General features: G+C 31.2%; 2 protein-coding genes across 2 annotated transcripts; both read left to right on the forward strand.

Moving 5' to 3' along the window:
- The first annotated feature begins 31,768 nt into the window (after positions 1-31,768).
- Positions 31,769-64,318, forward strand: LOC129985050 (uncharacterized). Its single transcript, XM_056094975.1, has 5 exons — positions 31,769-32,322; positions 32,905-33,115; positions 37,906-38,113; positions 40,228-40,301; positions 64,226-64,318. The coding sequence occupies exons 1-5, from the start codon at positions 31,769-31,771 to the stop codon at positions 64,316-64,318; spliced, it is 1,140 nt and encodes a 379-aa protein (XP_055950950.1).
- An 8,100-nt stretch (positions 64,319-72,418) lies between these two features.
- On the forward strand, positions 72,419-80,536 carry LOC129985051 (cyclin-dependent kinase 11-like). The gene is made up of 5 exons (XM_056094976.1): positions 72,419-72,972; positions 73,534-73,744; positions 76,401-76,608; positions 78,719-78,792; positions 80,456-80,536. Exons 1-5 carry the CDS (start codon positions 72,419-72,421, stop codon positions 80,534-80,536), a joined length of 1,128 nt encoding a protein of 375 aa, XP_055950951.1.
- Positions 80,537-144,179: the final 63,643 nt, after the last annotated feature.

A 144,179-nucleotide genomic window follows, 5' to 3' on the forward strand; every position in this document is an offset into this window, starting at 1 on the left:
AAACTAGGAATCTAGGAAGTGCGAACCCAACATCAAATTTAGCCTTCGTTCGAGCTATCTATAAAATTCTCTTCTTTACCATGATGCCAACTGAGCAGGGAAGCAATAATACAGATTTGAAAGGATATTAATCTTTCGCCAGTAGTCATTAATTAAAGTCATCAGAAGCGTTGTATTACTCTTTTAGTATCATAATAATTATTGATAAAGCTGAAAAACTACGTCAATATTTATTTCTAGGGTGCCATCTTAGGATAATCAAAAACTCAACAAAATTTTTGGGATAATAAATACACCGTAGCAAATTCATTGGAATAGGGTTTACTAATTTATTTCAAATAAATATATTATTACACTGAATAATGTAATATTTTAGTTTTTGGGATTCTTATATAATTCTTTCTTTAAAAATTTTTTAAAGTAATGGAAATTCTCCCCTGAACGTGTATATTTCGTTTAAACCAATTAAAATGTCTTGTTATTATAAAAATAATAAAATGACGATTCATTTCTCAATATTGAAGTCATTATGTCAATAAAGATTAAGACAGAAGGGTTTTTATTATCAATACTTTATTCTACTTGGGGCTAAGTTGACCTTAGGACAGTTTCAAGGCATAGATGAAAGCTAGGTGATTACCGTCATTGCCCATCTTACCAAAAAGCATTATTAGCGAGACAAATGTTAATTCTTCTTTGTTCAGTCACATAGTATATCTTTCAGCTATATTTAATAATTTTCCTAATTTGAATTGAGTTTCGGTTTAAGTTGTTGATTTTCAAAATCAAAGGAAAACGTTTAACTAAACAGTTAAAAAATGAAGGAAGAGTGCTGAATTCACTAAAATTTTCCAAGATCTTAGCAATTCACAGAAAAGGAAAATTAATTATGAAGCGAAATACTTTTATACTTTATTAATTTGACCAAAGAATTATATTTAACAACATAACATGTAACCAATTAAAAAATATAGATAGATATTTTATGTTATTCAATGTGCATTTAGCAATGGATGTTTAGTCACTCACTAGAATTTTTATATAAATGTTTTCTTATCTAATAATTTTTTGATGAAATGTGAATAAGGATCCATCTGTTTAGTTTTAACATTTTCAATTATATAGCATGTTACGTGGCTTATTGTTTTATTGTAGATTTATTATCTCGGTACAAAATTGATTGAGATACTAAATTTTATTCAACACGTTTTTACACTAGAATTTCCAGGATTTCGATTACCCTTAAAAGTCCACCGGTATCATTTGGATGCCGCGATAAAAAATAAAAAAATGTGATAACTAAATAGTTGCAGGATTCCTGTTAGGCAGGTCTAGTTTTAAGACGTTTTATGTTATTTCATGTAATTATCATTTATCATAGACATTAATATCATAAACAAAACTGTAAAAAGCTATTACTCACTTTCACGCAATCTTATATTTTCATTGGAATCTAAATTAGAACAAGACAGCTCACTACCATCCGATTCAATTTCAGAAAACTCTCGCAAAAAATTAGCAATTTGATCAGGCTTAGAACTTTTCTGCGAACCATTATTTCAGGGTTCTGCTCTGAACACAGTTCGAAAATCGAATGAAATTTTTTTATAAGCAGATAAATAAATTCTGTGTAATGGAACACTTACACACAACAATTTTAGAACAATTGATTCATTTCCGATGTGAACCCAATAACACTACATTCAAGATCAAACAAATGTGCTATGGTACTTTGGGAAATTTATTTTACTTAGTGAAATATCGTTTGTGAACGCCAGTTATTTATAACGGTAAATTGCCTTGCTGTCGAAACGACACCAGCAGACGTTCTAGGTATATTTAGTTGCAAAATCTCTCCTAATAAACCTCGAACCACAAAACGTTTTTTGTTTAATCACCATGGAAAATGATTAAAAGAGAGTTTCCAAACGTTTCCAATTGTAGAATTGAATACTACCTCAAATGCAGTTTTTACATCTGATATCTTTGCCGTTGAATATCTTGTGACCCCTGGAGTAGTTCTTGATATTGGCAGCGGCTGATTAAGACGAAAGTAGCAGCGGATCCAACTTCCACTTCATTTCACGATTCTTGGACTGAATACTTCCTTTATAGTTCATTTTGAATATCGGTATCAAAATCTTCGTCAGAACTTTCACTCTCAACTTCATCACTTATATGATTTTCTTCCCAGGATACTACTTCTTCGCTCTCAGAAGCTTATATTAGTTTAGCGATATCAGCGTGACTCAAATTTCTGTTATTCGCCATTTTTTCTCACATTCGTAGGCACAACCCTTTCACAGTGTATTAGAAAGTGAAATATAGCAGTAAAAAAAAGAAACGTTGCAATAAGAGTAAAGAGATTGACCCCATACCAATCGTATTAACTTTAGGACCTTGCATGCTCATTCCTGTCATGTGACCAAACACATACATCAACAAAACAGGTTTCGAAAACGGATAAATTACAGAAACTATTGTTATTCTTTTCTTTTGAATTATTCCAAACAAAAGTGTACATGTATAAGTAAAAATAAATGATTTTTTTTGCAATGGATCAGATTGACCTGAACGATACATTAGGTATAAATTTAAAAATATTCTTTCGAAATAAGAATAAACCTAACTCCCTCTAGGAGTACATATTTATATTATTTGCTAAATATGTCAAGAATTTTCATGAAAATATCCCTGTACTATATATTTTTACGAAGGTATAAATTTTATTTCGGGTCATATAGACCCGGACAGAACAGCAGGGTAATACTATAATTATAAATAATATTTGGACATGAAATTCGAAGCCGGCGTCCTGGCATAGGGGTAGCGCGTCTTTCTCGTGATCTGGACGTCCTTGGTTCGAATCCCTGTTCGGACATGGTTGTTCTTCATCTGTGTTCTATCTGTGAGCTGTGTGAATGTGCCCCCCTGTAAAAAGGGGTTGTGCAAGCGAATGTGTGTGAGTTTCATGAGCTAGAAGTCAGACTTCTGCCTTCGGGTGTTCAGGAATCTTTACCCTCAGAAGCTACTGCACCCCCTTTCCGTGGTAACGCGAAACCGACATCATCATCATGAAATTTGAAAATGGTCCCACAATTTTTTCTTGAATCAAGTCATACTTATTTTTGTTTTCATCGACATTGGAGTGAATTATTCCAATAATCTTTCGCTTTTTCTGCAGTGAAATTTGATAACTCTTTTTTGTTTTCCTAAAATAGCCCGTAATAATGCCAAAATCTGCTTTGTTGCTTTAGTTTATTATGTTCGACACTTGATGCATAAGAATAAGAGAATGATTCGAAAACTCGTCCCAAATTCGAGTTTATTATATGTTCTTATGTATTCCAAAGTTTGACCCAGTTGCCACGCTTGATTGCAAAGATATTCACAAGAAAAATAAAATTCAACATTATATATTTTTAATAGAATATAAAAAACAAACCTTGGAAAGTCATCAAGTATAGATAAGAGAAGAATTTACTCTTGAAGATTCTGTAGAAGCTGTTCCCTATAAATTCATATGAATGTTTTTAAACAATTCTTAATATTTATGCTAGCAATAAATTTTAAAGATGCTCTGTTAGTTTTTCTTTCGTTACCTGTAATGCACGATTTTATACTTTCAATTATAATGACAATATCAGGAATACATTTACTTTTATTTACATTGGAAATTAAAATTTCCAAATTTTCGATGAATAATACCGGAATTAATAATTATATTATATTTATACGCATTATTCATTTCATAATTTTTAGCGCGTAATGCCGATGCAACGTGATGTTTTTTCAATGGTTTAAATTGTCATGAAATCTATAACTTTATGATCATATGTAATTATTTTGGTTTAACGCCATATAATTATAAAAGTCGCTACATCAAGCTTTATGTCTCTAATCAAATGAATTTTCAAGCATATTCAGTGCAAAAACAAAACATTCTTGAAGATTAGCTTAAAAAATTAGTATACATTAGTATAGACTATATTATAGTCTAAATTAGTATAATTTATAAAAATAGAAATTTATTTTACCTGTTTCTGAAATTTTCGATCTTCTTTTTTGACTTCGATCGTTCGGATGGAAACAGTTCTATAAGTCATCGAATCACTTATGTTCTATACAAAAGTGTGATGTAGCGGCTGCGTCCACTACCCATTCGTCGAAGTCCAGTGTTACGGTAATAGAATAGAATTGGCTCTAATCATCGCTGTAAAAGTCTCGTTTCGCATCTTATATTCCAACATTCTGATATCAATCTTCCTCTTTTCTTGATTCTAGCAGTTGTTAATCCAGTGCCCCTTTGCAGCTGGGTGTGAGGAATGTTATCCAATCAGCAATTCATGGTTGCCTTTTGCTAAATAATCTTTGAAATTAAACATCACAATTAACATTGCCGCTAAAGAATAGTTTACACGAAGCCAACTATTGCACGCAATGGAAGGCTAAGCCTTCCCTTGGAACCTTACGTGAGCTCAATGGGGCAATAGCAAACAGTTGTGTATTCGGAACAACGATTTGACATTGTCCAATTGCAGTCACGTGATCTTCCTGAAGTAGGCGTGACCTTCGATTGGATGCAAAAGTGTGCCTCGTGAGAACCCTACTTAACAAGGAACGAGCTGTGTCCAGTTGTCCCAGTTTATTTCAGAACAGCTACGGAAGTGACAAAAAAAAAGCGCTCACCACCCACTCTCAAACTATACAGTTTAGAGAATACATGCAGTGTCATCTATTAATAATATTCATCAGCCAATTTTGCATTTGAATAACCAAACAAAAATAATAATTAAAAATAACAGAATGACGTGAACAACTTGGTGTTTGCAAAAACTATAATAATGATTGTTTCAAGGGCTACATCAAAGTTCTTTCGCATGGCCCAGAGCGTTATAAATGCAGATCGGAGATTCTGTTCTGTTTACAATGAACATTTCTGCAAGAACCTCTTCCTCTGTAATAATCTCTCGTGTTCGCTTACCAGTTGACTTTCAATATTTGTAAAATGCGAACTCTTTCTCGTCTTCGATGGGCAGTTTTGTGATTCATAGAAAACATAACAGATCTTCATGCATCTCAAAAATGAGCTGCTCCTCTAATGAGTAGCTTGTTTTCTTGTATTTTTCTCTAAAATATTCCAATCGTTTGCCCATTTTCATTCAGCTTTATTCGTAAAGAAGAACGATTAAGCTTATTAGTCCTGTTCTTAATTTAGGTTCGAAATTTGCTTGAAAGATGTGTCAAGCTACTTTTCCGTTATTAGCATTACCTGAAAGGGATAAGGATTGGTTTTCAATTCACTGGTATATTACGGTTCACAATTGAGAGATATGCTGTAAAAAGGAGGTAGCTCCAAGTTTGCAGAAAGCCATATAAAACGTTTGAAAACTCCAAATTCTAAATTGTGTGAAGAATTGCCTTTTGATCAATCTTCGTAATTGTTTCTATATATTATGACAATATTTTCACTCAAAAGTATATTTTCCAAATGACGTGGCACATGTTGGAGCTACCTTTTCTTGCAGCCTTATAGATAGTCTGTCTCCCCCTATTGAAAATATGTCACAATAAAAAAGGCAATTTACTATAATATTATTTTATTTAAATTAAACTATGAAAATATAAACAAAATGTACATACAATTTGACTTTAAAAATGAAATAATTATATTCCTACTAATCATCACAGACTCCTTCTGTAACGTCGGGCTCATCTGCTGCGTCGTCGTGTTGTAGTCTATCGTAGAACCACATACCATTTTGTGGGACGTATTTGCGAGCTAGATCCATTGCATCCTTATATTTTACACTCTTAAGTGGAAAACTCTGCAGGAGAAAGGGGCGGTAGTCTAGTAGCTATATCTATATTGCAACAGACTAATGAGACAGACAGCTCCATCTCGTGAATAACGCGAGAATTAACAATTGGAGCTAAGCAAAGCTTCTTTTTGGCATCAAACAAACAATTTCTTTTTTATCACATGGTTGTACATTTAACTCCAAATTCCCCTAGAGTGGGGCTACATCCTTCTTGAACCATTTGCATTGCAATAATTAAAAGAAACAAATATGTAGTATCAAGTAATACAATTCCATATTTGTTATTACTGGAATTTTCTAGTAGGATTTGTTTGTGTGGTAAAATGAAACACATATAATGCATTTTGACATTAAAATGTTATTCTAATATTTACAATATATTTATAGAATCTTTGAGAAACATTTATATTTCGTAAGAGTGCTCTGGGTGCGAGATTAGTTAGTTAGCCAAGAAACCGAGTGATCAATTAGTTGCGACATCTGAAGGTGTCATCTCACAAAAACACAGAACCATGATTTAGACCTTTTCGTTTTGCTACTTGATTTCTCTTGCTTTTTTCCATCTTACGGGTCTTCAATTTCAATAAATTCTCAATATTTTTGACAGTCAGAAGTACTTTCACATCTATTTTCCCTTTACTATAATTTCAGTTTTGAAAATACGAATATGCAATTGTCCGATTTTTCCGTTTCTGTTACCTATAGTGGAAATCAGACAGTTTACTAATAGGTGGAATTCGATTGCTGACAGTTCTTTATGCAAGGATCCCTTTGAAACTTTTAGTTGAAGCTTGACTCAGCCCTTATTCTTAGAAGAGGATATAAAATCTTAAAGAAAAATAGCAAAGTAGGTATTTCAAGTATTCATTAAATAGTAATTATCGTATAGTATTCATTAATTATTATCGTATAGTATTCATTAATAGTAAAATCTCGCTATAATTCAAAATTTCATATAAAAATAGCTGTGTATGATTGTTCACAAACACACCATACTAATCTCATACTTCATCAAAATTTCGCAGTTTTTATATAGATATTTAAATTGCAACAAATCTATATGCTCTTTGCTTTTACTCTCACTTCTGCCAACAATAAATTTACCAAACCCTAAAATGTTAATATATGCTTTCAAGGTTATTTAAAATGAGGCATTTAATTCAATTATAAAAAATAAAAACCTGCATTTAATTTATCGATATTCAAAATAATGCCAAATTTTATTGATATAAATCATTAAGCGTTTTATAATTGATTTATATATATGGGGAATTACAGACAAAAGTTACCTAGGAGGGCCGATTTCCTATGACTGGATTTCATTTAAAATTTGAGAAAACTATACAAATTTTATATCAAGTTCATATTAGCAAGTTTTATTCATGCAGATCAAAGCGGTTTGTGTTATTCTGTAACAGAGACAGAGGAATAGGCAGACAGTTTCACAAAAATGGATTTTTCGAAATCATGGAACTCTCAAAGCAGGGATTCCAACAAAATTACAAATTTTATTTTGTTTCGAATGCAATACTTTCTCTATACTTCATCTACGAGAAAGAAAAAAGTTTTCTAGTTTTTCTAATATTAAAAAAAAATAAATCATTTTTCTTTTTATCTTATACAATTTCTTAGACTATAACTTTCGAAAATTAAAACTTCAGTGATTTCTCTTTTAATTATCTTTTTTTCATTAAAAAAATGTCTTGTTTTTGGAAATATGTCAACAAATTAGGTAACAATATTTTAAACAAGGATATAAATGACATTTGTTCTAAATATTCTGTTGTTGCGATTGTTCAAAAGCAGCTTATCAGTTTCAAGCATTTTAGCAAAGGAATTTAAATAAAGGAAAATTATATCGTGATACAATATTGTTGCGATTCATTCTTTGCTGCTCCGATAACAGAATTAATATTCGTTTAGTATTCATACAGTTAAGCAAGCTCTCTATCAGCAATATTAAAAGATAATTTAATCCATCTGCAATGTCTACTAAAGATTTATATGAGGATTTGGATTCGTGATCCAGGAATAGCATATTTAAGGACTACGCAATTAATGAAAAAACATTTTGGATACAATAACCCCAGAATTCTTGGAGAAGGCTCATTTGGATCCGTGATTCGCTTTAACCATCCAAAAAATGAAGACGGGGTGGCCGTAAAATTGTTGTCTTTAAAAGAGGTCAATGAGGGTGAGCGAAAAATTTGGATTAGGTTACACCATGAAAATATTGTACCTCTGCAAAGATTCACCATGTTTCCAACCCTCAATATTGCTTGCTTCGAAATGCAGGTCTACCCTTACGACCTGATGAAAGCGGTAACCTCAAATGAATACCTCGAAAACACAGATTCCCTCAATCAGTTAAAATTATGGCTACATCAAGTATTAAGTGGATTAGACTATTTACACTATAAGAATCTTTGCCACCTGGATATGAAGTCGGATAATGTTCTGATATCACAGCAATCCTCAAGAGCAATGATTGGCTACTTTACTTTCTTAAACAGAACCACACAAAAAATATTTTACACCGAAAGGAAATATTCGTCTTCTGATATGATAAATTGAAAGTTCCTTCTTCACCTGTCTTATTAATATTCCATAATTTATAGACTCGAGAAACAGTAAAATATAGATACTCTTGAAGAAAAAGAATCTTCAGGAATCTATTTTACGCTGGAACATTATCACTACATAGTTCAGTATCTAAGCATAATAAGAAATATACAAACGTTTATCTATCCCTTCATCATATGGATAAGAGAATATACCATACAGAAATATCTGAAGGGATTTAACTACTTATTCAGTAAATTCATATTCAGAAAAATACAATAGAAACTGAGTTCTACTACATCTTGAAAATGATTGAAACCATAAAATACAATGAAGCAAAATAGCTGCAGTGATATTTAAATATATTCTAGGGAAAATTGTTTTATCCACATAACTTCCTCGTGGCAATCATTCACACTTATGATTTTATGAACTGAAAGCCATTTGATATGAAGTGAACTCCAGCAAAGGATCATGGTTAACAATTTGTTTAATTCTGAATTTCGATACACAATTTTTATTGACTGCATTGAAACCAACAATGGCATGGAGTTAATTTGGACTCAACAGTGAATTCCTTTTGTTTTTGCTCAAAAGTTTAATGACCCGAGTCAGACACAGTATAAGGCTGATTTATAATTAGCCTCTTGAAATTTAAATGTTAAGAAAGAGTTATTAATTAGAAAAATAAAAAAAATATTATTGTGGTAAAAGCATCTGCGTAGGTTACAACCGTGGTTACACACGGTTGTAACCTAACACACGGTCACAAGTTAACATAAGCTAAACGATTACAATTCTTTCATCGATACACAAAGTGAACCTAACATTCGGCCCCGCTCAATATAAAATTTTGACAGAAAAAATTTTAAATTGAAGCGTAAAAATAAAAGAAACAAAGTTTTTGATGAAATAATAGTTCAAGTCTCTGGGGGAACACAGACCAGTTAATATCTTTTTGATGATGGCTCAATGGCTCTCATTCTCGTCGTCTGTGCTGTTTTCTTCGATGGTTGGTGAATTTCGTTTAAAGTAAGGGCGAAGATGTTGTACGTGGACGAATTGATAAATTTGTTCTGCTGTGTTGTAGACTTGATCTCGTAGCACACTGCACCGACTGGACGTATAATCACAAATGGTCCTTTGAAAATAGGAGAAAGTTTGTGATTTCCTTTTTCCGGCCAGTCGTACAATACGAGATCTCCTGCCTTGAAGGAATGGGATCTGATCGTTTTTTGTTCTCCAAATGTGTTTCATACACATTATTTGCTGCTTCGGCCCTGGCCAAAGTTAAAAAGTCTAGTTGGTCTTCACGTGGCGTGTCATCTATAAAGCTACCAATGTGAAGTTCACGTGGAAGGCGTGGCTCACATCCATGAAGTAAATAAAATGGTGATTTCTTAGTAGAATTTTGTTTGTGGTATTAATTGCGAGTAAGGCATTTAGAAGTAATTCGTCCCATTTATTCGGATTTTTATCAATCATTTTTTTCAAAGAGGACATAATGATGCCGTTGGCTCGCTCAACGATACTATTAGCTTGTGTTGAATAAGATGGTGTCGTTGATTGTGTGATTCCATATTTTTGAAGAAACCGCTGAGTGTGACGTGCGGTAAATGCTGTTCCTCCATTTGGTAAATACATATTTGGCGGTCCATATCTAAGTATTATATTATGATACAGAGCGTTAGTCACTGTATGATCGGCAAGAGATGCATAAGGTGTTGCAATTGCATAGCGTGTGGCGTGGTCAATTTGGACAAGCATATTTGTATTTCCATTTCTTTTTTCTGGCAAACAGATTATGTGGTCAGCAAATACAATTTCCCAAGGTGTGGATGGAATCGGCAATTGCTGCAAAAGACCATAGGCATTAGCAGTACGTCGGTTGACAATTTGGCATTTATGACAGCTTCGAACATATGCTTTACAGTCCTTGCGCATATTTGGCCACCAATAGCGTAATTGCAAATTGTGAAGAGTTTTTTTTTTTTTTTTTTTTTTTTGCGTCCATATGTCCAACATCATCGTGACAAGCGATCAGAGTTTTCTCTCTCATTTCCTTAGGAATCACTATTACAGAATTCGAATTATTATCTTTAACTCGCACAGGAGTGTTGTTATCGATATTTTAATTGCGTATGATTGACATTGTCCTTTTGTTTGGTTTTTTTCTCTGAGTAAGCGAAAAATATACTGACAAAAGTCATCTCTTTTCTGTTTCACAGAAATGTCTGATTCATAACTTGCAGTAACAGTTAAACAAACAGGTGGTGTTGGGAAACGTGAACGGTGATCAGCGATTACATTTTTCTTTCCGGAACGGTGCTGAGTTGTGAAAGCAAATTGAGCCAAATCCACTAAATATCGTGCAAATTTTGGATTAATTTCAGATTTTGCAACTACATAAGCGGTTATATAGTTGTCTGTGATGAGTTGAAACTTGTGACCTAGGAGATAGAGTCGAAATGTTTCAGTTAGGGCCCAATGCACAGCAGTACATTCCAGTTCGTTACTGTGGTAGCGTGTTTCAGCATCTTTTAAGGTACGTGAAGCATATTCAATGACACGACGCTTTCCATTCTGTTCTTGAGATAAAACTGCTCCTAGTTCAGAATAAAATGCATCAGTTTCTACAAAGGTTGGTAATCCTTGTTTGAAATACGAAAGAATTGGAGCAGTAGTAATTGCAGTTTTTAAAGATTCAAATGTACGCTGTTGGTCATCTGTTAAACTATGGGAGCATTGTTGGTCTTCTTGTCTAAACCTTTTAAAACGCTTGTTAAAGGTTTAGCAATAACAGTATAGTTACGAATATACTTTCGAAACTGATTAGCAAATCCAAGGAAACTACGGACTTCATGAATTGATTTGAGAGTTAGGTAACGTTCAATTGCTGCTATGCGTTCCGGATCAGGACGAACACCATCTTGAGAAATAATTCGACCAAAAAGAGTGATTTCTGATGCTGCAAATTGCGTTTTTTCTCGTGTCAGCTTGAAGCCAGCTTTTTGAGTTGCTTCAAAGATTTTATATATCACTTTCAGATCATAATTGAAGTCATCATGAGAAGTTGATATATCATCAATGTATGTGTTGACATTGTGGGGTGCCAGATAATTATAGGCTAATTTAATCGCTCTTGTCATTGTAGATGGGCCATTTGTGACACCAAAAGGCATTCGAAGAAATTCATAATGTCCGTCAGGAGTGACAAATCCAGTTTTGTAGGCGTCAATGTCTCTTATGGGAATGTAGTGAAATGCAGATTTTACATCCATTTTAGAATTGTAGCTCTTGCCTGCCATGCGTTGAATAACGTCTTCCATTTGGTCGATTGGGTACGGATCAATATTTGTGATAGGATTAATAGTGCGAGAGAAATCTACCACAACTCGCCTAGGAGTACTTTCATAAAAGGGCTGCTCCACAATGAAAGCTGGTACTGCGTACGGTGAGTTGGAATGACGGCAAATTCCTTGTTTTAATCATTTTTTAAATTTGCGTTTTTAGAAACTGGCGATCAGGCTCTGAAAGTCTATAAGGTCTACATCTAATAGGCTTTTCCTGTTGCAATTCGATTTTGAATTCCACATATGGACATACTCCAATGTTATCCTCATTCGAATAAAAAACATTAGCAAATTTTCTAATTACTGCACCAAGTTGAGCTTGTTGAGTTGTAGAGAGTCCTGCGGATTTAAGAATAAGGTTTGTTACGGATGAAATTATATTGGGTGTTGCTTCTGGCAAAGTAACCTCATCTAATTATGGAAGTGAGGGTGGAAGAAGAGTGACACAGTTGATGTTGGGTTTCGAAGCATGAATACATTCGTACAAATGAAATGAAGTTGGAGTAGAAATACATAATGAGCCATTAGTGTCGTAAGTGCATCCATCTTGAACTTGTTGTTGCTAATCGAATCCTAAAATATGCTTAAATGGAAGCTGGGTGCACACTCCAATTTTAGGCATCATATATTCCAAATTACCAACAATTATTTTTAAAGAAATCCAACCTATTGGCTTTATTTCTTGGTCAACAACTTGAAACTGCCCATCAGTCCGCGGGTTAATACCAATATCATTTGGAACACAAGATTGTTGAATGACTGTGATATCTGCACATGGATCACAGAGGGCTTCAATTTCTGTATCATTGTTGATAATAATAGGTATGAAGGCACGTCTGTTATTTTCAGTTCTAATACAATTTATGGAATTATTATTTGCCCTATTTGCGGTTGTAGATCTTCCAGATGTCGAGTTGCGATTGTTGTTGTTGCGGCTGGAATTTGAAACTTATGGTTTTGACTACTGTGTTATTATCAGAAGTAGTTGAATTGCTAGAAGATGGGATTTGGGCATTAGTTTGACTGTTGGTATATAGATTTTGTCTTGACGTGTTTCTTGGTTGAGCTATGGTTGAACCACGTGGACGAGGTGATAAACTGCACATAAAAGATGCATGGCCTTTATTTCCACATCTCCAACAAGTAATATCACGAACCTCGTCAGTTACTGGATTGTATTTACGACGTTGTTCATCATGTGTATAAGAAGATCGAATTTGAGATTTCGGAGAATGTTTCTTATGCTCTTGTTTTGCACTGCGAATAGCCTCAAGTGTAGTTGCCCTGTCAATTAATTCTTCAACAGTATTCGTATTTTGAGTAGCTAATGCAATTTGCCATTTTTCCTAGGTAATATCACCTATGATCATAGAAATACGGTCCGGTTGGTGAATGGTGAAGGAAGCGTTTTCCAAAAGAGCGTCTTTTGAATAAATATAATCTACTAAACTTTCATTATGCCTCAACTTTCGTTCACTTTGGTGAGCCAAAAATTCTTGCATTGTAATAAGCATTTTAAATCTTGAGGCGAGAGCATTTTTCCAAGTAATCCAGTCATTAAAATTTTTTCTTGTTGTTAATTGCCAATTTTTTGCAGATCCTGAGAGGCGTGAAATAGCATTAGTTAATTTTAATTCGTCAGACCAGTTAGCTAAAGTTGAAATTCTTTCAACTTCCTTTAACCATTCAAGTGCATTTTCAATTATATCATCTTTAAATATTTGGATTGAATTTGCTGTGTCATCTGTAGATGTGATTTGAATCACATTTGGATTTACTTGTCTTTCTAAAAATTGTTGTTGCGTTTCCATTCATGTAGAAAGAATAGCTGCGATATTCGGATCTATTTGAGAAGGCGGAGGCATAGGAAGTGGTGATTGTGTAGAAGAATTACTTAAACGTTCTACTTGTTTTCGCAGAGATTCAATCTCTGTCAATAAATGTGCTTTATCAGAAATTGTCTCCTCAACGTTATTAAGATACTGCACTCGAAGAACATTTATATCTTCCAAAGTTCCTTCAGTATTTCTTTTTTATTAGCCTCTACAATACGCAAAAATAGTTCATTCTTATTTCCAGTTAGCAAAAGATTTCTGAAACGTAATTCTTTTTTCAGTTGAACTATCGTTAAAGTTTGTAGCGGTTGCGAGTCTAAAGAATTAAAAATGATAGCATCGTTTGTTGACGTTTTTTTTTTAAATTTCTGCTCATTGTTCTTGACGAAAGAAATAAATTAGCGAAGATTGCTTGGCGAAGTTCTTGTTTAAAAAGCAAGCAATAAATTTTGCAAACAGAATAATATTTTTGAAGGTAATGCGAAATGAATATTCAACATTCGTTAGAATACTCGCACTGATTTGTTGAAGGTTTTATCACATGTAAAATGAAAGTATATTGATTTTCTCATAAACTTCACTTACTATGCGTGGGCATTTTTTGAAATACGTTCAGGCAGAAACAATCTTGGCGATATTATCATTCCTTAGCGAGGATTGTGAAAGTTCCAAAGAAGGCTTAACGAGTGCGATGTTTTTTTATAAAATATTATTTGAAATTCGCTTTGCAAGTCCATTAGATTCAGGCTGCGCTATATAAGGCTGATTTATAATCAGCCTCTTGAAATTTAAATGTTAAGAAAGAGTTATTAATTAGAAAAATAAAAATATATTATTGTGGTAAAGCATCTGCGTAGGTTACAACCGTGGCGGACATCGACAACCAAACATCTGTTGCCAACATTCGTTTTCACAAGTTAACATAAGCTAAACGATTACAATTCTTTCATCGATACACAAAGTGAACCTTGCAACAGGAACTAGAACTGATTTTCTTATGAATGGAACTTTGAAAATATATGCTTTAAATGAACATTTTTCTCAATTGCAGTATTCATAAGGATTTAAAACTAATTACAAATTAACCCAAATGCCATATCATATTCTATGGACTGAATAGGACAGTTGTTTGGATTGAATGATCACAATATTCCTATTCCTCAGAGCTCTTAGGCAGCTCTTCCATTAACCATGCTCGATTCTATGCACTGAAGGGGGCATATAGATGGATGAGATTTTCTCCGATAACAACATTGCTCAAATCCTTCCTCACTTCAACTTTTCTGTTCGGAACAATATATTTCTAAGATATTCTCATTTTTTTTCTAGAATTAAGTTTTCTCCGTAGATCCTTTGTATTAACTTTGAAAAAATTATAGATTGTTAGAAAAACTGTTTTACTTTTCTATATTTTATTGCTTATTAAACATATGTTTGTTTTCCTCTGACGTTATTTGCTTCTGTTTCTGACTTTGCATTGTTATCACTCTAAATATTATTAGACACCTTCTTGGCTTATTAGGTTTGTTGGAGATGTCACATTAAATATCTAAAAAAATATAGAAATTTTGGTGGATCTGCTCTGCATAACATAACGCCCATTAAATATGTTTACATACAATATTTAAGCATGAAATTGAATAAGTTTCATTATATGATTTATTTAATGAATAGCCTTTTCTGTATTCTCTTTGTTGCATGCAAGAAAATTTCTAACACGTTCAAATTTTATGTGCTTTGATAACTTCAATTTAAACAGTATGCTTTCTTTTTCGGTACTGTGATCACAATCTGTTGTTGCATTTATATTGCGCAGATACTAAACAAGATTTCCCTTTCTTATGTTTTAAATAGAATAAATTCCAAAGTATAATTTAAATAACTGAAATAATGAAAACGATTTGGAATTTTTCGCGGCAATGTAATCCTTCTTTGAAATAATACAAAATATATTTTTAAAAACATTAATCAATTTATTGAAAACAAGTATGGAAGTTAAATTATTATACTTGAAAGGATAATTTTTAAATTTTAAAAAGATGTAAAAATTAATTTTGCTCATGAATGTTTCTGTAGTTTTTAGTCGAGTTTGGTGGACATTAGTGCTACATAATTTGAAAATTATGAATTGCCCCAGAAACCTTTTTAATGTGGTTTCAAGTTTTCTTAACGACAGAAAAATCTTTTTAACTTTAGGCGATCAAATTTTTAATAGAGATTATTCAACTGGATGCCCTCAGGGTTCTAATTCTGGATCTCTTTATTGGCTTCTAGTAGCTAATGAAGCACTGCAAATTAATTTTGGAGAATATACTAAAATAACTACATACAAAAAAATTAGGGCATTAAAAAAATTAGATTGTTGGAATGAAGGCTCTAAGGTCACTTTTGCGCATGAAAAAACGAAGCTGGTTCCTTTTGAGTAAAAAAGTGCGTTATAACCCCCTCCATATTGTTTTTATAAAGGGAAATTAATGAAGATTACAAGAAATATGAAAATTCTTGGGATTATTGTTGATGACAGATGAAATTGTATGGCCCATATAAATCATATGGGAAGCAAGATGACTAAAATTTTAAATAGACTTACAATTACCAAATACAATAGAGGAATATCAGGAAAACCTGTCCAAATTTTATACAAAAGAGCCCTGGAAAGATTTTAGTATATGCAGTTTCAGCCTGGAGAAAGGGCACTAATAGACAGAATCAAAAGATCAATAGCGTATAATGTAAAACACTGTTCGCAATAACGGGGGCTTTACTTACAACATCTACAGCAGCTCTACAAATAATTAGTGGACTTGAACCAGTAGATCTGATATATGATATTGAAACCGCTTGGTATTGGATAAAAAATCCCCATAAAGATATCAATATTTTTGGCCAAATAATTGAGGGCTCTAATATTATTAGTTATGAAAATAGACGGGTTCACCCCAGTAAGATTGAAAAGATAAGTGGGATGTTTCTGCAGTAAGAACTCTGCATTCCATCTACACAGATGGTTCGAGCATGAATGAACAAGTCGGTGCAGCTTTGTGTGTTTTTGAGGGCGAAGATAAAATTGAAGAGTAGTGTATTAAAGGCTCTTCAAAAATTTAACCCAAAAAATAATTCACTAGAAGATGTTAAAAGTCTGGTAGATGGAAATATCTCCTCACATTGGTTAAAGCCTGCATTGGCATCAAAGGTAAGGAACGAGTTGATATGTCTGCCAAAGCTGCTTCACTTAAACCTGCAATAGACTATCACCTTGGAGAATCTGAAAGAACAATCAAAACTTGTCGATGCATGGCAATTAAGATGGGAAAATAATGAAAAAGACCGCTTTACTTTCAGTATCTTTTCTCAGGTAAAAAGAAATAGATGTATTGACAATGAATAATTAGCACAATTAATTACAAACCATGGACTTTTCCCGCATTATCTTAAAAAATTCAGTTTGAGAAATATTAAAATTAAATTAAATTTATTAAACCTCAACTGAATATTTCCCAAATTCTATTAAACAATTAAATGGATTTAGAAGCTCAAACTATATAATTTTCATTATGATGAAGAAAATGCAAGATTTTCCAAATTGAATAATAATTTGTCCTAGTTTGTCAAGCATACATTTCTAGTAATACAATTTACGAAAGGGGAGTATTCTGAAACAATATTTTTTAATCATAATTTAATCAAACTTTTTTCATATCATGATGCATCGCAATAAATTTTATTCCAAATCTTATAGAGAAAGGATAAAAATGAAGCAAATGCGAGAAATAAAAAAGTAATGATAGTAAATGCAAGAAAATAAAATTAAATTAAAAAATTAATCAGTGTTCTTTATTTAAAAAATAAACAATTTTTATTTTCTTTTATCTTTGATAAAAATGCTATAAAACCGATTCCATGAATAAGTAGTTCATAGAATAGATTATTTTCCAATATATATTGGGGTTACATTGCAGCGCATAATTTGAGAAAACATTAAAAAAAATTGAAATTAAACAAATATTTCACATAGTTTTATTTTGAAATAAAGCATTTTTATTTTTATCTTTAGTGTTATTAAGTATTGAGAGTCTAAAAATACCAAGTACGCAATTTTACCTGGAATTTCAAAGTTTCGAAAACATATTTGTATTTCTTTTCCTTTTCATTCGAAACTTGGCATTCATCGCATATCAACCATAGAAAAAAGATTTCTAAATTAATAAGCAGAATCTAATATTTCAATTAGAATGTCAATTCCTTTAAACTTTCTCATCATTCCTGCTAATTTGATAAATGCATAAAATTTTTATTTTTCAACCAAAATGAAAGAATAAAAAACTCTTTTTGTCTTACTGAAGAAGACAATAGTCTTTTGAAAGCATTATATTATCAGTGAGAAGTTTACTAATAATTTTTAAGAGTAAATTGAAGAGATAAAAAAATAGCCCCAAAACCAATTCAGAGCTAACAAGTGTGTGGATTTGCCTATTTGAAGGGAGTGACAGGAGTCCATGAACTCAAGGTTCTTAACCTCCTCGATACAGATTACTTAGTGACAACAGTTCCTAAAAGAGACAAAATTTAATGAAGCTAAAACGATTCGTTCTTAACGAGAAAAAAAAATATTTACCAAATATTTTGCCAAACGTGCATAACACCAAGTTCTGTTACTGATTTTTATTTTTCTATTACCACTGAAACCCGATAGGATTTAAAGCCAATAAGAAACACGGTACTTAATGCTGCCATCGATTCATTTTTTTTTTTTTTTTTACTTCCGCTATACAATTTTCTGAAACTTTTTTTTTCACGACTGGGAGTCTTCAAAAAAGAAATTCTTGTTTCGCGACGTCGTTTTTTTCAATAACTCATATTTTTTTTATCCACCTAGAGATTGATTCTGAGATAGTGCGAAGCTGTTCTATACTTCGGCACCGGATTGTGTGTAGTAGTGCCTCTGTGTTGCTTGTAAAGCTGTAGCCACAGATGAAAGATGGTGTGTCAAAAATATATTTCTGAATGTAACTGTAGGATTCTTTACCGGGTTTCTTACCTTTGGGTAGGATTCGAGATTTTCTTCACTTTTTTTTTCTTTTAGAAAGGAATGTAACAAAAAAAAATAGAGAGAGAATGCCAGTGCTTCCTCGTTGGAACTTGATCTGCACAAAGTTAATAAATCTGTGATGTGAAATAAATTATTAATGCTTGTTAGTAAGGCTCATGCAGAAATTTATTTTTATCCGTATGTGCATGCTTTCAAATTTCGAATATGTTTTGCTGTTCAGTTTCAAAGAGAAATAAAATACATGATTTCAGAAATATAGGAAATTCATATTATTATGGAAAAATCCAAAATTCCCAATCCTTGGGTTTCCTGGTTCAGTGGTTAATCTACTCAATAGCGAATAAATACGCTTTATTCTTCCCAAAAATACAATATTGAAACGCAAATACACCGTCGGAGTCTACCTATGAACAGTAGCACACAAGCAATAAGTCATATAAATAAGCTAATAATAACGGCAATGAAACAAAACATTCAGTGAAATTTCAACCCTTCTCTCTACTCAACTCTTTGAAAAACATTTATACTTAGAAGCGATATAAATTTAGTATTTCTGATAAATGCACACATTTTCATTTATAAATTATTAGTTTTTTATGCTAAATGAATCTCAAAGGGAACATAGATAAGATAGTCAATAATTGAATCAAATTGTACCTTCTTGTTACTCAATCCCAATTGAATTTACATGAATAAATTAAGCAACCAACTTTTCACACAATTTGCCATTTTACGGCATATTATTAATTTTTTAAAATAAGAAAAATTCTCCTGATTCTCTATCTATAGAATATAATAAATAAAGCAAGTGTAATAGAATTAATAATTTTCTCTTTGAGCGAAAAAGAATAATTGTGCTTAATACTATAGATTGTTCTTAGAATGGATTTTTTTTTTATTTAACTATACGGGCTAGTAAGTAAATAGATTGCCAAAAAATAATTTTGCCACAGTTGAGAAGAAGAATAAACAAACAGCCAAAAATTTAAGTCTTCAATATTGCCACGTTCCACACACGATCGGTTATGTCATTTTGAAAGCTATTTTTCTATTATTGGATGCGGACCGCTATCCAACCAATATGAAACACACTTCTTTTTGTTGCCATCCACCAAAGAGAAAAAAGAATATTTTTTTCCTTCTGGTGGTCTCACATATATTTTGTTCCTACTTTGTTATTTTTCTGCTAGATAAAAAAAAGTCAATTAATATTAATTAATATCAATTAATATAATTAAGTCAATAAATATGTTTGCCAAAAAGTGAAGAAATTTAGCATTATAATCCCTGGTTTAATCTATCATATTTAGTAAAATACTTTTGATATTGTAACATATTAAACGAAAGTGAGTTGCTCAATAGTATGGAATACTCAAAATCATGCACTATTATTAACTAGTTTTATAAGTCTAGGCATTAAAATCATCAAATGCTGATTCAAATAAAAAGCAAAACTACGGTCTTTTGATTCATATTTTCTTTGAAGAAAATACAAAGAAATAATGTAGGAAATAAAGTATCATATATTAATAAATGCAATTTGTGAAAACGTGAATTCGAGGAATGAAAGATTACTTTGGTGGGAGAAAATTATTAATTTTTGAATAATATTTTGTTTTTTTATTAAAAAGAAAGGCTGGTGCAGCTGAAATATTTCCCAATTAAATGAACGTTTATTGTTCAAGTCCATTTATTTAAAATAAAACTCTTATTTTTTTAATCAGCATTGTAAACACTATTGGATTATAAACTTAGATTATCTGGTACCACAAAATACAAAAAAATATCTATTAATATTTACCAATAATTTTAAATTTATTGAAATGGAAACCTTTAAATATCTCGCAATAACAAAAAATGGACTTTGCCCCATTTTCAAAATAAACGGCTCATATATTATAGCGACAAACAAAGTAAGGCATTTAAAAAGAGTGTGATTATACGACATAATATGTGTAATACTGATTGGAAAATCAGATTAGAAAATAATCAAAATAAAAAATCTACTTTTAAGGACACTAATAACGCTCCGGCGAGGTCATAATAAATTTTATCGCCCACTCTTCAATAATGGCCTATATCCCTTTCTCCGTTCAAACAACAGTACTGAAATGAAATCAACTGTTTTCTCCTAACGATAAGCGTAATTCATTGAGACCTTTTGTTATGATTGATCCCCAATTGGATTAGTTTTCCTTTCTATTTCACTATATAAGTAACCATAAAAACTGCTCCGTGAAATTAAATCTGCCACAATTTATAAAAGAAACAACTATCAACTCATGATCTTATATTCCGATAATGTTAGGTTCCACATAGATCAAATATATACCATTTTGAAAGCCGTTGATAGTCATTTTTCTACAACTGGACACAGAAGGCTTTGCAACCAATACGAAACGCACTATTAGCTGCTGCCATCCGTTTGAAATGAAAGAAAATGAATCTTTTATTCTCTCAATTGCATTTTTTGTAGCGTTATTTGTTTCAGCAGGATGTAAAGATTCGAAGAGTATTTGTCTTGTTGCGTTCTCAATCTCTCATTTTTTTTTTTAAAAAAATTCTCCTTTCGATAGATTTGGAGATATCCCACAGTTCGTTCATTCCTTTCTACCAGTTTTTTTTGTGTGTATCCCTTTGGAGCTTTAAAAATATATTCCTAGATAAAGGATTACATGTTGAAACTGCATTCATTTTGAGTGCAATAGGAACTTTAGCAGGAATATGATACTTTTTAATTGCATTTGAAAATATCACTTTAATTATGTCAAGACGAATTTTAACTAAAAATGTTCAGATTTAAATTCAATGAGACTAGACTGATATTTTGAATGAGAGAAAACTCACATTTCTTCTATAATTATATCGAAGCTGAAAGAACATTTAATGTTTAAACATCAATTTATTAAAATTCATTAAGATTACATGATATGAAAATAAAGATTTACAATTATAAAGATTTCTATTCATAAAAAATTCCTATTTAAGTGAATGATTCAGTTATTTTACATTATAAATATGCCAAAGTTTCATATAGTTAAAAAAATTCAGTTTATTTTTCAAACATTAAAGGATTAAACAAATATTTACATATTCAATTTAATCGTCTCATAATTTTACTGGCAGTCTCAGTTAAGAAGAGCAGTTACCATTTTAAGAACAAACCTTTATTGTAAATATTTTTTAATCGACAGCATTCTAACTCCTTTAAGGAAAAATTAGTTTTAACTTTACTAATCGGATTGATTTATTAAAATACAAAACCAATACAGAAAGAAGAAATTTCTCATATCCAAAAGAGTGTTAAAAATAATCATTATTTACCAAGCAATAATTGTGATTCGTTTAAATATTAAAAGCAACTTTAAAATGATAATCAAATAAAAGAAATGAAAACGAATAGTCTCCATTCAGAGCTCATATCTGTACGAATGCTATTTATAAAAATTATAGGAACTGAATTTGCATACAATTCATTTAGGTGTAAACCTGCGGAAATCTTGCTTTAAAAACGTTGAAACTTGATAGAAGAACAGCGCATAGCATTGTAGGATATTCGTAAATTCAAAAGATGAAACGAATATTGAATTAATACCATTTTTATTCATTTTAAAAATAGTTAATCATTTTTTTTTCTTATGTTAATCATTTCTCAGTAGAATCTAGATTATATTTACAATAAATTTATGAATAAAATGTACGAAGAAAATACAAGACGGAATATATTTAAATGGCAAGGATAAAAGAATTTTAATCAGAGCATTGATTATTTTTTTAATGAATACTTGTTTCTCAGTTTATGAGTACTTCAATATGGTTAAAAATTTATCATGGATAAAAAAGCCCGAAAAAACTTTTAGAGCGGCTAATAAATGCAACATTTTCAAGAAATCGTTAATTATAAAGAATTAATTCTCAACAATTGCTTATTAGATAAATCTCAGACCCACTTTGGCAAAAATACGTTTTAATGAGGAATACGTTTTATTCAACTGAAGTAAATGTGAAGAGAAACAGCGAAGCTACATCAAATTAAAACAACTGAAAAGAAGCCTTTAAGCACGGCATTCACGGAATAGTTAAAATTAGATAAAAAAGAATATACCCTCTTCAGAAAAAAAAAAAACCTCTTTAGCGCAATTATTAATTAATTTGGATATGTAATTTTCCTATGTGAACTAATGATTATTTAATTATTCTTCTTTAGGTTTAAAAAATAACTTTTTCCATTTGAGGGACAAATGTCGAAAGAGATTGCAATCAAATTTTTTGAGTAACTCTATTATTACTTTGCACAGAATTGTCTAAATGTAATCATTCTTAATGCATTGATGATTTCGCTTTACAAATGAATCAAAAATTGGATTTCATTAACTTAAATGATTTTGAAAACTTTTATATGTAGGGTGGTTATAATGATAGTTCTATTTTGAAATGTTCATAACCAGAAAATTTCTGGACCAAATGTTACCAAACTGAGTAATAGTTTAAAAATAGTCATGGGAATTTCTTTTACGCCAAAGAAGAAAGCGCCATTTCACCCCAGTAATATTGTTAAGCAAAATATCAAATGAAAATATCGGTTTAAAATGTGTTTAATCGTTTCTGAAAGCAAGTTCAACCTTATTGCTGCATTCTGAACAGCTCTTAGCATATGAGGAAAAATGTTATTCACATGTGGGTGTATCGCCTCTTTTAAATCCTCCAAATTGTTTGGATTATTACCATAAATAGTGCTTTTGAGATAACACACATTGAACATACTTTGTAACTCGTATCAGGAACGACTAAACACATTTTAAACCGATGTCTTCATATGCTATTTTTCTTAACAATATTACATAGGGAACCTTTCTCCCCTGGTGGTGAGTTTTTAAATTTTTCTTTGACAGAAAAGAAATTTCCATAACCTTTGAATTATTACCAAGTTTGATACTATTTGATGCAGTAATTTTCCCTTTTATGACCATTTCAAAGTGGAACTTTAATTATAACCACCCTGTATTGTAATTGCGGGACTAAAAGGTATTAGGGCAAAATATTATTAAGGAATCAAATCAATATCCACCTGTGGAAGTGCAGTGGGAAAATTCAATATGCTGAATAACGGATAAAAACACTTGGTTTTACCAAAAAAACTCAAACACACAGTAACAAAACACTGTCGAAACGTATTCAAGAACGACACTTGTAGTAAACAATAGCACACAAGCAGAAAATCGTTATTAAACAACCTGAGACAGCAGAAGCGTTTAGGGAATAGTGGCTTTAATCTCCAAGGAGAGATTTCACACAACTACTCAAACCTCTTGGTTCGATTGATTCGTTTACTAACTGGTTACTGACTGACTGTGTCTCTCGGATTTTCATAGCCTCTGTGACAGGTCATCGGATGCTTTAGAGAACAGCTACGACTAATTCTAAGTGAGCTATCTCCAAAATTCCCAATAGTTTTGTCACCAAGTTTCCAAATGTTACCAGAGCTAGGGAGCGCCAACTCAGCATCTATTTAGCCTTCGTTCGAGCTTTCTATAAAGATTGGCTATGACGCCATGAAATCTCTGTCCTTCCAACATTTCTAAATTTTTACAGTTTAAAAATACAAGTGAAGAACACGAGTCAAGATGAGTAGTATCAAAAACTCGATGTTGTTCGCACAGAGGACATAAGGAAGAGTCACAAATTCCAGGCCAATACATGTATGCGTCTAAGAATCAAGATCTGTGGTAAGGAGGGAAAGTGCCAGAGCTGCAATTGTAGGAAAATCTGGTATCAACTCTGTATCCTCAAGCAGTGAGGCCAATGGCTTGCCGGCAGAGTCACACAGTGCTCTCTGCTTTATTCTGGAGGCATATCTACTTTTTATCAGGAGTTTCACTGAATGAAATGAGAGGCTTTTCAAAGATCTCTGGAGGACTCTTGCATCCCTTTTAGCCTAAAAATCTACAGTGTCGTCCGCAGAATTACTCAGATCTTACAGATTCGGAACGATATGAATATGTCGCCAGTTAACGATTTAAGAAAGGTAAAAATCTTGAAAAGCGTTGTATTACTCTTTTAGAATCATAATTACTGTTAAAGCTGAAAAAATACGTTATTATTAATTTCGCGGATGTCTCTTTGGAATAATCAAAACACGACAAAGTTTTTGGGGCCTTATACATTCACCAAGTCAGTAGATTAGGGTTTACTAATTTATTTCAAATTAATATTGTTACGAATCTGTAATGCTGCTTCCCAGCATAGTTGGTTCCACCATTCGAAAGAATGTTTTACAGTCATCTGTATTGGACGGAGTCCGGTGTCGCGTCGGAGGTTCCAGGGCTTGGCGACAAACTTGGTGCCATGGGAACGAATTTGGCGACTTTGGCGCCAAAATAGATTATACCCGAAACATCGAGAATTTTCCCGATCTGTCCAGTAGGAATCGAGATACGCCTCGAACGTTCCTGATTGGTTGAGAGGTTTCTAGCCCCACCTCCTGAGACTTATAAAACGAAGCAGCCGCAGTTGCCAGAGTAGTCGTAGTCGGAAGCGACGGTGAAGAACGGGTCTTCCAGAGATTAGCAGAGCAACGACGGAGTCAAGCTAGTGCTGAACTAAGCTGTGCGCTACTGTCTGCAGTAGTGTCTTGTTGTATGCTGCTATGTATGCTGTTGTATGCTGCACGTCTCGGCTGAAGATAATCGTCTTCTATGTTGTATATAGTTGTCGTCTTTGTGCTGTCCCGTGTTTCTTCGTGTAAATAAACGTCGTGGGTTTTTTTTCTACTGTCACCTGCTGATTGAGCGTTCTTCACACCATATAACTTCCACTATCCAAACGAACCCCGGAAATTTCGTAACATTTGGTGTCAGAAGTGGGGTAGTGGTTAATAGTGTATGGTGCTGACGAGATCCCAAGCAAAAATGGCTGATAGCGGTAATGGTGAGTTACTGTTTCTGTTGTCTGAGATGAAAAAATCTATGGATGAGATAGATGAAGCAAAGACGAGATGAGTTGAAGCAAGGAGAAGAAATAATTTTGCAACAAATGAAAGCCTTCACGGAAGGAATGAAAACCGGATATGAAGACATGAAGAGTGAATTGAAGAAAGGCCTTTCGTCGATGAAAGAAGCTTTAAAGTATCAAGTTAATAAAATCAAAGACGTCCAAGTGATCACAGAAGAAATTGAAGGAAACAGCCATAGCCAAGTGGAAGAAGAAAAGGCTGAAGATTGAATGCAGATCGGTGTCACCGAAAAGGAGCTTAGCCATCCGGAGGATGAACCGAAGTTCAATAAGGAGAAGCACGAACAGGGAAACTGTCGAATAATTGTGGAACAGAAACAGTCTTCTCCGAATGAGTCTCCTGAAGTGGAACCGAAAGTGCAGGCGCTTGAGGATGGAGAAGATGGGCTTTCTTCGGACAGGTCTGTTGGTGGCGACCCGTGCTCCATGCCTATGGATGCAGGAGTTAATGCGACCCTGTTTGGATTGGATTCGTCAAAAAGATTAAAGGGACTACCTCTCTGCAAGCCTCTTGGTATCTCCTTGCATAGTGACACGGAAGAAGACTACGTGGCTGGAATCGCTGACCCTGTGGTCACGGTCTCAATTTCCTTCAAGAATTCAACTTTGCTATATTCCCTCGGAAGCTTTGGCGATGGAGGCGAATACCTGGCTTTCGAGTGGACTTCAGAAGGCACTGTTGATATACGACTGGTTCGATGGAAGAAGTTTAAAGTGACCAACCGACCAGCCTGGCAAGAATTCATTCCGGAGGCATCTACTACAATCCAGCGTTTCGCTCAATGGGACACATTGCATTTTAAGAAGAGAAATCAAGTCTGGGTGTACCATCCGAAACGACGAAGAGGTCCGTGTCAAAAGCATTGAGAAGGTTCGGATGGATCGTTAGTCGCCGCCAAATTAGTGAATGATGCCATCTTCGAAAGTGTGGAAGTCGCCAAAAGCATCAACATCATCACATCATTCGGAAGCCTACGCCAGCTGTTAGACTGAAGTGGGACTGCCCGGGACATGCAGTCCTTACGAAGGGGACAATGTTACGAATCTGTAATGCTGATTCACAGCATAGTTGGTTCCCCCCATTCGAAAGAATGTTTTACAGTCATCTGTATTGGATGGAGTCCGGTGTCGCGTCGGAGGTTCCAGAGCTTGGCGACAAACTTGGCGACCATTTGGCGACTTGGCAATGAATTTGGCGAGTTTGGCGCCAAAATAGATTATACCCGAAGCATCGAGAATTTTCTCGATCCGTAGGAACCAAGATACGCCTCGAATGTTCCTGATTGGTTGACAGGTTTCTAGCCCTGCCTCCTGAGACATATAAAAGGAGGCAGCCGCAGCTGCCAGAGTAGTCGTAGTCGGAAGCGACGGTGAAGAGTAGTCGGAATCGACGGTGGAGAGTAGTCGGAATCGAAGGTGAAGAACGGGTCTTTCATGGATTAGCAGAGACACGACGGAATCAAGCTAGTGCTGAACTAAGCTGTGCGCTACTGTCTGCAGTAAAGTCTTGTTGTATGCTGCACGTCTCGACTGAAGATAATCGTCTTCTATGCTGTATATAGTTGTCGTCTTTGTGCTATCCTGTGCGTCTTCGTGTAAATAAACGTCGTTGGTTTTTTTTCTACTGCCGCCTGCTGATTGAGCGTTCTTCACACTGTATAACTTCCATTATCGAAACTAACCCCGGAAATTTCGTAACAATATATTTTTGCATTGAATAATGTAATATTTTAATTTTTTGAGATTCTTATAAATACATTTTTAAAAAAATAACGACGTCCAATGAACATGTATATTTCTATTAAACCTATTAAAATGCGTTATTTGCCTTAAGAAACAAGCGATTATAAAAGTAACATTATAATAAATGTCCTTATAATGTAAAATTAAAATGAACTTCTTGTTATTATTTTTAAAAAAAGTTAAATCACGATTTATTTCTCAAAATTGAAGTTATTTTGTCCATAAAGAATAAGAAAGAAGTCTGATTATTATAAATCATTTATTCTACTTAAGAAAGATGACCTTGAGACAATTTCAAGGCATGATTGAATGCGAGGGAAACATTAAGCTAAAGAGTTGAAGAAAGAAGGAAAGAACGTAGAATTCACAATTTTTTAAATTGTTAGCCACTTAGATATATATTATACTTTATAGATATATAATATTTTATACCATTCAATATGCATTTTATAGTTGAGGTTTAGTCACTAAATCTGCGAAGTCTGAATTTTATAACATTCTCTTCTTCCTATTGAATAATTTTCTGATGAAATGTTAATAAATATAGATTTGTTTAATTTTAGCATTTTTAATTTTATTATGACTGAAATATGTAGCACATTCAACGTTTCACACAAAATTAGTTTAGATAATAAATTAATTTTATTTAATGCATTTTAAACCATAAGAATTTCTGCACAATCAATCAACGCAACACATTTTGATTCCATAAAAGAGAGTCCGATGCACTTCTGTTTTCGTCGTTTCCATGAATCTGGAGTTTTGATTGCAGTTGTCAATAGCGATATGTCAGTGTGTATCTATAGTTGGCGTCGGAGTATACAATAAGACTGCAATCACGTACATTCGAAGAAACCATTTTATAAATATTAGTACTGAAAATGTAACAAACAATTTTTAACAAATGATAAAACAAATCATTTTTTTTAAATTGAGATATAATTTCTCATTAAATGAAATCTATCAGGTCGACTTTGTCTCCTAAAAATAAGCAGGTCATTAAGAATTGGTAGGGAAACTTTTGCATCCATTCATTCCCCCATATATGAATCTGAAACAGTTTGGGAACTATGTCTTTTTTAAAAAGTAGATTTGCAAAACCTATTGCCAAATTTTCAAATTTCAAACTTATTAAGGTACGTCGTTTTATAAGATGACACTTAAATTTGATTAAAAATTCCCAATCCTCCACCATTTGATTAAAAATTTACATCCACAATTTTACTTACCACATTCAATTCTATATAACTTTAGTTTGAATTTAAACAATATATTACTTAAATTATTTTTGTTCTTACCAAAAAGTATGCAATTATCCATCTAAATGAGTAAAACTGAATCATCTTTTTAATTTATAAAATAATTAAAATAATTTTTAGATACCAATCTGAAATCAATTGGACTTATGAAATGGGATGAGTTTGAAGCAATGAGTTAAATCCATCAATAGATTGTTTGGAAAAGATGTTCATTTTGTTCCGAATAATCCGGGATCCGTCTTATAATTTTTCTCTTTGAGGCTTTTATATAAATATATTGATTTTACATCTAACTATAAACTTCCATCCTAATTTTACACAAAAATTATAAAAATAATTTGACACCTGAGAAGTTTACTTCAAAGCCGAAAATATTAGCAAAGTTACAATTAAATGTATGTTACTATGTTGAAACATTTAATATTTAAATTTTTATAGCGTTTAACTGAAAATAATCGTGACATGAACAGAATATAATCGTGACATGAACAGAATATAATCGTAATCGTGATTTCCCAGTTTGGTGGATAATAGAAAACGTCTGTTCTCAACTTTCTCGGTATTTCGATCATTTTCTTCGGATTGACATTTTAAAAAAATCTTAAAAGTTGTAAATGGCAAAATGTTATCGAATTATTTCAGAATTTCGATCTTATAAAACGACAAGAAGATATTCTTCTCATAATGAAATTTGAAAATACTCGCAAAATTGTTTTCTCTAGTAAAGACAAATTATTTTTGTTTTCATCAGGAATGTGTTTTGCGCCACTATACTCCACTAAATCGAATCAAATCAAATCAAATCTTTGAGCCTTAATTCATAGAGCAGAACGATTGAGCTTATTAGTCCTGTCCTTGCTTTAGGTTCGAAATTTGCTTGAAAAATGTGTCAAGATGCTTTTCTGTCACTAGCATTATCTGTAAGAGATAAGAATTTGGTTTTTGGTTCACTGGTATATTATGGTTGACAATTGTTTTGTGTTGCAATAATTGAAAGTAGGAAATACGTAGTATCAAGTAATACAATTACATGTGTGTGTTGTTGGGACTTATGGCTCTTAACAAAACTACTGACTGTTATCTGTCAGTCGAGTCTGTCTGTTATATGTCAATTAAGCGGAGTGAACGCCTCTTGTTTTTTCAGTAGCACCAACTAGGACTAAGAGTACAACTTAGCAATTTCATGAGTGTCATATTCGCTTGCACAATCCCTTTTTATAGTGGGGGGGGGTGACAACTTCCCACAGTTCACAGATAGAACACATAAGAACATCCATGCCCGAACCGGGGTGCTAGATAACGGGTGCCCCTATGCCAGGACAACGGCATACGATTACACATTCGCTGTTACTGGATTATTTTATTAGCTGTTATATGTGTGGTAAAATGAAGTAAATATAATGCTTTTTGACATTTAAATTATATTCTAATATTTACAATATATTTATAGAGTCTTTGAGAAACATTTATATTTACTAAGAGTGCTACTGGTGTGAGATTACTTATTAGAACTAAGAAGCCGAACGATAAATTATCTGCGCCATCTAATCTCACAAAAACACTAATTAATGGTGTAGACTCCTTTTTTTTGCTACAATATTTTTTGCCTGGTTTCCATATGACGGGTCTTCAACTTCTTCATTTTCAATAAGTTCTCAGCATTTTGTTTTGTCAATCAGAATTATCTTCAAATCTACTATCCATCGATTATAATTAAGAGCGTTCAATCTACAAAAATAATTCTTCGGATATCTAATTCTACGAATATCTAATTCTCCGTTTTTTCCGTTTCTGTTACTTGCAGTCAGAAAGTTTACTAAGAGGCGGCTAAGCGATTGCTGACAGTTATCTATGCAAGGGTCCCTTTGAAAATCTTTGTTGAAGTTTTACTCTACTCTTAATCTTAGTAGGGGATATAAATTCTCAAAGAAAAAAAAGTAAGGCAGATAATGAATATTTAAATTAAATTATTTATTCAATGCAACATCTCTTTATTATTAAAAAATACATATAAAAATTGCTGTGCATAATTGTTTACAAACACACCATACTGCTCTCATACTTTATCAAAATTAAGCAATATATATATATATATACTGGATTCTTAACAAATCTATATGCACTTGGCTTCAACTTTCACATCAGCTAACAATAATTTTACCAAAACTTAAAATGTTCATATACACATTCATTCAAAATTATTTAAAATGAGACATTCATTTATAACAAATAAAAACCGTATGTTTAATTTATAGATATTTAAATTAATCCCAAATTTTACTGATATAAGTCATCGAGTTTATGACAATCGATTTACATTTATGGGGAGTTACAGACCGACAAACAGTGAATACTTGGACAGACTTGGTTCAAAATTAAAGAATCTATATTATAAGTGCTAAAACTATGTACCAAATTTTATTTATTCAACTTTCTATATGTAGATGTTATCTAGGACTGACTGACTTCCAATGACTAGATTTCGTTTAAAATTTGTTAGAAACATACAAATTTAAAATGGTTTATGTAATCAAATTTAACGATAAAAATATAGAAATCGGTTTAAGTTAAACTGTAATAGAGAGAGTGAGAGGAGTATACAAACAATTTGCCAAAAATGGAAGTCACAAGCATAGGAATTCGAAAAAATTTCAAATTTTAATTTTTTTACGAATACAATGATTTTTCTGTTCATCGTATTCGAGAAAAAAAAATAATATAACTTGATCTTATAAAATGTTCGTGTTATATATTTTTTTAATTCTATTTTTAAGGAAATCAAAACTTTAATTAATTTTCATTTAATTCTCTTTTTTTCATTCAAAAAATTTCTTCTCTATAGAAATATATAATCAAACCACGAGAATAACACTAAATTTCGTATCAAAATTTTAAACAATGATTTAAAAGATACTTGTTTAAAATGTTCTGCTGCTGCGACTGTTAAAAAGTTCCTTAATTGTTACAAGGATATTAATAAAGAATTTCAACAATGAAAAATAATACTGCGGTACAATATTGTTGCGATTCCTTCCTTGTTGCTCTGATAATAGAGTTAATATTCGTTTGGTATTCACACATTTAAACAAGCTTTCTATCTGTGATTTCAAAAGGATAATTTAACACATCTGCAATGTCTACTGAAGATTTATATGAGGACCTTGACCCAATACGTGAACCAGAAATAGCATATTTGAGGACCACGCAATTAATGAAAAAACATTTTGGATACAATAACCCCAGAATTCTGGGAGAAGGCTCATTTGGATCCGTGATTCGCTTTAACCATCCAGAAAATGAAGACGGGGTGGCCGTAAAATTGTTGTATTTAAAAGAAGTCAATGAGGGTGAGCGAAAAATTTGGATTAGGTTACACCATGAAAATATTGTACCTCTGCAAAGACTAACCATGTTCCCAACACTCAATATTGCTTGCTTCGAAATGCAGGTCTACCCTTACGACCTGATGAAAGCGGTGACCTCAAATGAATACCTTCAAAACCCAGAGTCCCTTAATCAGCTAAAATTATGGTTACACCAAGTATTATGCGGATTAGACTATTTACACTATAAGGACCTCTGCCACCTAGATATGAAATCCGATAATGTTCTGATATCACGGCGTGCTTCCAAGGCAATGATAGCAGATTTCACATTCCTCAATAGAACGACATCCTGCATAGGAAGGTAAGAAATGTTCATTACAAATATATTAAAATATTAAATTGTTTCAATTCATTTGAAGTGTAGGTCGATTTTTAAATTCAAAATATTTTAATGAGACATTCGTTTTGACATTCACATTACGTTTTATGACAAAATTGTTAGAAAAGAGTTTTGGAATCTATTTATTGATTTTTTTAAATTTAATTAATAAATATTTTTCAAAATTATATGGCCACAGCTCACTCATATGCCCTATTGACACCCCTTTTGTTTCACCAAGAAGTCGCCAATGATGCGTGTTTAGTATTTTATGATTCATGACGAACTTGTTGAGACCTTTTAGAATTAATCATATAACTTACAAAATTCACAAGACTTTTTTTTAAGTAAGTTTTAAACCTGCATTATGATTACCATTAAATAGAATAAGAATGCCGGTTAAGGCAGCCACAAATTACCATTTATCGCCAATTAGGCGTAGACCGTATACTGGAAATGAGCAAAATTTTATTTCTATTATTTTAATTTTTAATTAGTTTTGTAAAGTGAATAATAGCATTTAATTATTGAGTCATCTACATTACCTTTTTTTTTTTAATTTAGCGACGACATCGGCTTGCCTATTATGTATCAGCCACCAGAGGCCTTTCGTGTCCTCAAAAAGGGTGAATCAATAGATGGTCGTGCCTTTGACCTATGGACGTACGGACTTATGTCCTTCGAGGTTCTCAGTAATTTCCATATGGTGCGATCCTTCGCCTGTCGACATCTGGGCGCAGAACTTCGACACGCGTCAATAAGGGGAGCCTTGATGGTAAGCAAATATAATAATTTTCCAACTAATTAAAGTTTTGCACCATTTAATATTCTAGATGATTTTTTTATAGAATGAATAATAGAAGTAACAAATAGAATGAATTCACATTTCAAATGTAAAATTCTGAAAGCGGAATATTCCAAATAATTTTCATATCTGTATGCTTGAAAATTTCGTTTCACAATCTTTAAAATTTAATTTCTATACAAATTATGGAGCCAAATTCTCACTTTCCTCCGAATCAGAAAAATATTTTATCTTAACTTTGAGTTTAATTAAGAGAACTAGAATCCTTGTTTTTTTAAAGATATTTGTTAAGTTTTAATTTTTAAAGTTATATAATAAAAAGAATAAATGCATAATAAAAAATATAATATAAATATAATAAAAAGAAATGTCAGTGTTGGCATTTTATTCCATTTATTTTCCTGAAAAATTTAATGCCATCAAAAACATAACTTGTAAAAAAACCAAGTCTCGCAACTCAGTTCTTCTATCGTAAAAAGTTGTGAGATCCATGTAATACCAAGTAGGTCCATTTATTCAGTCCCTACTTAAGGGTCATTCTGTCTTAATTTATTACGTAATTAGCTAACCTAACAACATCTTATAGTGACCATATCAATATTAAAAATCTTTTATAGTTTAAATAAATAGATTCACTTGGCAATCGCACTAAACAATCTAATTTAATATAATATGTTAATGTAATCTAATTTAATGTAAAGATACATTGTGTTTTCATGCGATGGCCAAGTCAATCTATTTATTTAAACCATAAAAGATTTTTAATATTGATATTGATACTCACGTCAATATTTCGTCTTAACATGAATTTTGCTACTATTTTTATAATTATGTTCTCTTCCAGGCCTGCAGTCATAGAAGTATCGTCTTCATATTTTTTTATGCATTCACGAGCTCATTTTGTTAGGTATCTGGGGAAATTTATGCTATCTACAGCTGTAAGTTTTATTTCGGGATGTGGAAGAGATTTAAGCATTGCAGTATTTAATTGTTGACACATGTTTTTTGTAGATAATAAGCAAACGATATCATCAGGAAGTTTCGAGATGTGTTCAATTATTTCAATTAATCTGTTTTCATTTGAATTGGATTTGAGAGTTATTAATCTAGTCGAGAGTAAGTCGCAGTCTTTTTGTGTAGTCGCACCTAATCTTATTCTATTTAGCATTTCAACAGAGTCAAAATCATATAGCTGTCGCATGTTAATTGTAAGTTCAACGTATATGAACAGTTCAGTCCACAGATTCGGTACACTGAGGGAACCTAATAACTTGTTAGTTTCAGCAGTTGATAGTTTTTCAAAAGGTGACTTTTCTCTTACCGGCGGACGCTGTAAGAGATCTCCGAAAACTACAAGATGTTTTTTTCCAAACTACCCATTCTGATCGTCTCTTGTGTCGAATATTTCAGATAAGCGTAAGTAAATATATGTTAAACATTGGATATCATCGACACTTCGTCTATTATAAACAACACTACTTCTTTCAAATCTGATCTCAGAAGAAGCACTTCATCAGAAAGTTGTTTGTACTTCGGTATTTGCTTGTGTTCTACAGGCAATTGCAATAGTCTATGTATAGTCAATCTATTCTATGTATAGTCAGCTATTCCTGTTGGAGTACTAACTGCCACTTTTTTTGTTTAAATAAGTCTTAACCCAAATTTTCAGAGTTTTTATTAAAAAGCTCTTTCCAGTGCCACCAGTTCCACTCACAAAACAGCGTAAAACGTCAGCTTTATTATCGGTTGTGTCCATTTTATTTGTGATCATATCGAAGACTCTTTTTTGATCGACATTAAGTTTTGCGATCATACTTTGAAGATCAGTTTGCTTTCTTCTACCAGATAGATTTTCTGAAAGTCACCCATTGCGTTTGCAGCTTCCACAGCTTCAAACTGAATTATTTCAAATTACATATTGTTAGAAACCTGTAATTTTGAGATTTAATTAATTTTTCCCAGCGAGAATAGTGTCATCATATGAAAGACCGTTTTACAGTAATCTGTATTGGATGCTGCCGGATGCCGAGCCAGTGATACGAGAGCTTGGTGACAAACTTGGCGACCATTTGGCGACTTGGCGACGAATTTGCTGACAAAATGGATAATGCTCGAAACTTCGAAAAATTTATCGATCCGTCCATTATTACATGGATATTTTAGTTTTTCCTTGATTTATACACTAAACACTAATTGTATTCTAAATTTGAAGCTTCTATGTCTGCTAGAAGTGCCTTATTGTTTTGATGATCTGTCAGTCAGTCAGTGACAAAATTCACAAACTTTGACTAGTTATAACTCTTAAACTACTGGTTCAAATTTAATGAAATTTGACATATACCGTGTTTATATAATGCCTGCTTGGTTACTGAAAATTAAGGCTTCTAGTTTTATCCATAACGAAGTTATAGGGGGTTGGAAATGGCCTGAACTGCTTCGAGAAAAGGATAGTACGGCCGTGCCGCTTGTTTTTGCTCGACTTGCCGTGCCCCCAGATCTGCTTACATTGAAGGGCCAGAAAATTTGGTATAGGATTGGTTATGCAAATAATTGAGCTATGAAACCGATCCGAGTAACGAGATACGGTCAGCAGCATCTATATAGGATTGTAAGTGTCTGTCAAAGTTGTTAGAGAGATGATAAATATCGGGTTATCAAGATTTAAGCGAATTTCAATGAAATGCTATAATCGGCGCACAGAAGATGTGACATATCATATCCGAGTTAGTGATAAATTTTCGATTTTTGCAAACGATCATTTCAAGATTGTACCATGATCGAGAATCTAATCTTCAAATCTTTGACATCGAAGTGTCCGAGAAAAAAATCGTGAAAGAACAGGACCAACGGCAAATCATGTAAATCATTAAACGTAAAATACCAGCAATCCTTCCTCACATTGCCGTGGATTTTAATGCTGGTGCATCAACCAATTTCAATGTGTGAATTTTTCAACGGACCATTATCGATATGGGCTATCGGTCCTGAAAGTCAATTTTTTACGGTTGTTGACTGGAAGCACAAAGCGTTACATCATGTCTTTGTGCACCAAAAATTATATTGAAATGTTGATGACTGGGAACGCATTGCTGACGAATCTCGCATTCTGCTGTATCCAGCTGATGAGCGTGTATGGGTATGGAGAGCACTTCATGAATCCATGTACATACCCTATGTGTCAACGGGCAACATCAAGTTGGCGAAGACACTGTCATGGTATGAGAACTTGTGCAGTTGGAGTACTATGGGGACAGGAGATGACTCTGATAGTTGACGAGCACATGTGCGTCCTGCATCTATTCATATCCGATGAAAATTCCAATGGATTTTGATATTTCCAGACGAACAGTGCAGCACTCCGCATGTCGATAGTTACTACCACGTTGCTCCGGGGGGGAGGGAGGGTTTTCTGAATTTCCACACTTTCCTTGTCTCCTAAATCCCCAAACATTCATATTATTGTGTCTGGTATGGCAAGCAGCGTGCTGCTTAGAAGAGATCTCCACCGCCTCATTCTCCCTTGGATTTGTGGACTACACTCTTGGTGTGAAGGACCTCCAAGTCACCTTCAATTATTAGTTGAGTCTATGCTTCATCGTGTTGCAATAATTCTGCATCCTCGAAGCTGCCATACTCGATATCAGGCAGAGACATCAATTTCTTTCTTTCTTAAATGTTCTCAACATTGAATATTTGCTTGTTTTTACCTTAAAAAATTCCACATCTCTTGATGGAATAAATCGAAAATTAGAACATGTATTCCCCAGCATATAGAAAGATTAAATGAGATTTAAAAGTTTCTGAGCAATAAAAAAAATCGGTACTGTGGTAATATAACGTTGACCTGTCAACGATCACGAAAATGCGCTAATCCTCTCAAAATGCGACAAAGGATTGGCGAAAAGGCACAATCCTTTGACTCCACCATAATAAAAAGTTAATAATTGTTGCGGTTATTTGCACAAAGAAATTTTGGCGATAATATGGGGTTTGGCGAAAATGGTCGACGGGATAATCACAAAGTACCAAAAAATCCTAAATTCAGGTAATAAACTTCTGAGTGGCATTAATATCATTACCTTACTTGTTTTGCTAGGTTTTTAATCACTTTTTAAAAATTAATTTAAATATAACTTTTGCTAATTCTACTTTTCTACTTATAAGCTATTAGGTTTCTTAGATGTAAATTATTGATGCAATTTAAAACGATTTTGGATAAAACTTATACGTTTTTATTAGAACAAATCAAGATAGAAAACGATTCATTTTCTCCCTCTTGTCTTCGAATTCGGTTGATAGAACAAATAAGGTTTTTTTCTTTCTGTTGTACGAAGCATTGAAAGATAAAAGCAAAAACGTACAAGATTAGAAATATTAATAATTTTAGAAATTTTACATTTTAATTTTTATGCTGAAAAAAATTTCTTTTCTTATATCAAGATTATTATAGAATAACATATAAATTTGAATTTAAAAATTTTATTGGTTAATATTGCGAGAAAGGACTTTGGAGAATTCATAGAATTGAATTTAATTCATGACGTAATGAAACTGATGGTAAAATGATTGTAAATAATGACAAATCATAAAAAATTTCGAAGCATTTGGAACGATCATCTCGTTACAGATAGTAGCATTTCTTTTTTACTTGATTAATTCATAATAATATTCTATAAATTGCAATAAAAGAATAAAAATTATCGTTTCTTCATAAAATCTACTTTTCTTCGGGAATCTGAGTCTGATTTCTTCAATTTCAGGAAGAAGCCTTCACTGATAAGATAAAAACAGCACTTCCAGCAGTGGAAATCACTTATGAGGATGTAAAACTGGCTCTGGATTTCATACATTCATTCCTCAAATCCGATCCATCTGCAAGAATCACGGCTGAAACCGGCATGAAACACAAATTTCTTGGGCAGGGAGATTTCGTTTGTAACGATGTTGATGCACTCTGGCAGCGACCAAGTAAGTTCTCCAAAATATCTTTTCATATGATATACTTATTAAATAAAGTCGTAGAAATACAAAAGATAATTTTACATATTTTAAAATGGTTATATATACACTCAATCGTATTTCAGTCCAATCAAATAAGAATTCAATAAATTTGAATCATGTTTATTTAAAACTAACCTTGAGCAAACGGCTAATCTGACGGCATAATCTGATGCAAAAAAATATCAAATCTTTTAATATTTTTGTTTAGGTAGAATTTTTTTATATTTCAAGTTCTCTAGTAGCACACCTATATTGTACAAAATTTATGATATAAACCAATATTAGCAATGTCGTATAATATTGAATAATAATATATAATGTATTGTGCAATATGGTGCTACTTGAGCTCTGACAGAGATTCTATTCGCATTTATTTGTAACTTACAACTATCTTGTTTACTAAATTATACTTTCGCTCAGGCATTTTAATAGAGTCCAATCTCATTGCATTCAACGCACTTAAAATGTAAATTTCCGTCAACCGATATCTTACATCTTTGAGATACTGAAATTTCAATACTGTAAAATGTTATTCTTCAACTGCTCGTAAAACATCAAAACACGCACACACATAGACATATATGCAGTTTCATCTTTATTATTAGTAGAGATTTAATCATGTGATTTTTTGCCATTGTTTAAAATTAAAGAAGAGCAATCACAGTGTTTTTTTTTCGTGTGGCTAATTTAAACCAAGTTTTAGTGCAGTAGCTTCTGAGGGTAAAGACCCCTGAGCACCCGCAGGCAGAAGTCTGACTTCTAGCTCATATGAAGATAGTACACACACACTCGCTTGCACAACCCCTTTTTACAGTGGGAATCATTCACGTACTTCACAGATAGAACACAGGGTAGAGAACAACCATGCCTGAACTAGGACTCGAACCCAGGACGCCTAGATCACGGGGAAGACGCGCTACCCCTATGGCAGGACTCCGGCTCAACAATCACAGTAATCCTCTCTAAAGTGTAAATGAGAAATCAGAAGGTGAAATCACATTACGGCAAAAGGAAATGTGCAATTAGAACTAGATTCCCCACACACTTTTTGAAATATTATGAAATGAGAGTTGAATACACTTGAAAGGTTCATTTTCTTATTAATTAATAAAATGCTATTATAATTATACGGTTTTGATATCTAACATAATTTGAACTTCAAGATACTTTATTGACAGATCAAAGTTAATATTAAGGTATGAAATTCAAACTAAGAACAACCAATATTCTGGGCGAAACAGCAAATCCCCAAAAGATTTAACAAATGTACGGTTGTCTTTTAAAGAAATTCTCTCAGTTACTTTATCAATCATTAGTTTAAATAACATAGATATTGTGGATAAAAGTCATCCTCTCAAAACATGTGTAGGGTTTTGAAATATCGCAGCGGATCTATGAGTCACAGAATCAATAGCCTGTAACGTATCGAGCTAAAATAAAAAGCTCTAGTTTAGTAGTTTGTATATGTTTATATATTGCACTGCTCGTTTCAAGAATTTCTTTCAGAAAAAAAGTAAGTTTAAGGATATAAACAGTTTCTATTTTAAGAAACATTCTGTTATGGCCAACTTTAATGCAGGAAACATAAGCAAAGCTTTAACGTAAATCATAGGCCTATTGTTAAGAAAATTCGCTCAAACTGATTTTATTTTTCATTGATAAAGGAATACACAGATATGAAAAGTCAAAGTGAAGTAAGTGTCAAAAATTACAGATTTAAGGTTGTGAAAAAGTTTTTAATCATTAACTTAATAGACGCTATAAACGCTATGCCTTCCTCATTTAGTTAGGATAAAAGAATATTAGGCCGGATAGTAAGGAGGCCGGATAGTCGAAAACTGGATACGTGGGAGTATACTATATATACTTTCATTCGGATTTTAATACATCTCACCAATCTTTTATTTTACTGCGTGCAGTTAAAAAAAATATTCTTTTATCAAGTGCCATTAGTTTCACGCCTATCGTGTAATTTCTATTTATTCATGTTAGAATAAAAACTGATCGATTAAATCTGATATGCAATAAATGTATTGAGGATTATTTCTATTATACTTTATCACATCATTTCAATTTTTTAGATCCGACAACTGAGAGCATTTATGGCCCGACGATTTATCATCATCAGATAGAAGCACCAACCATCAGAAGGAGGGTGAGTAAATGGTTTAGGCGACGCTGCTCCTCTCTGCGCAGAATGTTCAGAAATTGCATTCCCTGCATCAAGTAGTACTAATAATACATTTTTCAAAGCATGCTCACCTCCAGACCCTCCATCCAAAATTATTCTTTTTATCATACTTTTCATTTGTTGAGAAAAATGTTTATTTATTTATTTTTTTGCAAAATATTTTACACTTCCAGCAAATATTCTTCTTCTGATATGATACACGAAAGGTTCTATTTCAAACGCCTTAAGAATATTCCATAATTTCTATCCCGGAGATACATTCAAGGATGGATATACCTGCTGAAAAATTATGCTCAGAGATCTATTTTCTGCTGAAACATTATCAATACAATAGGTTATCTAAGCATAAAAAGAAATATGCAAAAATTGATTCATTCATTATATGGATAAGAGAATCTAATTTTATATCATACAGAGAAAGAAGAAATTTCACTATTTCCACTGCAAATAGAACTTCGGAGTAATTTAATACAATCGGACTTCTAATACATCATAAAAATGACTGAAGCCGCAAAATATATTCCAGCAAAATACCTGCAGTAATATATACGATTATTCTTATGAAACTGTTTAACCCATAAAGCTTCCGTATTACCAACTTTTTGATTAATAATTTTATGAACTAAAAATAATTTGATATGACGGGAACTCTTGCAAAGGATCATGTCAACATCAGTTATTTAATTCTAATATTCGTACATAATTTTGATTGATTGAATTGAAACTAATAATGATATAGATTTAATTTAAGCTAAGCATTCAATTCTTGTGCCTTCCATTCTTGCTTGAATAGTTGCCCGTGTCATAAACAATGAACTAAAACTAATATTCAGATGAATGGAAATTCGAAAATAAATGCTTTACACGCAAAGCTTTCTCAATACCTGTAATCATAAGGAATAAAGATGGCACTTATAATTCTGAATTCTAATGTTTCTAATTCAGGATTATATGAACGGGAACTCTCATTTAAAGAAATGAAATTTTGTTTTATAAGTCACAATTTAACCAACAGATATTTCACATTCTATGCACTGAATATGACAGTGGTGTGGATAGAATAATCACAATATATTTATTACTCGGATCTCTGCAATTTAACATGTCCTACACAGTTGTGCCATTTATCATGCCCATTCTACGGACTGAAGAAGGTATATAGATGGATCACATTTTCGCCGATAAAAATGTTGCTCCAATCCTTCCTCACTTCAGCTTTTCAAAGTGAAATTGCTGGGGACTGAAAAAGCATTGGGAAAAGTTGAATTGCAGCATTTATAAACAGCACAGCATCCTTCTTCAGATCTTTCATTTAAAAGCCAGACTCTATGGAAGCTGGCTTGGAGTGAAATGGATTGCTAAATATTTAATACTCACAATTCTTTCCGACTGCAATTTCATGTTCTATGGACTGAATATGACAGTAGTTGGGATGGAATCATCACAAATTATTTATTACTCAGACTTCGTATACAGTTCTTCCATTTAGCATGCCCGACTCTATGGACTGAGGAAGGCATATAGATGTATCAGATTCCCGGGGATAACCACATTACTGAAATTCTTCCTTACTTCAGCTTTTCGAAGTGTAATTTCTGGGGACTGAAAAAGAATAGAGAAAAGTTGAATTGCAGCAATTTATCAACAGCAGAGCATCCTTCTTCAAATCTTTCATTTGAAAGCCAGACTCTACGGACTGAAGCTGGCTTGGAGTGAAATGGATTGCTAAATATTTAATACCCACAATTCTTTCCGACTGCAATTTCATGTTCTATGGACTGAATATGACAGTAGTTGGGATGGAATCATCACAAATTATTTATTACTCAGACTTCGTATACAGTTCTACCATTTAGCATGCCCGATTCAGTGGACTCAGGAAGGCATATAGATGGATCAGATTCCCGGGGATAACCATATAAGTGAAATCCTTCCTGAATTCAGCTTTTCGAAGTGTAATTTCTGGGGACTGAAAAAGCACTGAGAAAAGTTCAATTGCAGCAATTAATCAACAGCAGAGCATACTTCTTCAGATGTTTCATGTGAAAGCCAGACTCTATGGACTGAAGCTGGCTTGGAGTGAAATGGATTGCTAAATATTTAATACCCACAATTCTTTCCTACTACAATTTCATGTATGGACTGAATATGACAGTAGTTGGGATGGAATCATCACAAATTATTTATTACTCAGACTTCGTATACAGTTCTTCCATTTAGCATGCCTGATTCTATGGACTGAGGAAGGCATATAGATGGATAAGATTCCCGGGGATAACCATATAAGTGAAATCCTTCCTGAATTCAGCATTTCGAAGTGTAATTTCTGGGGACTGAAAAAACATTGAGAAACGTTGAATTGCAGCAATTAATCAACAGCAGAGCATACTTCTTCAGATCTTTCATGTGAAAGCCAGACTCTATGGGCTGAATCTGGCTTGGAGTGAAATGGATTGCTAAATATTTAGTACCCACAATTCTTTCCTACTGCAATTTCATGTTCTATGGACTGAATATGACAGTAGTTGGGATGGAATCATCACAAATTATTTATTACTCAGACTTCGTATACAGTTCTTCCATTTAGCATGCCTGATTCTATGGACTGAGGAAGGCATATAGATGGATCAGATTCCCAGAGATAACAATATAACTGAAATTCTTCCTTACTTCAGCTTTTCGAAGTGTAATTTCTGGGGACTGAAAAAGAATAGAGAAAAGTTGAATTGCAGCAATTTATCAACAGCAGAGCATCCTTCTTCAAATCTTTCATTTGAAAGCCAGACGCTATGGACTGAAGCTGGCTTGGAGTGAAATGGATTGCTAAAGATTTAATATACACAATTCTTTCCGACTGCAATTTCATGTTCTATGGACTGAATATAACAGTAGTCGGGATGGAATCATCACAAATTATTTATTACTCAGACTTCGTATACAGTTCTTCCATTTAGCATGCCCGACTCTATGGACTGAGGAAGGCATATAGATGGATCAGATTCCCGGGTATAACCATATAAGTGAAATCCTTCCTGATTTCAGCTTTTCGAATTGTAATTTCTGGGGACTGAAAAAACATTGAGAAAAGTTGAATTGCAGCAATTAATCAACGGCAGAGCATCCTTCTTCAGATCTTTCATGTGAAAGCCAGACTCTATGGACTGAAGCTGGCTTGAAGTGAAATTGATTGCTAAATATTTAATACCCACAATTCATTCCGACTGCAATTTCATGTTCTATGGACTGAATATGACAGTAGTTGGGATGGAATCATCACAAATTATTTATTACTCAGACTTCGTATACAGTTCTTAAATTTAGCATGCCCGATTCTATGGACTGAGGAAGGCATATAGATGGATCAGATTCCCGGGGATAACTATATAAGTGAAATCCTTCCTGAATTCAGCATTTCAAAGTGTAATTTCTGGGGACTGAAAAAACATTGAGAAAAGTTGAATTGCAGCAATTAATCGATAGCAGAGCATCCTTCTTCAGATCTTTCATTTGAAAGCCAGACTCGACTCTACGTACTGAAGCTGGCTTGGAGTGAAATGGATTGCTAAATATTTAATACCCACAATTCTTTCCGACTGCAATTTCCTGTTCTATGAACTGAATATGACAGTAGTTGGCATGGAATCATCACAAATTATTTATTACTCAGACTTCGTATAAAAGTTCTACCATTTAGCATGCCCGATTCAGTGGACTCAGGAAGGCCTATAGATGGATCAGATTCCCGGGGATAACCATATAAGTGAAATCCTTCCTGAATTCAGCTTTTCGAAGTGTAATTTCTGGGGACTGAAAAAACATTGAGAAAAGTTGAAATGCAGCAATTAATCAACAGCAGATCATTCTTCTTCAGATTTTTCATTTGAAAGCCAGACTCTATGGACTGAAGCTGGCTTGGAGTGAAATGGATTGCTAAATATTTAATACCCACAATTCTTTCCGACTGCAATTTCATGTTCTATGGACTGAATATGACAGTAGTTGGGATGGAATCATCACAAATTATTTATTACTCAGACTTCGTATACAATTCTTCCATTTAGCATGCCCGATTCTATGGACTGAAGAAGGCATATAGATGGATCAGATTCCCGGAGATTACAATATAACTGAAATTCTTCCTTAATTCAGCTTTTCGAAGTGTAATTTCTGGGGACTGAAAAAGCATTGAGAAAAGTTGAATTGCAGCATTTATAAACAGCACAGCATCCTTCTTAAGATCTTTCATTTGAAAGCCTGACTCTATGGACTGTAGCTTTCTTGGAGTGAAATGAATTGCTAAATATTTAACACCCACAATTTTTTCCGACTGCAATTTCATGTTCTATGGACTGAATATGACAGTAGTTGGGATGGAATCATCGCAAAATAGTTATTACTCAGACTTCGTATACAGTTCTGCCATTTAGCATGCCCGATTCTATGGACTGAGGAAGGCACATAGATGGATCAGATTCCCGGGGATAACCATATAAGTGAAATCCTTCCTGAATTCAGCATTTCGAAGTGTAATTTCTGGGGACTGAAAAAACATTGAGAAAAGTTGAATTGCAGCAATTAATCGATAGCAGAGCATCCTTCTTCAGATCTTTCATTTGAAAGCCAGACTCTACGGACTGAAGCTGGCTTGGAGTGAAATGGATTGCTAAATATTTAATACCCACAATTCTTTCCGACTGCAATTTCATGTTCTATGAACTGAATATGACAGTAGTTGGGATGAAATCATCACAAATTATTTATTACTCAGACTTCGTATACAGTTCTACCATTTAGCATGCCCGATTCAGTGGACTCATGAAGGCATATAGATGGATCAGATTCCCGGGGATAACCATATAAGTGAAATCCTTCCTGAATTCAGCTTTTCGAAGTGTAATTTCTGGGGACTGAAAAAACATTGAGAAAAGTTGAATTGCAGCAATTAATCAATAACAGAGCATCCTTCTTCAGATCTTTCATTTGAAAGCCAGACTCTACGGACTGAAGCTGGCTTGGAGTGAAATGGATTGCTAAATATTTAATACCCACAATTCTTACCGACTGCAATTTCATGTTCTATGGACTGAATATGACAGTAGTTGGGATGGAATCATCACAAATTATTTATTACTCAGACTTCGTATACAGTTCTGCCATTTAGCATGCCCGATTCTATGGAATGAGGAAGGCATATAGATGGATCAGATTCCCGGGGATAACAATAAAACTGAAATTCTTCCTTACTTCAGCTTTTCGAAGTGTAATTTCTGGGGACTGAAAAAGAATAGAGAAAAGTTGAATTGCACCAATTAATCAACAGCAGAGCATCCTTCTTCAGATTTTTCATTTGAAAGCCAGACTCTATGGACTGAAGCTCTCTTGGAGTGAAATGGATTGCTAAATATTTAATACCCACAATTCTCTCCGACTGCAATTTCATGTTCTATGGACTGAATATTACAGTTGTTGGGATGGAATCCTCACAAATTATTTATTACTCAGACTTCTTATACAGTTCTGCCATTTAGCATGCCCGATTCTATGGACTGAGGAAGGCATATAAATGGATGAGATTCCCGGCGATAACCACATTACTGAAATACTTCAGCTTTTCGAAATGTAGTTTCTGGGGACTGAAAAAGCATTGAGAAAAGTTGAATTGCGGCAATTTATCAACAGCAGATCTTTCATTTGAAAGCCAGATTCTAAAGACTGAAGCTGTCATGGAACGAAACGAACAATTGCTAAAGTTTTAATACTCCCTATTCACCGAACTGTAATTTCATATTCTATGGACACAATATGACAGTAGTCTGGGATGAATTGCCACAATATATTTATTACTCAAAGCTCATACACAGTTCTGCCAGTTGCATAGATTGATGAGTCCATTTAGATTTATTTGATTTTCTCCTCCAAAGGTTTAACGTTACTCATATCTTTGGTCATTTCAACTTGGTTTCTTTTCTATAGATTAGAAACGACACTGATATTGAACAAGTTCTTCCCAGTACAAATGGAATATTATCTTCATTTCTTTCTGTCTACAAATTTTCGCAATATGAAATCCGGCTGACCGAAAATAATTTTGCAATGAGTTGACATCTTTACATATCGTCTTTCTGAAGTTCTAACATATGATCCGGAAGTACTATTGCAATAAAGCGATCTGATATAGTATATTATTGATTTGAATTAAATTATTACAGTTGCTTCACTTGAAATATTATGATTTATGAAGTGAAAATATCAATCAGAAAGTGTAAAATCTCGAAAAACGTCACTGCAAGAAAGATTTTCTCAGTTGTTTTATTTGAAACATGGAAAGCCAGTTAGAAATACGGAGTTCCGCATGTGTAATGGAACCATTTCTTAGTAAATCTTTTTCTCTTTATTATCTTTCTCTGCACTAAGAAATAAAAGTATCAAGGAAAGACCTCTATTAAAAGAAAGCTTTATGAAGTTTAATTTATTTCTCATCTAGTGTATGTTTTTTTTTTGCTACAGTGGCAGAAAATATAACAATCTGATCTCGAATGCTGTTGTTATTTTTTCTGGGCGAAATAACGGCTCTCTAAGATACTCTAATTTATTTTTTCAGGATGAATGTTCTCTCCTTACAGCCTTTTAATTACCTTTGAAAAAATTATAGATTTTTAGAAAAAAAACTGTTTTACTTTTCTCCATTTTATTTCATATTGAACATTAAAGATATATTTGTTTCCCATTTGCGTCTCGTCATTTGCCTCTGTTTCTAAATTTGTATTGCTATCATTGTACATATTACTAACCATCTTCTTGACTCAGCTGGTTCGTCGGAGATGTCACATTAAATATCTATCTACAAAACACCACGGCCATTAATCTACAGACAATATTTAAATATGAAAGTAAAGCGTTTCAGTATATGATTTGTTTAATAAATAACCTTTTCTGTATTCCGTTTAATGTATGCATGATTATTTGCAATAGGCTCAAATTTTAAGTGCTTTGTTAACTTGATTTCAAATTGTGGGATTTCTTTTTCGGTGCTCTGACCACATTCTCAGTTATTTCCTTTAAATTGCTCAGATACTATACTCAATTTTCCTTAATTAGATTTCAAAAGGAAGAAATTCCAAACGGTAATTTAAATAACTGAAATAATGAAAATGATTTGAAATTTTTCGCAGCAATGGAATCATTTTGGAAAATAATGCAAGATATATTTTTAAAAACATTTAAAAATTTATTAAAAACAAGCACGACAATTATATATTTATATTTCAAAGGTAAAATTTTAAAATGGTTTAAAAATTAATTTTGTTCGTCATTGTTACCGTTAGACTTCGCAAAAAATATCAAAATCTTAGTTTTTAATCATGAAAAATAATTCTGAAATACCCATTTCTATTCATTAAAATGCATTTCTTTACATTTAGTTGCTTAAGGTCAAATTGCTTAGTCTTGAATTTTAAAACATACACATCAAATCGGCACTTTTAATTTCATTTCAGTGTCTCGGTGTTCCTAGTTAGCCTATCGTAGCTATTCTTGTTATATTTTTTAATTAAGTAATATTTTCGAGATCTATGTAAATTAGTATTCTCCTATTCTAAGTTGCATATTTTATATTCAACTGTATTAAAAAGAGATTAATTAACTTTTATTTTAAAAATATTGCTTTTAAAATTTTTCCTATTATTTTGAAAGAAGAAACATTATTTCCCCATCATATAAATTGTTGCAATTTAATTCCAGTTGTTCTTAAGCGGTTATAAAAATATTATCTGAGATATTTGTGTAATGTATTTCCTTTATCCCACTATTTAATTCAGGAGTAGACAAATTTATTTCTTAAATAGAAACGCTAAACAGAATTTTCATTAAAACAATCTTTTTTAATGGTTCCCTTCTATTAAAAAAAAACGGTTCTTAAAATATTTAAAAACTTAACTAAATTTCAGTGACCTTTTTTGCCACCTCTGTTGCCATATGAAGGGTTTTAATAACCAAATAACTCAGCTGAAACTACAGAAATACTAATATAAAAACTTCTATCCAATGATATAGTTTCTACAGTCTACTACAAATAAATTATTATTATTATTATTATTATTATTGTTCTTTTGAAATTATAATGTCTCTGCCCTTAATGTAGAAAAAAAGATTAACTTTTTTCGCTAGACCTTTCAATGAAAAGCTTTGATATTCAATTTCTTACTTCTTATCAGTGGCAGAACTTCTAATTAGGCAGACTAGGTAGTTGCCTAAGGCTTATAGGATGTAAGAAGACCACACGCAATTCGATAAAAAAAAAAGACTTTATTTCTCTATTTCAAATCACACAAGTTAAATTATATATATATATATATATATATATATATATATATATATATATATATATATATATATATATATATATATATATATATATATATATATATATATATATATATATATATATATATATATATATTCTATGAATCGAAATAATATAACTCTCTTTATGAAGTACAGATGTTTAGATTTCAACGTGTTTCATTATTTTTGCATATTTATAAAACCGTACATCCGCTTCAATAGTATTTATTATATATAAATGTGGATGCTAGGCAATCATGAACAAAAACAACCGTAAACAAATTGAATAAAATAAAAGATACTGACATAAAATAAAACACTTGCATGTAAAAATAGGACTGAAATTTGAAACTAAAGTGACCATTTTATCAAAGCATGGGTCTCATAATTTACACTGACTAGGACATAAAATACCTTAATCCATTTCTGCCTTAAATCTTAAATGATTCATTGATGAATCATTAATAGCAATCAATATAATTCCATCAGTTTAATGAATAAATCATATTTCTTTTATTTAATTAGCTAAATTAATTTCCTTTCTAAAATTCCTATCAACCCCAAACTTGAAAATAGGGCTTTTTAAGGGTTTAAAGACCAAAGATATTTATACTGCATAAAAAGTTCGAATGACATGGAAAACGTAACATAAAAGAAGTATCGAAGAAAAAATATTTTCTGATTGCCAATTTGTAATTTTTTATGAATGACAAATCATTGTAGCGCCATAAAAATTTAAAGGTAATCAGTTATGTTGCTTTCTGACCTATTTACGCCATTTTGTAGGCATAAACGGTTTTTTTAATAGATTTACAAAACAGCAAGAGGATTTTTTTTGTAATTGATTTTTAAACGTCAGTTGCCTTTACATCCAAAACGACAAGAAAGAAAATGTTATCATGATTTACATCATTACAATCTGATTGGAAGAAAGTTTTTAACTATTTAATATAACGAAACTAAATAATAAACTTTAAATAACAGCAGAATGTGTGACAATATTGCAACCTTTATAAATAAACCATTTTTTGCGCATGCGACGTTTCCTTTTAATCTATTAAATTTGTAATTATCTGATTTTTTTAAGGTCAATAATTGCAAAAAAGAGAAAAAATAAGATAGATTGTTCAAGTTAAACGTTTTAAATTAGTAGGAATTAGAAAACATAAAAAAGGAAAGGAGGAAAAAGTAAGTAAAGTACAGTATGCGCCAAAATATACAGTACTGAAACTCGCGTATCTCGAACACGTGGTGGCATTTGTCGATGAGGCATTGCTCCAGGTACACGCAGTAGTGAAAATAAAGTGATGTGCAGTAGTTGTAGGAAATGGGTCTCTCGACAGAGGAAAAAGTATTTACAGTTGATCATTATTTCCTCTCATACGAAGGCAGTCGTGAAGGTGGAACGAGTTTGAAAAAGGTGGCAGAACAATTCCAAGAGACGTTTAATAAGACGGCACCAAGTATTAATACCAATAATACCAAGTAGTTATGTCGTCTATTGTTTTGAAATTTTGCCGTTCTCGTAGTATACTGTGTCAATGGAAGGGGAATGGAAAGCGATTAAGGAGATTCCTCTACTTGCGGGGAATGTTAAAGGAGAGAGTGTTCAACTGTGAGGATCCACCAAGAAGTGTGTCTGCATTACGTAAGAAAATCATCTCTTTTTGCAGAAGTCTGCAGGCAACCTTTGTTTCAGGGTATGTTTGAGAATCTAAGTAAACGACATGAACACTGTCTACAGAGACACTTTAAACACTTACGTTAATCAGACCGTGGTAAATGAACTCATTAATAGAGTGTATGTATGATAATTTCTTTTGAGGAAAAATAAACTCACAGATGACAATAATGTAATTTTGCTCATCTTTTTATTTCAGTACTGTATATTTTGGCGCATACTGTATTTCAGGATTTTACAAAATATTGATAGTCCTGCAGTTTATTACTGTTTTTCTTCCTCAGAGTTTTCCATTCGTTCTACTAAATAACTTTTTAAAGACATTTATTTGTATAAAAATATTTTTTACTTGTCTAAGAAACTCTAAAAGCTTAGAAAATGAGCTCGGCTAGAAATTCTAAAATAAAATCCTAAAGGTTTATAATTCTGATTTAATATTTCTGTTTAGGTAAAGACAAAATGCTTAAAATTACAATAGATAATGTGAAAAGTTTAAAATATATTGAAAAAATTACAATTATACACTATTTAATTTCACCCTAAATTCATTTATCTATGCATAATGTTTTTGAATAATAAAAATTCCTTAATTTTTCCACATTATTTTAGAAGAGAAATAAGGTGTGCTTTATTTTTAAATCATTAAAATTTATAAACGCGACTCAGATTTTTTTCGAAATTAATGAAATCCTCCCTTTTCCTTTTTTTTTAAAAAAATTAATAACTTTTATAATGAGATTAATACACAGAAAAAAATAATTGCTTCGACACTGTGACAGTCATAAGAAAAAAAGTTCTATCTAAAAAGAGGACGATTTTATTTTAAAATAAAATTTAGAATATGACTTCAATATCAATATTAAGGTTTGTTATTTTATCAAAGACCACCACAATCAGTCAGTGCGGTTTTTTTAAAATATTCTTGGAGAAAAAAATCACTAATTATAGTTTACAGTTCATTTTGTAATCCGATACATTAGATTTAAATTACAGTACAGTTTGAAGTCAGAAACGAGTATTTTTTTAACTTTATTTAAGATTGATTTCTTAATTATTCAGTTTGAAATGACCTAATTACATCTCTCAATAAAAAAAAACATTAAAAAAGTACTAACGGATAAAGTATTCCAATTGCATCTTTTTTTAAAAGTTTATATTGTATTCTCATAACACTCTAAAATTACTCAGAAAAAAGCAAAGCTGAGAGATAGTCCTTTATTAAAGCATTACAGTTTCGTTATTAATATCAGTGAATCTCTTACTGGCGAAAGCAGTCCACTTTCGCAATGAAAGAAAGACAATTATTACACTGTTTCAAATACAATAAACTATATTGATATTTTCCAAATTTGGAAAAAAATTGTAAATATATTATATAATTGTAATGTATAAAATAATTGTATTATCAATTTGGAATCTTTTTAAATGTGTGTGTGTCTGTGAGATGATATTTTTCAAATAACATGTGCTAATTATGATTTTTTTTTTTCAAATTTGGCAAAATAATTAAAAATGATTCTCGATTCCGAATCTTTTAAAGTAAAATGATAATAAGATATATAGCATAATTAACAAATAAAATAATAAATTAAAAAATTACGCCTTTTGAATGAAACCGACAAATAATTGCCATACAATATTCATATACTTTTAAATGACTTTAAAATATAAAATTAAAATATGACAATAAATTCAATGAAATATATTAATAATTCTCCACGCTAATGCTACTATCAATATATTATAAAATTTATACAGACGGCTTATGTTTACAAATTACATATATTTCTATTGTTTTCAAGGAATGAACTTCTGAGTTTACGATTTTCCTCAGCCCTTTTCCTTTTATATGATTCCTCTAAAACAGAAGCGTTTAGAACATCTCCAAATCAAAGTTTACGAGTGGTGAACCTTCCTTGGATCTCAGGCGGAAACGACTTTGTTTATCCTACTTTTATAAAATTAAATATGTCGAATATTAACCCCCACTGTGCAACAACAGGGTTCTCAATCCTATATATGGATAGTTATTCTCTAGAAAATTGTCTTTTGCGCCAACTTTTGGATTCCCAATAGGAGAGATTTTATGATCATTGAAAACTGATGAATTCCCCAAGTTTTTATTATCAGTGGTTCACCTCCATGGCAGGAGTCGTCTTTCAATTTTGTAGATGATTTTATCCACTTCCATCAACATCAGACTTGACGTTTCAGAATTTTTTTTTTATGAACACAGACAACAGTATCATTCTTTTCAACTTGTTTAGACAGATGGTTCAAAATGTGGTAATCATGTCGGCTCAGCAGCAGCTTTCCAAAAAGTAAAATTATCCGAAAGACTTCACACTTTCTCTTCTGTCTTTACACCCAAACTTTATGCAATATATCTAAGCCTTCAAAAAATTGCAACGTCGTCGTCCTCCTCTAAATTTATTATATACACTAATTCTAAAAGTAGTATTGCAGCTCATAAGAATATCTCATCGAAAAGTAATCTCTTAATTCAAAATAGCTTGCACATATATGATTCTCTCAAAGATAATTTCACAATTAAATTCTGTTGTATTCCTGGGCATGTCGGAATTTGGAGAAATGAAAAAAATGAAAGCTGACAAAGCAGCAAAAAACTCAACCCTGTTGAAAGAAAATTTTGTTCCATTACCCGATGCATTACAAGCAATAAAAATATTTCAAAATAAATTCTGGAAATCTATTTGGGAAAAACTATCTACGAATAAACTATTTCAAGTACAGCCATCTGTCGAATGCTTCAGAAGTAGAATTCTGCCCAGAAAGAAGTATGTCATTTTCACGAGACTTGGAATATGCCACATCTATTTAACCGAAAAACATCTTTTGTACTCTGAACATGCACCATTTTGTAATAAATGCAACTGTGTTTTAACGGTTAAGCATATTATATGTGAATGGCAAGATTTTAGTACAAATTCATTTTGGAGCGACATGAAATTTAATTGTATCTTTTTCTTAGAATGCCTTAAATTTCAACACGAAAACCATATTTAACAAATGTTTGGAACAAAAGGATCAAGATTTAATTCTATCTTTAATTTTGGTACTTGCACCATAAAATCAAACCAACCAATCCTCTAGAACTAATTGAGGTGTATTTCCATTTCTGTGAACTCAACAAAGGATGATTCCATCTCTTCAATCACTTTGCTTAGAGACAAATACTGAGATTGCTTAAAGACAAATGTGGCCAAAAGAGCCAAAATTTAATATAGCTAAAGCGCTTTATATTTGATCATTATATAAAATATTTTAATTTCCAAGGCACGCTAGAAACCAGAAACATGAACAATACAAGAAACACCATCATTTCAATCCACGGATTGGACTTAATCTTCTATAAAACCATGTTCTGTTAATTGTTTTTTTTCTATTACCGCTGGAACCCGATAGGACATAAAGCCATAAGAAACACGCTATTTAATGCTGCCATCCATTCAAAAAGAAAAAAAATTACCTCCCTTCTGCATTTTCGCGGACATTACTTTTCGGAACTGGGAGGCCATAAAAAAAGAATTCTTGTTTCAAGCCGTTGCTTTACCAAAATCTCATTTATTTATCCACTGTGAGACTGATTCAGAGATACTACGAGGTTGTTCAATGCTTCGGCACCGGATTGTGTGTGTGTGTGTGTGTCCCTGTGTTGCCCGTAATGCTGAAGCTACAGATGAAAGATTGCGTGTCAAAAATGTATATTCCTGAATGTAACTGTAGAATTCTTTACCGACCTTCTTTCTTTTGGATGGGATTCGATATTTTCTTCATTTTTTTTTCTTTTGGAAGGGGATGTTACAACAAGAGAAAAGAGAGTGCCAATGCTTTCTCAAAGGAGCGAGATCTGTATGAAGTTAATAAATGTGTTCTGTGAAATAAATTTATGATGACTTTTAACAGCTTGCCACAATTTATTTTTATCAGTTATTCCCATTCTTTCAAAAATCGAATTTCTTTTGTTGTTCAGTTTCAGAGAAATAAAATATATGAATAAGCTAATATAAGAAATTCATAGAATCATGAAAAAAAAAATCCAAAAATCTGAATCCTTGAATTCAGCGATAATTAGGCTGAATAGTGGAAAACGCTCTATAGATTTTAATTACAGTAGGAGTATGTATTCTCGATGAGATATTATAATATTTTCAGGAAATAATTAAAAGTTAATTGATCAATATAATTAAATTTGATTCCACTTCTATTACTAAAACAAACGATTTCGAAATTCCAATATATATATATATATATATATAATTATGAACAAGAAATAGAGATAAAACTTGAAATTATATAAAAAGAAAAGAAGTATTCTTTTGAGTACACTAAAAATTTGCTTTATAAATGTTTTTACTAAATTCATTGTAGACATAATCTCTTCATTATGAATAAATACAACAAGCGATAATGTTCCCCGATTTTTTTTTTAAATTTCTGATCCGAAATAATGTATCCGAAAAAAAATAATAATATTATCCATGCTGAAGATATTACAAAATCAAACGAAATGTGATTAGAAATGATGGGGGGGGGAAAGAATTTCATTTTACATAGAGGTGATGTAATTTAAATATTTATCAAAAATGTGCATCGTATTAAATTTTTAAATACATGCAAACTATCATTTGTAAATTATTATTTTGTTTGTGCTAACTGAATTCCAACAGAATCACGATAAGACAGTTAATAAGTGAATCAAATCGTGCACTCGTGTTACCCATTTCGAAAATAAACCTACATCTATAAAATTAATCAATCAAATTTTCTACAATTTGCTATTTTAAGGCATATTATTAATTTAAAAAAAGAAAAAAATCTCATGATTTTCAGCATGTAAGATTAATAAAACAACTGGAAAAGAATAATTTCCACCAATGGCAGAAACATTTATTGTACTTAAAATTATAGATTGTTCTCCAAATGGAATTTTTTTTTTATTTAACTATATAAGAGATCACAAGTTAACCAATTCCCAGAAATTAATGCTGCCACAATTGATACAACCCAGAATTTAAGACTTCAATATTGCTACGTTCCACACATGATCAGTTATATCATTTTGAAAGCTGTTGATTGCCATTTTTCTATTTTTGGACAAAGACCGCTATCCAAGCAATATGAAATATACTTTTTGTTGCCATCCACTATAGTGGGAAAAAAAAGATATTTTTTCCTTCTAGCGGTCCCACATATATTTTGTTCCTACTTCGTTATTTTTCTGCAGGATGAAAAAGTCTGAAAAGAAGAGCAAATGTCTCGTTCGTTTCCAATAACTCGAAAATTTTTCTGTATCCCGTTAGATTCATTCGATGATATTGAGTGAATTTTTTTTTCATGCATTTCAGCTGGCTCTGCTGTCTGTGTCCAATTGGCGCTTTTAAAACTAAATACCAAGTGATAGATGGCATCAAGAAGCGGAGTTAATTTCGAATGCAATGGTTGATTTCTTAGAAGCTGTGGTAATTTTGACAGATATACAATGACAGAGATTTAACTATTATTATTTGTAAAATATTAAAATTATACTTACAAAAGATATTTCAACGTCTTTTCGTGGTTGCAGTGATAAGACAAGAATCAGCACTAAAAATAAAAAAGCATTAATCACCAAAATTAAAATGAGTTTCAAAAAAGTATTTTTTGTTCCCCTCTGTGCTTAAAAAAGAAACAGGAATTTGTATTTTGTAGAATTATTCAAGCATCAGCAGCTTTAATTCTTTTTCGGCATAAATTGGAATTTTCTTACAATTCTTGTTTTGACATTTTATTTTCCAAAATGGGCGTTTACCTAAAATTTTAGCCTAAAAATTTAATTTCTACGAAATATATATATTACACCCACAATATTCTTTGCTTCACCACAAATAATTCATAAGAACAATTTTCAAATGAGTGTTAACTCAAGCGAAAGAATTTCTTTTTAAACTTAAAAACCCTCTCGTTCAGTGAAAAGACACAGAAAACGATATTTTATATAAATGTAGAACTGTGAATGGAAAAAAATTGGTTTGGAGAAAATCCAGAGATCTTTCATTTTTTATCCAGAATGATTGAAAAAAGTTATAAAGCTAAGGAATAAAAAAATTGAAATGACAAAATACCATTATAAGAAATGCAAAAACAGTCGGTCTTATGATCTTCCGTTGCGATGACTGAATAGGCACGGGAAAGATTTTTCAAAACGCATTAAATTTTCAATAATTTTAATCAAACAGAAAATGTCTGCTTTTCTATTCAATGCAATTTTCAAACTTTTAACTATGAAATAAAAATACAAAAGGATCATTTCCTCTCTTCAAAACTATATTAAGATTGCTAATAAACATTTCATTTCTAAGGTAAAAGTTTGCATGATTTTGTTTGGATTTGTAAACTAATATAAGTTCGAGTGAAGTACCCTATTCCAAAGAATACAAGGTTTAGGCTTTTAAAAATTTTCACGGCAAACTTTGAAGCAGAAGTCAAGAATAAAAATCCTTATCAGCACAATAGAAAAAAAGATTGAAAAGCTTAGAATATGGATATAATATAAATTATGGCTGATATCTGATCTTTTAATATCAATTATGGCTGATATATCATCTTTTTCGATACAAGTGAATTAAAACGAGTTCCATTCTTTATTGAAAATAATGATGAATTTGAAAGATTATAAACTGTTTCACAGCATTAGGAAGCAATTTTCTTAGGAGAATTTAATAAAGAGGAAAATAAAACAAAGGAAATAAAATATATAGAGATTAAAATGTATTAATATAAATAAAAATATATAGAAATATTCTGATAAAGAAATTGCGTAGTTTTATAGTATTGCGTTTAATAATCTTCTATAAAAGTTATTGATCTATAAAACTGATTAAAACTCAATTTTATTATACATATTTAATATTTGCAATCTTTTTAAGATGTAAAGAAATAATATCAGAGTTTATATAGACATTTTCAACTTTATCTAAAGATAGGTCATTTCTAAAACATTGGAAACAGGGAAATGAATCCAAATTGAAATTGTTTTAAATGAAAAGAAGAATTATATATTGATAGAAGAAGAATGATATGGGCGAGTTTATTAACAAAAAGAGATGTTACTGAAAACTTCGAGAATTTTAGCAATTCTACAATTCTACAACCGAGATACGCCTGATTGGTTCAGAACCTTCTCTGCCCTCTTCTCGGGAACTATAAAAGGTCGGCAGTCTCAAACTGCAGTCAGTCGTACTCGTGAAACGAGTCGAAACCGTAGGAAGGGTCAACGTTGAAAAAGTCCGACAAAGAGTAAACGCTTTGTGGAGCTCAATGATTGCAGAACAGAGCTGTGTACCGAGTCGTGCATGGAGTAGCCAGTTGTGTGGCGGTGAGTCGGCAGTTGGACACAGCTAAAACAAGGAGACAGTGGGGAATTGCAAGCATTTCAAAAGACTATATGGTGAAGCTACGTAGATTCCCTTCTCCTGCTGAATTCTGTGTGGCCGCTTTGTGTGCTGTGGTTGCTATTGCTACCGTATACTACTTGTGGGCAACTGTTTGTTGTAATGTGCTGCTTTGTGTTCGTCTCAGCTGCATATCTGTTGTATGCGTATTCTTGTCTTCGTGCTTAATAAAAATCGTCTTTCTTTATTGAGGCCTGTTGATTGCTTTCAAACCATACTCCCAATACAAGCAAACCTGGTGAATTTACGGACTTAGCGGAATTGAAGTTCCGTAACAATATTAAACGAAAACGAATGGCTCAATAGTTCCGAATACTCAAAATGGCGTACTATAAATAATTAGTTTTACTAGTCTTGACATTAAAATCATCAAATACCCGACTCAAATAAAGAGCAAAACTATGGATTTTTGATTCATACTATATGTGAGGAGAAAACAAAGAAATGATAATATAGGACATAAAATATCATATATTGATATATAAAATTTATAAAAACGTGAATTTGGTGAAAAAAAGATAATTTTTCTGCTAGAAACTCATTGTTCAATTTAAAAGAAATTTTTAACTGAAATCATGAAACTTTTTTTTTACTATTAATTGACAATGTGCAAGTATTCCAAGTGAGGCAATTTTCCACTATTATAACCGAATATTCCCAAAGCACAGAAATGTAGAAATTCTGTAATACTATACTGAAGAATTTAATTTAATTTCTGGTTTAACTTTATATTCCTCCTTCAGCGACTTGTCTGTTACTACTATGGGAGGGAAGGCTGGCGGGGGGAGGGGAGGGTTGACTTCAAAAACATTAATTTAAATATTGATGCACTTAAACTCCAATTTCGTATGAAATTATTACAATATTTCAATAACGTTCCATTCGCACGTTCAAATATTATATATCAGAAAACTATTGATTTAAGACTTAGTATGCAGCTAAAGGTTGTTAAAGGAATTTATGAAGAACGCTTCAAACAGTTATAATTTTACTACAGTGCAATTATAACGTTTGTGAATATAAGCATCAGAAGGCTTCTGCGGTCTCTGTCCACAACGCATACCACAGCGAAAGAAGAATTTGATAAGCAGATTTATTCACCAAAACTGCAGCCCTTCATTGCTATTCCTGATGGCAACATTTACACGCGATACACGTAAGAAAATGTAAGAGAAAAATTCTTCCACCAGAAACAAAAGTTTTGGCTCTCTTCCAATACGCTATAAGCTTCTTTTGTTGCCTTTCTGTAATATGTATCAATTTGAAGAACAGAATTTTTCAATAATCAGTGATTTATGAAGGGAGGGGTTCACATGTATTTTTTTTATTGCTGATATTTGGAAAATTTTTCTAAAAACCTTTTCTCGTGTTTCTTAAAAGGGCAGTTATTCGAAAAACAACAATCAACTTTAATGATCTGAGATTCTTTTTTTTAGCAGTCATCTGAATATTTGAAAAGGAAAAAAAAATTATTCGTAATTTCTTTTGAAAAGAAAGATTTTCATAGATTTAGTTGATTTCTTTCTTCGTGTTATCTAAAAATAATTGTAATTATTTTGAGAGATTTCAGACAAGTTTTGTATGAGTATATAAAGAATCAATATGTTGGTCTAACAGTTAGTTGGAGAAGCATATTTATATTTTTGGGAATTCATTTGTAATTTTTTTGTTAATGAAATATTTTAATAATTTGCATTCAATGTATACTCTGTAGCAATGCGCAACTATATAAAAAGTTGGGGAATTTTTCTTTTAGAAATACTTTGAATTTTTAAATATTAGAATTGAATTTAAAATCGAAATGAAAAATGGAATTTATATTAATCTAATTAATTCATGTTGATTCTTTTTCCCCGAGATGATTAAATATTCGTCTGAAATACGTTTTTAGTAATAATTTTTAGTTAGAAGACAAGTCCAATAAAAGAAAGATCTTTTTTTAGTTGTGTCATAACATGATTTCGCTTATATTGTTATTCTAAAGCTTTATGTTATTGTTATTCTAAATCTGAAACTTTCTTCTAAAATTTTGACCTCAATCATTTATGAAATTCTGAAACTTGCTTCATGTATAGTATTTGTACTATATAGCCAATCGGTCTCTATTATGAAGCTCATATTTTACATTTAAATTATCAGTCAGTTTTTACTATGAAGCCGATGCCATTGCAACGGTATGACTAAGTTCATACCGTTGCAATTTAACTGCAACTTGAAGGAATTATATTTAGTTTTTTTCTCCGTAATCTCTTCACTCGCACAGAAATGAAATGTTTCTTATTATTGCTTTCAAATCATCTTTTCCATAGTAAATTATTAAGAGATAAGCGGCGTGGAAAGATGTCAAAGTATTTTACTTCCGACACCGTAAAATTCCTTTTTCTTGCCCGTTTGTACTTCCGTTTTAGGATGAAGGGAAAAAACTGCTAATGGACTTTCTTTAGTGGGTCGGGATGTAATACGTCGTTCATTAAAGTAGAATTGACATTTAAGAGGGTCGATAATGACAGATGAGAGAGCTAAAAATTGCTTCTTAGACCTTCCAAGAAATGCTTGCCTTTGGTATGAAGCAGATTTATTATAGTTTCATGAGAAGTTTTTTTTTAACACCAAGGCATATGAACAAAACTTTATTTTACACGTATTTTAATAAAAAGTATTGAAAATTTACTTATACTTACTAATTGTACTCCCTTAATATTCACTTTTATTTATTACTCGTGCTCACTCAATATTCACTTATTTATTACTCGTGCTCACTCAATATTCACTTATTACTCGTGCTCACTCAATATTCACTTATTACTCGTGCTCACTCAATATTCACTTATTTATTACTCGTGCTCACTCAATATTCACTTATTTATTACTCGTGCTCACTCAATATTCACTTATTTATTACTCGTGCTCACTCAATATTCACTTTTGCTTACTGCTCGTACTCACGTAAAATTTACATCAACTTACTGCTCGTACTCACGTAAAATTCACATCAACTTACTGCTCGTACTCACGTAAAATTCACATCAACTTACTGCTCGTACTCACGTAAAATTCACATCAACTTACTGCTCGTACTCACGTAAAATTCACATCAACTTACTGCTCGTACTCACGTAAAATTCACATCAACTTACTGCTCGTACTCACGTAAAATTCACATCAACTTACTGCTCGTACTCACGTAAAATTCACATCAACTTACTGCTCGTACTCACGTAAAATTCACATCAACTTACTGCTCGTACTCACGTAAAATTCACATCAACTTACTATTTTACTCTCACTTTTACTTACTATTTTACTCACTTAAAATTTAATTTTACTTAGTATTTTACTTACTAAAAATTCACTTTTATTTATTTAAAACTCATATTTTAAAACATTTTTAATTTTTTTTTCAAGAAAAGATTGAAATTGAAGTATTAAATATTTATATACAAACAATCAACTCTAATATTTGAATGAATTTTAATTATTTTCGTAGTTTTAAACAAATTGAACTTTTCAGATAAATAATTCATCATATAATTTTTTTAGTAATGCTAATTTACGAGGAAAATTTTTTCCAAACTTAAATATACAATTGTTAAATACAGTATTTGGATATATTTTGAACTAATCCAAAATGTGTTAATTTTAAAACATCTCAATAAATGAGAAAGCGAAATCATTCCTCACAATTCTCAGAATACAGTAAAAGAACTATGAAACTGAAATAAAATTAACAACTTAGTCCTCGAGACAAGCGAAATTAATTGAGATCGTTTGTAAAGATTGATCTCCAATTAGATTGGTTTTCTACTTCACGAAAAAAAACTGTTCCCGGGAAATAATTCCGTCACAATCGATATGAGGAACAGAATTCAACTCACAATCTTATATTTCGATAATGTTATGTTCCACATAGATCACATATATACCATTTTGAAAGCCGCTGATAGCTATTTTTCTACTGCTGGACACGGAAGGTTTACGAACCAGTACGAAACGTACTTTTTAGCTGCTGCCATCCGTTTGAAAACAAAGAAGATAAATCTTTTATTCTCTCGATTGCATTTCCTGGAGCTTTATTTATTTTTATTTTTCAGAAGGTTGAAAAAGTTTCTAGGACTATTTGTCTTGTTGAGTTTCAAATCTCTCATCCTTTTATTCTCCGTTTGATTAATTTGGAGATATTCCTCAGTTTTTTTTCATTTTTTTTATGGTTTCTTTGTGCATGTCTCTTTGGAGCTTTTAAAACTTATTCCTAGGTAAATTATTACTTGTTGAAACTGCGTTAATTTCGAATGCAATGTCGAAATCATCGGCTTTAGCAGATATACGATATTTTTTCATCGTATTTTATTCCTCCCTCTACATTTGTTTAATAACGTAAAAATTTGTGTATTGCGTGACTGCAGTGTTCATATGTATCTATTTCTCCAACACTTATAAAATTTCCTACACCAGTTGTTGGATTGGCAACTCACTATGTTTTCGCAGTCAGAATTTCAAATTATCTTGTTCAATAATTTTTATTTTTTAATCAAGAAAATAATTAACAAGCAGGGATTCTGTTCGAAAAAAAGAAATATTTGGATGAAAATATGAAAACACGTTAATTCATATACAGGAAAAGAGTGGTGATGTTGAATGATGGATAACGTACTATATAAAAAAATTTTTTCAAATAAACTAATAAGTAATAAAATCTATTTATGGATTCGACCATTCTTTTTAAGACTAATTTCTAGCTACACAAAAAAAAAAACAATTTATTTTTTAATATCAATATCTTTTTCTTTTTTTTATAAATTTATTATATTCGAGTCTATTTTTCATAGATTTGAAGTTCGAAAAATAAAGAAATGAATTCCAGACATTTTATCCATTCATTATAAAATATATGCTCATCGAATTATCGCCATTTTACAACTGTAAGTTAAAATTCAGCAATTATTAGTCTTGCTTTTACCACACAAGACGTAGGAGGAATTAACTATTGAAGCATTGTATGGGCATGCTAAATAGTTAAATTGTTATAGAAAATATTCGTATCGTTGCTGACGTTTGAGTTTTATTCTGCATTTTTCTTACTAATAATTCTTTCACCCCAAAAAAAGTATAAAAAGCGTTAACAAATCTTTTCTAAACACTTATAACATGCAATGGTTTCTAATACTTTTTGAAACAACTTTTTATTGCAACTTCTAAATTATTGAAAAAGCAAGCTCATGTTTGAAATAACATTATAAAGTGCTTCACGATATACTAAATATGAAATATTTATAGTTTAAGGGTAAAATAGTTTTTATTACATCGAACTTATTGATACTATGATCTAGATAATCCACAAAACAATGCAACCCATTAAAATGTTTTAACCTATAATGTTAGCATATACGTAGTAACTTAAATATTTATTGCACTGTAACTATGACAAAACGGATTTCAATTAAAAATGTTGAGAACTAAAATCAATGAGGATAGATTGATATTTTGAAAAAATAATAGAGGAAAATTGACATTTCTTCAATAATTACACTGAAGTTGAAGCATATTTAATGTTTAAAACATTGATTTATTAAGAATACTTGCTATGAAAATAAAGATTTACTAATATTAAGATTTCCATCCATAATAATTCTTATTAAAGTGAATGATTCAGTTATCTAACATTATAAATATTCAAAAGTTTTAAATAGTTAAAATCCAGTTTATTTTTTTTAAATTAAAGGTTTAAACATGGAAAATATTTTACTAACAATCTCAATTATGAAAACTAGCTTACCATTATATGAACAAACTTTCATTGTAAATATTTTTTCAATCAACGGCATTTGAATTCCTTTCAGGAAAAATACATTTTTAACTTCACTTATCTGATTGATTTATAAAAATACAAAACCAATACCTAAACACGAAATTTTTCATATCCAAAGCAGAGTTTAAAATAATCGTAAATTTCTTCAACGATAATTATGATTAATTTAAAAACTAATAGCAACTTTAAAACGATAGTCAAATAAAAGAAATCAACATGACAATCTGCATCAAATTACAACCATTGAATTGCTGCCATTAAGCACTGCATTTAATGAATAGTAAAAATTAGATAAAAAGAATAAACAATCTTCAAAAAAAAAACTCTTCTGCGCATTTATTCAATATTTTAAATATGGAATTTTCTTATGTAAACATATAATTATTTAATTATTTTTCTAAGTTTTAAAAAATAACTTGTTTTTTCCCATTTGAGGAATAAGTATCGAAAGAGAATCAACTTTTTGCATAACTATTTACTACCTCTTTGCACAGAATGACTTTAATGCAATCATTCTTAATGCGTCAATGATTATGCTATACAAATGAATCAAAAATTAGATTTTAATAACTTGAATGATTTTGAAAACTTTGATATATTATAGTTGCGAGGCTGGAAGGTATTCGGGTACAATATTGTTAAGGAATCTCCTCAATATCCATCCGTGGGTGTACAGTGGGAAAGTCCAACAAGCTGAATAAGGGATAAAAACACTTGATTTTACCAGAAAGCAAAAACACACAGTGACAAAACACAGTCAAAACGTACACATGGACAGGACTTGTAGTAAGCATAGCAAACAAGCAGAAATTCGTTATTGAACAACCTCAGACAGCATAAGCGTTTAGAGAAAACTCGTCGAAACATCGAATTATCGCCATTTTACAACTATAAGTTAAAATTCAGCAATTATTAGTCTTGCTTTTACTACACAAGACGTAGAAGGAATTAAGGATTGAAACATTGTATGGGCATGCAAAAGAGTTAAGATGTTATAGAAAATATTCGTATAGTTGCTGAAGTTTGATTTTAATTCTGCATTTTTCTTACTAATAATAATTTCACGCCAAATAAAGCAAAAAAACACTTTTCTAAACACTTATGACATGCAATGGTTTCTAATATTTTTTGGCGCAACTTTTTATTACAACTTTTAAATTATTGCAAAATGGATGGAAGCAAGCTCATATTTCAGATAACATTATAAAGATCTTCATGACATGCCAAATACAAAATATTTATAGTGTAAGGGTAAAATAGTTTTTATTATATCTTATTGATACTATGATCTGATAATAGGCAATAGCCAAATAAAATTTTTTAACTTATAATGTATGCATATACATGGTTACTTAAATATTTATTAAACTGTAACTATGACAAAACGAATTTCAATTGAAAATGTTGAGAACTAAAATGAATGAGGATAGATTGATATTTTGAAAAAAATAATAGAGGAAAATTGACATTTCTTCAATAATTACACTGAAGTTGAAACATATTTAATGTTTAAAACATTGATTTATTAAGAATACTTGTTATGAAAATAAAGATTTACTAATATTAAGATTTTCATCCATAAAAATTATTAATAAAGTGAATGATTTAGTTATCTAACATTTTAAATATGCAAGAGTCTCAAATAGTTAAAATTCAATTTATTTTTAAATTAAAGGTTCAAAAATGGAAAATATTTTCTAAGCAATCTCAGTTATGAAAACTAGCTTACCATTTTATAAAAAAACTTTTAGTGTTAATATTTTTCAATCAACAGCATTCGAATTCCTTTCTGAAAAAAATCTTAATCTTTCTTAAAATACAAAACCGGAAGAAAAAAAAACCGATACAAAAACTACATAAACACGAAGCTTATCTTACTCAAAGCAGAGTTTAAAATAATCGTTATTTCTCAAACGATAATTGTGATTCATTTAAGAAATAAAAGCAACTTTAAAACGATAGTCAAATAAAAGAAATCAACATGAAAAGCCTTCACTCAGAGCTCTTATTTTTAGGAATGTTATTCATAAAAATTACAGGAATTGACACATGATTTGTTTAATGGCAAACATTTGTGGAAATCTTGTGTTGGAGAAGTTAGGACACTTGATGGTAAAACGGATCCTTGCATATTTGGATATTGATAAATTCATGTGATGAAGAAAGGAATATTGAATTAGTGCCATTTTTATTCATTTTAAAAAAGGTAATCATTATATTTCTCTCATTTTAATCATTACTCTCTGGAGAAGTTCGATTCTGTTTATGATAAAATTTATGAATAAAAAGAAAGGAGAAAAGGCGAGATGGAATATATTTAATTGGCAAAGGCGAAAGAATTTTAATCAGAGCATTGAATATTTATATAATGGATATTTTTGTCTCCATTTATGAATTCTTCAATGCGACTGGAAATTTAGTATAGATTAAAAAAAGAAAAGTCGAAAGAACTTTTAGACCGGCTGAAAAATGCAAAGTTTTCAAGAAATATTTGATTGTAAAGAATTAATTCCCCACATTTGGTTATTGGATAAATCTCAGAACCACTTTGGAAAAAGAATTTTATGTTTGAAGTCAATGTGAAGAGAAACAGCGAATCTGCATCAAATTACAACCATTGAATTGCTGCATTTAATCACGGCATTTACTGAATAGTTAAAATTAGATAAAAAGAGTAAACCCTCTTCAGCTCATTTATTCAATTATTTGGATATGTAATTTTCTTATAGGAACTAATAATTATTTTATTATTCTTCATTAGATTTTAAAAAATAACGCTTTTTTTCATTTGAGTGATAAGTATCGAAAGAGAAACAATCAAATTTTTTTTGCATACCTTATTTACTACCACTTTGCACAGAATTATCTCAATGTAATCATTCTTAATGCGTCGATGACACCACTTTACAAAGGCATAAAAAATTTGGTTTTATTATCTTGAATGATTTTGAAAACTTTGATATATTATAGTTGCGAGGCTAAAAGGTATTCGGGTACAATATTGTTAAGGAATCTAATCAATATCCATCAGTGGGTGTACAGTGGGAAAGTCCAACAAGCTGAATAAAGGATAAAAGCACTTGATTTTACCAGAAAGCAAGAACACACAGTGACAAAACACAGTCAAAACGTACAAAAGAACGGCCCTTGTAGTAAACAGCAGCACACAAGCAGAAAGTCGTTATTAAACAACCTCAGACAGCACAAGCGTTTAGAGAAAACTCGTTTTAATGTCTCGTTTAGTGAGACATGATCACATTCTTCAGTCGTACATCTTTCAGCTGTGTCTAATAATTAAATTAATTTAAAATGGGCTTCAATCTAAATAGTTGATTCTCAGGATCAAAGGAAAACACTTAACTAAACGATTGAAGAAAGAAAAAAAAGAGTACAGAATTGACTATAATTTTCCAAATTCTTAAAAATTCAAGGAAAATGAAAACTAAATTTGAAGTAAAGTATCTTTATTCTTAATTGATTTAACCAAAGAAATACATTTAACAACGTGACATGTAACCTCAATTAAAACATGTAAACTGATATTTAATGCTATTCAATTTACATTTAACAATGGAGGTTTAGTCAATAAAATGCCAAGTTTGAATTTTAATATAACTTTTTTCTTACCTAATCACTTCTTAATGAAATGTGAATGGTTACCAATTTGTTTAGTTTTAGCATTTTAAATTTTTTTTTCTCACTAAAATATATAGCAAATTTATCGTTTCATACAAAATTAGTTTAAATAATAAATTAATTTTATTTAATGCATTTTAATCCATAAGAGATTCTGCGCAGTCTATCAAAGCAAGAAAAAATTTGATTTCATAGCACTGAGTGCAATGTATTTGTTGTCCTGCTTTCCATGAAACTGGAGTTTTGCTTGCAGATACAACATATCCACTATTTCAATATCGATTTGTCTGTTTGCATCTCTAGTTTAAATCGAACTAAACAGCAAGACTGCAATCACGTACATTCTATAAAACAATATTTATACAAATATTTTTAACAAATGATTAGACAAATCATTATTCTAAAATTGAGATATAATTTCACATTAAGTGAAGGTCGACTTTGTGTCCTAAAAATAAGCATCTAATTAAGGATTGGAAGGGTACTTTTGCATTCGTTTCATTCCCCATATTTGAATCTGAAACAACTTGGGAAATATGTCGCTTTTCAAAAGCAGATTTCCAAAACTTTTTGGAAAATTTTAGCTTACTAAGATAAGCCATTTTATGGGATACCACTTTTAACAAGATTTGATTAAAAATATACACAATTAACTGGTAATACCGATGCAACCTACAGTTTTTCAATAGTTGGAATTGTCATGAAATCTTTACTTTTAATATCATACGTAATCTTTTATTATCAAGTTAAATAATACTAAAACTCGCTACATCAAACATTACGCCTCTAATTAAATAAAATTCTTAACATATTCAGTGCGAAAAAAAACATTCTTGAAGATTAGCTTAAGATATAAATATTAACTATAAATATAGAAATTTTTTTACCTGTTACTACAATTTTCGATTCCCCGTCTTTGACGTCGATCAAAGTTCGAATGGTAACAGTTCTATAAAGTCATCGAACCAGTAACGTTCGATAAAGAAGAGTAATGTAGCCGATGAGTTCACTACCTGTTCATCCAAGTCCACAGTTACGGTAATAGAATAGAAATGGCTCTGATCATCACTGTAAAAGTCTCGTTACACATCTCAAAATCGAGCATTCTGATTTCAATCTCTCTCTCTTTCTCTTTTTACTATAGCAGCTCTTAATCCCATACATTTTTCCTGCTGGGTGGGCGGAATGTTTTCTAATGAGCAATTCTTGGTTGCCTTCTGCTAATTAATCTATGCAATGAGACACCACATTCAACATTTCCGCTAACAAGGAACGAGCTGTGCACAGTTGCAGTAGTTTATTCCAGAACAGACGTGGAAGTGACAAAACACAAGTGCTCACCACTCACTCTCAACTATACAGTTTAGAGAATACATGCAGCGCCATCTATTATCAATATTAATTAACCAATTTAGCATATAAATAATCACACAAAAATGATAGTTACAAATTACAAAATTACATGAACACCTTCGCGATTGTAAAAACTATAATATAGGTTGTTTCAAGTGCTACATCCAAGTTCTTTAGGCTGGCCAAGAGCTGTTCAAATGCAGATTGAAGATTCTTTTCTGTTTAAAAGGTAAGATTCGAGATATAGGCCGTTGGCCATTGCATCTTCACTTCGACCTTTCGTCCTCTGTAATATCCTCTGAGGTTCTTTTACCAGTTGACTTTCAATATTTGTAAATTCGAACTATTTATCGTCCTCGATGGGTAGTTTTCGGATTCATAGAATATGCAAGATACATTCATGCATCTCAAAACTGAGCTGCTCCTCTAATAAGTACCTCGTTTTCTCCGACTATTCAGTAAAATATTCTAATCGTTTGTCCGTTTTCATTCAGCCTTGCATGCTCTTCTAACATGATAAGGATCCTCTATCCTCCTTTTCTTGGTTCCCTCTCACGTAGGGATATTTGGCAATGAACTGGCTGACAATTATACAAATCTGCCATTACTATTTTAGATTGTCTTGACCCTTTCAATGATATAAAAATATATTTTAAAATCAACCTCTACTCAGAATGGCAAATTGAGTGGGATCTCAAAAATACAAATAAGCTTCATTCAATGAAACACATTACTGATCATTGGCCCAGCTTATCTAATAGAAAGCATGACGCAACACTTACTCGATTAAGAATAGGTCCCACTCGACTCACGCATAGGCATTTGTTATTGGGAGAAACCTCCCCTCAGTGTACAGAATACCGATGCCAATTGTCATTTGAGCACTTTCTAATTGATTTCCCACAATTTATTTTCACAACGGATTAGGGGCTTTCATTCTTCCTCTGACATTTTAAAAAATATTCTTCGTAATTTCAGATGTGGGTGATTAAATATTAAATCACCCACAACTTTTCACTTTCTTAAAAATGATTGGTTTTTACCGTGTGTACCAATTAAAAACAATTCAGTATTAGTGTTTTTTTACTGCTTTTTATCGTATTCCATTAACGGTGACATGAAATATGATAAGATTTTATCTAAAGAGTTTATAATACAAAGTTTGAATTTATACCATACGTTTCATACCATACAGCATAATCATGAATGGGTTTTTGCGCCACTAACTTCATTAAATCAAATAAAATCATTGAGCCTTTATTCATAGAGAAGAAAGATTAAGCTTATTAGTCCTGTTCTTGCTTAAGGTTCAAAATTTGCTTGAAGGATGTGCAAAGCTGCTTTTCCGTCATTAGTATTAATTATAAGAAGAATAACGTTTCATGTCACTGGTATATTATGATTGACAATTGTTTTGCGTTGCAATAATTGAAAGTAGTAAATACGTAGTATCAAGTAATACGATCACATATTCGCTATTGCTGGAATATTCTTGTAGTTGTTATATGTGTTGTAAAATAAAATAAATATGATGCATTTTTACATTAAAATTATATTCTAATATTTACAATATATTTATAGAGTCTTTGAGAAACATTTACATTTCGTAAGAGTGCTCCTGGTCTGAGATTAATTATTAGAACTAAAAAACCGAACGATAAATCAGTTGCGACATCTTAATGTGTCAACTCACAATAACACAGAACGATGATGTGGGCTTTTTCTTTTTGCTACCTGGATATTTTTAGCTTTGTTTCCATATGACGGGTTTCAACTTCTTCATTTTAAATAAATTCTCAATTTTGTCAGTCAGAATTATTTTCAAATCTACTTTCCATCGATTATAATTTACAGCGTCCAGTTTTGAATATACGAATATCTAATTCTCTGGTTTTTCTATTTGTGTTACCTGCAGTTGGAATCAGGAATTTTACAAAGAGAAAGGATTCGATGTTTGAAACTTCTTTATGAAAAGATCCCTTTGAAGCTCATAACTGAAACTTGAATTAGTCTATAACCTTAATATAGGATGTACATTTCAAAAAGGTGAAATGTACATCAAATATTTAAAGTATTCATTAAATATTTTATTCGATGTAACATCTGCTATTAATAAAAATTACTTATAAAAAAAGCTGTGCACGATTGTTCACAAACACACATTACTGCTCTCATAATTTATCAAAATTATGCAGTCTCTCTCTCTCTCTCTCTTTCTCTCTCTCTCATATATGTAAGCATTATTTTATGTGAAGCAGAATGCAGCTTCGAAGACAGTGAAGAGACTTTCGATTTGGTGACGCCGTTTTATTTCATCTTGGAGAAGCACGCATTATGTACAAGCAGGAGCGACGAGCACACACAAAACACAGACAGAAATGAGGAAAAGGCTCTTGAACATTTTCTCCCTGGTCTTATATAACCTGAGATATTGATAGTGAAAATATTTCTCCATAGTGCTTATATAAAACGAGATTTCGATAGGGATTTTCGCTACACGCGCCAACGAGACAAGGGAAACACAGGGATCTTTCAAAAAAAGAATTTGTCAAGTCAGCGATATTTTGTCCCTTCACTCGGAGTTTGGGAATGTGAGGCTTTTAGCCGATTCAGCAATTTTATAAAGCTTTTCTTGAATTATTTAAGTAGAGAAAGTGGAATTGGATCAGGAAATAAGAGAATATTTTAGAATGAAGTTACTATGGGCTAAATTAAGATAAAGCCATGCAAATTAATTAAATTGAAATTATAATTTAAAACATCATTACATATTTATATATGACAAATCTGTATGCACTTGGCTTCTACTCTCACTTCTGCCAACAATAAATTTACCAAACCTTAAAATATTCATATGTACTTTCAACATTTTTTTAAAATGAGGCATTTAATTCATTTATAACAAATAAAAACAATGCGTTTAATTTATAGATATTCAAAATAATGCCAGATTTTATTGATATAAGTAATCACGTTTATGATAATGGATTTACATATATGGAGAATTGCAGACCAATAAACAGTGGATTCTTTGACAGATTTGATTCAACATTTAAGAATCTATATTATAAGGGCTAAGACTGTGCACCACATTTTATTTATTTAAATCTTTACTCTTAGTAGCCATAGAGAAGGACTACGATTCCTACGATTGAATTTCATTTAAAATTGGAGAAAAATATAAAAATTTTCATATCAACATATTAGTAAGTTTCATACATCAAAGCGGTTTGATTTATCCTGCAACAGAGAGAGAGAGAGAGAGAAATAGATACACTTTTTGCCAAAAATAGATTTTTCGAAATCAGGGAATTCACAAGCAAGGAAATCCCACAAAATTTTTAATTTTAATTTTATTTTTTGAATAGAGTACTTTCTCTATACTTTGTATACGAGAAAGAAAATTCTAATTTTTCCTTATGTTATACATTTTCATAGTGTACTACTTTCAGAAATCAAAACTTCAGTGACCATTCTTTTAATTATTTTTTGAATTAAAAAAATGTCTCCGTTTTGGAAATATGTCTACAAATCACGAGTATAACACTAAATTTCGTAACAATATATTAAACAATGATACAAAAGACATTTGTTTTAAATATTCTGCTCTTACGATAGTTTAAAAGTCGCTTATCAGTTTCGAGAATTTTAACAATTGAATTTCAATAAAGAAATATTATATTGTGGTACAATACTGTTGCGATTCGTTCTTTGTTGCTCTGATAACAGAGTTAATATTCGTTTCGCATTCGCATAGTTAAGCAAGTTTTCTATCAGTGATTTTCAAGGATAATTTAACACATCTGCAATGTCTACTGAAGATTTGTATGAAGATTTGGACCCGATTCGTGACCCAGAAACAGCATATCTAAGGACCACGCAATTACTGAAAAAAATTTTTGGATACAATAACCCCAGAATTCTTGGAGAAGGCTCATTTGGATCAGTGATTCGCTTTAACCATCCAGAAAATGAAGACGGAGTGGCTGTGAAATTACTGTATTTAAAAGAGGTCAATGAGGGTGAGCGAAAACTTTGGATCAGGTTGCGCCATGAAAATATTGTACCTCTGCAAAGACTAACCATGTTCCCAACACTCAATATTGCTTGCTTCGAAATGCAGGTCTACCCTTACGACCTGATGAAAGCGGTGACCTCAAATGAATACCTTGAAAACCCAGAGTCCCTCAATCAGATAAAGTTATGGCTACACCAAGTATTATGCGGATTAGACTATTTACACTATAAAAACCTCTGTCACCTGGATATGAAATCCGATAATGTTCTGATATCACGGCGTGCCTCAAAAGCAATGATAGCAGATTTTACATTTCTCAACAGAACGACATCCTGCATAGGAAGGTAAGAAATGTTCATTGCAAATAAATTAAAATATTAAATTGTTTCAATTCATTTGAAGTGTAGGTCGATTTTTAAATTCAAAATATTTTAATGAGACATTCATTTTGACACACACATTACGTTTTATGACAAAATTGTTGGAAAAGAGTTTTGGAATCTATTTATTGATTTTTTTTAAATTTAATTAATAAATATTTTTCAAAATTATATTTCCGCAGCTCACGTATACGCTCTATTGACACCCTTTTAGTTTCGCCAAGAAGTCGCCAATGATGCGTGTTTAGTATTTTATGATTCGTGACCAACTAGTTAAGCCATGTTAGACTTAATCCTATAACTTACTAAATACACGAGACTTTTTTTAAGTCAGTTTTAAGTCTGCATTATGGTTACCATAAAATAGAATACGAATGCCTGTTAGGGCAGCCAGAAATTACCGTTTATCGCCAATTTGGCGTAGACCGTATACTGTAAACGAGCAAAATTAATTTTTTATTAGTTTTGTAAAGTGAATAATAGCAATCAATTATTGAGTCATCTACATTACTTTTTTTTATTTAGCGACGACATCGGCTTGCCTATAATGTATCAGCCTCCAGAAGCCTTTCGTGTGCTTAAAAAGGGCGAAACAATCGATGGTCGCGCCTTTGACCTGTGGACATATGGCCTCATGTCCTTCGAGGTTCTCAGTAATTTCCATATGGTGCGATCCTTCGCCTGCCGACATCTGGGCACAGAACTTCGACACGCGTCAATAAGGGGAGCCTTGATGGTAAGCAAATATAATAATTTTCCAACTAATTAAAGTTTTGCACCATTTAATATTCTAGATGAATTTTTTATAGAATGAATAATAATAGAAGTAACAAATAGAATGAATTCAAATTTCAAATGTAAAATTCTGAAAGCGGAATATTCCAAATTATTTTCATATCTGTATGCTTGAAAAGTTCGTTTCACAATCTTTAAAATTTAATTTCTATACAAATTATGGAGCCGAATTCTCCCTTTCCTGAGAGTCAGAAAAATATTTTATCTTAACTTTGAGTTTAATTAAGAAAATACAATTGGTGTTTTTAAGTTATTTGTTAAGTTTTAATTTTTAAAGTTATATAATAAAAAGAATAAATGCATAATAAATAATATAATATAAATATAATAAAAAGAAATTTTATTTCATTTATTTCCCTGAAAAACTTAATCTGCTTACATTAAAGGGCCAGAAAATTTGGTATAGGATTGGTTATGCAAATAATTGAGCTATGAAACCGATCCGAGGAATGAGATACGGTCAGCAGCATCTATATAGGATTGTAAGTGTCTGTCAAAGTTGTTAGAGAGATGATAAATGACGGGTTATCAAGATTTAAGCGAATTTCAATGAAATGCTATAATCGGCGCACAGAAGATGAGACTTAGCATATCCGAGCTAGTGATAAAGTTTCGATTTTCGCAACCGATCATTTCAAGATTGTACCATGATCGAGAATCTGGTAAAACATCAAATCTTCGACATCGCTGTGTCCGAGGAAAAAATCGTGAAAGAACAGGACCAACGGAAAATCATGTAAATCATTAAATGGAAAATACCAGCAATCCTTCCTCACATTGCCGTGGATTTTAATGCTGGTGCATCAACCAATTTCAACGTGTGAATTTTTCAACGGACCATTATCGATATGGGCTTTCGATCCTGAAAGTCAATTTTTTACGGTTGTTGACTGGAGGCAAAAAACGTTACATCATGTCTCTGTGCACCAAAAATTATATTGAAATGTTGATGACTGGGAACGCATTGCATGGTCTGACGAATCTCGCATTCTGCTGTATCCAGCTGATGAACGTGTATGGGTATGGAGACCACTTCATGAATCCATGTACATACCCTATGTGTCAACGGGAAACATCAAGTTGGCGAAGTCACTGTCATGGTATGAGAACTTGTGCAGTTGGAGTACTATGGGGACAGGAGATGACTCTGATAGGAGATGGGCACATGTGCGTCCTGCATCTATTCATATTCGATGAACATTCCAATGGATATTTCCAGACGAACAGTGCAGCACTCCGCATGTTGATAGTTACTACCAGGTTGCTCCGGGGGAGGGAGGGTTTTCTGAATTTCCACACTTTCCTTGTCTCCTAAATCCCCAAACATTCATATTATTGTGTCTGGTATGGCGTGCAACGTGCTGCTTAGAAGAGATCTCCACCGCCTCATTCTCCCTTGGATTTCTGGACTACACTCATGGTGTGAAGGACCTCCAAGTCACCTTCAATTATTAGTTGAGTCTATGCTTCATCGTGTTGCAATAATTCTGCATCCTTGAAGCTGCCATACTCGATATTAGATTCGTTCTTTCTTCAATGTACTTAACATTGAAAATTCGCTTGTTTTAACCTTAAACAATTCCACACTTCCTAATGGATTAAATTGAAATTTTGCCTATGTATTCCCTAATACACAGAAAGATTAATTGAGATTTAAAAGTTACTGAGCTATAAAAAATCGGTACTTTGTGGATATAACGTTGACCTGTCAACGATCACGAAAATGCGCTAATCCTCTCAAAATGCGACAAAGGATTATCGAAAAGGCATAATCCTTTGAATCCACCATAATAAAAAGTTAATAATTGTTGCGGTTATTTGCACAAAGGTATTTTGGCGATAATATCGGGTTTGGCGAAAATGGTCGATGGGATAATCATGAAGTTCCAAAAAATCCTAAATTCAGGTAATAAACTTCTGAGTGGCATTAATATCATTACCTTACTTGTTTTGCTAGGTTTTTAATCACTTTTAAAAAATTAATTTAAATATAACTTTTGCTAATTCTACTTTTCTACTTATAAGCTATTAGGTTTCTTAGATGTAAATTATTGATGCAATTTAAAACGATTTTGGATAAAACTTATACGTTTTTATTAGAACAAATCAAGATAGAAAACGATTCATTTTCTCCCTCTTGTCTTCGAATTCGGTTGATAGAACAAATAAGGTTTTTTTTTCTTTCTGTTGTACGAAGCATTGGAAGATAAAAGCAAAAACGTACAAGATTAGAAATATTAATAATTTCAGAAATTTTAAATTTTTATTTTTATTCTGAAAAAATTTCTTTTCTTATATCAAGATTATTATAGAATAACATATAAATTTGAATTTAAAAATTTTATTGGTTAATATTGCGAGAAAGGATTGAATTAATTCATGACGTTATGAAACGGATGGTAAAATGATTGTAAATAATAATAAAAAAAAAAAATCGAAACAATTGGATCGGCCTTGTATTTACAAATAGAATCATTTTTTTTTCTTGACTAATTTATAATAATCTTCTTTAAATTAAAATCAAAGATTAAAAATTATCGTTTTTTCATAAAATCATATTTTTTTCGGTAATCTGAGTCTGATTTCTTCATTTTCAGGAAGAAGCATTTACTGATAAGCTCAAATCCGCACTCCCTGCAGTCGACATCACCTATGAGGATGTAAAACTTGCTCTGGATTTCATCCACTCGTTCCTCAAATCCAATCCATCTGCAAGAGTCACGGCTGAAACCGGCATGAAACACAAATTTCTTGGGCAGGGAGATTACGTATGTAATGATGTTGATGCACTCTGGCAACGCCCAAGTAAGTTCTCCGAAATATCTTTTCATATGATTTACTTTTTAAATAAAGTCGTAGAAATACAAAAGGCAATTTTACATATTTTAAAATGGTTACATACTCTTAATCGTATTTCAATACAATCAAATAAGAATTCAATAAATTTGAATCATGTTTATTTTCAACTAACACTGAGCAAAAGGCTTATCTGACGGTATAATCTGCTGCAAAGAAATATCAAATCTTTTAATATTTTTATTTAGGAAGTATTTTTTTATTTCAAGTTCTCTAGTAGCACACATATATTGTACAATATTTTATGATATAAAAAAATATTAGCAATATCGTATAATATTGTTTAATACTGAATAATAATATATAATGTATTGTGCAATTTGGTGCTACCTGAGTTCTGACAGAGATTCTATTCGCATTAATTTGAATCTTACACCTTTCTTGTTTACTAAATTATACTTTCGCTCAGGCATTTTAATAGGGTCCAATCTCATTGTATCCAACGCACTTAAAATTTAAATTTCCGTTGACAGATATCTTACATCTTTGAGATACTGAAATTTCAATACCTCAAACTGTTATTCATCAAATGCTCGTAAAATACCAAAACACGCATACACATAGACAGATACGCAGTTTCATCTTTATTATTAGTAGAGATTTAATCATGTGATTTTTTGCCATTGTTTAAAGTTAAGGAAGAACAAGCACGGTTTTTTTTTTCGTGTGGCTAATTTAAGCCACGTTTTAGTGGAGTAGCTTCTGACGGTAAAAACCACTGAGCACCCGAGGGCAGAAGTCTGACTTCTAGCTCATATGAAGATAGCACACACACACTCGCTTGCACAACCCCCTTTTTACAGGGGTGGGGGCTCATCTACGCACTTTACAGATATAACACAGGGTAGAGAACAAGCATGCCCGAACCAGGACTCGAACCCGGGACACCCAGATCACGGGAAAGACACGCTACCCCTATGCCAGGACGCCGGCTCAACAATCCCGGTATTCTTCTCTAAAGTGTAAATGAAAAATCGGATGGTGAAATCACATCACGGAAAAAGAAAATGTGCAATTTGAACTAGATTCCCCACACATTTTTTGAAATATTAGGAAATCATGAGAGTTGAATACACTTGAAAGAATCATTTTCTCCTTCATTAATAACATGCTATTATAATTATACGGTTTCGATATCAACCATAATTTGACCTTCAAGATACTATCTTGACGGATCAAAGTTAATATTAACGTATGAAATTCAAATTAAGAACAACCAATATTTTGGGTGAAACCGCAAATCGCCAAAAAATTTAACAAATCTAAGGAGTTCTTTTAAAGAAATTCGCGCAATTACTTTATCAATCATTAGTTTAAATAGCATAGATATTGTGGATAAAAGCCATCCTCTCAAAACATGTGTAGGGTTTTGAAATATCGCATCGGCTCGGCGAGTCACAGAAGCAGTCAGTAGCCTGTAACGTGTCGAGCTAAAATAGAAACCTCTGGTTTATTAGTTTATATACTGCAATGAACGTTTCAAGAATTTCTTTCAGAAAAAAGTAAGTTTAAGGATATAAACTGTTCCTATTTTAAGAAAAATTCTGTTATGGCCAACTTAAATGCAGGAAACATAAGCAAAGCATTAACGTAAATCTTAGGCCTATTTTTTAAAAAATTGGCTCAAACTGATTTTATTTTTCATTGATAAAGCATTACACATAAATGAAAAGGCAAAGTGAAGTAAGTGTCAAAAATTACAGATTTAAGGTTGTGAAAATATTTTTAATGATTAACTTAATAGACTCTATGCCTTCCTCATTTAATTAGGATAAACGGATACTAGGCCGGATTGTAAGGAGCTTGCAAGTCAAAAACTGGATACTCGGGAGTGTAATATATATACTTTCATTCGGATTTTAATTCATCTCACCAATCTTTCATTTTACTGCGTGCAGTTAAAAAAATATTCTTTTATCAAGTGCCATTAGTTTCAAGCCTATCGTGTAGTTTCTATTTATTCATGTTAGAATAAAAACTGATCGATTAAATCTGATATGCAATAAATGTATTGAGGATTATTTCTATTATAATTTATTAAATCACTTCAATTTTATAGATCCGACAAGTGAGAGCATTTATGGCCCGACGATTTATCATCATCAGATAGAAGCACCAACCATCAGAAGGAGGGTGAGTAAATGGTTTCGGCGACGCTGCACCTCTCTGCGCAGAATGTTCAGAAATTGCATTCCCTGCATCAAGTAGTACTAATAATACATTTTTAAACGCATGTTCATCTCCAGACCCTCCCTTCAAAATTATTCTTTTTATCATACTTTTCATTTATTGAGCAAAATGTTTATTTATTTATTTTTTTGAAAAATATTTTACACTGCCAGCAAATATTCTTCTTCTGATATGATCCACGAAAGGTTCTATTTCAAACGCCATAAGAATATTCCATAATTTCTAGCCCGGAGATGCATTCAAGGATGGATATACCTATGTAAAAAGTATGCTCAGATACCTATTTTCTGCTGAAACATTATCACTACAATAGGTTATCTAAGCATAATACGAATTATGCAAAAATTAATTCATTCATTATATGGATAAGAGAATCTATTTTTATACCATAGAGACAAAGAGAAATTTCACTATTTCCATTGCAAATAGAACTTCAGAGTAATTAATACAATCGGACTTCTAATGCATCATAAAAGTGACTGAAGACGAAAAATATAATCCAGCAAAATACCTGCAGTAATATATACGATTATTCTTGTGAAAACTGTTTAACTCACAAAGCTTCCGTATTACCATCTTTTTGATTAATAATTTTATGAATTAAAAATAATTTGATATGATGGGAACTCCTTCAAAGGATCATGTCAACATCAGTTGTTTAATTCTAATATTCGATACATAATTTTGATTGATTGAATTGAAACTAATAATGATATAGAATTAATTTGAGCTAAGCATTCAATTCTTGTGCCTTCCATTCTTGCTTGAATAGTTGCCCGTGTCATAAACAAGTAACTAAAACTAATATTCAGATGAATGGAAATTGGAAAATATATGCTTTACACGCAAAGCTTTCTCAATACCTGTCATCATAAGGAATAAAGATGGCACTTCTAATGTTTCTAATTCAGGATTATATGAACGAGAACTCTCATTTAAAGAAATGAAATTTTGTTTTATAAGTCACAATTTAACCAACTGATATTTCACATTCTATGCCCTGAATATGACAGTGGTGTGGATAGAATAATCACAATATATTTATTACTCGGATCTCTGCCATTTAACATGCCCGACACAGTTGTGCCATTTACCATGTCCATTCTACGGACTGAAGAAGGCAAATAGATGGATCAGATTTTCGCCGATAACAACGTTGCTCCAATCCTTCCTCACTTCAGCTTTACAAAGTGTAATTTCTAGGGACTGAAAAAGACCTGAGTAAGTTTAAATTGCAGCATTTAAAGAAACAATCGTCAGATATTTCATTTCAATGCCAGACTATGGAATGAAGCTGCTTGGAGTGAAATTAATTGCTAAAGATTTAATATTCGGAATTCTTTCTGACTGCAATTTCATGTTCTATGGGCTGCTTATTAACTGTAGTTGGGATGGAATCATCGCAAAATATTTATTACTCAGAGTTTATATAAAAATCTACCATTTACCATGCCCGGTTCTATGGACTGAGGAAGGCATATAGATGGATCAGATTCTCGCGGATAACCACATTACTGAAATCCTTTCTTACTTCAGAATTTCGAAGTGTAATTACTAGGGACTGAAAAAACATTGAGAAAAGTTGAATTGTAACATTTATAAACAGCACAGCGTCATTCTTCAGATCTTTCATTTGAAAGCCAGACTCTATAGACTGAAACTGGCTTGGAGTGAAATGAAGTGCTAAAGATTTAATATTCGGAATTCTTTCTGACTGCAATTTCATGTTCTACGGACTGAATATGATCGCAGTTGGGATGGAAACATCGCTATATATTACTCATATACAGCCCTACCATTTACCATGCCTGATTCTAAGGACTGAAGAAGGCATATAGATGGATGAGATTATCGCCGATCACAACATTACTCCAATCCTTCAGCTTCTCAAAGTGTAATTTCTAGGAACTGAAAAAGCATTGAGAAAAGTTGAACTGCAGCATTTATAAACAGCACAGCGTCATTCTTCAGATCTTTCATTTGAAAGCCAGACTCTATGGACTGAAACTGGCTTCCAGTGAAATGAATTGCTAAAGATTTAATACTCACAATACTTTCCGACTGCAATTTCATGTTCTACGGACTGAATATGATCGCAGTTGGGATGGAAACATCGCTATATATTATTCATATACAGCCCTACCATTTACCATGCCTGATTCTATGGACTGAAGAAGGCATATAGATGGATGAGATTATCGCCGATCACAACATTACTCCAATCCTTCAGCTTCTCAAAGTGTAATTTCTAGGAACTAAAAAAGCATTGAGAAAAATTGAATTGCAGCATTTATAAACAGCACAGCGTCATTCTTCAGATCTTTCATTTGAAAGCCAGACTCTATGGACTGAAACTGGCTTGGAGTGAAATGAAGTGCTAAAGATTTAATATTCGGAATTCTTTCTGACTGCAATTTCATGTTCTATGGGCTGCATATTACCTGTAGATGGGATGGAATCATCGCAAAATATTTATTACTCAGAGTTTATATACAATTCTACCATTTACCATGCCCGATTCTATGGACTGAGGAAGGCATATAGATGGATCAGATTCTCAGGGATAACCACATTACTGAAATCCTTCCTTACTTCAGCTTTTCGAAGTGTAATTTCTAGGGGCTGAAAAAGCATTAAGAAAAGTTGAATTGTAACATTTATAAACAGCACAGCTTCATTCTTCAGGCCTTTCATTTGAAAGCCAGACTCTATGGACCGAAACTGGCTTGGAGTGAAATGAATTGCTAAAGATTTAATACTCACAATACTTTCCGACTGCAATTTCATGTTCTACGGACTGAATATGATCGCAGTTGGGATGGAAACATCGCTATATATTATTCATATACAGCCCTACCATTTACCATGCCTGATTCTAAGGACTGAAGAAGGCATATAGATGGATGAGATTATCGCCGATCACAACATTACTCCAATCCTTCAGCTTCTCAAAGTGTAATTTCTAGGAACTGAAAAAGCATTGAGAAAAGTTGAACTGCAGCATTTATAAACAGCACAGCGTCATTCTTCAGATCTTTCATTTGAAAGCCAGACTCTATGGACTGAAACTGGCTTGGAGTGAAATGAATTGCTAAAGATTTAATACTCACAATACTTTCCGACTGCAATTTCATGTTCTACGGACTGAATATGATCGCAGTTGGGATGGAAACATCGCTATATATTATTCATATACAGCCCTACCATTTACCATGCCTGATTCTATGGACTGAAGAAGGCATATAGATGGATGAGATTCTCGCCGATCACAACAGTACTCCAATCCTTCAGCTTCTCAAAGTGTAATTTCTAGGAACTGAAAAAGCATTGAGAAAAGTTGAATTGCAGCATTTATAAACAGCACAGCGTCATTCTTCAGATCTTTCATTTAAAAGACAGACTCTATGGACTGAAACTGGCTTCCAGTGAAATGAATGGCAAAAGATTTAATACTCACAATACTTTCTGACTGCAATTTCATGTTCTACGGACTGAATATGATCGCAGTTGGGATGGAAACATCGCTATATATTATTCATATACAGCCCTACCATTTACCATGCCTGATTCTATGGACTGAAGAAGGCATATAGATGGATGAGATTATCGCCGATCACAACATTACTCCAATCCTTCAGCTTCTCAAAGTGTAATTTCTAGGAACTGAAAAAGCATTGAGAAAAGTTGAACTGCAGCATTTATAAACAGCACAGTGTCATTCTTCAGATCTTTCATTTGAAAGCCAGACTCTATGGACTGAAACTGGCTTCGAGTGAAATGAATTGCTAAAGATTTAATACTCACAATACTTTCCGACTGCAATTTCATGTTCTACGGACTGAATATGATCGCAATTGGGATGGAAACATCGCTATATATTATTCATATACAGCTCTACCTTTTACCATGCCTGATTCTAAGGACTGAAGAAGGCATATAGATGGATGAGATTATCGCCGATCACAACATTACTCCAATCCTTCAGCTTTTCAAAGTGTAATTTCTAGGAACTGAAAAAGCATTGAGAAAAGTTGAACTGCAGCATTTATAAACAGCACAGTGTCATTCTTCAGATCTTTCATTTGAAAGCCAGACACTATGGACTGAAACTGGCTTCGAGTGAAATGAATTGCTAAAGATTTAATACTCACAATACTTTCCGACTGCAATTTCATGTTCTACGGACTGAATATGATCGCAGTTGGGATGGAAACATCGCTATATATTATTCATATACAGCCCTACCATTTACCATGCCTGATTCTAAGGACTGAAGAAGGCATATAGATGGATGAGATTATCGCCGATCACAACATTACTCCAATCCTTCAGCTTCTCAAAGTGTAATTTCTAGGAACTGAAAAAGCATTGAGAAAAGTTGAACTGCAGCATTTATAAACAGCACAGCGTCATTCTTCAGATCTTTCATTTGAAAGCCAGACTCTATGGACTGAAACTGGCTTGGAGTGAAATGAATTGCTAAAGATTTAATACTCACAATACTTTCCGACTGCAATTTCATGTTCTACGGACTGAATATGATCGCAGTTGGGATGGAAACATCGCTATATATTATTCATATACAGCCCTACCATTTACCATGCCTGATTCTATGGACTGAAGAAGGCATATAGATGGATGAGATTCTCGCCGATCACAACAGTACTCCAATCCTTCAGCTTCTCAAAGTGTAATTTCTAGGAACTGAAAAAGCATTGAGAAAAGTTGAATTGCAGCATTTATAAACAGCACAGCGTCATTCTTCAGATCTTTCATTTAAAAGACAGACTCTATGGACTGAAACTGGCTTCCAGTGAAATGAATGGCAAAAGATTTAATACTCACAATACTTTCTGACTGCAATTTCATGTTCTACGGACTGAATATGATCGCAGTTGGGATGGAAACATCGCTATATATTATTCATATACAGCCCTACCATTTACCATGCCTGATTCTATGGACTGAAGAAGGCATATAGATGGATGAGATTATCGCCGATCACAACATTACTCCAATCCTTCAGCTTCTCAAAGTGTAATTTCTAGGAACTGAAAAAGCATTGAGAAAAATTGAATTGCAGCATTTATAAACAGCACAGCGTCATTCTTCAGATCTTTCATTTGAAAGCCAGACTCTATGGACTGAAACTGGCTTGGAGTGAAATGAAGTGCTAAAGATTTAATACTCACAATACTTTCCGACTGCAATTTCATGTTCTACGGACTGAATATGATCGCAGTTGGGATGGAAACATCGCTATATATTATTCATATACAGCTCTACCTTTTACCATGCCTGATTCTAAGGACTGAAGAAGGCATATAGATGGATGAGATTATCGCCGATCACAACATTACTCCAATCCTTCAGCTTTTCAAAGTGTAATTTCTAGGAACTGAAAAAGCATTGAGAAAAGTTGAACTGCAGCATTTATAAACAGCACAGTGTCATTCTTCAGATCTTTCATTTGAAAGCCAGACACTATGGACTGAAACTGGCTTCGAGTGAAATGAATTGCTAAAGATTTAATACTCACAATACTTTCCGACTGCAATTTCATGTTCTACGGACTGAATATGATCGCAGTTGGGATGGAAACATCGCTATATATTATTCATATACAGCCCTACCATTTACCATGCCTGATTCTATGGACTGAAGAAGGCATATAGATGGATGAGATTCTCGCCGATCACAACAGTACTCCAATCCTACAGCTTCTCAAAGTGTAATTTCTAGGAACTGAAAAAGCATTGAGAAAAGTTGAATTGCAGCATTTATAAACAGCACAGCGTCATTCTTCAGATCTTTCATTTGAAAGTTAGACTATGGACTGAAACTGGCTTCGAGTGAAATGAATTGCTAAAGATTTAATACTCACAATACTTTCCGACTGCAATTTCATGTTCTACGGACTGAATATGATCGCAGTTGGGATGGAAACATCGCTATATATTATTCATATACAGCCCTACCATTTACCATGCCTGATTCTATGGACTGAAGAAGGCATATAGATGGATGAGATTATCGCCGATCACAACATTACTCCAATCCTTCAGCTTCTCAAAGTGTAATTTCTAGGAACTGAAAAAGCATTGAGAAAAGTTGAACTGCAGCATTTATAAACAGCACAACGTCATTCTTCAGATCTTTCATTTGAAAGTTAGACTATGGACTGAAACTGGCTTCGAGTGAAATGAATTGCTAAAGATTTAATACTCACAATACTTTCCGACTGCAATTTCATGTTCTACGGACTGAATATGATCGCAGTTGGGATGGAAACATCGCTATATATTATTCATATACAGCCCTACCATTTACCATGCCTGATTCTATGGACTGAAGAAGGCATATAGATGGATGAGATTATCGCCGATCACAACATTACTCCAATCCTTCAGCTTCTCAAAGTGTAATTTCTAGGAACTGAAAACGCATTGAGAAAAGTTGAACTGCAGCATTTATAAACAGCACAGCGTCATTCTTCAGATCTTTCATTTGAAAGACAGACTATGGACTGAAACTGGCTTCGAGTGAAATGAATTGCTAAAGATTTAATACTCACAATACTTTCCGACTGCAATTTCATGTTCTACGGACTGAATATGATCGCAGTTGGGATGGAAACATCGCTATATATTATTCATATACAGCCCTACCATTTACCATGCCTGATTCTATGGACTGAAGAAGGCATATAGATGGATGAGATTATCGCCGATCACAACATTACTCCAATCCTTCAGCTTCTCAAAGTGTAATTTCTAGGAACTGAAAAAGCATTGAGAAAAGTTGAACTGCAGCATTTATAAACAGCACAGCGTCATTCTTCAGATCTTTCATTTGAAAGTTAGACTATGGACTGAAACTGGCTTCGAGTGAAATGAATTGCTAAAGATTTAATACTCACAATACTTTCCGACTGCAATTTCATGTTCTACGGACTGAATATGATCGCAGTTGGGATGGAAACATCGCTATATATTATTCATATACAGCCCTACCATTTACCATGCCTGATTCTATGGACTGAAGAAGGCATATAGATGGATGAGATTATCGCCGATCACAACATTACTCCAATCCTTCAGCTTCTCAAAGTGTAATTTCTAGGAACTGAAAAAGCATTGAGAAAAGTTGAACTGCAGCATTTATAAACAGCACAGCGTCATTCTTCAGATCTTTCATTTGAAAGTTAGACTATGGACTGAAACTGGCTTCGAGTGAAATGAATTGCTAAAGATTTAATACTCACAATACTTTCCGACTGCAATTTCATGTTCTACGGACTGAATATGATCGCAGTTGGGATGGAAACATCGCTATATATTATTCATATACAGCCCTACCATTTACCATGCCTGATTCTATGGACTGAAGAAGGCATATAGATGGATGAGATTATCGCCGATCACAACATTACTCCAATCCTTCAGCTTCTCAAAGTGTAATTTCTAGGAACTGAAAAAGCATTGAGAAAAGTTGAACTGCAGCATTTATAAACAGCACAGCGTCATTCTTCAGATCTTTCATTTGAAAGTTAGACTATGGACTGAAACTGGCTTCGAGTGAAATGAATTGCTAAAGATTTAATACTCACAATACTTTCCGACTGCAATTTCATGTTCTACGGACTGAATATGATCGCAGTTGGGATGGAAACATCGCTATATATTATTCATATACAGCCCTACCATTTACCATGCCTGATTCTATGGACTGAAGAAGGCATATAGATGGATGAGATTATCGCCGATCACAACATTACTCCAATCCTTCAGCTTCTCAAAGTGTAATTTCTAGGAACTGAAAAAGCATTGAGAAAAGTTGAACTGCAGCATTTATAAACAGCACAGCGTCATTCTTCAGATCTTTCATTTGAAAGTTAGACTATGGACTGAAACTGGCTTCGAGTGAAATGAATTGCTAAAGATTTAATACTCACAATACTTTCCGACTGCAATTTCATGTTCTACGGACTGAATATGATCGCAGTTGGGATGGAAACATCGCTATATATTATTCATATACAGCCCTACCATTTACCATGCCTGATTCTATGGACTGAAGAAGGCATATAGATGGATGAGATTATCGCCGATCACAACAGTACTCCAATCCTTCAGCTTCTCAAAGTGTAATTTCTAGGAACTGAAAAAGCATTGAGAAAAGTTGAATTGCAGCATTTATAAACAGCACAGCGTCATTCTTCAGATCTTTCATTTGAAAGACAGACTCTATGGACTGAAACTGGCTTCCAGTGAAATGAATGGCTAAAGATTTAATACTCACAATTCTTTCCGACTGCAATTTCATGTTCTACGGACTGAATATGATCGTAGTTGGGATGGAAACATCGCTATATATTATTCATATACAGCCCTACCATTTACCATGCCTGATTCTATGGACTGAAGAAGGCATATAGATGGATGAGATTCTCGCCGTACACAACATTACTCCAATCCTTCAGCTTCTCAAAGTGTAATTTCTAGGAACTAATAAAGCATTGAGAAAAGTTGAACTGCAGCATTTATAAACAGCACAGCGTCATTCTTCAGATCTTTAATTTAAAGTTAGACTATGGACTGAAACTGGCTTCCAGTGAAATGAATGGCTAAAGATTTTATACTCACAATTCTTTCCGACTGCAATTTCATGTTCTACGGACTGAATATGATCGTAGTTGGGATGGAAACATCGCTATATATTATTCATATACAGCCCTACCATTTACCATGCCTGATTCTATGGACTGAAGAAGGCATATAGATGGATGAGATTCTCGCCGATCACAACATTACTCCAATCCTTCAGCTTCTCAAAGTGTAATTTCTAGGAACTGAAAAAGCATTGAGAAAAGTTGAACTGCAGCATTTATAAACAGCACAGCGTCATTCTTCAGATCTTTCATTTGAAAGTTAGACTATGGACTGAAACTGGCTTCCAGTGAAATGAATGGCTAAAGATTTTATACTCACAATTCTTTCCGACTGCAATTTCATGTTCTACGGACTGAATATGATCGTAGTTGGGATGGAAACATCGCTATATATTATTCATATACAGCCCTACCATTTACCATGCCTGATTCTATGGACTGAAGAAGGCATATAGATGGATGAGATTCTCGCCGATCACAACATTACTCCAATCCTTCAGCTTCTCAAAGTGTAATTTCTAGGAACTGAAAAAGCATTGAGAAAAGTTGAACTGCAGCATTTATAAACAGCACAGCGTCATTCTTCAGATCTTTCATTTGAAAGTTAGACTCTATGGACTGAAATTGGCTTCGAGTGAAATGAATGGCTAAATATTTAATACTCACAATTCTTTCCGACTGCAATTTCATGTTCTACGGACTGAATATGATCGTAGTTGGGATGGAAACATCGCTATATATTATTCATATACAGCCCTACCATTTACCATGCCCGATTCTATGGACTGAGGAAGGCATATAGATGAATCAGATTCTAGGGGATAACCACATTACTGAAATCCTTCCTTACTTCAGCTTTTCGAAGTGTAATTTCTAGGGACTGAAAAAGCATTCAGAAAAGTTGAATTGCAGCATTTATAAATAGCACAGCATCCGATCTTTCATTCGAAAGCCAGACTCTATGGACTGAAGCTGGCGTTGAACGAAACGAACAATTGCTAAAGTTTTAATACTCCCTATTCACCGAACTGTAATTTTATATTCTATGGACTCAATATGACAGTAGTCTGGAATGAATTGTCACAATATAGTTATTACTCAAAGCTCATACACAGTTTTGCCAATTGCCATGTCCAATTGTATAGATTGATGAGGGCATGTAGATTTATTTGATTTTCTCCTCCAAAAGTTTAACATTACTCATATCCTGGCTGTGTTGAACTTGGATTTTTTTATATAGATTGGAAACAACACTGATATTGAACAAGTTCTTCCCAGTACAAATGGAATATTATCTTCATTTCTTTCTGTCTACAAGTTTTCGCAATATGAAATCCTGCTGACTTAAAATAATTTTGCGATGAATTGACATCTTTACATATCGTCTTTCTGAAGTTCTAACGTATGATCTGGAAGTACTATTGCAATAAAGCGATCTGATATAGTATATTATTGATTTGAATTGAATTATTACAGTTCCTTCACTTGAAATATTATAATTTATGAAGTGAAAATATCAATCAGAAAGTGTGAAATATCGAAAAACGTCACTGTAAGAAAGATTTTCTCAGTTGTTTTATTTGAAACATACTAAGGCCAGTTAGAAATACGGAGTTCTGCATGTGTAATGGAATCATTTCTTAGTAAATCTTTTTCTCTTTGTTGTCTTTTTCTGCACTAAGAAATAAAAGGATCAAGAAAAGACCTCTAATAAAAGAAAGCTTTATGAAGTTTAATTTCTTTTTCGTCTAGTGTATGTTTTTCGCTACTGTGGTAGAAAATGTGACAATCTGATCTCGGATGTTACTGTTCTTTTTTCTGGACGAAATAATGTCTTTCTAAGATACTCTCATTTATTTTTTCAAGAATTACGTTCTCTCCTTACAGCATTTCAATTACCTTTGAAAAAATTATAGATTTTTAGAAAAAAAAAATATTTTACTTTTCTCTATTTTAGTGCATATTGAACATTAAAGATATATTTGCTTTCCTCTGACGTCTCTTTATTTGCTTCTGTTTCTGAATTTATATTGATATCATTGTACATATTACTTACCATCTTCTTGACTTAGCTGGTTCGACGGAGATGTCACATTAAATATCTATCTACAAAACACGACGGTCATTAATCTACAGAGAATATTTAAATATGAAAGTGAAGCGTTTCAGTATATGATTTGTTTAATAAATAGCCTTTTCTGTATTCCGTTTAATGTATGCATGATTATTTGCAATAGGGCCAAATTTTAAGTGCTTTGATAACTTGATTTCAAAGTGTATGCTTTCTTTTTCGGTGCTCTGACCACATTTTCTGTTATTTCATTTAAATTGCTCAGATACTATACTCAATTTTCCTTTCTTAGATTTCAAAAGGAAGAAATTTCAAACGGTAATTGGAATAACTGAAATTATGAAAACGATTTAAAATTTTTCATAGCAATGGTGTCATTTTGGAAAATAACGCAAAATAAATTTTTAAAAACATTTAAATATTTATTGAAACCAAGCATGGCAGTTAAATTGCTATATTTGAAAGGTTAAATTTTAAAATGGTTTAAAATTTAATTTTGTTCGTCATTGTTACCGTTAGACATCGCAAAAAATATCAAAATCTTAGTTTTTAATCATAAAAAATTATTTCGAATGCCCATTTCTATTCATTAAAGTTTACTTCCTTAAATTTGGTTGCTTAAGTTTAAACTGCTTAATCTTGCACTTCAAAACGTGCACATAATATCGGCATTATTAATTTCATTTCAGTATCTGGGTGTTCCTGATAAGCCTATGGTAGCTATTCTTGTTATGATATCTTAATTCTTGTTATATTTTTCAATTAATTAATTTTTTCGAGATCTATGTTAATTAGTATTCTCCTATTCTAAGTTATTTAGTTTACTAGCAATTCCCACGAAGCGTTGCTTGTGGTATAACATCCAAGAGGAAAAATTAGTTTTAATCTTACCCAAGTGTGGACATTCTTTCTCCGATATTCTCTAGCCGAAAGTTTCTTTCCTCTACACTTTCATTATAGCGCAAAAAACGAAGCGTTTTGGCATTTAATGTGCTCTAGCCAATGTTAGATTTCCATTTTTTGGCTATAATGAGCTTTGAATCGCTGTTTAAAATCAGAAGTAAACAATAAAATGTATCGCATATACATTGCCCAACTCTTGCTATTTGCTCATGCGCAGTTTGAGGTTTTCGTACATGCGTGGATAGATGCAAAGTACAGATACTGTTTTACGCATGCGCGAATCGTAGTAGGAAAATAATTAAAATCATAATAATTAATTTCCTTTTTTTATTTTGATATGACTTAAATGTACTAAAACCTTTCTCAATAAATACAAAATACTATCTTCCATGCAATTAATTAAAACGGGTTCCATTCTTTTTTTAAATTAATCCCTCCAGACGATTCTAAACTGTTTCACAGCATTAAGAAGCAATTTTCTTTGAAAAAGTTAATAAAGAGGAAAATAAAACAAATGAAATAAAATATATAAGAATTAAAATGTATTAATATAAATAAGAATATATAAAGATATTCTGATAAAGAAATTGCGTAGTTTTATGGTATTACGTTTAACAATCTTCTATAAATGTTATTGATCTATAACACTTATTAAAACTTTTGATTAAAACTCTATTTTATTATATATATTTAATATTTGGAATTTTTTTAAGATGTAAAATAATAATATCAGAGTTAATATAGACAGTTTCAACTCTAACTAAAGATAGGTAATTTCTAAAACATTGGAAACAGAGAAAATAATCCAAATGAAAATTGTTTTAAATATAAAGAATTATATATTAATAGAAGAAAAATGATATTGGCGAATTTGGTGACAAAAAAATATGTTACGGGAAACTTCGAAAATTTGAGCGATTCTACAAATAGGAACCGAGATACCCCTGATTGGTTCGGAACCTTCTCTACCAGCTTCTCGGGAACTTTAAAAGGCAGGAAGTCTCAAACTGCAGTCGGTCGTAGTAGTAAAACGAGACGAAATAGTGGAAAGAATAAGCGGCAAATAGTCCGACGAAGAGCAAGCGTTGTGGAGAGCTCAACGATTGCTGAACTGAGCTGTGTGCCGAGTCCTGGTGTTAATACAGAATTTGGATAAATTTTGAACTAATTCAAAATTTGTTAATTTTAAAACATCTCAATAAATGAGAAAGTGAAACCATTCATCACAATTCTTAGAAGAAAGTAAAAGAACTAAGAAACTGAAATAAAATTAACAGCTTAGTCCTCGAGACAAACGAAATTAATTGAGAATTTTGTTAAGATTGATCCCTAATTGGATTAGTTTTCTTTTCCATTTCACTGTTAAAAAAAACCATTCCCGAGAAATAATTCCGTCACAATCGAAATAAGGAACAAAATTCAACTCACGATCTTATATTTCGATAATGTTAGGCTCCACATATATACCATTTTGAAAGCCGCTGATAGCTATTTTTCTACTGCGAGACACGGACGGCTTACCAACCAATACGAAACGTACTTTTTAGCTGCTGCCATCCGTGTAAAAAGAAAGAAGATAAATCTTTTATTCTCTCGATTGCATTTTCTGGAGCTTTACTTATTTTTATTTTTCAGCGGAATGAAAAAGTTCGAGGACTATTTGTCTTGTTGAGTTTCCAATCTCTCATCGTTTTATTCTCCGTTTGATTGATTTGGAGATATTCCTCAGTTTTTTTTTCATTCTTTTTTTTATGGTTTCTTTGCGCATGTCTCTTTGGAACTTTTAAAACTAATTTCTAGGTAAATAATTACACATTGAAGCTGCGTTAATTTCGAATGCAATAGCGAAACCATCAGCCTTAGTAGATATAAGATACTTTTTCATCGTATTTTAGAAGTATTCCCTCTACATTATGTTTTAAAACGGAAAAATCTGTGTACTGCTTGACTGCAGTGTTCATATGTATGTATTTCTACAACGCTCATAAAATTTGCTGCACCGATTGTTGCAGTGGTAACTCACTATGTTTTCACAGTCAGAATTTCAAATTTTAATATCTTGTTAAATAATTTTTATTTTAATCAAGAAAATAATCAAAAAGCAGGGATTCATTTCGAAAAAAAATAAATATTTGGATGAAAATATGAAAAAGCGTGAATACAAATATAGAAAAAAAGTGGAATTGTTGAATAATAGATAACATACCACTAAAAAAATCATTTTGAAATAAATTAAAAAGTAATAAAATAATATATGTATGTAAATATGGATTCTGCCTTCCTTTTCAAGACTCATTTCTAGCTACACATAAAAAAATTCAATTTATTTTTTAATATTAATATCTTTGCTTTTTTATTCTAAATTCACTATAGTCGAGTCTATTATTTATAGATTTGAAGTTCGAAAAATAAAGAAATGAATTCTAGACATTATTTCCATTCATAATAAAATATATGCACATCGAATTATCACACTTTTACAATTATAAGTTAAAATTTAACAATTATGTCAATGTTTGGCGCAGAATGATCAAATCTGGTCCTTGCGCCATAAAAACCAACCAACCATTAACAATTATTAGTCTTGCTTCTACGACACAATACGTAGGAGGAATTATCTATTGAAACATTGTATGGGCATACGATACAGTTAAGATGCTACAGAAAATATTCATATCGTTGCTGAAGTTTGATTTTAATTCTGCATTTTTCTTACTAAAAATTCTTTCACCCCAAAAAAAGCAAGGTTTTTTCCGCGATTTGTTGATCGATGAAGAAACGCAATCCTCTAGTAACGTAGGACGACTTTTATTAAATGCGAAGACAAGAATACTCAGACGCCAAATATACAGCCGAAATGAATATAGGAAACACACAGCAGCATACTACAAGAAGCAGTAGCCTACAAATAGTAATCGGTAGTAATAACCACAGCACACGAAGCGTTAAGACAGAATTTAGCATAAGAAAGAAATCTTCTGAGCTTAACTCTACGGTCTCTCCAAACGTCTGCAATTCTCCTCACTAACTGCGCCTCACTACTACAAGACTGGCTACTCCTCACACGACTCGATGCTGCTTCTTTAATGAACATCAGGACTCGACACAAAGATCAATTCAGCAATCACTTGAGCTCCACATAAATCTTGCTCTTCGTCAGACTGATCCAACTGTTCCACTGTCTCTTTCCACGGATGAAGACACGACTTATTTCACCACTCAATGCGGCTTGAGTCTGCCGGCCTTTTATGATTCATGAAGGTGGGACAAGAAGGTTCTAGAACAATCAGAAATAGCTCGGTTCCTATTAGTCCAATCGTTAAAATTCTGGAAATTTTCAGTAATATCTATTTTGTCGTCAAAGTCGCCAAGTTTGTCGCCAACTCCTTAGATCAATAATTCAGCATCCGATAAGCATCCAACAGAGCTGATCTTAAAACGGTCTTTTCAGTAATTGAATTAATCATGCTAGGAAACGACATTACATATTTGTAGCAATATGGTTTCTACAGTCTACTACAAATTTATTATTATTAATATTATTTTCAAATCATAATGTTGAAAAGAAAATTGACTTAAGTCTTTTCTAGACCTTTCAATGAAAAAACCTTGTTGTTTCAATTTGTTACCTCATATCAGTGACAGAACTCCTAATTAGGCAGACTAGATTGTTGCCTACGACGCCTAGACTGTAAAAGGACTACATGCAATAGAAACTATCACGTATTCGATAGGAACAGACTTTATTTTCTTACTTTCCAAACAAATAAGTTTTAAAAAATAAATTCTAGGAATCAAAATTATATTACTCTCTTTATTATGTATAGATGTTTAGATTTATATATGTTTCATTATTTTTGGATATTTATAAAATCAGACATCTGCTTCAATAGTACTGTATATAAATAATGATGTTAGGCAATCATAAAAAAACGACCGTAAACAAATAAAATTAAATTAAATTTACTGATATAAAAGAAAACTCTTGCATGTAAAATTGCCCCTGAAATTTAAAACTAAACTGTCCCTTTTATCAAAAGAAGGGTCTCATAATGTATATTGAACTGGGACGTAAAGTATCTAAATCCGTTTCTGTCTCAAATTTTAAGTGCGTTGATTCATTATGAAACATTAATCAATCAATCAATATAATTCCATCAATTTATTGGATAAATCACATTCCTTTTATTTGATTAACTAAATTAATTTCCTTTCTAAAATTCATTTCAATCTCAAACAAGGAAAATATGACCTTTTAAGATCTTAATGACCAGAGATATTTATACTGCATAAAAAGTCCTAGTGACATGAAAAACGTAATGTAAAAGAAGTGCCGAAAAAAAAGGATTCGCTGATTGCCAATTTGTCACTCTTTGTGAATGACAAATTATTCTAGCACTAAAAGTATTTAAAGAGAAAATCAGTGATGTTCTTTTTCTATGTACGGATGCCATTTTGTTGGCAAAAGAGATTCATTTAATAGATTTACAAAACAACAAAATAAATTTTTATTGTCATTAGATCTTATAATTTTTGAAACGTCAGTTGTTTTCGCTAATAAAGAAAAATTCTTCCTCATATATCTCACATCAATACATTCTTATCGGAAGAAAAATTTTAATTATTTAATATGACGAAGGCAAATAAGTAAATAACTGCAAAATGTGCGATAATATTGCAGTCTCCATAAATGAGCCTTCTTTTGTACATGTATTATTTCATTTTAATCTATTAAATTTGTAAGGTCAATAATTGCAAAAAAGAGAAAAGAAAATTAGTCAAATTAAAGGTTTTAAATTAGTAGAAATCTGAACGCAAAAAAAAAAGGAAATGTTAAAAAGTAATTAAAGTACAGTATGCGCCAAAATATACAGTACTGAAACTCGCGCAGCTCGAACACGTGGTTGCGTTTGTCTTTGAGGCATAGCTAACGCTACACGTGTTCACAATAGTGAAAAGGAAGTTGTAATGTGTAGTTGTTTCTGATTTTCTTGTCTTCTATTGACTTGTCTTGTCTTGAATTCTTGAAGAGGGATTTTGAAGACTCTGGAAGATTCTGTATTGAGTGTGAAGATATATTTCAAATTAAGAAACAAAGAAAGCCCACCGGGTTAAATCAGGCGAGAGAATTTCTCAAATTTAAAAGATGGATTTCAACTTACGTATCCAAGGAAATCCACTGCGTCAAATCTAAAGAATGAATCATTGTTACATGTTTTAGAAAGTAATGATTGAAAGATTGTAAAAAAGAAAGCTGTGAACATTGACTTCAAAACTTTGATTTGAAAGATTATCTAATCCTTGATTTGGTCCAACAGGATTTATATTTCACCCATCAATCTGAAGACAAAACATAGATGTAACACAAGTGCATTGCATCTGTAGATTATTGGTAAAAATCTTAAGAAAACATTTTTTTCCTTGTGCTTTACTATTTCATGAATGCTCAAACAATTATCAAGAACAATGATGATGAACTTGATGAACATAGACTTAATGTGGAAGAGCGCCAAAGCGAGTGTTCATTTGAAAGAGGGGTAGTGGAAAGAGGTCTTGTCGCGTTAAGCGGTTGAAATATTGTTTCCATTCAAAGTAATAACGTGAATTGAAATAATTTCCATAATTGAATAATTTGCAGAATTTCAAGAATCGATTTTGTGAAACATTTTTGCATAAAAGTCGCAAACATATTGCTCTTTTATAATGAAATGTGGAAAATCAACAGACATACGAATTTATTTTATTTTTCTATTCATAAATCAATGATAAAATGACGCGGTGTTCTATAAAAAAATTAACGAGCACGCATAGGCACAGATTTAATGGCATACAATATCATTACAACTAGGTTGGTAATTTGTTAAGGATCTAAAAGTTGTAACAATTTTTTTTAACAGGCTTTACGAATTTAGACCCTACTGCTATTATCAACTAACAATAGAAACTGTAATTACTTTCCTTTCAGATTCAGGAAAGAAATCTGGAAATAATTGACACTGATAGCTTAAACTATTTGCTAAATTTATTTTCCAATTCGTCTGGAAGTCTCTTTTCCGTTATAATTTCAAAAAGAGATAAATAAGAGGAGAATATAAAAGAAAAGGACATAATGTATAGGCTACTATTTCTTTTATCATTTCTTCGTAATCAATTAACTGTCGGTAGGAACTAATTTTTTGTGTGATAAATAACTTCATAAGGAGATTAACTTTTTCTAAAGATCCTATCAATGAACAGCAGTTAGATGTATGACAAAAAATTACTCACAAATCTCTAAATAGCACATTTTTTATCAAAACCAGAAGCAGGAATGGGATTAATGAATTCTACGTCTGACACAGCAGTATTGATTCGAATATGTCTGAAGGAATCCGAAATCGAAGAGTCGGATTCAATTACTTTTTTTCCAAACCGTTTTGTGGACCAGTAATGGTTTATAGTTATTAATAAATAAGTGAACGAAAGTTTTATCTGCTCGTAGAAATAAAGGATCTCGAGACAAATTTTCTTTTAATATTATTATAGATATTAAATCTAAAGAAAAACAAGAATCTAAGGAATTCTTATGAATATGCTTTTTTTATTTTATTTGAAGCAATGATTTTATTTTTAATAATAATTCTTTTTTATTAATAATTCTTGATTTATTTTAATTTTTGATACTGTAAAAAGATAATGACTGGAACTGAAAATGGAAATAAATTATAGTTTAAAATAAATCAAAATCTTTTGATATGCAAATCTGCGGAAACATATTGCCATTTTTAGAAAACTGAAACTTTTTCGCATATTTATTTTTCTCACTTAATATTGTAAAGAAATTTAAAATATTAAAGAAAATAATTAAAGAAAAACAAAGGAAGATTTTTTTAACAATATTATGCAAAAATGTCCATCTTTAGAAAATACCAGATAGTGCATTTTGTATCTGGATACAGATGTAGAGAATGCAATTTTTATTACTAGTTTAATATTTGAAGCAAAAGTGTGAGCTTTCTTGTTTTGTCTTTATCCCAGTTTTTAAAATAAGCCAAATTATTTTCTAAAACTGTGTTTTCTTCTCTGAAGTAAAAATATAAAATACATTAGGATTTTTGGTATACAGAAATCTATACTTAAATCATTTGAAAAAATTATAAAATACTAAAACATTACGAACTGTCATAAATAATTCTTTTTGCAATAAAAATCTCAACAACAAGCTTCTGGCGAGTTAAAATATTTCATTTGCATTATATAAATAATAAAAATAATGATATAAGTGTGTTTCTTTTCATCATTGTTTAGTATGCTTCTTTTCGTTATTATTTAGTATGTTTTAATATGCTTCTTTTCATCATTATTTAGTATGTTTCTTTTCGCCATTATCTATTGTGTTTTAGTATGTTTATTGTCGTTATTATTACATCGTCAGCAAGTTTAATTAGTTCTTTTCAGATGTCAATGGTTCTCCCGATTCTTTACATACATAATTTCAATAGTTGAGGCTCCAAATATTATTTAGATGAAGTATATTTTTATGCCCCCCAGTCAGCACCGAAATATTTTCGTCTCTGCTACACATATTTCATAAAATGAAACTATGTTTAATTATACCGAAAGAATTTCTTTGTAGACTTTGCAACAGTCGCATACAGTGAAAAAGACAAAGAACGCATAAATGTAGAATTGCGAATGAAAACGTTTGGCTTGGAATAAATTAGAAGAATTTTTATTTTACAAGATCCAGAATGGTTGGAAAGAAGTTTTAAAGCTATACAAAATTTGACTAAGAAATAAAAAAAAAAGATCTTTAAGAGCAATACAAAAATATTTTCTGTGAAAAATTTTAGCTCAAATGACCAAGACAACTATTTTCCTAATTCATTATTTAATTGAATGACTTTTTTTGTACTTTCTTTTATATAAATTAATTTTTTCAATATAAAAGAAAGTTTTCTTACAGGAAGTTTTCAAATTTATAATCATAAAAATAAAAGTGGAGAAGCGAAAAAATAAACAGAAGGAATAAATTCCTTTCATAGAATGTTTGGAAAAGCTGCCAACTAAACGTTTAAATTTTCAGTTAAAATTTCAAAAATTTTGTTAGAAAATGTAAATTTGTATGGATTTGAGTGAAATATTCCAGAACTTGATTCAGTCTTTTGAAAACTGATTTTATTCTTTGAAACAAAGGTCAAATATAAGCGTTTTCTCAGCTTATTGCAAAGCACAAGAAATTTAAAAATACTTTTTTAAATATGGCGTAAATTAGATTATGGTTTATAATTGACTTTTCTAACTTCTATAATTGTTATTGAAAAAATCAAATTTGAAGAATTTTATTTATTTCAGAAGAAACTTCCAGAAAAACTTCTTAGAAAAGATTATTCTAAGTTTTAATTAGGTACAAAGCTTAATTTAAAAAAAAAATTCTAGTAAAGAAGAAAATTAAATAAATGGTGAAAATGAAAATACTATGGGATATTCTGAAAAATAACTTCACTTTGTTGAATCTGAGTTGATTCTAAATATTTAATCTTATAATATTTAAGTCAATCATAACTGACTTTGTGTATGTGTTATTCTTCATGATTTTTAAGAAACATTCCAGTTGTTATTAATAATCAAGTTTTCTTTGTTAAATACATGTCAAGTACAGCACGGAAAATCGTATAGGAAGGCAGAAGGCAAGAGAAAACGAGCTTGTGAAAGTATTTTGCGATCGTATTGTCTCATTTGTTTAATTGTAATGAAAAGAATCTATTTACACGTTTTATTTCTGTTGGGGAAATCAAACCCTGCGCAATATAAAAGTTCCAGTGAATATATATATATATATATATATATATATATATATACACAATTCACTATAACTGCAGTAATAAATATACAATTCACTATCACTACAGTTTTAAAAACGTTGAAGTAATAAAAAGAAAGCAAAAGAGGCAATGTACTGGTTTAATTAGGAAAAAGAGACCTATATTATACCAATATACTGCCAACAAAAATTTAGAAATTCTGTCATTTAAAATGAATTAATTTCATGTAAGCTATCAAAATTCCTAAAATTATTTACTTTATTCGTGAACGTCTCCATGACCTCGCTCCAGCATATTTTTTTTTTTCCTATTAAGGTTTGAAAGACAAGAGCAGGGGATCGAAATTACATATAAAAGTAAACAACGAATAAAAATGATTTTTTTTTAATCATCGCGTGAAATGACAACATTTTGGCATCGTTTATTAAAGGTTTCCCATGCAGATCGTCAAGCAACTATTGATTGATTATTTAATATATAACCACAGTTTGTTGAAGAGAATGATTAGGAAATCTCGTCAAATAACTAAAAAACGCTACGTTCCCAATGTAAATATAACTTTTGCGGAATTATTGGGTCCCTGTGCCCGTAACTCATGCCTCAATGGAAATCATTCTCCTTAATATATTTTCCTCAAACTGGAACCTTTCATTAATATTCTAAGGACATCATTTATGCACAATGCACATTAGAAAAAGCTACAAAGTGAAGTTTATTGGTCTCACGAATGCGGCCTCTCAGGATTCTAAATTATTTTGTTCATCAACCGGAAACAAGAGCATAAACGAAAGTTTTGGATCATTTCCAATGAGTTATATGTCACAGCTTTCGTTGATTTTCTTGTAGTATTTACGATTTCTGGCAGCAGCATTTTTGCAAATAGCTTTAATGATGATTAATATTGTAGGGGTAAAGGAGAGTACTTTGTACTGTTTCTTAGAGCTGTTATTTGGTAAATTCATTTGAAAAAACTTTTCGTCCTTTCTTAAAGGGGAATTCTGAAATTATTTTGTAAATGATGGTATGATTGATTAAACAGAAAAAAAATTAGAAATTTTGGGATGTCATTAAATAAAACACTATCTGGTGATTTTACTGATTTTGATATCTAAAATTAAATTAAATTGATTTATTGAAAATAAAAGGAAAGAGAACTGAAACATTGTTTTAAAATATCGGTTTTGCAAGTTAATTATTTACATTTTTTTGGAAATTCATTCCTTGTTTATTGGAATTGAAGTATTGTTTAAAGTGGTATACATTTCAAATTCAGCAACATCATTAAAGCAATAAAATTTTTCTGAATTTCTTTCTCTTAAAAATACTTTGGAATTGAAAACTAACACAAATAAAGTAGTAAAAATAAACCGAAATAATTCATTTCAAACTAAGAAAAGTCTTAATTATTTTTTCGAGTTTATGTTAAAATTTTCTTCTAAAATCCATTTGCAAATTAGTTAGACACTAAATCCTTTAACTTTATATGGAAAGAAATCCATGAAAACAATTTTCTAATTTTATTTTGGCATAAAACTGTTTCAGCAATTTTAATTCTTATTCGAAAACTTACAAAACAAATTTAAACTAGGAGAAAACTCTAAGATAAAATGTTTATTGAATAGTCTTTTCTTTTAGTGAGAGTTGCTAATGTAGGTGTGCGACTACGCTCGGGTTGAATTTTTTAAAAAGGTTCGAAAATTGTTATATTTTTGTATATTTTGGTAAGAAAGATTGAAAAAAAAAACTATGGAACCAAAATATATCAGTTAGGTTCGAAAATATTCTTTTTAAAAAAATTGGAAAATCTTTTTTTTGGGGGGGGGGGAGCTAAAAAGAGGTAAAAGTAAAAAAAAAAAAATTCTAGTTTAGAGGTTTTTACAAATGATTTGTTTAAAATTTTGCAGATTGCCTAAGAAATATATTAATTTGTCCGTGAACTAATAAATAAATAATATTTATATGCATTCTTAAAATATTGGGATTGGACTGATAAAAAACATAGAATTTGCAATTTTTTTCACATTGTGAGCCCTAAAACACAATAAAATATTTCAAAATGAATAGAAATCTTATTTTCTAATGTAGGAGCTGCAGAATATATTGAAAATTTATTAAAAAAATTTTAAAAAAACGAAAAATATATTTGAATTTAGAGAGAGATTTTTCGTAAGAACATTCTATGATATTCTGAATTTGAGAAAATGATATCTAACGATGTAAAAGAGGATTGAAACGTGTGCAAGTGCAAATATAAAAATCAGCGTAATTTCTACAAACAATATACTTAGAAACAAAATTCTAATGGTTTTATAAAGAAACCTGTTTAAACATTAATAATATTAAATAAAAAAAAGCATTATTTTGCAAAAAAATCGATTTTAAGTCACCTACTTTAAAAAGGAACACTAGCAAAAGGCTTTTACTTCTGACGCCATAATTTTTTTTTCTTGACCGTGTATAGTTCCTATGATAAAAGAACCACAAAATGCGAATGTAATATCTGCTGTGGGCTTGGATGTATTATGCCTTTAATGAAAACAGAACTGTTATTTAAGAATGCCAATCATGAAGGATAACAAAACTAAAAATTCCTTCAAGTGCCCAGAAACTCTCTGGCCTGTAAGATAAAACAGATAAAACGATACAAAATTTCTTGAAAAGCCTACCGATAGTCATATGGACAAAACATTATTTTACAGAAGTCTTGATATAAAATATCAAGGATTCAAAAATTTACATTTGAAGTCATTTAAAAATTAGCAAAATATTTTCCGGAGCATAATAAAATGGTAAAAGGATGTGTTTACATTACAATAAATTTATTCATTTTTATTGATTTACTTTAATCTTAACCACAATTTTATACAAATTGACAGAAATATTTTTTGAAAAATTATTTATTTTTAAATTCTTCCAGAAGTTATCGATTCATATGCAACTCATGTCAGTCATTGATTACTGATGTCTAAATTTAAAATTAATAATAATTTGAAATGAAAATTAAGTGTTAGAATAAGGAGCAAAATAGAAAAAAAATAGAAATAAAAGAAAATTGTAAAAATAAAACAGAATAAAACTATATCATAAATGGCTCATTTTATTGGTCTGTTGAGTGGAACCTACTTTTAGAGATTCAAGAGATTTAAAAAACGATCGGCTATGTTCGATGCTGATCGTATGCCGGTCAATTATCTCAGCTCTTGGTGACAAACTTGGCATCCATTTGGTGACTTGGTGACGAATTTGGCGACTCTGGTGACAAAATAGATATTACTGGAAACTTCAAAATTTTATCAGTAGAGCCAATAGGAACCGAGATACACTTAATTGACCAGAACCTTCTCTGTCCACTTCCCGAGAACTGTAAAAGGCTAGCAGTCACACGTCAGCCATTCGTAAACGTGAAACGAGTCGTAATCGTGGGAAGAGTCAACGACGAGTAGTTGGATAAGTCCGGTGAAGAACAAGCGTTTTGTGGAGGTCAAGAGATTGCCGAGTTGAGCTGTGGTGTGTGAGCTTTATTGTGGAAGCAGCATTGAGTCGTGTGGGGAGGTATCCAGTGGTGTAGTAGTGTGTCGGCAGTTGGATATAGCTAAAGCGAGGAGACATTGGCTAATTGCAAACGTAAGCTACCCAGATTCCCTCCTGCTGCTGAATTCTATCTGGCCGCTTTGTGTGCTGTGGTATTTATTACTACCGATTACTATTTGTGGGCTACTGTTTGATGTAATGTGATGCTGTGTGTTGCCTGTGTTCGTCTCGGTGGCATATTTGTCGTCTTTGTATTAGTGTCTCAGTGTTAGTAAAAGTCACCATGTGCCACTAAAAAACTGTTTATTTCTAAAAAAAGTGTTTATTTTACCAACAAATCGGGAAGAACCCTGGAGAATCCGCAACAATATGTCTGACTGTCTGTGATAAAGGTAATCCAAAACCGCTTTGAAATAGGAGGATGAAATTTGATATATGGTTTATTCATACAATTTGTAAATTTTTATCAAATTTTGAACAAAATCCATTTCCCGATTATTCGAATATAGATTAACACGGTAAGTACAAAACGAAGAGAGATAGATAAATAAAATTCAATACACAGATTTAACATCCATTGTGTAAATAGCTATCAAATTTGAAGTAAATGCAACAAGTGGTTGATTCTGTATTTTCAATAGCATGTAAACGCGATGAATCAAACACGTAATGAATTGAATATACGAAATTATTCACGTGACTTTGCGACTACAAATGCAATTCTGTGTCAACTTTTAAACACGTCTAAAACTCAAATTCTATGTTTGGATACTTTAAACTGCGTGCTAGCTGTCAATCATTAAAAAATCGCCTATAAGCCCACGACAGATTCAGTAAAAAGGTTAAATCTGTGAGAAAGGCTAATATTTTGTAATTATTGTGCGCTAATGCCATTCAAGGCCGAAGTCCACTCTTTTTTTAGTGGAGGGGATAAAAACTATTACAGAACATGCGAGAAACTTTCGGTTAGACCCCTTCCACTGGTTTTTTCATATTCAATCTCTTAATGATAAAAGCTGTCTAGACCTTTTTGAGCAATGCTTTATTATATCTGAGCAGAAATAGAATTCTCATTAATAACAGTTTGAAATCGGTATCAGATTTACGTTCTTTGGTTTTTTTATTACTCCGACAGTTTTCATCGTTTACGTGAACATTTTGAACACAGTTTCATCCTTCGATATTGAGATGTCTGTTTCGTAGTGATGAGTAACCAGAGAATTGGAGCAAAATTAATGATATTCTGGATAATGATTGGCATAACGTGAACTTCTTAACAGCGTATCATAAGGATTAAACAAAATTTGGAATATTACTGGAGAGGTGATATAATACAGAATTGATATCGTCAGATGTCTAACGTTCAGTGTAACGATATTTATGCATGCATTTTTAGTAGACGAAAACAGTTTATGTTGTTAGTGCACCATTTCAGAAATTGAAATGGAAATAATAATAAATCATTCTGATTTGTTGGAAAATTGAATAATTTTGCTGATTCAATGTTTTTATGCTTTTGCTTAGAGGCAAATTACATCTAATAAAAAAAGACAGATAGACTTTTAATGGATTTAATTCCGTCTCTTTTTCCATTCTGTCATCAAAATGACTCCTTTTATCTCCTATAACACAATAAAGAATTCCCAATGTTGATTTAATTTAGTTCGTCAGTTTAAGAGGATAAATTCTTTTGCATGAGCAACTATATTTGATATTTCTTACTTTTATGCCTTTCAATTTATTCTCCCTATTTAATTATTCCAAATAGATTTCATATTTTTAAATTATCATAGATTATTAATTTCCTAATTATCAGTAAATTTAACAGGAATGTTACTTAATGGTATGAAATTAAATTTTCAATTATTAAAAAAAAAGCAAAGATTCTTTCTGATTTTACAATTCATTCAAAAATAAAACAAATCATTTTCAATAATTTCTCGCTGTAGCCATAAAAGAGCAGTGAAAAGCAAAGCCGTTTCAAAGTTTCCCTCAAGAATTTGTTCATTTTCCTCGTCTTCAACACAAATATACCTAAAGTGAAGGAATTCGAATATTAAAGTCGTGTTAAACAGAAAATCAAATACTGCTGTGACTCACGTCATTGAATAGAGCAATTCTGTAGCAAGATTCGGAGCTTTCAATTTCATTAAAATCAAATCTTGAGGGAAATATTCCGGTGCTAATCCCCAAAGCAAAGGCACAGTTGACGACGCCTTTAACCGATTGGATGCTGGCACTCCAATCAACAAAATTCATTTTGCAAACAAATGCGCGAAACGCAATATCTTAATGCACTAAACCTCACAATTTGTTAAAATATTTATACCTCGAAACGTATAAAATTTACACCATTATAGAAGAAAGCATGATGGACTTTCTGATGCAATATAGAGACCTCAAATTGGCTTAATGTAATTCATAGGACAATTTAAATAAGACGAAGAAGTAAAATTTGCAAAAACACATCAAACTGAAAATTCCCAAAATGATAATTATTGAAACAAATAAATAAATATGAATTTATTATGTCTATAACATGAACTCAACATTCTTAGAAATAGATAACTTAACAGCAAATAATTTATTTTTATTTTCAGTAAAATTCTAACACTAATTAATGGTTTACTTAATTTCTTTAAATTGTTTTATTTAATTTATTTACATTGTTCTCTAAGGTTATTTTAGCAGTCTAAGGAGTGTATTAAAGTATGAAATATCTGTATAATAGTGAAATCACATGGTAAATTAATTCTGCCATTAATGGGTGATTGGACTTTGGTTATGAAGATTGGTGACTGTTTTATCCTTTCATTATAAGGGAGAAAATTGCAGATTCATATGTACAATTGAAACACGATTTTTTTACTAATAATTGATTTATACATTTGTAAAATAAATAATGATAGGGAATTATAATTTTTCATTCAAGATAAATTTGTGCCCAAAAACTTTTTGAAATAATTTCAAATTGGGTTTGAAAGTATTTCATTTCTAATGAGCTCTTGGTTATTTTACTTTAATGTACCATGTTAACTATATGGAAAAATAAAAATCAATGTATTATAGTAAATGCTAAGTTGTATTCAAAAATTTAGCAATCACAGATATATTCGATTCTCATACAAATTTATATTACATGGTACATTTAACACTAGGTTTCAGTCACAACAATCAACATTATTTTTAGTACGAAATCTATTGTGTCATATTCGATAAAGAAAAATAAATTAGATCTCTGTGTTCAGTACATAATAAAATCAAAATCACATATACGCAAAGAATTATCTATAAATTATTCTTTTCAACCACACTGCAAGTAATTTTTTTACATCATTCATTGAGGTTTCACGATTGATTATGTATTTTATGTTAGCTAGTAAAAAAGAAATATATTTTATATTGAATAAATATAAAATGTATTTTTATACTTCAGTACCAATGAGAAAATAGAATACAGCAAATACACTCTTAATTACTTATAAAGGGATAGTAATAAATGAATATACCAAAATATCTGAAAATAAAAGTTGTCTGAAATTTAATAGACAACATTATATGACTAGACAATTTCCAAAGATTTCACTACAAAGTAATTCATGTATTTTAGAGGGTAAAGGCTCTTTATAACTTCATTATGAGGTAGATAAAAATAATAAATCAGTTTCAGGAACCATTATTTAATTATTTTCTAAGTTTCACATTTCACAAGACAAAACAAACACGAACACGAAAATACACGATACTCCCTTATAATACAATCTAATAATGACCCCCAAGAATGATCGTGGAAAATATATCTTGATGTTAATAAGGCAACGCCATCTGTTGTATCAAAAGAGAAGGTAGTAGAGTTATGCATTCGCTACAATATAAAAAAAAATCGCATATAACGTTAAATGTACGTTATCCAAATCAAAACAAGTGCGTGAATTCTATTTAGACAATTTAAATTCCTTACATAACTTCTAATTAACATGTACAGTTTAAAAAAAAATTATACAAAATGATTTTAATATTTGTCTTATAAACTCAAAACAATCGTAACTCGTTAAAAGTCGAGCACATAACAATGTATCCACTGCTGCCTTTGAAAGAAAAACTTTGTCATAAAAATGCGTGCATCTATAGATAACTTTTAAATTATTCCAGAACAAGGTGACACACATTTAGACGTGCATGGGAATATAACGTATATCAGTTCACGTAGAATTCTTTTCCTTTTCAAACAAGTGCCTTTTAATTGAATCTGCAGGCGACTTCTCCAGCATAACAAACAGCCCTTTGTTCTTACTCTTGCTGCAAAGGTTTATTTCCCTCGAATGTGTTTTCCCTGGGTTTTCTTTGTCTAGAGGGCAGCTGATGCACTTTACATTCTCCTTGCAACGTAAACCTCTCGAGTTTTAAACGAGGTACCAATAAATGGAAATCCAACTTGACTTTTAAACTTAGTGAATCCTTTCGCCAAATAAATATTCTTCTGATGGCACAAGGGCTGCATATTATGATTTGATGTAGATAAAATTCAAACCAGTGTTTTAAACATATGTATTGTAAAAGTGAATACAATTCATTTTCAATCATATATTGTTTATTTTTAATAAATTATGTTCTGGGGAAAATGTTTTTGTGGTTTGTTTATAAAAATAAATCAACCAAATGATAAATTTCTCGATTTTAAACATTTATCAAAGAAAAGCAAATCTTTTACAAATATAGGAAATCACTGAAGATGTTTTATCCCAATGTCTGAAATAAATCAATGTACTCATATTTTATAATTCATATGTTAATAAAGTCATGTTTCCTCATTATCATTTAGATGAGAGGAAATGGAATGTAAAATGAGGATCAATGAATTAGTATTCATTTTGGTAAGAAAACAATTCCATATGCTTGCTGAGATATTGACATTACTTTAATTCTCATGTTTTTCTTGGTTCTATTAAATTAAATAGCTCTTTTACTACTTTTTGAATGAATTCTGAGTTAACTACTTTCAGTAAACTTTACTGGTTCTTGTTTCAATGTCAAAATGATTCTAATTCCATATTTATTAAGAAAGAGGTGTGAATTTTTGGAATCATAAGTATTTAATTTGCAAGAAATTAATCATTCTGAATTCAATTTAGATACAAGTTGTTATAACATTTTTTATCAATTTCTTGAAGGTGGCTTGTATATTCGTTAGTCATATATTTGACGAATATCTATATGTTTTAGTACTGTTACGAATCTGTGATACTGCTTCCCAGCATAGTTGGTTCCATCATCAGAAAAACTGTTTTACATTCATCTGTATAGGACGGAGTCCCGGTGTCGCGTCGGAGGTCCCATAGCTTGGCGTCAAACTTGGCGACCATTTGGCGACCTGCCGAAGAATTTGGCGACTTTGGCGCAAAATAGATTATACCCGAAACATCGATAATTTTCCCGCTCCGTCCAGTAGGAATCGAGATACGCCTCGAAAGTTCCTGATTGGTCGGGAGGCTTCTAGCCCCGCCTCCTGAGATCTATAAAAGGAGGCAGTCTGCAGATGCCGGGGAGTAGTCGGAATTGACGATAAAGAACGAGTCTTCCAGAGATTAGCAGAGCAACGACGGAGTCAAGCTAGTGCTGAACTAAGCTGTGCGCTACTGTCTGCAGTAGAGTCTTGTATGCTGCTGTGTGCACGTCTCGGCTGAAGATAATTGTCCTCTCTATGCTGTATATAGTTGTCTTTGTGCTGTCCTGTCCTGTCTTCGTGTAAATAAACGTCGTTGTTTCTTTTTCTACTGCCGCCTGCTGATTGAGCATTCTCCACACCATATCACTTCCACTATCCAAACGAACCCGGAAATTTCGTAACAATATTCTTAAAATCTTCTTGAATTTTTACAACTATTCTTTTGATTAGTTAAGTAATCAATCAATACGAAGAATGTTACATTATACTACATTTCCATAATTAGCATCATCTTTTATAGAAATCTATATTATTTTTAGGCATTGATATTATCTAACAAAGTGATGTTTAGGATGAAACATTTTCATTAGTTAATATTAGTAGATATTTTTACAATAAAATAAGGCTTACTAATCAATGATCAAGAAAATTTGTTCAAAATATATTTATATAATATTAGAAAGTTTCATTTGTAGGCTTGTGCCTTTTACTATGCTTCTAAATACTAATTACCAGTAGAGAAAATATTGTATTTATCCAATAAATGCATTTGAAATGTTTATGAATTTTGAAGATTCAGGTCTCTAAATTTGAAAATCAGATTTTTATCTTCCACTGCTTTTGTAAATAGAATAACTCATCCAGCAGGAGTGGTCTCTTAGAAACTTTCTCTCACATTCTCTAAAGAAAATGTTATAAATTTATGGACATTGGGAAAGATTTTGAAATTCAGGAATGTTTATTTTTTTTTTCTCCTTTTTATTTTTTAGAGTCTCGCACATGAGATTTTCGTGCTTCTTAATATAGTAAATAAAACAGAAACTCCGACTAGTATAACTAATATATGATATACTACTATTTTAATTACAAGATCACCTATTAAATTCTGTTTATTTAATTTGCTGCGATTTTGCACTGTCGCGTTTACATGAATGCGAAAGCACAGTTCAACACAACATACTATATAACTTAAAGTGAATTTGATTTAAAATCTGATACAAACACACTTCAACTTTTTGCCTTTTGAAACTTTCTATTTATCGTGTTCACTTGTTGTTTTCGAATAAACAAATGAAGCTATTTCGTCTAAAATTTAAAAAAAAATCTACAAACTTAATGTACATATCACATTAATAAATTTTAGTTTTTTCAATTTTTATTCCAGGCTCAGCTATAATGCTCACAGACAAAAAGATAAAAATAATTCTATAAATAAATTTTTCGGACTCGGAGGTTACATTCCGAATTCATTCAGAGGAAGTCTGTCCGTCCGAATATCTGAATATAAGTTATCACTATCTCCACAAAACGAAGAAATTTAATGTAGTACACACATTTAACATCTAAAGTGTTATCACGGGTCAAATTTGGAAGCAAATCCGTTAAGAGGTTAACTATCTGTTTGGTTTGTACCTTCACAAGCAGTAGCTCAAATGCGGATTGACTGAAATGTATAAAATACAATTTTGTGATGACAGTTGTGGTTCTGAGACAGTTTTTGGTTTTTCTGGGGAAAAAGGCATGAATACAATTCAGTTTTCTGGTCCTGTATCAGTTATCAATTACCGAGCGGTCAGATGATGGGGACCATACCTGAGATGGCACCTCCTCTCCAAACCTCCACACTTACCAGTGGGAGGACGTTTGACCCCGAAGGATTTAACGCGCACCAGACCCGCTTACACGAAGATTTTTCGAATCGAGGAATCGATTCTCGAACCTGAAACCCTTCGGTTCCAGACCTTACCACCATCCCACAGAGACCTGAGAAGAGAGACGAATGAAACCTAAAACACTTTCTTGAAAAGATATTTCGGACTAGATTTTTCGAATCTTATAATTTTACTTTTTGTCATTCCCTCACTTGTAGGAGGTATACACATGTGCTGTTGAAAACAAAGAAGAATTTTTGAACCATCACAAAAAAGGTTGGAATTGTAATACTCCCGGTGGAGGTTTATTTAAATACATTTATTGAAATTGACTTGTACCGTGATTTCAATATTGTATTTGAAACTTACCAGATTATAATTTTGAAATATCCGATGCAAGCACATAATAAAATTTTACACTATTTTGATTTTTTTCAAAAATTAACTGTCAATTTTTTATTCTACACGATTAAAGCCACCTATTTGAACTTATATAAATAATTTGAATTATAAATTAAAAGTGTTTAAGTGATGAATTATAAACTAGATATAAATGTAATGCTATATATTTGCGTAGACAAACCAAGTGTTAACTAAAGTTAAAGATAACACTCTCTAATCCCAACTCGAGACGTTATTCAAGAAATTGAACATTAAAACTGTTTTTATTCACAGGACGAAATGACTCGGATCTTCCAGATTTAGAAAGATACAGAAATTATAATAACATTCTAGAACAAACGAGAAATAACAGAAAATAAACCAATAACACAACAGTTTTTAAGCAACTTCCCTGCAGTCAAAATACGAACTTGCGAACTGCCGCTTTTAGTTCATAGCATTCTACCACTGAGCCATTCAGTCCGCGCCAAATTAGAACAAGTTTCATTAATGAAAAAGATTCTGCATGACAGTACACTGAGAAGAGTGTGGTTTTAAAAGCTGTGTTAAATTTATTGGAATTATTATAGAAATTCACTTCGTAGAAAAATGAGTAGCTATAAGGCAAATATTTTCTGAAAATTTTTAGTATGTTTTGGTTGAAATATATATATTAGAAGGGAAAGCATTTTGATATCTTATTTGAAGAAATTACAAATTATAATTGAAAATGGAAAAAATTGTCAGATTCTAATATGGAAAAACAAGCAGGAATATAATGATTTTCGATGAGAATAATTGAAATTAAATTATTTTTAATATTTACAGATTGGCCCTCATAAAGTTTAATTTTTTATCAAACTTTTTCTTAACCATATAATTGAAAAAATATCTCTGAAAACAGTTTTCCTCAACCAATAACAAGAGTAATTTCCAATTCACAGTCTAAAACTTTAATAATGTCTGGTTCCAAATACGATCATTTTTACATTTCGATAGCTTTGATCGCCATTTTTCTATTACTGGGCAAGGAATGTTTTCAAACCAATATGTAACCCACTTATGTTACTGTCATCCTCTTGAAAAGAAAAAAGTTCTTTCTTATTATCGGCTACAACTTTTGGTATTTCATTTACTTATTTTCTTGCAGAGTGAGAAGGCCAGAAGAGTGCTTGTCTCATTTCATTTCCGACAATTCGTATTTTTAGGCCATTCTTAAGATTGTCGCGGGGCTTTTAAAACTTTATCCCAGCTGAAGAATGTAACGTCAAAAATGCCCAATTTGTCTGTAATGCAATTTTATACATCAAATTTTTCAATATTTGGAATTATAAAATGTGTAATTGTGTAAAATACCACATTCATACTTGCAAAATTTTAATACTTTTACACTAATATTTGACGGTGTAAATTTGATTTATAATTGTAAAAGATCATTTATAGAGTAAGAAATTATCTCTTTCCGAAATTAATTATAATGGTAACGCAATGGACCAAGAAACAGCAATTTAAGTATTAGAAAAATGTTCAGTTAATATTTTGTGTTAGTCCAAACTAGCCACCTTTGATGACTAGCTAACCGGCAATAAAATTTTAGCTTAAGTATTTTGTGTAACTTGGTGTTAATAGATTCCTCGACAAAGTATCTTTAAAATGCAAATTTTGATATACTATTTTGGTAGTCTTATATATTTTTGTTCAATATGGTATGCATTAGTAATTTTTTAGCCATATTTTTATAAATCTGATTAAAGTACAAGAAAGAGCAAAGGTATTTAAAAATAGACACTCTTTAAAAATTTTCATTATTGACCAATTCCTAAAATAAAATCTTATTTGAAAAATAACAAAATTAAAAAAATATATATTAAAAGCATGTCTTATATCTAAACCTACTCGAAATGGAAAAAAATAAACCTAATTATTGCATTCTTGGCTATCGATAATATAAAGCCTGCATTAAATTTTATTTGCAACAATTAAAAGGTTTGAGTTTCAGTTCAAAAATGGAATATATCTTTGTAAAATAAGCTTAAAATGTATTTTAATAAATGAAAAGTAGAAAAATACTTTAAAAAATTAGTTATAATTAAAACATATTTTTGCAATATAACATGAGGCAAGATGTAATTTTTTGCTATAATATCTTCGGATGCTGTCGCAGGAAGAAGCTACATTGACGCTCTTTGTTTTTAATGAATTAAAATTACATTAATAAATCGTTTTGAAGTGCACATTCCTAACTTTCAACGCTTATAAGTATCAAGTTTGCTAGCTGAAGGTCAAATGGTCCGGCTGTAGAACGCCAGCACACACGCGAGTTCATCTTTACTATTGGTAGAGATAAAATCGTACTTATATTTTCTATAATACTATTTCTAACGTTTGTGGAAAAATTCTATAGATATTCTGAAAAAATAAACAATCGTTGTTCAAGCTAAATAATTTATTTTGAATGACTATCGCTACACTGGAATGGTCATTAATCAATTTTTTAAATAACTCTTTAGTTAATGAAAGTAATACTGTAACTCAACTGAAATAGTAAACTCAAATAAAACTGAGCAAAAAGCGAAATAAACGAAAAAAAATATTTCTGTTCTGCTGCTGTTTTTTTTTAAATTAACAACTAAAAGAAGAAATTGTGGAAAAGAATTCTTAAAAATGTACCATAAATGTTTCTAGTCCTTAAAAAAAAATCTTATACCTCACCACATCAGAAACTTTCCCTAACTTTTGCTCACAACTCATTTCTATATTAGATATAATGAATTCGAAAACGTGAGAATTAATATTTTTTCCAGATCTTTAATGAAAGTTTATGATACAGTATATAAAAAAACTCAGTAAAAATTATTTCGTTCTCCAGGCCATAATCAGCGAAAAAGAGTTTTTATCCATGTTATGGCTATTTGGGAAACAAAAACATTGCTTGGAAATTAAGAGAGGGAAAAACTTGCAAATGAGCCGAAAAGTAAACTGCAAGGAAATACTTCAAAAAAATGATAAAGAAAATAAAGGCAAAACGTGAGGAGGAAAAAAAAACAGTTGCAACTGACAACTAAGGATTCCACTGGATTAAATAAATGAAAGAAATGTTTGGAAAGAAATAATAAAATTCAAAAACTGTGAATATATTCAGAAAAAAAAAATCATCCTTTATATGATAGATTGCAGATTCTTTGAAGCTGTAAATAAAAACCGAATTTGGTAGATGTTTTTTAATTTGTTCTTAAATTCCATGGATTATTTCTAGGTAAACATAGCCATCCGTTTATGAATATTCATATATCGATCGATAATCTCTTTTTTTTGTAACTGTAACAGGTGAAGCCTGATTCCTTTAATAAAGGAAGAATTTCAGGAATTTTCTTTGTTGCCCAATGAAAAGAAATTTATTTCATATTTAGAAATTAGTATTTTTTCTTATTAAAAAAAAATAAGATGAATTAACTTCTCAAATATTCTACGAGCACAAAAAACATTTCTTTGTTTATAGAAATATTCATTTTAATGCCCAAATCTTTATTTTGAGCAATAAATATCTGTGTTTACTATTAATTTTTAATGTTTGAATTTTCACTAGGAGGTCTAAAAAGTTGCGAACTATATATTCTTCAAATGCTTTAATAGAATTATTTATTGCATTTTATTTATTTATTTTTTCTCATAATTTAACAGAAATTCTAAACTACAGAACAATGACAATAAACAAAGTTCTTTTTTCAAGTAAATTGCTTTTTTTTAAAAAAAGGATGCATTAAATGAATCTCAAAAATAAATATTTAGGTTATAAATTTTTGTCTGAACATGTTATATATTATTACTTCTATTGTCTGAAAAGTATTGCAATCAACTTAAATATATTTTAATTCACAATATGTATGTATATTATTAAAACAATTTATGTGTTTACGCAATTATGAAATAATTTCCAATTAATAAAAATCTAAAAATAATGACATTAACTTTCAGCTGTATTAAACAATATAATTGCATGGAAAAAAAGACTTTCTTAATATCTTAAACAATAATTCACTAAGAATAGTTTTTAAGAAATATAGGTTTTGAAATTATTATAATTTCCATCCATAAAGCATTTCCATTAAACGGAATTTTTCTGATGTTTAATATCATATTAAACACAAATATTTAACGTTAAAATATAAATTAATTTCTTCTATTAACATCCTAAATACTGCATGTATTTCTGTACAATTAATTAAATAACGTATTAAGCTTAAAATAACAACCAACATAATTTAAACTTAAAAAGATAAAATTATCATTAATATTTATCAAAAAATATTTAAATATTTCAGAAACAAACTACATTTTAAATACCATCTTGAAATAACTTCTGGCATAAATTCTTTTATGCCAGAATCATTTTAAACTTTACTAATGGGATTGAATTATTAAGATACATAACCACTGACGATACAGAAACACAAAGATTCATTACTTTCAGACCTTACTTACTTAAGATACTTAATTACTTAAGATAAGGTCATTCCTTAAATTGATAGTAATGGTTCATTTAAACGCTTAAAAGTTATTCTAATGATCTAGTCAAATAAGGGAGTCAAGTTAGCTAAATTATTCAATGGTATCCATTCAGAGTTCTTATCTTTATTAACCCAATGTCAAGAATTGACACGCCATTTGTTTACGAGTAGTTTTACAGAAATGTTCTTCTGAAGCTATGAGAACACCTGCTGGGAGTACGGCGTGTTACGATAATGCCTAATTCTTAGCATTGAGTAAGTTTATGGCGCAAAGTATCGAATTTGCGTCATTTTTATTCTTTTTAAAATGAGCCAGTCATCATCTTAATTGTTCTAAACTGACGAACCCTCGGTTATCTTTATGGAGAACTTTACGAATCGGAAGAATACAGGAAGAGATGAGCAGGAAATATATTTAAGATATGTGAATTCTTTCGGAATGAAGTTTTTGAAAAACGCTCTAAAATAGTTATATTTTTGCATAGTAAAAAGTTGAAAAAAAATGTACGAAACCATAATATATAAGATAAAAGAAAAATTTTGAAACAATGGAAAAAATGACATTTTTTTGGCTGAAAAGAGGTACATAGGGAAAAGACGTCTAATTTAGGGGCTTGTCAAATAATGTACTTATTATATTGCAGATAGCTTAAGAAATGTATTGTCTGTTTCCTGAATTTAAAAAAAGTTGTATTTCTATCTATTGTTTAAGTACTGGGGTTTGGCGGTTAAATAACATGAAACTTTCATTTTTTTTCGCATTATGAATCATTAAACCTTAACAGCTTACTAAAGAATATATTACACATTTTCTTGATGAGAAATTGCAGAACATATTAAGGAATAATTATATTAAATTTGAACTAAAAATCTACATTAGTTTTTAGTTTACGAAGTTTTTCTTAGGAAAATTCTATCAAAGATAATAATTTGAGAAAATGACTTTTTAAAGATGTAAAACGGTTTTAATACGTATATAAAAATCAGAGTCATTTCTCCAAAAAGAATTTAGAAATCAAATTCAAATGGTTTTATAAGGAAAACTATTCAAACATTAAGACTACTAAATTAAACTATTCATACTTTCGGAAAAAAATTGATTTTTACATAATCACCTACCTAATAGGCAAAAGTAAAAAAAAAAAAAAATTAAAGAGCATTTATTATTTATATAATAGAGCTAGAATTTAACTATAATGAATCTGAAAACATTAATTCAGTATCGTATCAAATGTAAGTAGCATTCGGGCGTTTTAAAAATAACCGCCAGTCAACAGGAATGACCGAACAAGGGTAAATGGCTTCAGAAGAATTAACCATCTTCCCTTTGAAACTGATACAAAAACACTGATATTTATTTATGTACTTGATTTTTTTGAAGATGAACATTCAATGCTCCTGTACATCCTTATATTATCTCGGCGCGTAACCACAGAATGAATGATAACTATCTTATTTCAAATCAGAATATTTTTAGACAAAGCGTTATAACTAGAGTATTATTTATTGAGATTATGACAAATATTTACTCTCTGGCATACATAAGTAATATAGAGAAAGTTTAGTAATCGTCACAAAAATTAAAATTTGAGATTTCGACGAATCTCCGCCTTTTAGACTTCTATGATTTCAAAAACCACATTTTTAGAAAAATGCCCGCCTGTTTGGCTGTGACAAAGATAAATCAAAAACGCCTTGAACTAGACGGTTGAAATTTGGTATACGGTATTTGTAAACCATTTTTAAGTTCCATCAAATTTTGAGTAAAATTCGTTCAGAGGAAGCTTTTATGTCCGCCTGTTCGAATGCAATTTAACACGATTCCTACAAAACGAAGAGAGCTAGAGAGATAATATTTGGCACACAGATTTAACATCCATAGTGTAGACTACGCATATTTAACATCCATAGTGTAGACTACACAGATTTAACATCCATAATGCAGAGTGCACAGATTTAACAACGATAGTGTAGACTTCACAGATTTAACATCCATAGTGTAGACTTCACAGATTTAACCTCTAAAGTGTAGACTACACAGATTTAACAACCATAGTGCAGACTACGCAGATTCAACAACGATAGTGTAGACTACACAGATTTAACATCTATAGTGTATACTACACAGATTTAACATCCATAGTGTATACTACACAGATTTAACATCCATAGTGTAGACTACACAGATTTAACATCTATAGTATAGACAAAATTGAAGAGGTGTCACATTTTGAGCCTAATTCAACAATGAGATGACTGTCTATCGGTCTGTACGTTCAGGAATATGTAAAGGCTATAATTCAAATACGGAATGACCTAAACATAAATTTTTATGGGAAAATGTGTGACTACACTTTTTAACATCTATAAAAATTGTTTATAGATGTTAACACATCTCTGTGTTAAATTTTGTTTTCAATCAGTTGAAAAAAAACACCTTCGATTCGATTTTCCAATACTATTAACGGCATGAACGCGTTCTCTAGTAAGTTTATTAGAAAGTATACGAGAAAGTTTTGGGGAGACAAATCCCGCTGATTTCCAGCATACTTCTAATCAGTTTGAAGAAGCTTATTAAAAGTATGTTGGAAAATCTCTAAGTGAATGATGCCTATGATACCGTGGGCCTATTTTCATTAAAAAGCATTAATTGCGCAAAACATAAGCCAATTAATAGAAACAGAAATCTCGTAATGTAATTGGTTGGTATTTAAGTATATATGTCCGCCATCTCCGCCATCTCCGCCTTTATAAATGGGTAGAATTCACAAAATTTTAACTCTTATAATTCACCAAAAACCCGAATACATGGAAAAGAAAGAAGGTGCGGGGAGGATAGCGTTTCAAGTTCCTATGAAATATGGACAGTTCTGCAGTTTATTGCTGTTTTACACAACTGTACTTACTTTTTTTTTCACCGAACATCTGTTTAAAACAGCATTTATTTATGTTAAAATATTTTTTATTCGTCTGTGGAATCGCAAAAACTTCCGAGATGGCTTCAGTTAGAATTCTGAAACATCCTCTAAAACGGGTGCTCACTTTATAGTTCTGGTTTTGATATTTCTGCTTACTTGAAGAATTCATGTTAACAGATGTTAACGCATAAAGTGTGAAATAAATTCCATTCGGAGAGGTTTTTCGATTATGTATATATAGATAAAAAAACAAACAAATGACAGATGTTGCTTATGTGACAACTGAATTCGGTGAGCTGTGCATCATTATTGAATTCAAAGAATCAATTAGATTTTTTTTGGTTCCAATTTTGAAGAGAAAGAAAGGTTAGTTTATTTTTTAATAATTAAAATTTGTGAACGTTACTCATGATTTTATTCTAATTTCATTGAATCACTCTATAAAATTTTAAAGTAAACAGATTTTACTGCAATTATTCTGTTTTTTTTTTTTAAATAAATAGACGGCTATAATATTTTATGACTTCAATTTTATTTATCATAAGGGAAAAAATTTTAAATGGAGAAGGTGTTACTCTTAAAAATAATATCATTTAGAATTGGCAATGAGAAACAGATTAATGATGTAGATATCTACATTTACACTTAATCATAGCAATAGTTGATAGAGTGAAACATTTTACTAAAACCAGACAGTTTGTCTTTCAGTAAAAGACTGCTTGATTCTTTTATGAACTTTTAAATCTTGCTACCACAGAAAAGTAATTTTGGAAGAGATTACTTTCTTGCATCTTTCCATGTCTCATTCCTACACTAGGGTGATATTTCTTTTTTTAAAAAAAAACCTTGAGAAACACTAGGTCCATATTTACTAAACAGCAATTGTTGAGTATAAGCTACAATTATTCATCGAAACACAAAGCTAATCCACATTTTAGTTTTAATTTTATTAAAAATATATTCTATTAGAAGTGGCAGACATCTTTCGATGGAAACTGTAAAAAAAAAAAAAAAAAAAAAAAAAAAAAAAACTTTTATTGAAGTATTTTAAATATGGGTTTCTTTCGATTTCCATAGGTTTACGCAGTTTTAAAAATATTCAGAAAAGAAAGAAAGCTCAAAAATACCGGTTTAATCACCATTATACATTCCTCGTAAGTTGAGTATTAGCATGGATAAATCACTTGATGAGTTTGCTTGATATAAGTAAACAAAAAGTGGAGAAACTAAACTAATTCAAATTCAGTGATCAGATAATATCTTTCACTTACTCGTATATTATATATAAGAAGCACAAAGAAAGAACTGCAAACGTCAAAAAATTGGAACTCGAGATTTTGATGAATTTCCACATTTTAGACTTGCCTCAATTCGAAAAACTCATTACTGGAAAATGTCTTCCTGTTTTTCTGTCTGTGATAAAGATAATCCAAAACTGCTTTGAGCAAGATGTATGGAATTTGATAATTGGTCTTTATTCTACTTTTGTAAATTCTATTAACCATTGAGAAACTTCTATCCAGAGGAAATCTGTTTGTTCGGTTATTTGAATATACAATTAGACAAAAAGAAGAGACACATTTGGTCAATCAGATTTTTAGCTAAACAAAAATTACTTTAAAAAATTCTTGATAGATTTGCATAAAAAAAATCCTTCTGTTTGTAAATGATTGAATTTCAAAACTAATTAAAGATATTTTTCAAATTAAAACCAGCGGGAGTGGTCTTTACAAAACCTTCTCGCAGGCTCTCTTTTAAAGATGAATTTGTGTTTTTTTATGTAATTATAAGTATTATGCTTGCAAATGATTGATATGATGACATGAATGCAAATTTAAGAAAATAGTTTATCTGTATAAATTACATCTATTTCAATTGTTTTCAAAAAATGAGCTGTTCAAGAAACGAATTACCAAATACGAGTTTCGTATAATCATCTATTATAACCTTATTTCCATTTTTATAAACAGAGCAATAAGCAATAGTTTCATTTCTTAAGCCAACGCTCCAATGCTCTTCTAATTTATTCTGCTGCTTCATTCTAGATATGGATATCTGGCAACAGAAAATTAATTAACTAAGATGCCAACAAAGTGTTCATTAATTAATGAAAATCTCGGAAAAGATACATTTTCTTGAGTAGAGAGAAAAGCGATGTTATTAATGAAGTAATGCTTTAAATTATTATTTTCTGATGGAGTTCAGGTGTGTGCTTGCAAAATGTATCGGTTAGGTAATTGGGTAGTATTTTTGGAAAGAATAAACTAACTTTGTACAATCGATATTGTAATTTTGAAAATGAGAATTGGTTTTAAATAAACTGGTTTTTTTATAATTATTGAGAAAAATTGTTAAAAAACTTTTGTCCTACTTTTTCAAAAACGTTTTAATATAAGTTGTAACTTATGTTATTACCAAACAATATAAACATATTCGGAAATCTTAATATAATGGAACCTTTTTATTACATTTTTTTCTGAATTGAAATTGTGAGAACTGGTTTTTATATGAGATACTTCAAATATTTTAATTTCTTGATATCTATTAAGAAAATTTTTGTTCTATTTTCCAAAAAACTGTTTCAAAAGAAATTGTAACTTATGTTATTAACAAAAAATATAATTATACTCGCAAATCTGAATGTAGTGAAACCTCTATAGTACATTTTTCTTTCTCTGTATCTAATAGTTATCTGTCAGAGACAGATATACAAAATACCAAAAAAAATGAGTTTTTCGCAATTAGGAAAGTCTAAAACGTGGATTACAATACTTTCTCTATACTTCGTATTAAAGAACGCCATAAAAAGTGAGATTACAATATCTCGTAATTCAGAAAAAAAATTAATTGGGCATTTATTTTTTTATTAGCACAATGATGATATGGAACGGATCTTTGTTAGAGAAATCCATGCATACAATAAACAAAATCGAAATAATAAAATTAAAATAAAACACGAATAAAGTCTGACAGTTTGGCAGAATCATTTACATGGAATTATAATTAAATGAAGTAAATAACATTTTAAATGTAAGCAATTACATCGGCCAAACAGTTAGTCACTAAAACAGAATAGTTACCAATAAACCAATCAGAAAGCAACTAGTTTTCAATTCCAAAACCAGAGCAGAAGTAAATTATAAATAAATATGCTTGTGAAATAGAACTTTTAGTTAGGTCTAAATAAACAAAAACAAAAAAGTAAAAGTTTGGTTCAATAATTAACAAAGTTTTTAGAAAATGACAAGACAACGATTCCTAGTAATAAAAGTTACAAGTTCTTAAATAAACAACTTCATTTTTTCACTCAAATCCCGTTCAAAATTATACAATAAAAAATTAGACTAGATTCGTAAAAACTTAAAAAAGATCATACTTTTTTCAACAGAAGAAAAGAAGGAAGAAGGAAAAGATAAACAGAAAATAAAATGGAATGGACGGAATAATGTTTTAAGAATGAAATTACATAACAAGAGAAAATCATTTTCTTGGTGCTGAGAAAAGTGAAATTGTGTCTTGAATTACTCGGGAAAACAAGCTTTTTTTTTAAAAAAAAAAATCTGTATTAAAATTTTGAGTAAAAAATTCCAAAGTACTACAAGGAAATGAGTGCAATGCAAATGAGAATTCCTTTAACTTGCGTAGGAAGATAGAGAAATTTAAAATATGTTCATCTATTTGGAGAAAGAAGAGACATTAGAAATATTTTGTCGATGGGTGTTTTTTCCGAATTCAAGGATTTCTTTTTAAACGTATGCGCGTGATGAAGCCATAAATATATGCAAACGATTTTATTTAAAAACAATTTTGCAAAAAGTTAAAAAAAAATGTTGTTGATGCTAAAGGATAATATTTTTGAAGAACTGGTATCTTCTACTCTCTTATACCTAAAGATCTTGCAATTACACAAATGAAAAAGAAATAATGAATAGTTAATATTTTTCTGAACGATTGATTCATAATAAGAATGCAATATTTGGATTTAACATGAGTAACCGAGTTTATAACTGAAACAAAACATGAATATATTGATCGAAACATTTACCATCGAAACATTAACATATACCACATAAACATTTTACCATTCATTTGTTCTGTTCATGCAATTATTTCGAAATGATCATATCTTGTTGAGAAATCATATTGATAATATGTAAAAATGATAAAAATAATTTACTCTTGTCATTTATATTGCTCTTTATATTATCGTTTTCCACTGTATGTGTTTTCTTATGTCTTTAAACATATGAAGACATTTCAATTCATCAAACAAACACACACACACACACACACACACACACACACACACACACACACACACACACACACACACACACACACACACACACACACACACACACACACACACACACACACACACACACACACACACACACACACACACTTTTATTTAAAATATGATTATTAACAGGATGGGACGTATACAGGGGGTCACAAAAGATGGCTTAAAAATTGCAAGACTAAATCAGAAAGAAAAGAGAAATTATTTTTAATGCGGAACATGAGGTAGCACACGAAAAAATATAAAGCACAAAAAGACTGTTTACCAAGTGGCTTAAGTAAAAGAAAAGGATACACCACTGTAAAGAGTACAAAACGGATTGGACGGAAAACAAAATCACAATAGCACAACAATAATTAACCACATGCGATACGTGTATAGATGCCATGTCCGCTGAACACATATTTTAAGAATTTCGAAGGTTTGTTGATGCAGTTTTATTCGAAAAAAAAAAATGCAGAGTTTACAGTGTCAATTAAGTGGGCCTCAAAAGAAGAATTTTTTTCTAAATAATATCTACTCCGCAATTTATACACGCACAAATCTTCCAGAATTAGAATGAACCTTGGAGAACTTTAGTTTTGACTGTAATCCTTGGAAAAACATTTGATTTGAAAGTAGACTTTGAAAATCCTTTGTTTTGAGCGTAAATCTTCAAAAAACTTTTGTTTTGATCCTAAACCTTAGAAAATCTTTATTTTGAAAGTATATTTTAGTATATTTTATAGTATAGAAAGCATATTTTAAAATCACTTACTATTCAGGAGGCAAAAACAAAGATTTTGCAACAATGCATTGCTTCTTCAACTATTAATGAAAATTATAAAAAAAATTTCTGATGCTTTCCAATTTTATGGAAACTCATTTATTTTTGCATCAATCTATGATGGACATGAAGAAGTGGCTAGTTTAGTTTAGTTTAGTTATATTAACTTCCCCTTGTAAAGCAACACTAGGGCTATTTTGGGACGGACCTCGCAATTTTGAACCGCGGTTAGATGACGAGGACGACACCTGAGCTGGTACACCCCTCTCCACACCACATCACACCACACCAGCAGGCGAACATTTGGCCTGACGGATTTAAAGTGCAACAGACCCCCTTACACGGCGGTTCTTTGATGGAATGAAAACCTGAAAACCCAACGGCTCACGAGCCGAGACCTTATCACCAGGCCACTGCGGCCCTATGAAGAAGTGGCATGGCCGTTGGCTTGGAAAGGCGGCCCGATTTGTAATGGTTGCATTCATAGAAATGGGCGGGCTAAAACGAACCTCTTCTTAAACTTGTTGCAATTTATTTAACTAATCTTGTAAACTTATGCGGTTATGTTATTATTATTAACAAATACTATCCGCCTTTGGCGATCAGTGTGCTGGCCTAGATTATTATGTTATCAGGTGTAAATTATTAATATGGGATTTATTTCTTTAAAAAATATTTCATCTTATAATTTGTTTACTAAAACACAAATTCAATTCAAGTAGTTTATATCAAATTACAAAGCGTACATATTGCGAAATAAAAATGGAAGTGAAAGTCCTACTACTGATTTAATGACTGGTAAAATGACATTCTGGAATGTTTTGCCGAAGAGTTTGAATTCCATCATAGTTAGAAACATTATTTCCGGTAGTGTATCAAATTGAATTAAACATATTAAAAAGTTAAATGAAAAATGGCACGAAAAGGAAATTTATATAATTTAAAAGATGATTTTTTTTTTCGTCAAAGATAATAAATACAAAAAGCATTTTTAAAAGATAATTGTTTTTAAAAATATGAATATCTGTTTCTGCAGGCAAGTCATAATAATTACGGCTAGACTTAAGATTAATATATGGAAAATATATGCCAAAAACGAAACATTGTGCAACGATTTCTCGTCAAATATAATCGTGAGAGTTTTTAATTGCAATTTTAAAAATCGTTTGGTAGCATTTCTGGTATACACAGTCAGGATTGCAGAGTTTTAGACAGTTTTTGGCCAATTGGCGCCATTTTGACGTGTTTGGCGAGAAACTGTACATTGTATCTTGTTGAAACCTGTTTTTTAATTTCTTTTATGTCTTTTTTTCTCTGATTGAATGTAATCTTTCATGATATGGCGAATTATCTCCAGAACACTTTTAATAATATTTTCAAGCTACCCGAAGCGTTTGATTCAGTACAACTGCAAAACATTTTCAGTGAATGAAACAGTCCGAAATTCGAATGATGGTTATATTTGACTGTTGCCATTCTTCAATTCGTAATAAGCTAGATATCTATGCCACGGGGGTTAGCTTTTATATATATATATATATATATATATATATATATATATATATATATATATCACAGAGAGAGAGAGAGAGACAGATTACAAACTATCATTATTTGTGCTAAAAATAATTGACACCATCAGCTAAAATTATATTAATTATTTTATCTGGATGGATTGCCTTTTTGTGTAACATTTACCAATGAGACAGAAATATAAAGTGAATAAAAAGTAAAACTGCTGTAATCGATAGCATATGGTTAGTACTTTTTTTTTTTTTACCTTTTCTTATTCTTTTTCATCAGACTAACAGGAACAGGATTAATGAATTATACGTGTTCGTCTGATTCAACAGATATTGATACTAATAGGTCTGAGGAGATCCAATATTCAAGAGTTGAATTCAATTACTTTTTTCCCTCTGTTTTATGGCATAATAATGGTTACTGTATTAGTTATAATTTAAAAAAATCATATTAAAGGCTAAATTAATTCCTTTTTAAATTTAACAAACTTAATAGTTATTTAATTAATAACTTTTATTTTACTAGAAGAATTTTTTTTATTTATTTATTTGGATGCACTAAAAATAATGATTGACAAGAGAAACACAAGTTACCTGCTATAAACTTTGTCGTAAAATTTTCATTTGTCGACAAATCTTTTCATAAATCTAAGAAACAATATAAATGGAAAATTATAATAATATTTTATTTTATATAAACTAAAATATGGTATATAATCAATTGAAAAGATGACGACATAGTGAAATATTTCAAATTGTGTTTCAAATTAATTCATTTGCATGTAAATTTGAACAATAAGATTTTGAAATGTTAAAATATTTATTATATAAATTATGAAAATTAAAAATAATAAAATAAATTTCATTCTTTTTTCATTATTACTGTCTCCTAAGCAATACTAAATCGTTTTCTCTCTAGCTCCAAAATATTTTTCCATTTTCTTTACCATATTTTCAACTCATTTTTATCCAAAACGGGCTTTACTCCAAGAATAATTGTTGTTTCTTTCGAATATATCTTAACCCTTGTCTCTCGTTAACCTTGCAATTTTCCGCTTTCTCCATAAAACGAGAGATACCCTTTCAGATAAAATATAATTCCAACCGAACTAGTTTTTTTTTTTTTTTTAAATGTGACAAGACATACAATGAAACGGACATAGAATGATGGTTCAAATAAATATAAAACTGCTCGTGAAAACATTTGAATTTTTTTTTTCATTCTATGTGTCTCAGGATGAAAGAGAATATATTTAAAAGCAAGCTAGAAAAAAATGGGAAAATAATATTAAAAGGAATGAAAAATTATTCGTTATAAAACATTTCTGTTTCGAGGATTAAAAGTTATGACATATGACCAACCATTCTCAAAATGCGTGAAAATGAACAATGAATTTTTTGCGACTTAATTTTATTTCCATTATTCTTTTAATAAAAGAGAAAGCGATTTTTTTTCATATACGCTTTACAAATTTAATTACGAAATAGAGAAAATTGCAGTAAGCAAATATGAAAAGTATGAAGCGCAGATAAAAATAAACTAATTCATATCATCAAAAATGTGATAAGATTGTCCATTAAGTATTGAATATGTCCTATAGAAATTTAACTGTTTTTGTTTGGAATAGTAAAGTTTTGGAATTGTAATTACATCAAATCATTTCTTCCAAAAATAAAGAGTTTTAAATAAATGTAAACGTTTTACATACAAAACACATCCTTTAAGAGAAATTTTAAAAAAAAATATTAAGATATGTATAAAAACGAAAAATTAAGGAAACGGATGATAAATAAAATGGAAAATCAAATATAAAAGCTGAAATTTAATCAAAAACTGAGAAATTATTCACATTTAATAGTCGATACTAATGAAAGAAATGTAGCTTGAAATTTAATGAATTCCGATACTGAATCTGCTGTTAAAAAGAGGAAGAAATATTAATATATGTTTTGCCATATTATTTCACTAAAGGATTTATTTTTATTTTTCATAATTTTAAGAAATAATAAAAAAATGAATTTCTTTCAAGAATTTGTCAAATCAAAAGTGGGAAATAAAAATCGCTTGGTAAAATATCTCAATTATTTTATTCGCAATAAAAGTGAGTGAATAAATTAAAAATAAATTCACAAATATTTAAAAAAGAGCTTAATGTTTAATTTTAAAACCCCTTTAATGTGTAATTAAATCATACGCGCTTAAATAATAGAGAAATAAAGCACAAAAAGTTACATTATTTTTGATTGAATTATTGAAAGAAAAACATAAAATAATATTTCACCAGAGAATCCTCCAGTTCCAGAAGGATTCAATAATTTATGAATAGTTCGTGAATTTTTAAAATATAACAAGGGAGCAAAATAAATTTATGAATGTTTTCCTTTTTAAACAAAAATGTTACTTATTTTTCCCTAGGTATTATGAAAACTATAAAATGGCACGTGCTTTAAAAGAGAATTTATTAACAAAGCTATTCAAAATACTTGTTTTTCTTATTTTAAAAGAAGAGACTTTTAAAACCACTCACAAGGGGCGAGTCACAAAGTTTAAATATACTACTGAAAATTTGTTGAAAAGTTAGTTACAGATTGTTTTGAAAAGGTAATTTTTTTATAATCACAATTATAAATTTCTTTTTAAATGAATAATCGCGAAAATTAATTCATGTAAATATGAGGTAATATTTTTAAAAATAAAATATTATATAAAATATAATTCAAAACATTCTGATATAATATATCTCCGAAATTCGATCTGAACACGTCGACTGATTTAAAATGATAAATCTAAAATGATTAAAAATAGCTGTTAATATATGCAATTTCATCTAAAAATATACGAAGAAATTATACATGAAAGAATTTGAAAAGAACAAACAAACATTGAAAATACATTTTGTGGTCAAAGCTGCATACAAAAGATTGCATGCTCATTTTTTTAAAATGAGTTTTTGTATTTAATATAATTATGAAAATAAATTTCTTACAACATGATATAAGAAACGTTTTAATAACCCAACTATTAAAACAAGTTGATTAAAATTAAAAGGAGTATATTTGACAATACACCTGAAATGAAAGGAAATGACCGGAACTTTTGATATAGGTTGATGATGAACCTGTATTTCAAAATTTTCTTTGAGGTTTTTAAAATTTTAGATTATTCGGTGTATTTAAAGTTTTAAAGTATTGAATGCTTTTAAGATTTTCATATATTGAATTACATATTTTTTTTAAGTATATTCGGTGTTTTTTTAATTATTCCTTTCTATACCACCTTTTCTTTTCTTTACAATTAATCTGTGACATGAGAAAGGCAACAACAACTTGAAATAGAAAATCATTCTCTAAATAACATTTTCTTTTAAAAATGTTTTAAATTTGAAATCTGACTATGGAAATTAACTATATTTAGCATTGCTTATCCTTAATAGTAGGTATCTTTTTCAGTACCTTCTATATTTGTTCGAATCCCATTTAAAACGATAAATCAATAATTGTTTAGTTAACTAATTTTCAGTTAAAATACTGACTCCCACAGTTTGGGTTGAAAATACGAATTTTTTTTAAATTCACCATTAACACCTTTTGCTACAGAAACATTGTAAAGTTGCGCCGAAAAATAAAATCAGACATACTACAAGATAACTACTGTGAAATAAATCCTTTATCATTTTAATAGACAGCTATTAATCAATTTTTAATAATTTATTTTATTTATACATATATTATTCTTCTAGGGCGCTCAACTTTGATAAGCTAATAAAAATTAAAGAAAATTGAGACTCAGTCCTGAATTTCACCACAAGATGGCGCGCTGGTATCCATGATTTGGAGTCATAGGTAGCCGCTGATATTTAAATAATCAAGCTAAAGCAAGAACATCACGGGCTGAAGGATCGCTTCTCTAGTTTAATTATACTTCGATATGAAAGAAAAGAAATGATTGATTGAAATTTTTTGAGTTAGTATCTGAAACAGATTTTCCTGTTTGCATTCCCACATATTAGATGATAAGTTGAAATAAAGGAATTTAGCTTTTAAGTGAAAACACGTTTGAACTACAAATCAAATTTGGATAGAAAAGTTACAGCCATTTAATAAAATGATCTGTCTGACATTAGAATATAATTCAGAAAAAATATATATTTTAAATGGAAATTAAAAAAACACACCCTGCTTTTTAAAAATAGCGAATAAGAATTCGATTTAAAAATAATAGGTGAAAATTAATTAAAAAGTTAAAGTAAGTTAAATTTCAGTTAAAGTTAGTTAAATTTCAGTTAAAGTTAATTAAGTGAAATTTCATTTTTAGATGACTTATTTTATGCTCTTTGGGAATCAATTGCTATAAAGAAGACAATTCTTCATCTTCAAATTTAATTTTCACCCCTCTTTCTGTATTTTTTAATCGACATTTATAACCTAGGAATTGTAGATCAGTAGATTTAGGATAAGATTTTATTTATCTCCGCTCATTCTGATACATAGAAAAATATTTAAAGGTATTTTTGGACAATCCTCATTTTTCAATAAAGCTGAGCTTTTCAAAAAAAAAAAACAATGCAATTATCTATTTCATTTATTTAGCATATATTTTCTGCTAGCAACACATACTTAATTGGAATCCTAAAAGTTTCGCTCAAATTTTTAAAAAATATACGTATTTTTAAAATTTGCAACTTTTTTAAAAATTCAATTCTTATTTAATTAAATACTTATAATGCTCAGCAGTTTATTTTGAATGTCTTTTTAAGGCTTCATTTTTTTAAATTTAAATATTTCCTCCCAAATGAATAGCTTCTCTTTTAAATACGAAAACAGACTACAACTTCCTGATATTATTGGCCTTTGCGCTGATGATAGTTATCTGGTTATGATCCAATTGCAAACTTGGAGGCCTGTTTTGAATAATTAACTCAACAATGCAGTCCAATAGAATTTCTGTTATATATTTCTTTCCATATTATTGGCACCTTGCACGATAATTCGAAAGGACCACACTGCCAATGAAAAACTTGAAATAAATCAAGGGATTAAGACAACATTTCGAAACGTTGTATGTGAAAGTTACTATTACAGTAATCGCCTCTTTAACATGTCTTACGAAATATATTCACCTATAACTCGCCTTGGTCACCTCCGACCACGCATCTTAATCGTCAAACCAGCGGTCTTGCCAAAACTTTCTTGAATACTCTCTCATAAAGATATCATCCGAGAACGGCTTACATGGCATTGGCGTACATATGTTACGAAATATTTAACATTTGGCGTGGATTAAGCATCTTGACTGAATCTATCGTGAGCTCCTTGGCGAGTTTGTTTTGGCGATTACTCCCTGGCATGCAGTTAATAGTATCCAAAAATCGAGCTTTTGTTTAGAAATGTTTTTCTCAACTGATTGAAACCAGCACTTGACATAAAACTGCGCTTGTATTCCAAAAACCCCGAACGAATTTGATACATTTAAATCTTTGCCTTTTCGAATCATCGCGTTTACATGTTACTGAAAGTACAGACCGACAGACGGTCAAGACCATGTTGGATTTAGCTCAAATTTTGATTGAAGTTTATACTATAAACTCTCCATTTGTGTACCGAATTTTATTTCTCTAGCTCTCTTCGTTTTGTAATAATCGTGTAAACTTGAATTCGAACAAAAGGGTCAGTTGGACTTCATCTGAACAAATTTTACTCAAAATTTGATAATAATCTTGAATTTTTTTTTTTTTTTATGGAAACCGTATACCGAATTTCATCTGTCTAACTCAAAACGTTTTGTGTTACATTTGTAACAGACAGACAGACATTTTCCAAAAAATGTGGTTTTCGAACTCAGGGTGATAGGTATAAAATGCGGAGATTCGTAAAATCTCAACTTTGAATTTTTTTGAGGATTACTATACTTTCTCTGTACTACGTATACGGCCGGCGTCCTTGCATAGGGGTAGCGCATCTTCCCCGTGATCTGGTCGTTCCGGGTTCGAATCCGGTTCGGGCATGGTTGTTCTTCATCTGTGTTCTATCTGTGAGGTGTGTGAATATGAGCCCCTGTAAAAAGGGGTTGTGCAAACGAATCTCAGCTCATCTTCATATGAGCTAGAAGTCAGACTTCTGCCCTCGAGTGCTCAAGGGTCTTTACCCTCAGCTACTGCACCCCCTTTCCGTGGTAATCATTTTTGCCGACGTTCTGGCCTAGGGGTAGAGCGTCTTCCCCGTGATCTAGGCTTTCCGAGTTCGAGTCCTGGTTCGGGCATGGTTGTTCTCTTCCTTGTTTTCTCTCTGCGAGGTGCGTGAATGAGCCCCCCTGTAAAAAGGGTTTGCGCAAGCGATTGCATGTGTGCTATCTTCATTTGAACTAGAAGTCAGATTTCTGCCCTCGGGTGCTCAGGGGCCTTTACCCTCAGAAGCTAAAGCGCAAAATTTGGCTTAAATAGTCACACGACAAAAATAAATAAATAAATAAAAACTACATATACAAGAAAGTAATAAAATGAATAAATTGCTTTCCAGAGGAACTGAGAGTATATTTAGGTCTAATTCACCCCAATACATTCACATAAATAAGAATATTGTTTAGTATTTATTTTTTATAATTAGTTATGTTTTCTTTATCGTTTACAAAAACTTATCAACAACTAATGGAAAATATTGGAAATGGCTGATAGGTGTTGACTGATCTGAACCGATAAGTGAAATAATGGTAGAATCAAATTTTTAATGAGGCCGGATCAAGTTTGTGGTCTTTAATGGACCAAATTGTAATGAGGTATAATTTATAAGCTTTGGAATAAATATTAGAAAGCTGCAAATGCTTAAGCGATTTCGCGGAAGTAGATCTGTACTTTAATAAGCATTTTCAGTTGATTATTTTTCTGCATTATATCATGTGCTTATAACAAACAATTTATATTGACGAGCAAAGTAACAACTATGCTTTTTAATTTTAAAATATATAAATGTAAATTATGGGGTAGATTTCTACAGGAAGACGACCTTTTGCAATGATTCTCATGACTAGACTTCGGGAAAATTTCTTCAGTTCTTCACCGATCATGATCTCTAGAACACAAAATAACCCTTCGTTCAACAGTTTTATATATATATATGCGTATAATGCTTTACCCATATTATTTTGTGAACAGGAAAACTAGAGTAATTTTGTTTGGATTTGTACTGGTTTGGATTATATTGTTAGAAAGGTAAAAATCTGGGAGGAGTTCGTAAATGGACTATCTAAATCGAAGGGGGTGGAAAAAGTAGGGAGTTGAAACTTTCATTTCTTTATAACTTTCTAAATATTGAAGATATGCAAATAATTCCAATTAGAAAAATTAGAACCTCATTAAGAAGAACCATTTTTGTATTTAAAGTTTTTTTTTTATAACTGCGATATCATAGCAGTTAGGGGTGGAAAAATGATTTTTAAGACCTAATTTTGATTGTTTCTAGCATCAACAATTAATGTTGCCAGATAGAAACTTAGATGTAAAGGAGCCTAACATTCCCTTCCAGCTTGCCGAGAAGAATGTTTTTTTTTTTTTAATTTCAAATTGTTCAACTGTTAAAAACATTTGAATTAATATTCTCGAAATATAAAATATGAGTTCTTTTATAATTAATTTTTAGAACACAAGTGTGTTCAAAATATTACGTGCATTACCAAAAGAACGATAATTTTCATTTGTTAAGCTTTATTTTTATAAAACAGAATTGAAGAAAAATACACTTCGGGGCCCAATAAATTTATTTTACCTTCTAAGTCATGGCAGCAAATACAATTCTTAAGTCTCTGTTTCTTTGTATTTTTCCAATAGTTTGTTTGTGCATTTCTCTATCTAAAGTGGGAAAACGAACAAGAAAGAATTTGTCTTCTAGCTCTCTCTACTGAAAAGCCGTTAAATTGCAATTCGCACAGAAGATGGAAACCGTTTTTTCATTATTTTTTTTGTCCTGGTAAGAAGAATGATATCATCACACAGGAAAAAGAATATTGTTAAATTCTGGCTTTCTTTTCTGAATGAGTGGCAACAGAAATGATTACTGTACGAAAGAGTGAATCTGGGGGGAAAAAAGACACATGCGCATTAGGATAAAAAACGACAAACAATGGCTATTTATTCGAAAATGACTGTTTGTTGTTTGGGAATAAAGGTATATTTTTTTCGTCTTTCTTGTTCGATTTATGGGCTGACTGTTCAGTTAGTTCTATACGGTTAAGCATCTCCATGATATATTGTGTATACTTCAGTTAAATAACTTGTTTTGATTGCAGAAGCTTCAAATACTTGATAGTGGCAAATTTTTCAATAAATAAAGTGCGACCTTTGTTTTTGTCATAGCTGTGTCTGTTTTGCAATAAAACTTGGTTTTTAGAATAAAGTTGTGTCATTTTCCGGATATTTATTTCAAACTGTATATAAACTTGTTTTTTTTAATACTTTTTAAATGTTTAAAGATTTAAATTTGTTTAAAAGTGAAAAAATACAGTCGAGTCAGCCTAACTGAGAACTACTTGAACTGGGACAATCTTGATTAATTAAATGGTAACTCCCAATAAGTGATTCCCAGATAAAGTGAAACAACTACAAACCGGTATTGATAAATTATTGAAAAGAAAGGGAAGTTACAAGAAAATAAGGCTACTCTCAAACCTTATGCAAAGAATGTACAAAACTATTAATCTACTCCTAAGGGTCTTTTCTATAACATTGTTTTGGGAATTCCTTTTTCTTTTTTTACACTTTAGGTGTTTTTCATTTAGTGTATTTCCTCATTGTAAGATACACTCTAAGATTTTGGTACGCTAGTAATCCGAATGAAAGTATTATCAGAGCCTGACTAAGCCAAAGGCATACGGAGTAATTGCCCCGGGCCCCAACAACATAGGAGGGCCCCCAAATCGAATTGAAAGTTTATTTTATGTTTCCTTCTTAATGAAATTTTTTATCATTGCTTTTCAAAGACAAAAAGGGCAGAGGGGGCCCCAAAGAAATTTTGCTCCGGGCCCCAATCAGGCTAAGTCGGGCCCTGAGTATGATAGAATGTATTAAATGTCTGGCTTTGAATTTTATATAGCTAATAAATATTTCTTGGAGAATTAAACTCCTTTCTTGTTATCTTAGCAAGGACTATAAATTCGACAACAAATTTATTCCTGTGTTTCATACACAAAGCGATGTAGAGCTGATGGTACATATATAAAAGATAGATACAAATACATTCAGATTTCCATAAGACGTGCCCAAATGAAAAGCAGACATAAGTTGTAGTACCGCTATTTCAAATTCTAGTTAGTTCATGTGTTAGTCGACAGATGACAGTGGTAATCTCAACAACAAATGTGTTATTAATCGCAAGATGATATTGATGCGTTCACATTAATATCCTTATATCCAGAGTACTGTTTCCCCAATTCGTTGCATGAAGAATTCCTTTAGGTCACAACGATGAGCAGTTATCCAATTTCTTGGAGAAGAAGAGAAGCATGCTTCACAAATTCATTTCAGTCTAAGAGGACTGTAGGGAGAGTGGAGAACCGTGTTTTGCACACTAAGCAGTGTTTCGAACATACTCTGGCAGTGTCAGTGTTATGGGGCGTGACACATTAACATAGATAACTTGAGCAGCTAGAAGGAGGGCAGCTAATTGCGTTCAAGTAGAGAAGTGGACACAGGCTTGAAGGTAATTTCCGCTTAATATCACTAAAACGAATATGTCGCTTATTTATTTAATCTAAGAAGAAGAGCATACAAAATGTTCGGTGAATTTAAGAGTTTCAGACAAATGCACGGTATATTAAATTTATTCCACGGTATAATTAAATTTATTCCACGGTATAATTAAATTTATTCTATGGTATAATTAAATTTGATCCATGTTTGCATTTTAAGTTTTGAAAAATATCTTGTGATTTTTCAGCATTTTTCTCTCTTTTCTAACTGTTATTGGTAATTCTGCCTGCATCATGTGACTAAACATTTCATAGTTTATCAACTGGGTTAACATTTACATAAACTCGAAAAAAATCGGCTGTTTTACAATGTAAGCAGAGATTTAATAATGATAAAATTTAATTGAGAATTGAATTTCTATGAATATAAAAATAAAAAATTCTTAAAATGAATACATATTATAAAGTTAAGGATTAATGGTTTTAAAATTATTAATTAATGATTGAATTTTGAAAACAATCATTAAAAAATATATTATTGTTAAAATTCATATGGCATTCCCAGATTTATTAACCCTCTCATTCCTAAGATCGTTTGAGTGCATTTGTCTGAGAATACGGGTGTACACAAGTTTCACTTTCAATGATAAGAAAAATTCCTTACACCCTCAAACACTGCAATGGCAGCCTGTGTTCTTAAAGCGGTTGCTATACGAAAGATAACTCCGTTTAAATGATGTTCATTAAGCAAATGGCTATTAAACATCTTTTGAGAAATTTCATAATGTCTACGTTCCCCTAAATCTAACTGGGCGAGCTTCTCTAACAAACAAAGTACGCACCATGGATATTCAATGAATCGCATTTAACGAAAGAAGGATGGAATTTATCTGCGATTCCAGCATCTCGAGCGCGTGCCTTAGAAAGATGTTTGGTACCTCTCAGTATTTATAAAGATAAGTAATTTTATTCGCAGTGCTATTTTAATCCAATAAATAGCAACGTTTGAAAGTCAAAAGCTTTTGAGTTGATAACCTATTGCAAACTGGCAATAGAAATTTGATTTCCATTTTTATTTGAATAGGGAAATAATGAATATGAACGAATAATACCACTAGGATTTCTATTAAGAAATTGCCAAATTTTTTGTAAGTGTCTCTAATTATGTTTGAAAATTCCAGTCGGAAAGCTGGGAAACGTAGATATAACACATTCCATGTGTCGAGACGCATAAGGACCCTCTTCGTCCATTTCCTTCCTTAATTTAATAAGAATGGAACCGTGAGAATGGAAGAGAATGCAACGTATTAAAGTCCTTAAACAAGATATAATAAATTATGTTTTTATAAATTAAATTTATAGATGGGAATGGAGATGGATATCACTTTTAGCCCCTTCATTCCTAAGATCATTTGAGTTCCGGTTCTTTGGATACTGAAACACCCGAATTCGTCTTTCAAAAATACGAAAGTTACTCTCAATTCTCGAAAACTGTCATTTCGAATCGAAGTTAATTTTTCAACATTAACATTCCTTTTTTTAAAATATATTTGTATGAAATAGAAGGAATGAAATCGTCTGTGTTTATAACTAAATAATTAGACTTTTAGATGAAAAATTATTTTGCATTTTAAAATAAATTCCTTTGATAATTTTATTTATCATTCGGTTGTGTGTAATGTTTTTCGGATCACTTTCAAACAATCGCAAGAAATCTCACATTCTGTATTCTCAATTTTTAAAGCTCTTAATCGGAATATATTTCGTTTTTGATATAAAGAAACTGACAGTTTAGTTATTCCTAAATGGAAATTTAATTCACCGGATATTCTTTTTTTTTTCTCTCTCTAATCCATTCACGAAGTAGTTTTCCTTATAATAGGCAACATGCAATAACGAAAATTAAAGAACGCTTAGGAAATTAACTTTTTCAAGATTGAATTTCCGATTAAGCTAAAATTTTTATATAAATTTTAATTATTACAAGCCTTTAAATGTACTTTAATTTATGGAAAAAGTTTTTGAGGCATTTTTTTTTGTTAATATGAAAAGCCCCTTAATTACATAAGAATATTAAATGAGCAAATTAATAGACAAACAGTGCTATGAAAAAATAGTTATTAAATCACGTAAGGTATTAAAAAAGGCAAAAATACATTAATTTTACTATGCATTATTATTACAATTGAAATTTTTTCATTACATTAGTTTTAGGTATACGATTTCGCAAGATATAACAGTTCTTGTTTAAAGAAGAGCTATAAATAATGATTACAAATAAGTTAAAAAATAAATATTATCAAAACCAATAAAAAAAGCAACTTTGTTTAAGAATCAAATATTTAAAAAATTAAAATGATATCTACGATCGCAAATTTCACGTTATCATGTGAGAACATTATTTTTTAAGTCATTATTTGTCTTAATTACTTTAAGTCATTAACCAGTTTAAAAGGGTTTGAAACAATCACGAGACTTCTCTATAGTTCTCTATCCCTCTCTCTCTGTATATATAATGATAATTTTTTTAAACTTTCATTTTCAATTTTTCTAGCTGGCAAACAAAGTTTTGGAGCTCGACCGATTTCGAGATGAAATAACAGCTATGATGTCATAGTTCTACTTCAAACTTTTAAAAACGCATCTGCTGTCAAAGAAGCATAAGTAATAATAAAGCAATACTGGTAAAAGCAGGTAAAAAAATATGTTCGATTAAAAGATGATGAAAATTGCCACTCATTGCTTACGCGATTTCGAACTTCAAAACCCCCTAACCAAAACAACATCATGTTCTCACATAATAAATAAAAATAAAACAAAAAACCTAATCTTACAATTTTAATGCATATTTCATCGATATACTAATAAAATGGTCCAAGCTGACAAAAAAAGAAAACGTGAGTTAATGGATTTTTGTGCTTTTGAAATAGCATCGCTGTAGTAGAATAAAAAACTTCATCATGCACACTTTTTTCTGCTACAGAGATGGCATTTTAAAAAACAAGAACTCATTAACTTACTTTTCTTTTCTCGATTTCAACTATTTCAACAGTATATTTACATATTGCAATGTGATGGTTTATTAAATTTAAATGAATTTGTGATTGATTTGATTAAAATAAAGATGAAAATTCATTTCCGTTTGCTCTCTATTTTTTTAATCTTATTTAGCATTTCTTACAAATGGGTGGAATGTTACCGGCACAGTTTAATATACACGAAAATGTTGTGCTCATTTATATTATTTAACAAATATCGCCACTTAATAAGCTGTACATTTAAGCCCCCACTAATTATTCATCTGCCCTCCATTATTTTCGGTCCTTGAATATCATATTTTCTGAGAAGAGAGAATATTTATCATAAAAACGGAAGCAGCAGATTCAGAAGTGAGAACAACCTACAAGAAAAAATATAATTTTCAATTTAAAAAAAGACCAAACGAGCACAAGCGTTAGTTCTAAAGTTTTAAATCTAATCGTAGACACGGCTGATAGGATAGTAGCGTTGCAAATACTGAAATATCATTTCGAACTTATGATAAGAGAGAAGTAAATTCAAACATTGGTTTTAGATATCGCCCTATGTCCAGAAAAGGAAGCAGCAGTTAAACCACAGGCGACAAGTCAAAGGTTGATAAACTAAATCTTGGATTCCAAATCATATGACACCTTTATCAAGAATTCCAGTCTTCAAGACAAGACATTGTGCGTATATCTGCGATACTGTCAGATATTCTGAATGCCGGTTAATATCAGAGGTATTTTGTGCTAATAGGTCAAGTTCAATACACATACAGATAGAAATGCCAATAATTTAAATCTATCAAAATTGAAGCGGAGCTGATAAATGAAGACAGCCGTTTTCAGCCAATGAAACAAGATCTCAAGTAATCGGAGATTGTCTTCCTCACTTGTGCCTCAACCTCTCGAAACTCAAGTGGAGATCTTGGCGATACGAATGCAGTTTGTGGAGATACAAGTAGTGCACAGACAAAATTAATGTAGTTGCAATGAAGATCTATGCCTCTTGCAAACATGCTATCAGACCTAAATAAGCATTCCAGGGATGGATTATTGGATTTTCGTTAATTCTTTTAACAATGGGAAAATTATTGAAATATCGTTAGTTTTATAAACGCAATTAAACGTGCTTTAAGACCTAATAAAAATGACAAATTTGTAAGATATAAAGCAAATTTAATTGCATAAGATAGTGCTGAATTAAAAAGTGAATATTTTTAAGGATTAGTTTCTCAGACATTTTTCTATTATGAGATTTTTAAGTATTTGTGTTAGCTTACAAAAGTGGATGCTCATGAAGATACAAATAATGCTTATTTACATGATAATAATACTTATTTACAAATAAAATAATTTTATATGAAGCAACCAACTGTATATGAAGTAGAATTAAGTATGCGGTTGCTACTAAAAGAAATTTTCAGGCTGCATTCATTAAATAAAAATTTCAGGAATCAGATTTTGTGTAATTGGCTATATAATTTTTGAATTAGGAAATTTTGTTGTTTTATTTTGTTGATATAACATTATTAGGCAAAAATATTCAAATTTTATATTTTGTGTTGATGTTTCTGCAAGACAGTTTTGCTCTTAAAACATTGGGTGGAAAGAAGAAACTTAAATGAAAGATGTGAAGAACATCAAATTTTTACATCAAAACTCTTCAATTAAAAGAATATGCATCATTTGTGAGCAATATAAATTTGCTGTTAGAATTAAACCAATACTAAACGGTAAGGTCAAATTCATTCAAAATTTGATTTACCTAAAACTACTGAGGATTTTACAGAAGTCTTAAACTTGCCACTTCGAAATTTGTTAAGCTCTTCAGCCTTTATTACTCTTCGAACAAGAGTCCAGATATTATATATGTAATATATCTTCTGTCTGGGTGTCATTCTAATCCTAGTATAAAACAGCGGCATTATTTAATGAAATGATTTAAATTAGATATACACAGGATTATTCACGCTTTGGAAGAATGAAGCTCTAAAATTAAGACGTGTTTCAGATTCAGGCCTCACTATAAATCGAGATAATGACATGGAGACAATAGGAGGTGTCAAAACTTTTACAGGACAAACGGCTTTTGCATCTGACGACAATACTTTGACGAACCTTTAAACAAAATACGTTCACCCTATTTACAATGGAAACCGGGTATGTTATTCTTTTCGAAAAAGCAAAGGGATTTATACGATTTAAGAATATATTGAAAAATGAAAATTACAATTTAAAATGAATCGAAAATGTAATATTTTGCGACAAACTGGTTGATATGAGTTTTCCATATTCACTTGTAAAAATCGAAAGGTCAAGACATATTGACGTTCGTTTCCATTTTTTTATGTGATTTAATCCTTGAAAAAGTATTTAACATTCAACATGTTAATAGCAAAACTAATTGGATGACATTTTCACTAAACCTATGGGAAAAGACCAACCATTAAAACTTTGTAGAACGATGTTTCCTAATTAAAATAGTGTCAATATAAAGGGTCTTTTTTTCAATTTTCTTTCTCTTCTTCTTTATTTTTTAATTGATTTACCATATATAAATATTATTTATATTGTTTTATTTTGCGTCTTCGTCTCAAAAAACGAATAAAGTAAAAATGTTATAATTGTACAATATTTTCATGATGTAATAATACTTTGAAAAAGGATCATGGTAAAAAAGTTGGAAAAGACATCCGCTTATTAGACACTTCATTATTTTAGTGTTCAAAATTATTCTGTATTCAACTATATGTTCTTGCACAGTTTAAATTTTCACGTTGTAATTTCAAAAATTGCTTTGAACCGGATCAGTGTATATTTTAATTATTTGCTGTTGGTAACATAAAATTATAAATAAATTGGTATATTTAAAGCCTCAATGACACATTTTGCTTTCATCTGGTTCTAGATCATATGCGGCTATACACAATTTGCATAAACTTATTTTATGCAGTTTTTAATAGAAAATGATTACGATAAAAACAATTTTAAGTTGGTATTTAACCGATTTTACTCTTTCATTCCGTAACAAAGAAAATATTCGTTTAAATTTCACTTTTATTTTTCTCATTTTAATATGATTGCATATTATATACCTAGCGCAACAAAATCAACATGGCTCTTGCGTCTCAAAATCCCAGCAATAACAACAATAACTTAAAACTCCTAAACTCTGCAAATTCTCTCTCTCTCATATTATGTTAGATATAGATAAATATAATATACCATTAATTATTTAGATGAAGAGAACTCAGAGGACATACAATGGAGGTATTAAGTAACATTACATTAAATAATTATTCATCGTAAAATAAGATAATTAAAATAATACTTTCTATCATAAATTCAATTAAAATATAATTTCTATAATACTTCTAAAAGTTACGTTTCTTGTAAGCAACTGTGCATGAATATACCATAATACATATTTGTATACTTCAAAATATCCTTAGATTAAATTTTTTCAACAAAAGATACATACTTTAAAAAAAATTCAAACGCATTAATTTTATTATACGTAGTCTAAAGTTCATTTTATAACAGAGACGCTAAGAGTACCAGATAAACAATATAGTAATGTATTTCTAAGATTATTAGCATCTTTCACATTTTAAAGTACTCTATAAATATATTTATATTAACTTTCACTGAGTTTCCAAATCCCATTAGCAAATTTTTTAATTATCTTTCTGAAAAGGAGGATCAGATTTATTTGGCACAAATACTTTTTAAATAATTTTTTTAAAGTTTTTCTACAAAACACATTTTTTAAATTTATTGTTATGAAGTTTCATAACTTTAATATATGTTTTATACTTTTAAACTAAAAATGAGATAATTATAAAAAAAACTTGAAACAAATACTCTGCTTATATTTGAAACAAACTAATATAATATAATGTACTTATAAATATAAATAAATACATTATATCAGTGTAATGTATTTAAATATATATATTCTATTTTCTTAAAATCCTTGATCTAGACTAGAAAGCACTTATTAAGAACGAATTCTCATCCCTTATACTAGAAGATTTTAAAAGTTCAATTTCTATATTCGAGGTCTTTTACTTTTAGCGAGAGAAAGCACTTCAAAGTAATGCAGGAATAACAAAAATAAAATGCATCATACGTCTGACGTTCTACAGCTTTTCTATTTTTCCCATATGGCTGTGGGGAAAATAAACTAAAGAGCAGGTGTCATTTGCCTGTTGTGCGGTATAAAACTCGTATAACAGGATTTTAAAATATTTAGCTTCTTCTAAAAGATGAAGGAAAATCTTGAAAAGGACATCCCTTTTACCTCCAAAAGATTTCAAGACAGAGATTCCACAAAAAGAGATAGTATATTTGTTAAATGAGAAATTGTGTCGAAATGACGTAAGAGAATATTATGTCTAAACTAATAAAATGATTAGAGAATATAATTATTTTTATATCAGTTTCTTTTTTTACTTTCTCGCATGCAAAATATAGAGGAATGATTGTAATCTTTAAGTTTCAAACTCAATATTTTGACGAAACTCCAAATATCCCGAGTTCGAAAAAAATACATGTTTCTTAAAATCTAGTCTGCCAGCAAATACGATCCGTAAAAAAATGGTTTGAGCAAGATGAATCAAATTTGGTATATGATCTTTAGACCAAATTGATAAATTTCTATCAAATTTTCAACGAATTCCACTTTGAGTGAATGAAATGTGTTCGTAATCTTTAAATCAGCCTGAAGCTTGGTCGTTTCTTAGCTATTTTTTAATCTTTGAATTAAATGCACTTTATTAAGTTTTGTACTCATTTAAAAATCAATCATTGCTAAAAGCAATATAATTCAGATTTTCGAATTGAAAGTGACTACATTTTATAAACACAATTTTTTTTAAAAACTCATTTTAAAGTTACCATGTGGCTATTTTAAAAACAAGATTTACCCCCGATATTATTTAGGATATGCCTTTCATTCTTTTCTTTTGCATAAAAGTTTATTTTAACGTATCTGCTACGAAATCTATATAAACCATTTTCACTCGGGAGCTCTTCTCAGATAACATCCAAGACAATGCATAGTTTTGATGTTTTATTGTTAAAAATATCTTCTAACACCTATAAAAATCCTGATTAAAACCATGCAGAGAGTTAAAAATCCAAGGAATAATTTTCAGAAGCAATGGAAATTAGAAATGCGGTTAGGTAGAGTGGCGCACTGACATGCCTACTCTTTAACATAGGATTGGAAAAAATTATTCGCGACTCAAAAATCGGAACATTCTATAAATCTGTGCAAATCTTTGCATTTGTCGATGATGTAGACATCATTGCAAGAATACCCTCTGATCTGAAACAGGCATTTCTGGCACTGGAAAAAGAGGCAGGAAAAATGCACCTTACTATAAACCAGGAAAAATTAAATACATGCAATGCGCAAGGGTAACAGACTCTAAAATCAAACTTAATTAAAAGAAAAACAATTATTAATTTATAAATGTCTAATCAGACCTATACTCACATACGCTTCAGAAACCTGGACAATCACACAAAAAGGCGAAAATACCCTTGGTATCTTTGAGCGGCAGATACTAAGAGCTATTTTTGAAGGAATACAAGTTGATGGCGTTTAGCACAGACGCTCATATTTAGAACTTTATCGTGTCTACAAGAAATCAGACGTCGTGAAATACATAAAAATACAAAGGATTAAATGGACTGACCACATTATTAGAATTAAAATGGAGTGTACAACGCAAAAAATATTCTTAGCCAAGCACAATGGAACAAGAATTAGGGGCCGACCCAACCTCAGATGGGTTAATTGCCTGGAAGGGGACTTCGCCGCTTTAACAGTGATTAACTGGAAGACCATGGCCAAGGAAAGAGTGGTCTGGAAGAAAATTCTTCAGAAGGTCAGGGCCCACCCGGGACCGTCATGCCACTGAGAAAGGACCTATAAAAATACCTTTTGATTTTTAAACATTTTTATGAGAAATTAAATTTAAAACAATTATGCGCATTTATTTTTCAGAGCAATAAACAAGTCCTTATATTTAGTGAATAATTACGTATCGAATTACTTTTCCAAATACAAATGTTTAAGAAGTCATTTATCTCTTTCAATATAGTTAACGAAAACCGTAATTTTCATCTAATAAGAAACTGAATGAATATATATGTATCGAAAATGTGTTTACTACTTTTAATCCAATTTACTGCTTTTATGGGTTTGGCACTTTTGATACATTAAGGAAAGGCTTTCTCATGAACACCCGCATGCTTGGGTTTGATGAGTGGAGAAATGTTGCCAAATCTGAAATCTAAATTTCTTCCGAATTATGCTGATTTTCGCAGCAAAGTGTGACCCATTTGTGGGTGCGAAAATATCTACACAATCCGAAATACAATAACTTAACCTGACGAAATCAGAAATTTCCATTTTGTTAAAATGGTAAATAGGCCTTCTAGATGATATTGGTGATTTGTCCGTGTCTGCAAGAATATAAGATTTCATCAAAGATAGAGGGCTTTCCATACAAATAGTAATACGAAATATGGGGTACCAACTATTTTCACCACTTGGTGAGCTCACACACTACCAAATATTCTTATTAATTCTGAATCTTTCTATATTCATAAAGAATTTTAGAAAGATTTGTCGTTAGTTTAGTTTAGTCATATTAACGTCCCATTTTAAATTAACACTAGGGCTATTTTGAGACAGACCTGGTAATTTTGAACAGCGGTAAGATGACGAGGACGACACCTGAGCTGGTAACCCCCTCTCGAAACTTCCACACCACACCGAATGTTTTGCGGCATAAAAAAGGTATCTGAACAGCTTATATCCATAGAAAAGAATTGTATAAACATTTCTTTAATTTCTTTTATTATTTTCACTTATGAAATATATTTAGAATTTGTCCTACATAAAATAGCCGAAAAGGTGA

Source organism: Argiope bruennichi, chromosome 9, assembly GCF_947563725.1.
Source record: "Argiope bruennichi chromosome 9, qqArgBrue1.1, whole genome shotgun sequence".
Lineage (NCBI taxonomy): Eukaryota > Metazoa > Arthropoda > Arachnida > Araneae > Araneidae > Argiope > Argiope bruennichi.

Bases quoted from the DNA above. Each gene is read 5' to 3' on its own strand.
- LOC129985050 (XM_056094975.1), top strand. From the start codon at position 31,769: ATGTCTACTGAAGATTTATATGAGGACCTTGACCCAATACGTGAACCA. The intron at 32,323-32,904 runs GTAAGAAATGTT...TTTTTAATTTAG, and splicing joins ACGACATCCTGCATAGGAAG to CGACGACATCGGCTTGCCTA. The intron at 38,114-40,227 runs GTAAGTTCTCCA...TCAATTTTTTAG, and splicing joins TGCACTCTGGCAGCGACCAA to ATCCGACAACTGAGAGCATT.
- LOC129985051 (XM_056094976.1), top strand. From the start codon at position 72,419: ATGTCTACTGAAGATTTGTATGAAGATTTGGACCCGATTCGTGACCCA. The intron at 73,745-76,400 runs GTAAGCAAATAT...CTTCATTTTCAG, and splicing joins CAATAAGGGGAGCCTTGATG to GAAGAAGCATTTACTGATAA. The intron at 76,609-78,718 runs GTAAGTTCTCCG...TCAATTTTATAG, and splicing joins TGCACTCTGGCAACGCCCAA to ATCCGACAAGTGAGAGCATT.